The 144179-nt window shown below is 38.1% G+C and overlaps 4 protein-coding genes and 1 pseudogene across 4 annotated transcripts in view; 1 reads left to right on the top strand and 4 right to left on the bottom strand.

Moving 5' to 3' along the window:
- Positions 1–11689: 11689 nt before the first annotated feature.
- On the top strand, positions 11690–66288 carry LOC110342356 (annotated as a pseudogene).
- A 343-nt stretch (positions 66289–66631) lies between these two features.
- LOC101830798 (olfactory receptor 5V1-like) lies at positions 66632–67585 on the bottom strand. The gene has a single exon (XM_005077889.1). The coding sequence runs from the start codon at positions 67583–67585 to the stop codon at positions 66632–66634; it is 954 nt and encodes a 317-aa protein (XP_005077946.1).
- A 33837-nt stretch (positions 67586–101422) lies between these two features.
- Positions 101423–102370, bottom strand: LOC101830532 (olfactory receptor 5V1-like). Its single transcript, XM_005077888.1, has one exon. The coding sequence runs from the start codon at positions 102368–102370 to the stop codon at positions 101423–101425; it is 948 nt and encodes a 315-aa protein (XP_005077945.1).
- A 25698-nt stretch (positions 102371–128068) lies between these two features.
- LOC101830257 (olfactory receptor 5V1-like) lies at positions 128069–129016 on the bottom strand. The gene has a single exon (XM_005077887.1). The coding sequence runs from the start codon at positions 129014–129016 to the stop codon at positions 128069–128071; it is 948 nt and encodes a 315-aa protein (XP_005077944.1).
- A 13141-nt stretch (positions 129017–142157) lies between these two features.
- LOC101829994 (olfactory receptor 5V1-like) overlaps positions 142158–144179 on the bottom strand; it is a 13696-nt gene continuing 11674 nt past the window's right edge. Inside the window, exon 2 of the mRNA XM_013118921.1 lies at positions 142158–142951. Within this exon, the coding sequence (XP_012974375.1) occupies positions 142158–142951 (794 nt within the window). The remainder of the gene's footprint in view (positions 142952–144179) is intronic.

The following is a 144179-nucleotide window of genomic DNA, read 5'->3' on the forward strand; positions in this document are numbered from 1 at the left end:
TGGTTACAATATGAACTCAAAAAATGACTAGCTTTCCTATATACAAATTAAAAATGGATTGATAAAGAAATTAGGGAAACAATACCCTTAAAATTGACACAAATAATATAAAATAACTTGGGATAATTCTAACCAAACCAGAAAAAGTCCTGTTTGACAAGAAATTAAAGTTTTTGAAGGAAGAAATTGAAGAAGATACAGAGATTTCCCATTCTCATGAATCTGCGAGATTAACATAGTAAGAATGTCAATCTTACCAAAAACAATTTACAGATTCAATGTAATTCCCATCAAAATTCCAATACTCAATTTCATATGGAAAAACAAAAACCCTAGGATAAGTAAAAAAAAATCCTTACATTAAAAGAACATCTGGAGGTATGACCATCACTGATTTCAGAGGAATAGTAATAAAAGCCACATGACATAAAAACAGACAGATTGATCAATGGAATCCAATTGAAAATCCTAAAATACATCGACACACTTTCTTTTGACAAAGAAGCCAAAATTATACAATAGAAAAAGGAAAGCATGTTCAGCAAATAATGCTAGACTAACTAAATGTTGACAAGTAGAAGAATGCAAATAGATCCACATCTATCACATTGCACAAAACTCAAGTCCATGTGGATCAAAGGCTTCAACATAAAGCCAGATACACTGAACCTTAAAGAAGAGAAAGTGGGGAATAGCATAGAATGCATTGACATAGGAAACAACTTTCTGAACAGAACACCAGTTGTTCAACACCAAATGAAATCTCATGAAACTGAAAATCTTTTGTAAGGCAGAGGACATTATAATAGGACAAAATGGTAGTCCACAGAATGGGAAAAGATCCTCACCATCCCAACATGTGAGAGAGGACTGATTTCCAAAATATATAAAAAATTCAACAAACCAAATAAACCAATTTTAAAAATGGGGTGCAGATATAAACAGGGAATTCTCAACAGAGGAAAACCAAGTGGCTGAGAAACATTTAAAGAAATGATCAATATCCTTACCCATCAGAAAAATGCAAAATCAAAATGAATCTAAAATTCCATCTTATATCTTTCAGAATGGTTAGGATCAAAAACACAAGTGAGAGCTCATGCAAGGATTTGGAGCAAAGGGAACACTCTTCCACAGTTTGTGGAAGGGCAAACCTGTACAGACAACCACTTTGAAAATTAATATGGTGGTTTTTTAAGAAAATTGTGATTTTATGTATCTCAAAACCCAGGTCTACTACTTCTGGGCATATCCCCAAAGGATGATCCATCATATCACAAGGACACTTGCACATTCATGTTCAAGGCAGTCTTATTTGTAATAGCCAGAAACAGAAAACAGACCAGATGTCCCTCAACAAAAGAATGGATAATAAAATGTGGTATATTTACACAATGGAGTATTAATTGGCTCTTAAAAACAGTAATATCAGGTAACTTTCTGGCAAATGGATGGAACTAGAAAAGATCATGCTGAGTGATGTAACCCAGACTCAAAAAGACAAACATGGTATGTACTCAAAAGCACATATTAGATGTAAAGTAAAAGAGAACCATGATACAATCCACAGACCAGGAGAAGCAAAGTAACAAGGAAGACTTAAGGGTTGGATGCTTGAATCTCACTATGAATTGAGAATAGCATAGACTTTGCCAGTGGAAGGGATGAGGGGTTTGGGAAGGTGAATAGAGATGGGGGATGGGAATGAGACTCATCAAGTCGGAGGCAGAAAGAAAGCAAGGGTACTTGGAGAATCAACTGGAATTGGATGAGAGACATTTATGGTATGAACTAGAAACCTAGAGCAATGGGAACTCCCAGGACTCTATGAGGGTAAATATAGTTAAAAATCATAGCAATAGGGAATATGAAACAGTCATCTTCCATAACTAGGCAAGTCTTCCAGGGGAGGCACTAGGCCGCCACCCCAGCCACAAACCCTTTGACCTATAATTTGCCCAGCATACAAAATGTGCTGGAATAAACGTAGCAAAGAAATTATGGAGTGACCAACTGATGACTGACACAGCTGAAGACCCATACCCTCAGAGGGAGCTCACACCTGAAGACCAGGACAGAGAAGTGGGATACCACAGAAACCTAGAATAGAAGCAATCATGAATGGAGAAAAAGTCAATAAATGATATTCTGCCATACTCATAGATTGTTATGTAGTCCAATTGTCATCAGAGAAGCTTTACCCAGCAAATGATGGAAATGGATGTAGAGACTCACAGTCAAACAGGAATTTGGGGGAGTTCTGCAGAAGATATGGAAGAAGGAATGTAGGACCCAGTGGTGTCACAGGCACCACACCAAAAAAAAAAGGAACCAAGTAACCTGGATTCATAGGGGCTCACAGAGACTAAAACAACAACCAGCCAGCCTGCATGGGACTGCTCTAGGCCCTCTGCATAAATGTTAATGTTGCTTAACTTGGTTTTTGTATGAGACTCCTAACAGTGAGAGTAAAGGCTATCTCCAGCTGTGCTGCTTTTGGGACCCATTCTTCCTACCAAATAGCCTCATTCAGCCTTAAAGCCTTAATAGAAGAGAAGGTGCCCAGTCTCACTGCAACCTGATATACCATGGCTGGCTGATATCCATGGTAATGCCACCATAGAAACTAGTGTGGAGAGTTCTCAAAAACCTGAAAGTAATCTACCATATGACCTAGATATACAACTCCTTGTCATATTCCAAAAGGACTCAAAATCTTACACCATAGATCCTAGCCATGTTCATTGCTGGGTTGTTCACAAGAGCTAAGGAACAGAAATAATCTAAATGCCTTCAACTGATATATGGACAACGAAAATGTGGTACAGTTATACTGATGAATGTAGTTGTAATAAGAAATAAAATCATAGCCGGGTGGTGGTGGCACACGCCTTTAATCCCAGCACTTGGGAGGCAGAAGCAGGTGGATCTCTGTGAGTTCGAGGCTGGGCTGGACTGATAGCCTCCGAAACAATACAGAGAAACCCTGTCTCGTAAAAAACAAAAAACAAAAAAAAGAAATAAAATCATGAACCATTTTAGGTCAAGATTGTCCAAGAGACTTATGAAACATTCCATACTATTGCTATTTACTTTAGCATGAATACTCAAAACCCAAAAGCAAAAAAGCCATGCCACCAAAGAGCTCTTACTTCTAACAGGGCTGAGGCAATCATGACCACAACATGGCTGGAGAATAATTGGACAAAATACCGAAATGCCCTGCTCCTGTCTAGTGTACCTCTATACTGCTGGGATTAAAGACATGAACTCTGTTTCTCTTTTAGACTGATTCACTGTCATGTAGCCCTGGGTGGCCTTGAACTCACAGAGATCCATTTGTCTCTGTCTTATGAGTCCTGGGATTAAAGGTGTGTGCCACCACTGCCCAGCTTCTATGACTATGGCTGGTTTTGCATTCTAATCTTCGGTGGCTTTATTAAATGATAAACAATATGTCACCACAGTTTCCCTTGATTTTCTCCCAGAGTCCAGGCTGTTTTATTTTTGTTGTTGGGTTTGTTGTTGTTTTCTCATTCTTTTTTAAAATTTTTATTTAAATTAGAAGCAAGTTTATGTCAATCCCACTTCCCTCTCCTCCTTCCCTGCCCCCACACAAGCCCCCCAGCCCCCCACCCAATCCGCACTCCTTTCTTGAGGGTTAGGGTTAGGGTTAGGGTTAGGGTTAGGGTCATTTCATTCTGGTCAGGGACTAGGCCCTCCCCCAACTGTCCAGGCTGAGAGAACATCCCTCATTTTTGGATGTGCACCCAAAATCCATTTGTATGCCAAATAAATACTGATCTACTACCTAAAGCCTGATAGATTGCCTAGGCCTTCTCACTGACACCCACATTCAGGGGGTCTGGATCATTCCAATTCTGTTCTCCCAACCATCAGTCTGGGGTCCAAGATCTCCCCCTTGTTCATGCCAGCTGTTTCTGTGGGTTTCACCAGCCCAGTCTTGCCTCCTTTGCTCATAACTCCTCCCTCTCTGTCACTGGGTTCCAGAAGTTCACTTCAGTATTTAGCTGTGGGTGTCTGCCTCTGCTTCCATCAGTCACTGGATGGAGGACCTAGGATGGTAGTCATCAAAATCGTTATCAGGTAGAGGCATTTAAGGTAGTCTCTCCACTATTTCTTAGTTTGCCAGTTGGTGTCATGCTTGTAGATTTCTGGAAATCTTACTAGTGGCCAGGCTGTTTTATTATCCAATGCAGTACCACCTATCCAGTAGTAGTTATATCAGCCAACAACAACAGCTATCCCATCCCACCCCCACCATGGGCTGAGTCAACCTACTTCAATAATTAATAAGGAAAGTGCCCTGCATATCTGCCTACTGGTAGTCTGCATGATCACATTTCTTTCAAATGAGATTCTTCTCATCAAATATGTCTAGGGTGTCAAGTTGACAAAAATCAACCGACATAGTCATAGACCTTAATGTAAGATCATACACTCGCACCCTGCTAAAGGGAAACATATCAGGATATCATCATAGAAAAGGACTTTCAGTAAAGGAGACCCACAGCCCAGGAAATCTTCCTGGGAATTTATAATTACAATCACATGAATTGAAAATATTTCAACTTCAAAAGAAATCAATACTTTGAAGAGATAGCTAGAAAATGGGATAAAATCATTGCCAACTATACAAGTCGTAAATGGGAATAATCAGTACATTGAAGAGAGTCTACAAAATGAGAGAAAAATTTTGACAATTAAACAACTAATAGTGGATTATTTGCTAGACTATCACAGAACTCCTAAAAATAAAAGAACAGACACTTAACTAACTAGTACTCTAATGTGTTGAATAAGAAAGAAATATAAATGGTCAATAAGTATTTTCGAAAGTATTTAATAAACTTGAACACTAGAAAAATGCAAATTAAAGCATGCTTGAAACTGCATCTCATACCATTCAGAATGGCTACCATCAAGTAAACATTTATAAACAAAGGTGGTTGGAAGATGGGGAAACAGAAGCTCTTATAAAATATTGATGGTATTGTAAAGTGGTTTGGGCACTATAGGAATTACTATTGAGGTTCCTTAAGAAAATTAAAATAGAAGAACTATGTAATCCACTTATATGCTTCCATGTTACATACCTGAAGAAATATAATTCAAAGATACATGCATAGCTATTGCTACACTATTCAAAATAATCAAGTTGAGATGCCACCTTACATGCCCAATAATAGATAAAGAATGGGTACTATATATACCTTATGAGATTTATTCAATATAAAAGTGAATAAACTATGAAATTATCAAGAAAATGAATAGAACTAGACATTATTATGTCAAGTTAAATAAACCACACCCAAAATGAGAAATAAAACACTGTTTTCTCAATTGTAGAATCTATACTTAAATACACATATGCTAGTGAAGGGTATGAGAATAGAAAAAAACATGAAAATGGGAATTGAGGAAGATTATGGAAGATATGGTACAGGGGCTGCTGATGAGACAGTAATAAAATATCTGAATCATGGAAGATTAAAGATAAACTTTGGGAGAAAAGAAGAGGACCTGCCAGAGGAGAATGTCAGGATGAGATTGGAGTTTGCCTCATGTAAGAGCAAAGTATAATGTTAGGTTTCTGTGAAAATGTTGCAGTGAACATTTCTTTATGTTGGAATCAGAAGTTATTATTTTAAAGAAAGTATCAAACAAATACCTGAATCCTTCTGTGGCTTCATATATGCCAGCTCATCTGAATATGTTCCTAATCAGAATTTCTGTGACTGAGAAAAGGAATTTTCCTGGTGGTTCAGTTACTTACTCTAAGGGAATTTGAATAGGGGATAAAAAAATAAGATGCCTATGATACATACGTGATTTTTCTACATATATAGCATTGCTTTAGTTTGGCTGTGAGGGCCATTCAAACACTTGCACAATATATGATTTGATGTTAATTTTAATGTTGTCTGTATGTGATGTATTTAGTTAGTTTAAGATATTAGTAGTGTGTACCCTGTAGTAGGATTATGGGATTCCAGTTTTCCCTATTATTTTCTTTTTAGAATCCCAGCAATGAAGGTCATAATTCTCTCCCTCATTCATGTGTGATGTTGTTATGAGACCACAGCACTAAATCAAATAACATTCATATTGAGCAACATCTACAAACTGAGTCTCACTAACCCATTTCTATTTTGAAACTCATTACCTTAAGTAGTTTGTTGCAATATACAGAAGCACAAAATATATATTATCATTCCAAAAGGTAGGGAAAGGAACATAGTGAGGAGCTACTGTCCCAAAGCTAAACCAGAAAACCACTGAGCAAACTCCAATTCTGATACTCTGTGTGTGTTATCGAGGAACTCTTCAGATCTCCTACTTCTTTCAACTTTGTTGACTGCAACACACTTCTTTCTGTGTGGTGGTTCAACACCTAATCTGCAGCTTTCCTTAGCAGGTATCCCATAACTCTGGAATTTCCAACATGCAACACAATCCAGGGTTCACCTTTACTTTTATGAAATGATCTACCTGGGCTTTAATACAAGGATACCCCATACACACACTTGGCATCAGGAGATTTCCTTAATTTTATCAGGAGACTCTACTACCACTTTCTTGTATTCTTAGTACAAAATCAGAACCATGTGAACAAATTTAACAAGTTCTACTGCACTAGAACTAGAACCTCTTCTTCAACCACATTTGCATCATCTTTCTGTTGTTAATGATTTCCTTCACTGCATAAACATTCCTTTAATTTATTTTCACAAAACATAAGTTTAGTTAGATTGGGACTTGCCCTAAGGTTACTACTCCCTTAATTCCAGTTAGTATCAATCTTTTTGTTAAACTTTTTATCTCCTTGAAAACTGAATTTAGACACATTATACTTGCTGGTGCTCCTTTACTCCTCAAACTGTACATTTTGCATTCCTTTTTGTCCAGTTTTCTCCTTTTCATTATAGGTATACATAAATAATCACTAATAGCCACATAGCAAAGATAGTACTGGGGTATCTTGAAGTATCCTCTGCCAATGCCATTAATCCAAAACTTTGATTTAGTTTCAGGCATAGTTTTAGAACAAGGGCAAAACCCAGCCACATTCTTTGACAAAATATCGCAAGAATTGTCTCTAGCCAACTTATTGATATTCTTTCCATCTGGAAATGAGAAAAAGAAAACCTAGAAAATGAGGCCATGAATTTGAGAGAGAGCAAGAAGGGATATAAGGCAGGGTCTGAAGGGAGAAAAGAGAAGGGGAGAAAGAAATGATATGATTATATTAATTTCAAAAATTAAACAAATAGTTTCATTAAAAGTAAGAAAAACATACCATAATATTTTTAATAATAGTAAATAAGAATAACCACTACCACTGAGTTATGTGGCTGCAAAAACTTAATTTTTATTCATGGTCTTATAAAAAGAATCCCCTTGTAGTCACAGAACATTTTGGGAGAACCAAAGTTACATTTTAAGTTTTAACTACTGTGTCTAAGGGATCCATAAAGCAAAAATGCCTCTGTTCTGCAAGCCCCTTGCCCAATGACAGATAGTACCTGAAATTCTGTAGACTATTGTTTATGGTAGATAATAAGCCATATGTTTTAACTCCCGTAAACAAGTTGTTTGACCCACATGTGCTTGATCACATGTGGATCAAAAATGTATAGTCAGTAAATACATCAAGATGCATGCTCATCCGTGATTGGATGTAGGCAGGAAAAATATAGGCAAGAAATATATCAGGATATATGCTTGTTCCTGATTGTATCTGTTGGTGAATGTGAATTGTGAGTTTTGCCTTCCTAAGATCCTGAAAACCATGACTCAGGGTCATTTTCTGGAAGCCCAGAGAGTTCATCCACCTGGCCAATATTTAATTAAAGCTTTTTTCAAATTTGACTTTAAACTGTGGTAGTGGTCTTATTCTTGACCAGTTGAATTAGGAGTTTCTAGAGGCCCCCCAGTGTGATTCAGACCACCCACCCTAATTTTAAAGAAATGTTTATTCAGGAACTCTAGGGCTATGGTTCTGTTTCAGGAGGCAGGCACCTTGGGATATTCCAAGACTTCCTTCAATTCATGGACTGCTGGAGTGAAATGCCATGCTGAGAAATGCAGTAAGCATCTACAGAGACTTCCTATTGAGTCATTAGATGATTCTGTTTTGTGGGATCCATATGGGGAATGTGGAGGATGTTTGACAAGACCCCAATATTCTCCCATCCAGGGAAAGCAGAGAGCTTTCACCCACCCACCTACCTAGTTCTCGTTGACTGGAAAGTTTGTCAGCATCCCATGGAAAGTTTTGTATAACATGTTAGGATATTTCATCTGTCTATTTACCAAGAGAGTTATGTCTAAATTTGTTTAACTTATATATACTTAGTAGATAATGGTCCTCAAACTTGCAGAGATATGATGAATATGACTCTTAAAAATTTTAATGAAGAAAGCTTATTATGAGAGTGATCCCCAGCTCCTAGAAGTAAATCTGAAGTCTCCAAAAAAGATGACATGGCACCATGACTGTGCCACCTGCATTGTGGTAACTCTAGGATAAGACTGCCACAGTGCTGCACCTGCCTCCATAATCTGGCCCAAATTATAGGCAAGCAATACACTAGAGAGTTGGTGCCCCACTTTACCTAGACAAAGTAAGATCAGCCCACTCCCCATGTTTTTTCTCCACCTGGAACATTCTGAAATTCTGTGTCTGGCAGCTGAAGACTGATGCGGCCCTGGTACCTCTGCTCCCAATATCACAAAGCCCACAGGAGCCTGGGATGACTGCCATTTTAACTGATACACAGGCAATTCAGATTATACTCCTAGCTATAGTTTATTCTTCTCAGATCTCAGATGACACTGACATCTAGGCTAATTATAGTTTTTTCAGTTCAGCAACAACAGGTAATCAAGTTCCTCCCCAAATCAACTTCTTAGCTCATTTTATATGTAAAAAGTAGGCATTGCGTTTTCTAGGCTCCTGTTGACAAAAGGCAGACAGGTTTGCCTTGCTAACAGAACTCAATTAAAATATAAACAGGTTTCAAATACACCTTTTCCACTAAAGGAACATGCTTGTTCTCATTGATAACTACTTATGTCTCTCTCTAGTAAATGATTAGATGGAAATAAAAAAGGTTAAAGATGATGCAAGTTTTGAAGGTCTAAGAAAATGTTTCAAGATATATAAACATCTGAGGTTGTAAAAGTTTATTGAAGTTCTGAGGGTCTCAGAAAATTATTTAAGATGTAAATGCAAGTTGTCAAGGTATAAATAAGTGATTTAACAGCTGAAAACTGAGCTGGACTCTTGGAATCCAGTTGTAAAAAGGGAGGAGGAATGAGCAAAGAGGTCAAGACCATGCTATAGAAGCCCAAAAAACAGCTGACCTGACCAAGTGAGAGCACATGGACCCCAGTCATAAAGCTGGGGAACCAGCATTGGATTGAATCAAGTCTTCTGAATGTGGTTAGGAGGCCTGAGCAGTCTATGTGACCTCTGACAGTGGAACCAGTAGTTATCCCTAGTGCACAAATGGAGTTTGGGAGCCTGTTCCCCATGGAGGGATATTCTCTCACCCCAGATACACAGGTGGACTGCCTAGGCCCTCTAACAAATGATTGACAGACTTTGATGATACCCCATGGAAGGTCTCACCCTCCACAAGGAGTAGATGTGGATGGGATTGGGGATGGGTGGGGCCTTGGGAGGGAGGGGGACCTGGGATTGATATGTAAAATAAGATTGTTTCTAAATTAAATGAAAATAAGTGATTTAATGTAGGCTAAAAAGGGAAATGTTTCAGACATCTTTCCCCCTTCTATGCTGCTATTACATTAATATTTCAAAAGTTCAAAGTTTTAATATTGATCAATGGAGTAAGCAGGTGGCAAATAAATAAGCCAGATAAGCAGGTAGAACATTAATTACTTACTGTTTATTCAAAAGCTCAAGATTTTAAATTTCTTTTGGTTGTCTTCTAAGAATATACATAAATGTGCTCCTCATTGGGCTAAGGACATCTCTGCCCAAGCTGTATCTAGCTCTTTGAACAGAGGAAACATGTTCATATGTTTTAACTCTAACCTATAGCTTTTACTCGGACTCAAAGGTATGAGTCTATTCCTGTTGTGCAATACTCAATCACACTGTAAACCCAGAGACTGCATTAATTAAATCAAATCAGCCTGTGGTTGGGAGGCAGAGCCAGCAAATAGTTGACAGAAAGGAGTCACAGAAAGTCAGACAGCATCTGGAAGATAGAGATGCACAGGAAGCATCAATTTTAACTTCTGTTTCTGGTCTGTTTCTGTCTCATCATGTTTCTACTTGGCTAACAGACATATTTAAGCATCAGCTGCTAACTACAACCTTCTCCAAATGACCAGGAGCCCTTGATTTGCTGAACAATGATGTGAACCAGTCCAGCCAATGTGATTGTTCCTTATCTCTTCAGCTGCATCAGTAAACCAGATGTTTCTGGTGAATGCCCCTTTGCCTGAATCCCCTTCCAGCCTTTGACTAACATTCCAGCCTTCCTGCACCCTGACAACAATATCCTAGTTTCAGCAGGAAGTAGTTACAGAAAAGAATTCATCTCCTCTTGTCTCCCAACAGGCCAGAATTAGATGAAAAGGATATTTCCTGTCATAAGGGACAAAATAACCTTCTATAGTGCCTAATAGCATATAGGGAAAGGTACCTGTTAAAGCCAAATAGACCCAGATCTATAAACAGGTAGATAAATTATCTGAAATAATTCTACAATATGACAGGGCACTCATCCTTCTCTATGTAAAACAGAGAGGTTATCGTACAGCTTTAAAAGAAAATTATTGTGGCATGACAGATATTTGGGTCCAAGCTAATGATCAGAAAAGCAAAGCAGCCAAGCCACTAGAGAGTTCTTACCTCTACCAAAAATGGAGTGACTGCAAACTGAATTGTTCTCCACCAAACCTCAGACAGTCCTGAGCTCTTGCCTTATATTCCTCTCTATTGCAGGGATTTAAGGACGTGTGTCATCCAAAGTGCTGGGATTAAAGGTGTGAGCTTGGTTTCTCTTTTAGAATGATTCACTGTACAGATTCTGTACAGTAGCAGGCACTCAGATGTGTCTGAGTCACACAGGTTCATGCTTTCTGGTTTTCTGGACACTGAATATGTGAGAATGTTACTCCCTGTTGTGGACCTTCCTGGGCATGATATCTGTGTGTCTATATTGATCTATGTCTATGATAAGCTGTTTCTGAAACTTCCACTGCAAAATTCATTTTGGAATTTCTAATGGAATCCACTTCAAGTTTTTCAAATGGGGATCAAAGAAACAGTTTCCTGAACTAAACAAGTTAGCAAATTCTCTTAAGTGTATTCATGCCCGTAGCCTTCATGTCCATTAATGGAATCATCACAGAAGAATTATCATTAAACAAAATTATCAGCCATCATTTTCTACCTTGACAAAGACACTCAGTTGCATAGCTACAGGCCAGAAAGTGTTTAAGATTTCCTCAGAGGAGAAGAAAAACCTGAAAAGCACTCAGGGTCATGAATACTTCTCTCAGTAGGAACTGCAGTAATAAAATGAGACACATGTACATACTCCTCCAGCTCATTGATACATGAGTGTCAGCCTGACTATTTATGCTGCGCTTTGCACAGGATTACATTATAAGTGATGTGATAAAGATGTTATCTTTGATGTTTGTCATCTTGATCCTGGAGGATTTTTTGCCTTTAAGTGTGACAGATCCCAGGTGCTTCTGGAGAATAAAACAAAATGAAAACAAGGATGGAGATGCGAAGGAAGATTTTTTTTTACGTTTACATAAAACAAGATCCACTGATGAATGTCAAAGGAAATCTAGATGTTCAGTAAGTGCCTCTTTCAATTATTTGTGTTTATCATAATGAATATTGTATATCATAATGAAATTTGTGTTTATCATAATGAATAGATAAGTTGACCATCATTTTCTATGCCGATTCTCCATATTTCCCTCCCATATCACTAAGACCAAACAAACTTTTATTTTGTGTTGTACTGCTGATGGTTTCCCTATTTCTGGATTAGGGCTTATTTTGTTGCTCATCCCTTTATCATGACATTTTCTAGGGTTAATGACATATATTTTCCACCTTGTTTCTATAGGTATATAATTATTAACTAAAGTTCTCACTTGGTGTGGTCATGTAATGTGTCCCTGTAAAGGGAAGCCTTTTCCTTGAGAGAAGCCTTCCCACCAGCCTGGTTCCAGAGCCACATCAGTCCCAAATAAACACACAGGAGGCTATATTAATTATGAAGCTGTTGGCCTTGCTTGTTTCTTACTGGCTAGCTCTGACTTAACTATTTATCCCATAATTGCTAATCTAAGTATTTCTCTTACCGGAGAGGTTTCCGGGCTTCCTATTCCATGGCATTACATCTTGACTCTCTGTGTTTCTACTACCCAGAGTCCTCCTCGACTCCTAGTCCCACCTATCTTAGTTCCCTATTGGCCAACAGTGCTTTATTGACATATACACAGGACTTCCCCCATCATCTCCTCTCTTCTGTCTAAACAAAAAGAAAGGTCTTAACTTTAACATAGTCAAATTATATATAAAAAAACAGTTATCAAGTAAGAACATAGTTACAATATTTTGTCTATCAACATTTAGCAAGATTTAAAGAAAATGTCATCTATCCCATCCTTGTGAGTCCCAAGTTCTATATGTAGCTTATCTTTTATCATAACTAAGGCAAACTATAATTATAACTGTCTTCAACTCCATCAAAGACCACAGAAGGATAATATATAAACACTAGAATTGACAGAGACATCTTGCTACCTGAACAGTCACCTGAAGTTCCTCTGTAATGTTGAGGCATCCATTTTCAGCCCATAAGGCCACAATGTGTCTGGAATACTTCTCAGCAAAGCAGGAAATTTCAAACTGTTCATCTGCATTGGCAGTCTGTCAGTCATTTTTCTGTATCCTCAGAAAGTGTCGTAGACTCTTCCATGAATCAGGAACCCTGAAGGACTGTTTGAGTTCAGCAGTCACTTTCCTGTGGATCCTGCATGTCCAGTTTATAGAGCAACAGTCAAAGAGTCCAGACAAGAGCAGTTTCTTGCCCAAATGGCTAATTTTGCCATGTTGAAAGCAAACTCCATAATGAGTTTCTTCAATGCCCATCTCAGACATAATTGGTGCTGCCAGGAGTAGACATTTCTCATTGTCAAGAAAAATCCTAAACCATTTTAAATGCCATTTTCTGAAGGCCTTTGAAAGGTTTGAAGGCTATCTGTCTCAAATACATCTCTATATATCTAGAAAACCTAACTTACCTAACTATAAGTTTTGACTATTATAAGTAACTATCTATAGTCTGTATTTAATTATGCATTATGTTTTAAAAGATCAGTATAAACACAATACTTAATCAAGAGAAATATACACATCACAAAGTTGACTTTGAATTTGTATCAATAAATGAAAAACCATACCCATACCATAATTCCCCTTTTTACCATTAAAAAGAGATTGACAGTGATCATTAGCCAATGATAAACAACCCCATTTAAATGAAAACAAAGATTTATAAACAAGATGGGAATTAGGATGTCGCTCATTCCAAACTGCTTTGTGCTGGAAGGGGGCGCTATTTATACCATGGGGATCATGACAAAACTCAGAAACCTGTGTAAGTCCGTATTTTCAGCGTCTGTACGACTGCATCATCTTAGCTGTTTCAATTGTTGGAACACCTGGTCCACTGCTTCTGGGGGTCTTGGTTCATCAAACCACAGAAGCCTGGAAGGAATCCTCAGCTTTTCATTTTCTGTAGAAACATAAACAAAAACTCCTTTTCCAAGTAACATATCCTTATACTTAAATTTTGAAGTCAAGGCATTTTCAAAAGATATAAGTTGAATTAATTTAGCAGCATTTATAATCAAGTGTACTTTAGCAGTTGTTTCTTTCTGAGCAATCAAAAAATTGAAAAACACAATAGCATACAGTATCCAGACTCTGTGTATTTTCCATCTTTATGTGGCTTATTTATTTATCTATTCTTTTATTTTTATTTATTTTTCTCTGAGACAGGGTTTCTCTTTGGAAATCTGCCTGCCTTTGCCTCTGGAGCAATTCCTACCGGCGTGCACCACCACAGCCGGCTGTATGCCAATTCTTTTTCTCTCTCAATCCTAAGTATATTTTTAAACACACTGTAAATCTCTAGAAGTTTTTCTTCAAGTCTGACTTTACTGTAAATCTTTGCATTTTTCTGTCTACGTGTCTTATCTGTTAAAACTGTGGTTGTTTAAACTGCCATTTTTCCAAGATGGTGGGCATAAGCGTGACTCCAGCTGCTGGCTTGGAGATGTGGTCATTGCCATTTCCAGCTGTACATACACACCTTTCAATCATTAGCAGAGTCTCTTAAAAGAACCTTGGTTTTTTTTGTTTGTTTGTTTTGATTTGGTTTTTATGCTGAGTCAGGAAGACCCCTTAAGCCAGCTGCGTGAGTCTTTGCTTGATGCTAGCAAAACAGAGCCCACCTGAGAAAATGCTGCTACTAAAAATCTGTGCTTCTCTCCATTTTTCTGTTTCTAAAATTCCTTTAAAGCTTTAGTCATTCTACGTGGAAATTCATCATCCCACTCCTGATCACCATTATGTAAAGGGAAGCCTTTTCCTTGAGAGAAGCCTTCCCGCCAGCCTGGTTCCAGAGCCACATCAGTCCCAAATAAACACACAGGAGGCTATATTAATTATGAAGCTGTTTGCCTTGCTTGTTTCTTACTGGCTAGCTCTGACTTAAGTATTTATCCCATAATTGCTATTCTAAGTATTTCTCTTACTGGAGAGGTTTCCGGGCTTCCTACTCCATGGCGTTACATCTTGACTCTCTGTGTTTCTACTACCCAGAGTCCTCCTCAACTCCTAGTCCTACCTATCTTAGTTCCCTATTGGCCAACAGTGCTTTATTGACATATACACATGACTTCCCCCATCATGTCCCAGAAACACAGTGCAAAGTACTGAGTTCTTTTCTTAGGGGCTGCAGTAAAATGGTATTTCAAAGGTCTACTAGCATTTATTCAACTAGTATGGAATGCTCAAACCTGTCCAGAAATGATCTTGATTTTTGATCTGCTTCATGGGTACATTTCTTATGCAGATATTTAGCTTTTGTTCAAATAATCTATAATCATTTTATACCTGTCTGGCTATGACATATAGCTGCAATCAAGAATAGAAACAAAATGTTACTATGAAAATCATATTCTTCTATTTCAATTCTATTTATTTTAATTATATGCACAGCCACAGATTGCTTATATTAACAGTGCCATTATCATGTGCTATCTCCCTTGTCATGGGCTACAATTAAGGCTATTTCCTGTAGTACCTGCCAATAACAGACAGAGGGATATTAAGGTTACATTTCCCATTATTGAAATTGGTTTGTTGACTTCATAGTTTCACATTATGGTTTTGCCTCCTATTTTACAATTTCAAACACTCATCCTAAATTCATTTCTCTATTTCCTCTTCCTATAATGATACAAAATGTATTTGAGTATTATAGGAATATATACATGATGTACTCCTTGACTTGTATGGTAAACTATCATTTTTATTCATTAATAAGATGTGTAAAATTTGACATTTGACGTTAAGTAAATCATGACTACTATCTCCTGAATCATGCTAAGGAAATTGTCACAAATAAAGTAACATTTTGGTAACAGACATTTTAATATAGGACTTTGTAGTATCTATGAGGTCCAGCATAGTAGAGTTTTATACCTTGGGGCAAACACTGTATTCAGTTATTTATAGTTTATGCATGAATTAAATTCAAAGCAGAGGAAGATGTTTGGGACTAAGTATCATATGGCACAAATTTTCCAAGAAGAAATGGAAGTAAGGGGAAAGTTTAATGAAACTGAATTAATACAGTGTGTGATGATCACCACCTTGAATGTCAAATATATGGTAATGAGTAATGGATGGTGGAAAACATTCTAAGAATGATCACATAATAAACCATATTCACAGTAAAATGGAACATGGGCAAAATGTCCCCAAAGTTCAAAAGACAAGTCATAGTTGAGAAAGACCTAAGAATAAAGTCAGCGGACTTTGAAACAGAAGGTCAAGAATAAGACCTAATTGTGCAATGCTTCCCATCAGCCTGTGGCACCCAGAATTTGGAGAGGAACTTTGTCTCCTTGGAGGTCAAGGTGAGAGCATTTGTAGTTTCTTTTTATCATTCACTCTCCAGTCTCATTATCTGATGGGCCAACATGCCTGAGCAATATCATCTCTATTTATAATGATGCTGGGAATTTTATACTTATAAAACAAATAGTTGAAACTAAAGGTCTTTTTCATAACCAGGCTTACATACTTATATTGTATAAGATGAAAGACATCTAAAAGAATGTCTTAAATTTTTCTAAGTTTTGAGAGAAAAAAGAAGCATGACACAACATATGTTGTTTTATCTAGATTTCCGACTTTGTCTTTTTCAAATGAGAAATCTAAGTTCAGTATTTGTTAATGTAGGCAATGGCTCATGTAGGCATAAATGCCTCAGGTATATAAATATTTTTATCATTCAGATGTACTTCCTTTGCCATGCCAGGATGCAAACTGATAACTATGTATGTGATAGTCTTGGTAATGCCTTTGTTTTCATATGCTATGAAGATACTTGAGAATTTATTATGTGATATGTAATAATATTTAAGCTTAAGTAAATCATGGCATGTCTGTAAAATGACATAGATTATATATAATAGTGGCTCAATAATTCATTGAAATCCTATTTTGATAATACCATAAGGAAATCATAATTGTTAGTCATAATGTAATGAATATTTACCATATACTAATCACTATTTAGGTGCTTTACATACATTAATGTAGTGCCAGTGGACTTAGAAAAGAAGAAGTAAATATCTTCCAGGTTCTGGTTCCCAACCAATTGTGGTAGCTGTAGAGTCTCTGGCAGACATTCAATCTATGGATGTCAAGAAGTCACAAAAATGTGAAGGCAGTAGGGAAGACCTAGGGGAGCACTATGTCTGCACATAGTAACTGAGTCTTAAAGGGATGCGTTAAAGACAGGCTCTGTCATGAAGACTGCACCAGGGTTGAGGATAAGTATGAAGATACTGTAATATAGATCAGGAAGACTACCCAGGTATCACCCAAGTGTGTGGACTGTGAGTCTCTCATGGAAAGCAGTTCTGTGGTTCTTCAGAGACACAAAGTATGGAAATGGACAGGAAAAAATCATGAAAAAAAGCCAAAGGAAATAATGAGTGGCACTCTGGGTCTACAGCAAGAGGTCACATTCTGAGGATATGGAGGTGGAGCTGGAGAAGAGGTTTCTGACATCAGGCTGTAGCAAAACTAAGATTAAGTCTTGAGAGACTGGAATAGAAGACAGAAAAGTCACCACTGAGTCCCAGCCAAGTGTTACAGCTCTGGATCCCCCCTGTTAGCAAGTCGCAAAGAATGAGATGAAGATGCCTAGAAGAAAAGGCAGACATGGGTCATTGGAAAGAACTGAATACTGTTTGAATCTTTGTGACTACCATCAAAGGCAATTCATCAGAAGCATTACTAGTTTATCCAGTATCTTGTCAGGTTACTAGACTTCTGAGTTGATTGAGCATTTCTTGATGTGTGAATTAACAAACAGACTTCAGATACGCCAGTTCATCCGAGAATTTAATCAGAAGTTCTGTGGCTGAACAAAGCAACTTTCTTGGTGACCTCAGTAATTCACTCAAGTTTGGAATTTGGTTTTTAATGGAAACAATATATATTTCTTTACATTTTCATTCTTGCTCATTTGAAGGTTTGTTCAAATGCTTGCATTTAATTTGATTTCCATTTTGGCACTACCTGTAGGAAGTGTTCCTTGTAGTTTAAGTCTCTAGTAATGTGTATTCTCCAATGGAATTATGTAATCCCTATCATTTTCACTATTATTTCCTGTTTTGTATCCTACCAATGAAGTGAGTGGTTTTGGCTATAGTTTTCTCTTGTCTTAGAACAAGGTGGCATAGAGGACAATAACAATTGATTAAACTCCATGCAGATCATCAGAAATCTCCAAAACTATGAACCTCTGCCTTTTCTCTGTTGAGGATAATTCCTATGAGGATTTTGTTTTGATAGTATGAAACGGTCAAGCACAGGTATAACATATTAATTCACAATTATGATTTATCTTCAGATTGTTAATGAATACATTATAAATTAATATAACTTTTAAATTACTCCTACATTAAATTTGGTCAAACACAAAAACAAATATGCTGGTTATTATATACTGTTGTGTTTATATCTATCTTTCATTCCTAAACTCTTCTGAAAAAAATCTTATGTTTTCACAATTTTTAAATTTTGCAATTATTCTCTGTTCTTCATCAAATTTTGAATTGAGACATATGTGCATGAGTAATCAAAAAATATTATACTTATTTATTGTCTAGGACATTTTATTAGTAAATACATGGATTCACATCAATAAAATCTTTTCTCTAGTTGCTGGGTTCAACTTTAACTTTCTGTCTCCTCTATGGGAAAAAAAGGGAATTAATATGAAACTTATCTTTTAAAAATATTCATTTTATTTTATGTATGGTTTGTCTGCATATAGGTAGTCAGATCCCCTGGAACTGGAGGTAAAGATGGTTTGAGTGACCATGTACTAGGAATTGAACCTGGATCCTCTGGAAGAACACTGAGTGCTTATACACACTGTGCCATCTCTCTATTACCCTTTAAACTTCTCTTTTTTTGCAGGGCCTTGGTGGTGCACACCTTTAATCACAGCACTCGGGGGGCAGAGGCAGGCAGATCTCTGTGAGTTTGAGGCCAGCCTGGTCTACAGAGTGAGTTCTAGGACAGCCTAAAAACAATACAGAGAAACCCTGTCTCGAAAAAAAAACAAAAAAAAATCTCCTTTTCAAAATTTTTTATTTAGGTTAGAAACAATCTTGTTTCATATTCCATTGTTTTTTCCCACTGAATAGTACTCCATTGTGTAAATGTACCACATTTTATCTATCCACTCTTCAGTTGAGGGGCATCTAGGTTGCTTCTGGGTTCTGGCTATTACAAATAATGCTGCTATGAACATAGTGGAACAGACATCCTTGTTGTATGAATGTGAATCTTTAGGGTATATGCCTAAGAGTGGAATTTCTGGGTCTTGTGGTAGACTGATTCCCATTTTCCCAAGGAATCTCCATACTGATTTCCATAGTGGCTGTACAAGTTTGCACTCCCACCAGCAATGGAGGAGTGTTCCCCTTTCTCCACATCCTCTCCAGCATAAACTGTCATTGGAGTTTTTGATTTTAGCCATTCTGACAGGAGTGAGATGGTATCTCACAGTTGTTTTGATATGCATTTCCTGGATGGCTAGGGAGAATTTAAATATATTTTATTATATCTGTTATTTTTACAGTAATGTTTTTGTTTTGGTGTTATAATTTGCATATAAATTTTACACATTAAAGATTTTAACAAACATTCATATATATTTATATACATTATATCATCATGTTCAGTTTTCTAACCTGTACACTTTCTTGTTTATTCCCTGGTCACTTTCCAACACCCTGGTTTTGGAGAAAAATCTATTGCTTTTAGCCATATATTTTCTTTATTATATCTTTTATATCTAAGGAGAGATATAGTGTGATTGTGCTCCTGTGTCTGGTTTATTTAGCCTGATGAACAATTCCTCCCACTGTCTCATAGGATTTCATCATTCTAGAGGTATAATATTTTTCTTTTGTGTATATTAGATTTTCTTTGTCCATTCATCTGTGTCAGATACCCAATCTGATTACATTAACAAGTTATTGTGTACAGTGCAGCAAATTGCCTAGGTAGGTTGGTGTATAATGACTTTGTTTCATCTTCTATCACACTGAAGAGACCTATCAATGTATCCTGTTAAAATATATTAAATAAAAAAACATATGGAAATAAAAATCCAAGGCATTATAGACAGAACAACTGTGTACTAAATACAAAACAGCCAACATAACCTTTACACACTGCCGAGGTCCGTGTGGCATTGTAATTGATTCCCACTGAAACTTAAAAGGAAAATTACACAATGTCCAGAGCCCTGATGTCCTGCAAATTGAGGAGGGTTTCCTCAAATTCTCTGTCCCAGGAATCCACTTAGGTAGCAATAACCTTAACTTTCAAATAGAGCAGTATATCTACAGAATGAATAGTGATGGTATCCACATCATAAATCAGAGGACCTGGAAGAAGCTTGCAGCTTAGGCTACCACTGATACTGAGAATTCTGCTGACGTCAATGTCATCTTCTCCAGCAACACTGTCAATTGAACAATGCTAGCATTTACTGCTGCCAATGGAGCTAGTCCAACTGTTGGCTACTTCATGCCTGAGAACTTCACTAACCAGATCCAAGAAGTCTTCAGGGAGCCACCGTTTCTAGTGGTGGCTGATCCTAGGGTTGTCCTCAAAAAGGCCTCTTATGTCAACCTGCCCAAACTGCTCTGTGTAACATAGACTCTCCTCTGCACTACATAGGCATTGCCATACCATGCAACATCAAGGGAGTTCATTCAATGTTTTTGGTGTGGTGAATTCTGGCCCAGAAAATATTCCAACTCTGTGGCATTATCTCCCATGACCACCCATGGGAGGAGGATATGCCTGATCTCTATTTTTACAGAGACTCAGAGGAGACAGAGAAGGAAAAGCAGGTTGATGCTGAGAAGACTGTGATCAAATACAAATCGACAGCATCAACTCTTAAGTTCACTGACACTCAACCAGAGATGCCAAACTAGTCTAAGGATATACAAGTGCCCTCTGTGCCCATTCAGAAATTCTCTAGAGAAGACTGGAAGCTTCCAAGAACAGACAACTTAACAGTATGGAGTCACCACTGACTGAGTGATCTGGGGCTGCTCTGCAGACACCTGAGCAAAGGATGGAAACAGTGAAGGAAAATAAAGTTCATAAAAGCTTGAACAAAACAACCACATAAATTAGAGTCAATATATTGATGTTCAATTGAGTAAGTATAAAATGCATTGTCAAGGATTCAAGGACCCCTCTGATGCAAAGGAGCTCATCCCTCATAGAGAAACAGAAATTTTTATCCTCAGTCTTTTATCACTCAAAATTGCACAGCCTCAGAAAATTAAAAGGATAAAATTCTACGGAATACAGAGGGAAGAATAAGAAATGTTATGTTATCTGCATTACTTATGAATCCAATGGCCTCCTAAGATCTGTTGATTCAGGTGGATAGGTTTTACTAGCCATTTTTCATTTACTAAGTTGGTGTCTTAGATAGTAATTGCTCTGTGGGGAAAATATCAGGATCTAAGTAGCTGATGGAGCCCAATCCTTTTCTATGTGCAGTAAGTATATGAATTCTAAGAGAAAGCCATGAACAGATTCAGTGTTGGCTATCATCTACATTCTGGTTCATGGACCATGTACAAGCTTTTCAACATGTACATAGAGTCCCATTTGAGTGAAATCTACCTCCCTCACAAAAAACTTTTAAATATTCTTATATTTTCCACACGTCTCAAATTCTTACATACCACAGCAATAAGAACTATATCAATATTGAAATGGGTCAAGTAAACAGCATTCAGTACATAATCAGTACAGTAACTATAGTCAAAGATTATCCTGTTTAGAGCCTAAACTCGAGTGATCACTATGCTCTGTTTTCAGAGTGACAACCAAGAATATCCACTGTATGCTGTGTGCATATTTTGCCATAAAACAAATAAACAGGAACACTTATCTTTTACTCAATATTTCTCTAATAGTTTGGTCAACTGTGCCAAAAAGGAAGATTTGCAAAAAGCCAATATATTTTCAGATAAACATGCAATTATTCCTAACTACTACTGTTAGACATGGAAGAAGATTGTTAACTGTACTTATAGGACCAAGGTGGTTCTCTTCTGTCATATATGGGCCACTCCTGCACATTTTTAGAATATCACAGGTGAGGGTTGTAATAAAACCCTGTCTCCATTTCTAACACTTTTATGAGTACTAAGCTATAAATTGGCTTTATGTCTATTCTTATGTAGAATTTGAAGCATAAATACTCATTTTGGCATGTACATTGAAGATTTATTGGAAATAAATCTGAAGGCAGGGATATATAAAGTCTTTAATGTAAGATATAGTATTATCAATAGGCTTTTAGAAAAATCACAAAAAGAATTGTAATAACTGTATGAACAATTCATACTACCTAACACTCCCAAATTTTGCTTAGAATGCTTAGAAAGACTGAGATTTATATATTCTATCTTCTTCATATTGTTCATGCTTTATGTCCTTTAGCTGTATTATGGGCCATTTTATCCTCTCCTGAATGACCATGAACATTTTCCTAATCTATACCAAATATCTCCAAACTACACATTTCTGGCCTTGACCATGATAGCTTTGGTGGTTCGCTTTAGCTGGAACTGTGTGAGACTGGTAATTTCAGATGATAACCCAAGCATCCAGTTTCTGTCTGAATTAAGAGAAGAGACACGCAAAGAGAGTCTGTCTAGCCTTTGTGAATATTATCACAGGAAATATTCAATTCCACCAGAAAAGAGCTGAAAAGTACTATAACCAGATCATGACATCATAAGCAAAAGTTATTATAATTTATGGAGACACAGACTCCACTGTAACTATACACTTTAGAATATTGCAACATCTAGACATTCAAAAACTCTGGATAACCACTTCACAGTGGGATATAAACACAAGCAAAGAAGAGTTCCTCCAAAACTCCTTCCAAAGGACTCCCATTTTATCTCATCACCATTCTGAGATTTCTGGTTTTAAAAAATTCATCCAGACAGTGCACCCTTCCAACTACAGTGAAGACACTTCTATTGCTAGGCTATGGTGGATGTATTTTAACTGTTCATTGTCATTTCATTGTAACACACTGAAAAACTGCTCAACCAAAATCCTACTACAATGGTTATCTAGCCACCAGTTTAAAGTCTCCATAAGAGAGACAAGTTACAACCTATACCATACTGCCTATGCTGTGGCCTTTGCACTTCATGAAATGCTTGTTCAACACATACTCACATTACCAAAGAATACTGGGAAAGAACTGGAATTTTACTCTGGGCAGGCAATATGTGTTCCACTGAATCATAGGAAGTGTCAAAGACATGGCTTAAAGTTTGACATGCATTCTAAATACAAATAGTCTATAAATCTTTCTCCCAAGTGGGTGGATTTATGTACTCTTGCTGCATATGACATAAACCTGGTTAATGATATAAATTAACATCAAGAGACAACAACATACAAGAAACACTAGAATCAATGCTATTGGTTATTCTCTACAATGTAACAGTAAGACTTTATTGCTCAAGAGAACACATAGTGATGACACAGAATATATAGATATTGAACTGGTGCTCAACTGAAACATTCACCCCTACTGACTAGTGTTAATAGTGCTGAAAAGTCATGTTCTCACCACTGGATTGAAAGAGGAATCACCAAGTTCTCCAAGTAAAAAAATCCTGAAAGGTATAGTAATGGCATGCCTACATGATGGTGGCACAAATATTAAGAGGCCAACCAACTTAAATGCAATATTCCAGTTGATTTAAGACTCTCACACTTGACATTGTTAGTAAAGTCAAAAGTCTGAATATAATTTGTAGCCCCAAGGAAAAACTTACTGCTACTATTCTGCCAAATGAGCATACAAGACAACTCTTAATGGCATGATGCTATACCTCATGGATCAAGGACCTATATCAAAGAAGGGATAGAAAAAATCTAAGAGTGCCTGATGATTTGGAAAATAGTAAAATACAGGCATATATGGTAGATGCACATATGAACTCACAGAGACTATGATAGAATGCACAAGACCTGCACAAGCACAAAAGAGACAAACTCACAGCATAGAGGAAAAGCAGGCACAAATTCACACCTTGGCCCAAGAAGTTGCTTGCAACTGAAATCTTCCTAGAGAGGAAAAGTCAAATTTTCCAATGGAATGACACTGCATATATCAGAAACACTTCAGGGCAGGCTCTATGCTCAAGAGTAGCTGAACAACACAAATTGGACTCAATGTTATTAGTGACAATATCCTTTTATTTGCTTATTAAGAGAAAGAAAGAAAGAGAGAGAGAGAGAGAAAGAGAGAAAGAAAGAGCATGATGATGAGTGGGTAGAGAAGAAAGGAGAGTATGAGTGGTGCTGGGGGGCAGGAAAAATATGAAAAAAAATACACTTAAAGAAAATTCTCAAAGAACTTTAAAAAGAAAATAATTTAAGTTGACGATTGATCAGAATAATTCCAACACATAGCCATTATTATATTTTCAACATTTGAAATAAAAATTTTATATGGTAGCAATAAACATGCATATCCTTTAAATAAACTGCCACACCCGCTGTGCAGCCTGTCTGAGAATGTCCGGATTGATGACACAGAGACCAGTCGGTGGTGCAAAGAAAACTTCAAGAAGGCTTTTCAGAAGGCTCCTCAAGAAGGCTTCACTTTATTCTTACCCTGGCTGGTTATTATATACCCTAACACCAAAGGCAGTGGTGGGTGGGTCAGGAAGAGGTGTTTAGTCTTTGGAAAAGGTCAAGGTCAGGGTGTTCCCATGGGTGAGCCCTTATCAGGAACTTATTGCTCTGGGCACTGTATTGTTTTTAGTAAACATTATCTTACAGCTACCTGCTCCCAGGCTGAAGGGGAAGTGGGCCTCTAGCCAAGGTCTGTTGTTCCCACAATAAACAAGAATGTATTGATTGATATAAAAAATTTATTAATTGATTATATGTGCTGAGGACCTCTATTCACTAGCTGATGGTTTGATAATACTGACAAAGGAAAAGAAGTTAAGAATGTATCATTCTACATGAGTATCACTCCGGTATGCATGTTGCAGGCCATTAACTCTATTGAGAAACTGTTTCTAGAACATAATATTTAACTCTCTTTTTCTTCTATAATGTTGAGGACTTCTAATAATGTCACATTTTTGATAGATAAATGGAAATTAAGAGCATTTATATTTTCAGATTGTCTATACTTATTGTACTAATGTGATAGATCAAACTAAGTAATAAATGCATTTCAGATAGCCCCTTTCCTGAAGAACAACTAAATTATAAATCCTTCTGGAGATCATAATAACATGAATCATAAAGGAAAACTAGATAGAGTACGACATTCTCTACATCATGAATTTTCTGCCAACTTTTAGAATTATGGTGAAAATAGGAAAGTTTTCCAAACATTTTCTACATGGTCAGCAAGTGTATATGACTGAAGATATGATGGAGAGGGTCATGGACATTAGACAGGTGAGTTAGACTTAACTATGATGTTTTACATGTGATATAAATACCAAGGGTCTCAAAGGCATATGCTTCCTCACACAAGGTAAGGCATTACAGCAATTGGTAATTTATTGACTCACTTCCTATCTTCCTCGATTTTCTTATATTAAATATTTGACATTTTATTCAATTTTATTTTTATTTATAAAATGTAACATAAAACATCTGCTTGTAATATTATTTAAAAACAAAATAAAATATCACCCTTTGATTTGTTGTATGTAAATGAAATTTTTCAGTGACCTGACTGCAAATCACAGTCTATATTGTGGAGTAGCTCAAACTCTTTCTATTAACATTCATTTAATTTAGGGAGAGGGAGCTGGGATTGACATGTGAAGCAAGATATTTTCTTTAAAAAAGTAATAAAAAAATCAATAAAATTATGAAAAATCTTCAACAAAAAGAAATACTTAGATTGATATAAATGGGTTAACTATTAAGATAGAAGTAGCCAACAAGAAGCCCTAGACATAGACCAACAATTTAATAGTTAATGTAAATCCTTATGTATTTATTTGGACCTTGTAGGAAAGAAACTCCAGCAACATGGCAACAGAGAATTATTCTTGTAGTAGTGACTGGTACAGGCTTTTAATCCCACACTCTGAAGACAGAGGCAAGTGGATTTCTGTGAGTTCAGGGAGATCCCAATCTACAAAATGAGTCCTTGGGTAACCAGTGAAATCCTGCCTCAAAAAAAACAAAACAAAACAAAAATATAGCAACAGCAAAAAGACCGTTCAGCATTTTTGGATACAGAACATACTGAGTAATAAAAGAAAATGTTGATTGAATGATTTATTGAAATTGGGGTACCATTCATATCTCTCTTAGGTCCTTTGCCAGTTCCCAGACTCTCTACCAGTGGGACTGAAGGCTGGCACTCCCCTGATTCATGTCTAAAATCCATATATGAGTGAATACATACCATGTTTGTCTTTTTGTGACTTGGTTACCTCACTCAGAATGGTTTCTTCTAGTGCTGTCCATTTGCCTGCAAATTTCAATATTCCATTTTTTTCAGCTGAATAGCACTCTGTTGAGTACCACATTTTCTCTATCCACTCTTCAGTTGAGGGGCATCTAGGTTGCTTCCAAGTTCTGGCTATTACAAATAATGCTGCTATGAGCATGGTTATATGATTGTGAATCCTTTGGGTATATGTCTAACGGTGGAATTGCTAGGTCTTTTGGCAGGTTGATTCACATTTACCTCAGGAATCTCAATACTGATTTCAAAACTGGCTGTATGAGTATGCACTCCCACCAACAGGGAAGGAGTGTTCCCCTCTCTCCACATCCTCTCCAGCATAAATTGTAGTTGGAGTTTTTTATTTTAGCCATTCTAACAGGAGTGAGATGGTATCTCAGAGTTGTTTTGATTTGCATTTCCTTAATAGCTAAGGATGTTGAGCACTTTCTCAAGTGTCTTTCAGCCATTTTAGACTTCTCAACTGAGAATTCTCTATTTAGCTCTGTACCTCACTTTTTAATTGGATCTTTTGGTGTTTTGGAGACTTGCTTCTTGAGTTCTTTGTAAATTTTGGAGATCAGCACTCTGTCAGATATGGGGTTAGTGAATATTTTTTCCCATTCTGCGCTGCTTTTTGATTGGTTGACTGTGTCATTTGCCTTAAAGAAGCTTCTTAATTTCAGGAGGTCCCATTTGTTAATTGTCAATCTCAGAGTCTGTGCTACTGGTGCTATATTCAGGAAGTGGTCTCCTGTATCAATTCATTCACAAGTACCTCCCACTTTAACTTCTAAGAGGTTCAGTGTGACTGGATTTCTGTTGAGGTCTTTGATCCATTTGGACTTAAGTTTTGTGAATGGCAATAGACATGGATCTATCTACAGTCTTCTACATGCAAATATCCAGTTATGCCAGCACCACTTGTTGAAGATGCTTTCTTTTTTCCATTGTAAAATGTTAGCTTCTTTGTCAAAAATTGAGTGTTCATAGGTGTGTGGGTTAAAATCAGAGTTTTCAATTCAATTACATTGGTCTACCTGTCTATTTTTGTGCCAGTACCAAACTTATTTCAGGACTATAACTCTATAATAGAGCTTGAAGTCAGGGATAGTGATGCCTCCAGACGTACCTGTATTGCACAGGGTTGTTTTGGCTGTCCTGGATCTTTTTTTTCATATAAAGTTGATTATTATTCTTTCAAGGTCTGTAAAGATTTGTGTGATATTTTGATGGGAATTGCATTGAATCTGTAGATTGCTTTTGGCAAGATTGCCATCTTTACTATGTTGATCCTATCAATCCAAGAGCATGGGAGATCTTTCCATTTTCTGGTATCATCTTTTATTTCTTTCTTTAGAGACTCAAAGTTCTTGTTATACAGGTCTTTCACTTGATTGGTTAGGGATATCCCCAGATATTTAATGATGTTTGTGGCTATTTTAAAGGGTGATGTTTCTCTGATTACTTTCTCAGCTATTTATTGTCTGTATAATAGGGCTGCTGATAGTTTGGGTTAAACTTGTATCCTGCCACTTTGCTCAATGTGTTTATCATCTGTAGGAGTTCCCGTGTAGAGGTTTTGGGTCACTTATGTAAACTATCATATCATCTGCAAATAGTGAAAGTTTGACTTCTTCTTTTCCAATTTGTTTCCCCTTGATCTCCTTTTATTGTCTTATTGGTATAGCTAGAAATTCAAGTACGATATTGAAGAGTTATGGAAATAGTGGGCAGTCTTGACTTGTTTTTGATTTTAGAGGAATTGCATGGAGTTTCTATCCATTTAGTTTGATGTTAGCTGTTGGTTTACTGTATATTGCTTTTATTATGTTCAGGTATGTTCCTGTTATCCCTGATCTCTCCAAGACTTTTATCATGAAGGGGTGTTGGATTTTGTCAAAGGCTTTTTCAGCATTTAGTGAGATGATCATGTGATTTTTGTTTCTCAGCTTGTTTATATGGTGGATTACATTGATAGATTTTCACATGTTGACCCATCACTGCATCCCTGGGATGAAACCTACTTGATCATGGTGGATGATTTTTCTGATGTGTTCTTGGATCCAGTTTGCTAGTATTTTATTGAGAATCTTCGCATCAGTGTTCATGAGGGAAATTGGTCTGTAGTTCTCTTTCTTAGTTACGCCTTTGTATGGCTTGAGTACCAAGGTAATTGTAGCCTCATAAAAAGAGTTTGGCAGCTAACCTCCTACTTCTATTGTGTGGAACACATTGAGGAGTATTGGAATTAGCTCTTCTTTCAATTTCTGGTAGAATTTTTCACTGAAGCCATCTGGGCCTCAGCTTTTTTTAGTTGGGGGCCTTGTGATGACTGCTTCTATTTCAGTAGGGGTTATAGGTCTGTTAAGATTGCTTATCTGTCCTTGATTTAATTTTGGCAAGTGATATCTATCCAGGAAATTGTCCATTTCCTTTAAATTTTTGAATTTTGTGGAGTATAGATTTTCAAAGTATGACCTGATGATTCTATGGATTTCCTCAGTGTCCGTTGTTATGTGCCCTTTTTAATTTCTGATTTTGTTAATTAGCATGCTCTCTCTCTGTCTTATTGTTAGTTTGGATAAAAGTTTGTCTATCTTGTTGATAGGCACCAACTCTTTGTTTCATTGATTCTTTGCAATGATTTCCTAGTTTCTACTTCATTGATTTCAGCCCTCAATTTGATTATTTCCTGGAATCTACTCCTCCTGGGTGAGTTTGCTTCTGTTTTAGAGCTTTTGGTTGTGCTGTTAATTCTATAGAATAACTATTCTCCAGTTTCTTCATGTGAGCACTTAGTGCTATGAACTTTCCTCTCAGCACTGCCTTCAAAGTGCCCCATAAATTTGTGTATGTTGTGTCTTCATTCTCATTGAATTCCAGGAAGTCTTTAATTTCTTCCTTGACCCAAGGATGCTGCAATTGTGCATTGTTCAATTTCCATGAGTGGATGATGGGCAGAGAAATGGTCTCCAGGAGGACCCAAGCTCACCTGAAGCCAGGGAAAAGGTGTGGGGAGAGCCAGGGGTGGGGTCTGAGAGGACTCATATCCTAATTGTGTGTGCAGGTTCACTTTATGCCAGGAGTACCTATGGAAGATTGAGGGAGCAAGGGATGGGTAGGGAAGGGGTCCCCCAAGCTCACCTGAAGCCAGGAGCACCAGTAATCTAAGTATTTCCATGTGGTCTTGGCTTACCAAAGAATGCCTGGACCTGTTAATGTTTTGTGGTCTACACAGCATCCCTCGGTGGTCTCTGCCTGCCTACCATTTCCCGAATTCCCATCGTCTCCTATTCCCACCTGTCTCTTGCCTCTATTGATGAAATGGTGTTTTATTCATCAACCAATAAGAGAAACATATATACAGAAGGACATCCCCATCATTGTCATTCCTTTCATTTAACTTGATAATTACATGTATTTAGAAAACCTTAAAAACATAAAATTTGTATTACATTTAGTAATGATAAAATGGCTATAAAAAAGTTCAAAAGAAAAAAATTAGTGGTTCTCAACCTTCCTAACGCTGCAACTCTTTAGTGCATAGTTCCTCATGTTGTGGTGACCCCCAAGTGTAGAATCACTTTTGTTGCTGTTTCATAACTGTAATTTTGCTACTGTTATGAATCATAATGTAAATTTCTGTATTTTCGAACGGTCTTAAGTGATCCCCATGAAATGGTTTGGGGGCATGACTCACAGGTTGAGAACCACTGTAAAAATTATTTTAGAATAATAAGATAAAACTTAAAAGAACTAAATAACAATGTGTGATCCTGATGAGAAGACTGATATTAGAAAGACTGAATACAACTGGATGTAATTTTCCAATTCAATTGCATTTTCAAAATTCAATGTATTGTAGTGTAAATTCCAAGTGTGGAAGAACATTATTGCAATAACAATTTCTCAATATTGTCTGTCATTTGAGTATATTAATGCTCAAATCTAATAAAAAGGATAATGAAAATACAAAGTACTCCTGCCTACTAAAATTCTCACTTTGAAATATAAAATGAAAAGAATTTTTTAAGATGCAATGATATTAGTATTAATTACTTCACAGAGTTTCTGCTTTCCTAAATAATATTGGTTATGACTTTTTAAAAAAGATTTGGAGGAATATGTATATCTAAGTGATTATATGAGAACATCAACATGTGGAATTTACTTTGAGGCTCAGAAACAGTTCATAACATGCATGGTAGCTGTTGACTCCATGTTCCATTATTTCTATTGCTACAGAACAGTGAGATATATACATATATGCTTCTAAGAATTCCCCACTCCAAGTATTTTATTGAGCCATCCTGAGTATACTGTCAGAGTATATTTTTTGTTCTCATTCAAGATACTAAAAAAATCATAAATATGTACTATAGAAAATAATAGTAGTTTTTAAATATGTATAAGTTTGATAACGATTAGGTTTAGCAGAGATAGATGGAAATAATCTTTATACAACAACCTTATTTGAACTGCTATCTATAATAACAAATAATGTCGAATTTGTTAAACATTTGCAATGCATTAATTTAACATATTTCTGAATAACAGAGAAAAATTAAAACTGTTATTCCCCTTCAAATACCAGACATGGATCAATTTGTGAAGTGTCCACATGACCAGTATGCCAACTCAGAACAAGCTCATGCCTCAAAAAAGTTGTCTCCTTCTTGGCTTACAAAGATCCCTTGGGAATGTCTCTGGCTTGTTTGGCTCTTTGCTTCTCTGTTCTCACAGCTGTTAGAGTTGGTCTTTTTAAAGCATCAAGATACTGCCTTGGTCAAGGCCAATAACTGAGTTCTCATCCATGTCCTTCTCATCTCCCTAATATTTTGTTTTTCCTGTTCCTTGCTCTTCATTGTCCATCCCCATGTAGTCACCTGCATTCTTCAGCAGACCAAATTTTGCAGTTGTGTTCACTATAGCTGTTTCTACTCTTTGGGTCAAAACAATTACTGTAGTAATGGCCTTCAGGATCACTGATCCAAGAAAAAAGATGTAATGGATGTTGCTATCAGGGGCACCTAAATATATTATTCTTATCTGCACCATGATCCAACTGATTCTCAGTAGCACCTGGTTCGTAACATTTCCTCCATTTGGTGACATGTATCCATACTTTGAATATGGTCACATCAACATTGTCTGCAACAATGGTTCAGTTATTGCCTTCTACTGTGCCCTGGGATACTTGGGTTTACTAGCCCTAGGGAGTTGCACTACAGCTTTTCTGTACAGGAATCTGCCTGACACATTCAGTGAAGCCAAGTATCTGACATTCAGCATGCTAGTGTTCTGTAGTGTGTAGGTCACTTTTCTCCCTGTCTACCACAGCACCAAGGGGAAGGCAATGGTGGATGTGGAGGTCTTTTCTATCTTGACCTCCAGTGTAGGGCTGCTTGTTTGTATCTTTGTCCCAAAGTGCTTTTCAATTTTGTTATGACCAGAAATAAATTTTGTACAAAAAATCAGAGTCACTCTTTATAAAACTAAAGCTATGCTTAAATTTTCACTAATGACTAAAGTTCACATACCTATGAAAACTTGTCTCTTTAAAAATAGGTTAAAATACACGCTACAGAAAGAAACAGCAACTTCAACAAATGGAGCTGGTCAAACTAAATGGATGAATGTTTAAAATTCAAATAGATCTATGTATCAGTCTCAAAACTCAAGTCCAAATCAACATACAACCAGATATCCTGAGTCTGATGGAAGAGACAGTGTGGAATACTCTTATAGTCACTGTTACAGGAAAAAAGATTTTTGTAAATGGCAGTCATAGAACAGGCACTAAGAAAAATAATTTAAAGATTGGTCTTCATTAAACTGAAAGGGTTCTGTAGGGTAAAAGATATCATTCAGACAAAGTGTCATGACATAAAATGAGAAAAGATCTTTAGCAATTACACATTTAATGGAGTATTAATATCTAAAGTATATACAGAACTAGAAACCTGGACATCAAGAAAACAACCCAAATTTAAAATGAAGTATAGATCTAAACAGAGAATTGGCAAAAGAAGAAATAAAAATGGCTAAGAAATGATTGATGAAATGTTCAACATCCTTAGTCAACAGGGAAATGAAAATCCAAGCTATTTTGAGATTTTATCTTATACCAGTCCACATGCCAATTTCAATATAACAAATGACATCTCATGATGGCAAGTATGAGGAACAAGGGGAACAGTCACCCATTGTAGGTTGAGGGTGAAACTTGTGCAGTCAATACAGAGATCAATGTGGCAGATTACTATGGAATTTGAGAATGAAAATGTGGTATATTTATCAATAGAATATTATTTGGGTGTTAAATGTCAGGAAATTTTCAGAAAATTGGATGGAGCAACAGAAACATACCCTTAGTGAGGTAATCCAGACCCCAAAAGACAAATACTGTATATGTGAATATTAGCTTTTAAGTCTTTGTTATGTATGCTGCAAGATAAGGGATGGGAGGAAAGAAGATGCCAAAAGGAAGGAGAAAATAATGTATTGCTATGGAGAGACTGGAGCAGAATGACTAAATAGCAAAGGGGGTAGATGAGAGGGAATATAGAGAACAGCTAACATTAAGGGTCATATGGAAACCTAATACTATATGAACTACCTAAAATACATACATATATGAAAGAAACCTAAATAAAGTCACCAAATACCAGGAAAAGACAACACCCTAACTAGATGTCTTTCAACACTAAACAACATCTTCAGTGGCAGTAGGTGGTTGTCCAAAAGACTCCATGCAAACCCAAAAATTTTTAGGCTATTTCCAAGACTCTTGGTTGCTCCCCACAAACTGACAATTTCCAGCATATATAGCACTATGAAACACATTGCAATTAGTACTCAGCATGCTAACCTACCAGATGAGTAACTATGATAGGGAGGTCCACATGGAAAGTAAATAACTGTTTGTCTATGTAACTTTTCTAAGTGCCACTAAAAACAGTTAAGGGTACATTCCCACTGCTTGTGTGTTTATCCCATAAAATATTCTATATACTGGGCACATATATAGATTCAGATAGTCAGGAAGATGATTTCTGCTTAAATGTATAATTCTGGTAAATAGAAACAATACTAGGATTTTTTCATTACTCAGACTGACATAAGAAAGTAATAATATGCTCAATCACAGAGAGCAAATTTTAGATTTCAGAAAAAAATCAAAGCAAGCTGGGTGTCCTTGAAGTTGCCCCCTAGAGACAAATATATAAGGTCAATTTTCCAGGTGTTTATTGCTGATTGAAGGTTAGAGCATGAATCACCTTTAGTAGACATAACTTTCCTAGCAATGGACTTTCTGCACATATTCTCCAACCTCAAGATTCAACCAACTAACTGTTTACTGATTAAGTTCTGAATCTCAGTGTCATTTTCTTCTGTCTGGGATACCTGACCTCTCAGAACTACATGCTTACTTTACTCACAGGCTGGTCATTGCGATCTCCCTAGCCTGAGAGAAACTGTGTGATCAGTTTTTCTCTGTTTATTCAGGAAGTTCTGTGTGATCCTGAATATGTGATTCATATCTGTCCAGAGGCTTTTTGTGGGAGGAGATGTGTGATGGGGATAGAAGTGTGAGAGATGTATAGAGGAGTAGGACAGAGATGTGATAGAAGGTGTCCATGTGTGCTAAAGGAGATGTAGCTGAATGTACAGAGAAAAGGAAGTGTGGAGAGATGGAATTGAGTGGGTAGAGAGATATAGAAGATATAGCTGTATAAAAGAGAAGAGTCGATGGATGTGGCTGAATGGGTAGGGAGTTATAGAAGATGTAGCAATATAGGATATGTGTGTGTATGACAGATGTATGTGAAGGAAGAAGTATATGACTGCATGAAGAATTGTGAAGATATGTAGCTCTATGTAGAATGTGTGAAGAATGTGTGGAGGATGTAACTATGTGAAAATATATGCAACTGCATATAGAGATGGGTGGCTATGTGGAATGTAGAGGTAGGTGGGGAGACAGATGCAACTATATGAAAAGAGATGTAACTGTGTAGAGATGTATAGCTATGCAGGAGAGAGGTGTATATATGCAAAGAGAGATGGGTATCTGTGTGTAAAGAGATTTGAATGTGTAGAGAGATTGTCAAGAAATAGATTATTCAAGTTGAAGTAAAAGAGAATGTGATCATTAGGAAAGCATCTGCTTGTTCCTTTGTTCTTATGTCACCATCAGAAAGCATCTGTTTATTTATTTATCACTCAGTTAGAAAAGTCTGAGCTTTGCCACATTTGTGATATGTTTGCATATTCTAGAGGCAGCCTTGGAGCAGGCTTTCCAAAAGGCCACTGATATAGAAAAGGAACATTTTCTAAGTTTCTTGCTGTCCTGAGAAGGCATTCTCTTTGCTACCCTGGGAGCTGGCTTCCCAGATTGCAACAGATAATAAGGTTCTGTTGCTAAAGATTATACTTACCTGTCTCATTGAACATAAATAAGTCAAGGTCTTCCATAACTAGTCTTCACACTTACAGACTAGTGTTCATGATACTGAAATTCTGTCTGCTACCAGAGGATAACGGTACCACCAACCTAGCTACAAACACTGCTATCCATAACGGTGACATGACTGCATAATATGCCATTGAAATATTGCCACAAACCTTTTGGAATAACCAACCACTATCAGATTGGATTCAACACCCATCTATGAAATGGAACCCGTGCATGACACTTTTTTATTTTAGAAACACTTATTTACATATCCATCTCCTCATTCCCTCACCCTCACATCCTCCCAAGCTTCCCACCAACCCTCCAACCCACTCCCACCCAGTTCTCAGAGACAGTGAAACCCCCCCAGGGGGATCATCAAAGTCCGTCACCTCGTTTTGGGGAGGTCCCAGGGCCTCCTTTCCGTATCTGGACTGCAATAGTATTCCGCCCTAGGGAATTGGCTCCCAAAGTCCATTTGTAACCTAGAAATAAAACCTGGTTCCACTGTTAGAGGTCCCATAGACTGCCTTGGCCTCCTAGCTCACACCCACATTAAGAGGCCCTGGTTTGATCCAATGCTGGTTTCCCTGCATTATGACTATGGTCTGTGTGCTCTCACTAGGTCAGGTCAACTGTTTCTGTGGCTATCTCCAGTTCTATCTTGGTTCATTTGCTCATCTCTCCTTCCTCTCCACAACTGGATCCCAGGAGTATGGCTCAGTGTTTAGCTGTGGGTGCCTGCTTCTGCTTCATTCAGCTACTGGGTCAAGGCTCTAGGAATGGAAACCAAGGTAGTCATCAATCTCATTTTAGGGGAAGGGCATCAAAGGATGCCACTTCTCCACCATGCATGACACTATTAGAGTAGCCATGAACTCTTGATTTGATATGCAATGGGCTTAGGGGAAAACCAAACATATTTTTCTGCTAAATTAATATAATAAAAACTGTTTAGTGACATTCTGCTATATCCATAACTTGGTGCCTCATTCATCTATCATCAGAGTAACCTCTACCTTCAGTAATTAACAGAGAGTCAATACTGAATAATGTACATACATGAGATTTTGGAACATTCAGTCCTAAATGGAATGTCTCCATCAAAACCTTTCCATTTCAAGGCTCCAGAAGCTGTGCAAAAGAAGCAGCAGAAAGATTGTAAGAGCCACAGAAAGGACATGGCTCCAAGGAAATAATCTCTCATACAAAATAATACTGATGCACCTAGGAATTCACAGAGACTGGGGTGGCAGGCACAAGGCCTATACAGATTCAAGGCAGACTGTGTCCTAGTACTGAGAAGTGTATATGGTCTCCCACTGCTAAGCAAGAAGATATACTCAACTGACACCCACTTGCAAAGGAAAAAATAGTTTAATCCAATGGAATCTTGTTGGGTATGTTAATCACACTTAAGAGTAGGCCTCATATCCAATAGTAGATGGCCAAAACTAAACAAACTCTGTGGAAATTTTTGTAGACTTTTTGTCCCACATTGTTTTTTATTTAAATTTAAATTAGAAACAAGGTTGCTTCACATGTCAATCCCAGGTCCCTCTCCCTTTTCCTCCCCTCCTCCCATAACCTCCCACCAATCCCCCAAATGCTCCCTCCTTTCCCCAGGGAGGGTGAGGCCCTTCATGGTGGTGTCCATAGTCTATCATTTCATCCGAGACAAGGCCTAGACCATCCCCCAAGAGTCCAGGGTAAGAGTGCATCTCTCATTGTGGGATGGGCACACAAAATCCATTTGTATGCTAGGAATAAATACTGATCTACTACCCAAGGCCCCTTAGATTGCCTAGGTCTCCTCACTGACACCCACTTTCAGGGGGGTCTTGATCATTCCCATGCTGGATTCCCAGCCATCAGTCTGGGATTCAAGAGCTCCCCCTTGTTCAGGTTAGCTGTTTTGGGGATTAAACCAGCCCAGTCTTAACCCCTTTGCTCATCAGTCCTCCCTCTCTGTCACTGAGTTCCTTGAGTTCAGATCAGAGTTTGCCTGTGGGTGTCTGTCCCTGCTTCCATCAGTCATTGGATGAAAGTTTGTCTCATATTGTTTTATTTAGGCATTTCTTGCCTTTCTGGTCATTTGCCTATATATTATGGTTTCCAAGATGCCTGATCTTGTATTTTTATGGTGTGTGTGGGTGTATTTGGTTTTCATTCTAATTTGTTTGGGTTCTTTTTGCTGCTTTTCCTCTTTGTTTCTTGCTAGGGAATAAAAAGGCATGGAGTTGAGTGGTTGGGTACTTGGGGAAGATCTGGGAAGAACTGGTCAGGGAAATTAATATACTCAAAATATGTTGGGTCCTTCTCCAGAACACATCCTGCTGGGTTTTCCTTACCTCCTTCTCCCCATTCTTCCAAATCTTGCCAAAGTCTCAGATCAAATACTCGTATCTAGTTTAGCCACTCCTGACTATGGCATAACTATTCCCTGGCCTCTGGAAGGAACTGTATTACCTGAACCACCCACAGGTCCTTTCTGCACAACACCAAACCTCCACAGTGAATTCCAAAATCTTTTTCCCAGAGTCTAGCCCATTTGAGACTCCCTGAACCTCCCAATCTATGCCTATTCCTCACCTCACCCAGTGCTGGTAACACAGCCTTAAAATAAAATGTTCTAATTTTTTCTGGTCATTCTTGCCTGCTCTGTAAACAACTTTTAGAGTCTGGGAGGATCTGTCCTCCTGCAACCACATGCAGCAACTTCTCTGGCACATCCAACTCTCCAAGATATACCCCAATATGTCTTTTTGGGCCTACCCATCCATATCTTCTCCCAACTGGCCAGATCTAGTCTTGGTCCCATAACTAGTGCCCCAGCCTATCCTGGCATCACCTGCCTGTGACACAAACAACCTATTATCTTCTGCCAGGAACCTCCCTACCCATACCACAATGTGCAGGCCCATCCCACACCAAATTGAACCTTACCACCCAGACAGATCTTACTGCACATTCCAGCCTTACACCAATTCAGTACTCTGTGTCTACCTGACTTCATTGCATGTGTAATATCCTAACTCTAGCCCAAGCTTCCCACACCTTCTGTTATCTGACCCAATATGTTCTATCTATTTTAGGCTTACAACTAATAATACAATTTCATATTTCCAGATCCTACAGTGATGTACCAATAGGAAAAACAAAATCAGTATCCTCTCTTAAAAAAACATACCAGAATTTTTTTCCTGCAGAAATTTTCCCAATGGGAATTTTCTAGACGAACCCTAGGACACAGAATTTAAATGAATTGTCATAAGTTTTATCAGTGAATTCAAGGAACTTGGAAAAGGCACAAAGAATCCAGCTCAAAACAATTAAAGAGAAAGAACAAAGACTAAACAACTGATGTCCAAGAAAACAAATCTATAAGTATGATGAAGTGATGAAGACAATTCAAGACTTGAAAACAGAATTCAATAAGAAGAGAGAAATGTTGAAGGGACTGAAACTGAAATGAAGAGGTAATTGAAAACCCATTTACTTACCTTAAAAACTCAAAGGAAAGTCTAACAGGTACATTGAATTATGTTGAAAATAGAATATTAGGATTTGAAGATTAAGTGGAGGACTTAAGTCAAATAAGCAAGGAATATGAAAAAATTAAACACAGAAAAGGAACAAACCAAAAATATGAGAAAACATAACTGTATTGACTGGTTTTATGTGTCAACTTGAAACAAGCTACAGTCATCAGGTGAAGGAGCCTCAGTTGAGGAAATGTCTCAGTGAGATCCAGCTGTAAGATATTTTCTCAATTAGTGATCAATGAGGGAGGGCCCAGTGCTTGGTTGTGGTGCTTTCCCTCAGATGCTGGTCCTGGGTTCTACAAGAAGGTGGGATGAGAAACTCAGCAGAAGCAAGCCAGTAAGGAGCTCCCATCTCTGACCTCTGAATCAGTTCCTGCTTCAAAGATCTTGCCATGTTTTGAATATCTGACCTGACTTTCTTCAGTAATAAACAGCAATTCTGAAGTATAAGCCTAATAAACCTTTTCCTCCCTTGCTTTCCCTTTAGTCTTAGGATTTAGTTGTAGCAATAGAAACCCTAATTAAGAGAATAACCTAGAACTTCAAACACAGATGAGCAAAAATAATCCTAAATCAATGGAGAAGACCAGATCTTCAACATAACTCATCAAAGAAAACATCCCAAAACTAAGCAGAAATATACCCATACAAATAGAAGAACATGGAACATCAAATAAACAAAACAAGAAAAACCTATGTAGCATGTCATAGTAAAAATACAAAGTATACAGAAAAATGAAGTTTACTTAAAGCTTCAAGAGAAAAATCATAAGTCACATATAAAGGAAAACACATAATAATGAGGTGATTCCTCAATGACAATATTTAAAGCCAGAAGAGTATGGAAAAATACATTTCCCTGAGTCCTAGAAGACTAAGAAAGTCAGCGTGGACTAATATACTCAGCAAAATTATATGCAATAGTTAAATGTAAAAGAAAAACTTTCCACAGTATAAACAGCCTTTAAAATTTTATATCTGGGCTGGTCATTGGTGGCGCATGACTTTAATCTCAGCTCTCGAGAGGCAGAAGCAGGTGGATCTCTATGAGTTCGAGGTCAGTCTGGTCTACAGTGTGAGTGCCAGGACAGACTCCAAAGCAATAAAGAAAAACCCTGTCTCAAAAAACCAATATACATATATACATACATACATACATACATACATACATACAAACTAGATGGTGGTGATACATGCCTTTAATCTCACACTTGGGAGGCAGATGCAGGACAACCTCAATGAGTTTAAGGCCAGCCAGGTTTACAGAGTGAGTTCCAGTACATCCAAGACTACACAGAGGAAACCTTTATTAAAATTAAAAACTGTAGTCAGTCTTAGTCTTGTTTCCATCGACAGGGAGAGGTGAGTGTGAACCCTTCTCTGGGCCACTTTCCACTTGTCCTCCTTGAAGTCTCCTGTCCAGGGGATTGCATGCAAATAGACATGCCCTGCCAGGCCAAGCCATCCAGAGTCTGCAACATCACATTCTTAATCCTACCTCTACCCCCTGGGAGAGAGAATGTCTCAGACCCACCTGCACCCACCAGGGGAGCCCTTGGAATTAGACCTGCTTACACCCACTGGGAGAGAACCTTGGACCCATAGCCACTAGTGGAGTGAGAGAAACCACCTACATGCACTGGAAGAAGGGATGGGAAGATGACAGTCTGAAAAAGCATTCAACAACTGAAACACGAATATGACACCACAATGGTCTAGGGACTCTACACCAGCAAGACCTGAACATCACAACAGAGATGAAGCAGAACAAAATGACCTTAAAGACATATTTACGAAGATGATACAGACCCTCAAAAAGAAAATGAGAAAATCCATTAAAGAAATAGAAGAAAAACAAACAACAATGCAATAAATGGAGGAAACCACAAACTAAAAATTGCAAAAAATAAACAAATCTCTTAAAGAAAGCAAGGAAAGTCGAGAGAAAAAAATAACCAAACAAATGAAGGAAACAATTCAAACAGTTCAAGTCTTGAAAGCTGAAATAGAGATAATAAATAGTCATAGTAAGAAAGAAATCTAGAAATAGAAAATCTGGATAAATTATAAGGAAATATAGATTTAACCATAACCAACAGAATACAAGAGATGGCACTGAAGATACACTAGAAGAAAGAGATTGGTCAACCAAAGAAAATCTTAAGTCCAACAAATCCCTAAAACGAAATATGCAGGAAACGTGGGACATAGTGAAGAGGCCAAACCTAAGAATAATAGGTATAGAAGGTACAGAAAACATATTCAACAAAATCATAGAAGAAAACTTTCCCAACCTAAAGAAAGACAATTGGGTTTAACAGACATCTATAGAACATTCCATCCAAACACAAAAGAATATACATTCTTCTCAGCACTAAATAGAACCTTCTCTAAAATTAGCCACATGCTCAGCAACATAGCCAACCTCAAAGAAACAAAAACAATGGAATAAATCCATGTATCTTATCAAATAAACATGGTTTAAAGTTAGAATTCAACAAGAACATAAATTGCAGTAACCTTACAAACTCAAGAAAAATGTGTAATTGTATCATTCCTGGATCAAAGAAGAAATACAAAGGAAACTAAACTTTCTAGAATTCAGTGAAAATGAAGACACAACATATCCAAACTTATGGGACACTTTCAAAGCAGTGCTAAGAGGAAACTTCATAGCACTAAGTTGTCACATGAAGAAACTGGAGAATAGTCACACTAGAGAATTAACAGCATAAAAAAGAAGCAAACTAAGGGTTGGAATCAAAAAAGTGGAAACAATATGAAGAATCAATGAAACATAGAGATGTTCCTTCAAGAAAATCAAAAAGACAGACAAACCATTACCCAAACTAACCAAAATGCAGAGAGAGACAGAGCATGCTAACTAATAAAATCAGAAAAGAAAGGGGGGACATAAAAATGGACACTGAGGAAATCCAGAGAATCATCAGATCGTATGTTGAAAACCTGTACCCCACAAAATTCAAAAATTTAAATTAAATGGACAATTTACCAAAATTAAATAAGAACAGGCAACCTATGTACATAGACCTATAACCCCTAATGAAATAGAAGCAGTCATCAAAAGTCTCCCAACTAAAAAAAGACCAGGTCCAGATGGCTTCAGTGCAGAATTCTACCAGAAATTCAAAGAACTAATACCAATACTTCTCAAAGTGTTCCACACAATAGAAGCAGAAGGTCCATTGCCAAACTTTTTTTTATGAGGGTACAATTACCTTGGTACCTGGACCACACAAAGACACAAGATAGGTAAAGAACTACAGACCAATATCACTCATGATCACTGATGCAAAAAACTCAATAAAATACTGGTGAAACAAATCTAAGAGCACATCAGAAAAATCACGTACCATGATCAAGTCGGCTTCATTCCAGGGATTCAGGAATGGCTCAATATATGAAAATCCATCAGTGTAATCCAATATATAAACAAACTGAGCAGCAGCATCAGGTAAACAGGCCGGCTTCCCGGCCTGTGCTCCAGTGCCTGCAGATCCCCTGGGAACTGCACAGAGCTCCCAATCCCGGCGGGAGCCAAGCACCCAGACCCCAGGTCTTCTCTCCCACCAACGAGACCAGGAAACCAGAGGACCCAGGGAGACCAGGGGAGTAGCTGTTCGGGATCAAGTACAACAGGACCCAGCATAGGGTCCAGGGGACCAGGTAAGAGGATAAGCGCCCCAGATTCCTGTTCTTCTTCTCCACCCACGGGACCAGCATTCGGACAAGGAATAGAAGAACCACCAGATTATTGGACTTGCTAGTACCCACCAAAAAGGGAACGCTGGTCCCCAGACCAGAAAGGGGCTCTTTCTGTACCCACTAGAAGAAGAGATGGGAAAGAGACAATACAAAAACAGAGTCAGCAACAGAAAAACAAATATGACACCGCCAGATTCTAGAGACTCCACACCAGCAAGACCCCAACATTCCAATGCGGACGAAACAGAAGAGAACGACCTTAAAAGCACTTTCATGAAAATGATAGAGGCCCTAAAAGAGGATATTGGAAAATCCCTCAAAGAAATGGAAGAAAAAACAAACCAAAAAATGCAAGAATTGGAAGAAAAAACAAACCAAAAAAGGCAGAAAATGGAAGAAGAAATGAAGCAAAAAATGCAAGAAATGGAAGAAAAAACAAAGCAAAAAATGCAAGAATTGGAAGAAGAATCATACCAAAAAAGGCAGGAAATGGAAGAAGAATCAAAGCAAAAAATGCAAGAAATGGTAGAAAAAACAAAGCAAAAAATGAAAAAAAATGGAACAAGAAACAAACCAAAAAAGGCAGGAAATGGAAGAAGAAATAAAGCACAAAATGCGAGAAATGGAACAAAAAACAAACCAAAAAATGCAAGAAATGGAAGAAAGAACAAACCAAAAAATTCATAAAAGGCAACAAACGGACGAACAGATAAACAGAAAATTGCAAGAAGCAATGCAAACACTGCAAGGGTTGAAAACTGAAATAGAGTCATTAAAAAAACACAATCTGAAGAAAGGCAGAAAATAGAAAAGCTGGACAAACAGACAGGCACTACCAAAACAAGCATTACCAACAGAATAGAAGAGATGGAAGAGAGAATCTCAAGTGTTGAAGATACGCTAGGAGAAATGGATTTATCAACCAAAGAAAACCTTAAATCCAACAAATCCTTAACACAAAACATCCAGGAAATATGGGACACCATGAAAAGACCAAACCTAAGAATAATAGGTATAGAAGAAGGAGAAGAAATCCAGCTCAAAGGGGCAGAAGGCATATTCAACAAAATCATAGAAGAAAACTTTCCCAACCTTAAGAAAGACATGCCAATGAAGGTACAAGAAGCCTACAGAACACCAAATAGAGTGGACCACAAAAAAATCCCCTCGCCACATAATAATCAAGACCCCAAACATACAGAATAAAGAAAGAATATTAAGAGCAGCTAAGGAAAAAGGTCAAGTAACATATAAAGGCAGACCTATCAGAATTACACCTGATTTCTCCATGGAAACGCTGAAAGCCAGAAGGTCCTGGATAGATATTCAACCTACACTAAGAGACCACGGATGCCAGCCCAGACTACTATACCCGGCAAAGCTCTCAATCAATATAGACGGAGAAAACAAGATATTCCATGACAAAACTAGATTCAAGCAATATGTGTCCACTAACCCAGCCCTACAGAAAATTTTGGAAGGAAAACTCCAACCCAAGGAAGCTAACTACAACCAGAAAAACATAAGCATTAGAGAATCTCTCTCTACCAACAGCCAAAAGAACAAAGGGGTGAAATTCCACACATAATTCCACCAACAACAACCATCGCAAATCGAAGAAGGATGAGCAATCATTGGTCATTAATATCCCTCAATATTAATGGCCTTAACTCACCCATAAAAACACAGACTAGTAGATTGGATTCGAAGACAGAACCCTTCCTTCTGCTGCATACAGGAAACACACCTCACCCTTAAAGACAGACATTACCTGAGAATTAAAGGTTGGGAAAAAATTTTTCAATCGAATGGACCCAAGAAACAAGCCGGGGTAGCAATCCTAATATCTAACAAACTAGACTTTAAAATAAAATCAATCAAAAGAGATGAAGGAGGTCATTACATACTCATCACAGGTGAAACCCACCAAGAGGATGTGTCTATTCTGAACATCTATGCCCCAAATACAAAGGCATCCACATTCGTTAAAAAAACATTATTAGAACTTAAATCTCATCTAAAGCCCCACACAGTTATAGTGGGAGATTTCAACACACCACTCTCACCACTAGACAGGAATACCAAACAGAAACTGAACAAAGAAGCAAAAGGGCTAATAGAAGTAATGACCCAACTGGGATTAACAGATATCTATAGAACATTTCATCCACATAAAAAAGAATATACCTTCTTCTCACCACCACATGGAACCTTCTCAAAAATCGACCACATACTTGGCAACATATCAAACCTCAGCAGCTACAAAAAAATTGGAATAACTCCATGCATCTTATCAGACCACCATGCTTTAAAATTAGAATTCAACAACAACACAAATTGCAGAAAACCTACAAACTCATGGAAATTGAATAATGCTCAACTGCACCATCCCTGGGTCAAAGAGGAAATAAAAAAAGAAATTAAAGACTTCCTCGAATTCAATGAGAATGAAGACACAACATACCCAAACCTATGGGACACTTTGAAAGCAGTGCTACGGGGGAAGTTCATAGCGCTAAATGCTCACATGAAGAAACAGGAGAACAGTTATACCAGAGAATTAACATCACAGCTGAAAGCTCTAGAACACAAAGAAGCACACTCCCCCAGGAGGAGTAGACACCAGGAAATAATCAAATCGAGGGCTGAAATCAATAAAGTAGAAACCAGGAAAACAATACAAAGAATCAACTCAACGAAGAGTTGGTTCTTTGAGAAAATCAACAAGATAGACAAACCTTTGTCCAAACTTACCAAACAGCAGAGAGTGAACATGCAAATTAACAAAATTAGAAATGAAAAGGGGGACATAACAACAGACTCTGAGGAAATCCAGAGAATCATTAGGTCATACTTTGAAAACCTGTACTCCACAAAATTCGAAAATTTAAAGGAAATGGATGACTTCCTGGACAGCTATCAATTGCCAAAATTAAATCAAGAACAGATAAGCAATTTACATAGACCTATAACCCCTATGGAAATAGAAGCTGTCATCAAAAGTCTCCCAACCAAAAAAAGCCCAGGTCCAGATGGCCTCAGTGCAGAATTCTACCAGAAATTCAAAGAACAGCTTATACCAATTCTTCTCAAAGTGTTCCACACAATAGAAGCAGAAGGGTCTTTGCCAAACTCTTTCTATGAGGCTTCAATAACCTTGATCCCCAAGCCACACAAAGATACAACTAAGAAAGAGAACTTCAGACCAATATCCCTCATGAACATTGATTCAAAAATACTCAATAAAATACTGGCAAATCGGATCCAAGAACACATCAAACAATCATTCACCACGATCAAGTAGGTTTCATCCCATGAATGCAGGGATGGTTCAACATACGAAAATCCATCAACGTAATCCACCATATAAACAAGCTGAAAAACAAAAATCACATGATCATCTCACTAGATGCTGAAAAAGCCTTTGACAAAATCCAACACCCCTTCATGATAAAGGTCTTGGAGAGATCTGGGATAACAGGGACATACTTAAACATAATAAAAGCTATATACAGTAAACCAACAGCCAACATCAAACTAAATGGACAGAAACTCAATGCAATTCCTCTAAAATCAGGAACAAAACAAGGCTTTCCACTCTCTCCATACCTTTTCAACATGGTACTTGAAGTCCTAGCTATTGCCATACGACAACAAAGGGGGATCAAGGGGATACAAATTGGGAAGGAAGAGGTCAAACTTTCACTGTTTGCAGATGATATGATAGTTTACATCAATGACCCAAAGAACTCTACCAGGGAACTCTTACAGCTGATTAACACCTTCAGCAAAGTGGCAGGCTACAAGATCAACTCAAGAAAATCAGTAGCCCTACTATATACAGATGATAAAAGGGCTGAAAGAGAAATCAGAGAAACATCACTGTTTACAATTGCCACAAACAACATAAAATACCTTGGGGTAACGCTAACCAAACAAGTGAAAGACCTGTATCATAAGAACTTTGAATCTTTAAAGAAAGAAATTAAAGAAGCCCTCAGAAAATGGAAAGATCTCCCATGCTCTTGGATAGGTAGGATCAATGTAGTAAAAATGGCAATCCTGCCAAAAGCAATCTACAGATTCAATGCAATCCCCATTAAAATCCCAGCACAGTTCTTCACAGACCTTGAAAGAACAATAATCAATTTTTAAAGGAAAAACAAAAGACCCAGGATAGCCAAAACAACCCTGTTCAACAAGGCAACGTCCGGAGGCATCACCATCCCTGACCTCAAGCTCTATTATAGAGCTATAGTCCTGAAAACAGCTTGGTATTGGCACAAAAATTGACAGGTAGACCAATGGAATCGAATTGAAAACCCGGGTATTAACCCACACACGTACGAACATCTGATCTTTGACAAAGAAGCTAAAAATATACAATGGAATAAAGAAAGCATCTTCAACAAATGGTGCTGGCATAATTGGAGACTGGCATGTAGAAGAATGCAGATCAATCCATGTCTATCGCCATGCACAAAACTTAAGTCCAAATGGATCAAAGACCTCAACATAAATCCAGCCACACTGAACCTCTTAGAAGAGAAAGTGGGTGGTACCCTTGAACGAATTGGTACAGGAGACAGCTTCCTGAACATAACACCAGTAGCTCAGGCAGTAAGATCAAAAATTAATAAATGGGACCTACTGAAACTGAGAAGCTTCTGTAAGGCAAAGGACACAGTCAGCAAGACAAAAAGGCAGCCCACAGAATGGGAAAAAATATTCACTAATCCCACATCTGACAGAGGGTTGATCTCCAAAATTTACAAAGAACTCAAGAAGCAAGTCTCCAAAACACCAAAGGACCCTATTAAAAAGTGGGCTGCAGAACTAAATAGAGAGTTTTCAATAGAGGAGTCTAAAATGGCTGAGAGGCACTTGAGAAAGTGCTCAACATCCTTAGCCATCCGGGAAATGCAAATCAAAACAACTCTCAGATACCATCTCACCCCTGTCAGAATGGCTAAAATCAAAAACACCAATGACAATTTATGCTAGAGAGGATGTGGTGAAAGGGGGACACTCCTCCATTGCTGGTGGGAGTGCCAACTGGTTCAGCCACTTTGGAAATCAGTGTGGAGATTCCTCAGAAAAATGGGAATAAACCTACCACAAGACCCAGCAATTCCACTCTTAGGCATATATCCAAAAGATGCCCATTCATACAACAAAGAGGTCTGTTCCACTATGTTCATAGCAGCTTTATTTGTAATTGCCAGAACGTGGAAGCAACCTAAATGTCCCTCACCCGAAGAGTGGATAGAGAAAATGTGGTACATCTACACAATGGAGTACTATTCAGCAGAAAAAAATAATGGAATCATGAGATTCGCAGGCAAATGGATGACACTAGAAGAAACCATCCTGAGTGAGGTAACCCAGTCACAAAAAGAGAAACATGGCATGTACTCTCTCATATATGGATTTTAGACATAGATCTGGGGAGTGCCAGCCTTCAATCCTATGGCCAGAGAGTCTGGGAAACAGAAACTTTATTTAGTGGCTGATCGAAGAAGAGGCAGACTCCCTTGGTTAAGTACTGAGCTGAACTCAAGAAAGCCAGTAACAGAGAGGGAGGACTGATGATCAAAGGGATTAAGACTGGGCTGGTTTAACCCCCAGAAACAGCTGACCAGACAAAGGTTAACTCTTGAATCCCAGGCATTAGCCTGGGAAGCCAGCATGGGACTGAGCAAGACCCCCTGAATCTGGGTGTCAGTGAAGAGGCCTAGGGAATCTATTGAGCCTTGGGCAGCAGATCAGTACCCATCCCAAGTATACACACGGACTTTGGACTCCAATAGAACAATGTGAGGTGCACTCTCACCCAGAACTCTTGGGAAAGGGTCTAGGCCCTGCCCTATATGAAATGACACACTATGGACACCCCCATGGAGGGCCTCACCCTCCCTGGAGAAATGAGAGGATAATGGGGGGGAAGGGGAGGGCACGGGAGGAAGGGAGGGAATGGGAGAGAGACCTGGAACTGACTTGTGAAGCAACCTTGATTCTTATCTAAATTTAAACTGGAAAATAAAATTTAAAAAAATGACAAGATTCACTAGGCACCTCACTTCCAAAAGGAAACAAGCAAAGACCTGAGACCAGACCAACTGCCTGGAAGAAGTAGAAACCAGCCCAGTTGCCTAGAAGAGGTTTAGAACAACTGAGTCACTTGGAAAGGACACTCTCCAACCTGTTCAGTGTGCTTCAGGTTCCCAGCTTTTGTGAGCTGCCACCTATGTTGGGGTGAACATTGGTGATGCAGCTGTCTTTGAGTAAGTAACATCAAACTCATATTCTCATAAGGAACTTCAATAAAAGTCGTTGGTTCACCAAGATGGACTTTGGTAATATCTATGCATTGGGACCTGTTGTGTGCTCTTGATAGACATGTATGTGGTGTCTCGCCAACAAAAGTTTTGTCACACAACAACATGTAACAATAATGTTCAAAGAAAATGAGGCCATCAGTTTGAGAAGGAGTGGGAAGAAATAAATGGAAGGAGGTAGCAGGAAGAAAGGGAAGAAGCAAGTGGCATAATTTTTAATTAAAAACAAATGAATAAAAATGTTTATAAAGAGTGAAAAAAAAGAAATCTAAAAATTAATTTAATTTGAATACCATTATGTAGAAATATCTCATTGTAAGTCATCAGTGTAATATTATCATTGGAAGGTCATATCATCAATACGAAGTTTTAAATGGCATATTTTTTCACTTTTAATGGAGATGTTGGTTCTGTTCTGTTATTATGTCAGAAGTGTTATTAAATGCCAAACCTATTCACAAGGGGCACAGATGATACAAAGAGCAAAAACATCCTGACAAAGGTTTTCCAAAAATAAAGCAGTAAAGATTTCCTATAAAAAAATAAATAAACAAACTGAAACAGAAAAACCACGTGATCATTTCATTAAATGCTGAAAAAGCCTTTGATAAAATCCAATGCCCCTTAATGATAAAGGTCTTGGAGAGATTAGGAATAACAGAAACATACCTGAACATAATAAAAGCAATATACAGTAAACCAACAGCTAAAATCAAACTAAATGGAGAGAAATACAACGTGATTCCTCTAAAATCTGGAACAAGACAAGGTTGTCCACTCTCTCCATATCTCTTCAATATTGTACTTGAAGTTCTAACTAGAGCAGTAAGACAACAAAAGGAGATCAAAGGGATACAAATTGGAAATGAAGAAGTCAAATTTTCGCTATTTGCAGATGATAGTTTACATAAATGACCTGAAAAACTCTACTAGGGAACTCCTACAACTGACAAATACCTTCAACAAAGGGGCAGGATACAGGATTACCTCAAAAAACTCAGTAGCCCTACTACATACATGGGCTGAGAAAGAAATCAGAGATACATCACCCTTTACAATAGCCTCAAACAAGTATTATATTTTGGGGTAACTATAACCAATCAAGTGAAAGGCCTGGATCAGAAGAACTTTGAGTCTTTTATGTTGGCATGTAGCAGTTTTTATTCATATGATACTGTCTGAAGTATTTAATACATTGTTAGTGTGGAGTGTATCTAAAGAGACTGCCACTGAAATTATGCTTCTGTCTGATCCACAAGAGTGCAAAGAGGCATCCTATTCATGTTCCCTATCTGGGCCATTTGTATGCTGAAAGCTCAGTTGTTCAAATGATAAAGCCAGGATGATGGAAACGACAAAAATCTGCATATAACAGACAAAAGCAATGTAGGACACTGTATTGCAGGACTACTGGCAGTTCTTGACTTTGCCAATTTTTTTTCTGCCAAAATTTTATCCTCCCACCAGGGGAATTCATTTTTTTCAGATATTATAATGGAAGAAATTTCACAGAAAATGCCAACCTTGGCCCTGATTTTTTGTTGTTGTTTGTTTGTTGTTTTTCATTTTTTTTGGCTGTTCAATTTTTCATTGCACAAGTCACATCAATACACCTTCACAAGTATACAAATATCCCACAGCATTTCCCCTGTTTGTCTAAATCAAAAGAAAATGTTTCAACTCTAACATAGTAAAAATATATACAATAAGAACAATTATGAAGTAAGAATAACACAATGTCCAGTCTATTTGTATTTGACAAATTTAAAGAAAACATTTCATTATCTATCCTATCTTGCTGAATCCAAATATTTGTACAAGTTTATTTATTTTTTCCAGATTTTTATGCTATTTTTTATTCAAGTTAGAAACAAGCTTGCTTCACATGACACTCACAGCTCCCTCTCCCTTCCCTGCCCTCACCAAACCCTCAAACCCCCACCCAATCCCTACTCCAGAACTGAAAAGAAAGAAATTAAAGCATATACCAGAAAATGGAAAGATCTCCCATGCTCTTGGATAGGTAGGATCAACATAGTAAAAAATGGCAATCTTGCCAAAAGCAATCTACAGATTCAATGCAATCCCCATCAAAATCCCAGCACAATTCTTCACAGACCTTAACAGAACAATACTCAACTTTATATGGAAAAACAAAGACCACTGATAGCTATAACAATCCTGTAAAAAAAAAGGAACTTCTGGAAGCATCACCATCCCTGACTTCAAGCTCTATTATAGAGGTATAATACTTAAAAGAGCTTGATGTTGGCACAAAAACAGATAGGCATACCAATGGAATTGATTTGCAAACCATGATATTAACCCACACACATGCAGATACCTGGTTTTTCGCAAAGAAGCTAAAACTATAGAATGGAAAAAAAGAAAACATCTTCAACAAATGGTGCTGGCAGAACTGGATGCTGATGTGTAGAAGATTGCAGATAGATTCATATCTGTTGCTATGCACAAAACTCAAGTCCAAATTGATCAAATACCTCAACATAACTCCAAACACAATGAATCGCTTAGAAGAGAAAATGCGAGGTATCCTTGAACTATTTGGTACAGGAGAACACTTGCTGAACATTAAGACCAGTAGCACAGACACTGAGATTGAAAATTAATAAATGGTACCTCCTGAAACTAAGAAGCTTCTGTAAGGCAAAGGACACAGTCAGCAAGACAAAAAGCCAGCCCACCAAATGGGAAAAGATCTTCACCAATGCCACATCTGACAGAGGAGTGATTTACAAAATATACAAAGAATTCAAGAAGCTAGTTACCAAATAATCCAATTAAAAATGGAGTACAAAACTAAATAGATAATTCTCAATGAAGGAAGCTAAAATCCCTGAAAGACAACATCCTTAACTGACATAGAAATGCAAATAAGACAACTCTGAGTTACCGTCTTGCACCTGTCAGAATGACTAAAATCAAAAACACCAAAGACAGTTCATGCTGGAGAGGATGTGGAGAAAGGAAAACACTCATCCACTGATGGTAGGAGTGCAAACTTGAACACCTACTTTGAAAATCAGTGTGGCAGTTCCTCAGGAAAATGGCAATCAATCTACCTCAAGATCCAGCAATTCTACTCTTATGCACATATCCAAAGGATACACATTCATATATTCAACCATGCTCACAGCAGCATTATTTGTAATAGCCAGAAGCTGGAAGAAACCTAGATGCCCCTCAACTGAAGCATGGATAAATAAAATGTGGTGTATTTACACACAGGTGTACTACTCTGTGGTAACAAACACAATGGAATATTGAAATTTGTAGACAAATGGATGGAACTAGAAGAAACCATCCTGAGTAAGGTAACCTAGTCACAAAAAGACATACATGGTATGTACTCACTCATATATAAATATTAGACATAGAACAAAGGATAACCAGCCTACAATCCACACCTCCAGAGAAGCTAGGAAACAAGAGAGGCAAACATGGTCCCCTGGAGAAGGGGAAAGGGACAAGATCTCTTGAACAAATTGTAACATAGGGGAAGGGGAGAGGAAGTTAGGAGAAGAGAGAATAGGGAAGGTAGACATGAGGGAGCAGAAGATTGAGTTGGGGGAAGAATAGAAGACAGAAAGAAAAGAGATACCTTCATAGAAAAGCCATTATAGCTTTAAAGAAAAATCTGGCACTAGGGAAATGTCCAGAGATCCATAAGGATGACCCCAACTAAGAATCTAAGCAATAATGGAGAGTGATGCTGCAATGATAAACTGCACACTTACTGAAAGTAAAAATAAGTACTTATTGTAGAAATTACTCACAAGAGAGAAACAAGTAATCCAGATGTGCTGAGTAGTTTTCCACCACTGAACTGGAAGCCAGAAAGCCAGAAAAAGAGAGTGAGACTTCTGTTGTTCAATCTTTTACACCTTCCTTTGTAATGTCCCTAGCCATGCCCAAAAGTGGGCCTGGCTGGTGACGTAGATCACCTACGTCTGTATACGTCTTTAGTCATGCCTAAAGTGGGTGTGGTAAGTGGTGTGGTGAACTGCCCTTTTATTACCTCCTCTGTATATGCCTCTAATAAGTCACATGGCTAATGGTGGTGTTCTGTTTTCCTCCTACAGGAGAGGCTACATAAATGCCCTTCCACTATAATGAGAATTATGACTAACTTATATGTTATCCTAGAGACTTTATTCAGTAGCTGATGGAAGCAGAAACAGAGACCCACAGGTAGGCACTGAGCTGAACTCCTGAAATGAAGTTGTAGAGATGGAGGAGTGATAAGCAAAGGAGTCAAGACCATGCTGGGGGAAAACTGCAGAAACAGCTGATCTGAACAAGGGGAAGCTCAAGGACACCAGTCTGAGAGCTGGGAAATCAGCATTGGACTGAACTGGGACCCATGAATGTGGATGTCAGCTAGGAGGCCTGGACAGTCTATGTGTCCTCTAGTAGTGGAACAGTATTTATAACTAGTGTACTAATGGAATTTTGGAGTCCATTCCCCAAAGAGGGATATTTCCTCAGCCTCGACACACAGGGGAGGTACTAGGCCCTGCCCCAAATGATGTGATAGACTTTGATGATCCCCTATGGAAGGTCTCAGCCTCCCTGGGGAGCACAAGAGGATGGCATGTGGTGTCAGTGGGTGGCATGGGAGAATGGGAGGGAAAGGGAACTGGGATTGATATGTAAAATAATATTGCTTCTTATTGAAATTTAAAAATATAAAAAAATTATACCCAACAAACCAAACAAAGATAAACTACAGGAAGAAATATATTGAGCTGAAGAAAAGAAAGAGAATAGCCAAATATATTGCAAAGAAATACAAATCCATGATGAATAAAATACAAGCTAACACAGAGAAAACAAATGTAACAATAAACAGCACACTTGATGAGGGTATAGGTAACTATTTATTGTAGAAATTACTTACAAGAGAAAAACAAACAACCAAGGTGAGTCAGCAGCTTTTGCCACAGAACCAGAAGCCAAAAAGAGAGCATGCATCTCTCCTGAACCACATTTTATTACCACCTTCAAACGCAGCTCTAGCCACACGTGGTTAGCGGTGCAGTTCACTGCATTTTATTACCACATCTGTATGTACTTCTAGCCACACCTGGGCATGGCTAGTGGTACAGTCCTAAAGTCTCTTCCTACAATTCCCCTTTTTAGTCTAAAGAATATATTTAAACTTAAAACAAAACTAACTTGTATCAATGAACAAAATGTCTCATACATCTATCCCATCTAAACCTAACCTTATCTGAAAGACAAACCCAAGTCTGAGCACCTCCTTCCATTTCCAACCCTAAAATAATTGAACACTAACATTATCAGGTGTAAACTATCCTGCAATATCAACAGTAGGGAGATGAGACATGGAATTCTCAAAACTATTTCCTGCTGAAATAGAACAATGACAATCTCATGGGGATCTGTGAGAAGACAATGTTAGTGTAACAAGAATCTTAAGTAGGTTAGACAGTCTGTGCTTGGCAAGAGATGCTTGATTGAAGTTCTTGACTGGAGTTCTAGTGTTGACTGAAGCTCTTGTCCGAAGTTCTGGACAGATTGTAGAAGTTAGTGGCATCCCAGGTTGTAGAGAGCCCATAGGCGGTATTACCTTGCTGATAGCTCTCAGGTCAGTAACCATTCTCCATTTCCCAGACTTCTTTTTGATAACAAATACAGGAAATTCCATGTACTATTTGATTCTTCAATATGTCCAGCATCTAGCTGTTCCTGAACTAAATTTTCCAATGCATCTAACTTTTCAGAGGTCATAGGCCATTGACCTACCCAGACAGGTACATCTGTTAGCCATTATAAGGGTAGAGCTTTTGGTTGCTCTGTAGGTTTGCACTAGCATCCTGTTTCTGTATGGCCTGTATGTTTGGAATCTGTTTTCTGCAGTGCCTTACAATATTTTTTCTACCACAAAGACCTTGTCTATGATGCATATCTGGTACAGGAGGAATGGTAATCTGAGTATTCCATTGCTGTAATAGATCATGACCCCAGAGATTTATAGCAATTTCTATGATATGTGGTCTCAATCTTCCGCTCTGTCCTTCTGGACCAATAAAGTCAACCCATCTAATGCTTTGTTTTACTTGAAATTGGGTTCCAATCCCTAAGAATTGAACATTTACAACTTTTAGGGGCCATCTCGAGGGCCAAGACTTCTGATTTATGATAGTAATGTCATATCTAGTGTCTACAATCCCAGTAATCACATTATTATTTAATTTACTTGGCAACTTGGGTCTGTGATCCTGTATAGAAGTTTGCCAAACTATACGTTTTTTATTTTCTCCAGTTTCACTTGGTTCATCCCCTGTAGCTAATGTATTATCCAATAAGCAGTGGATCTCCTAATTTTCCTAGGAGAGGCAGTCCTCCACTGTTACTGGGAATGACCGACTACTTTTGATCTGGGGGCCACCAAGAGGCCCCTGGACCCGTTTCCTATCTGTAAAGGTTTACCTTCTCTGTCTGTGGTCGACCAGCATTCCTTGGTAGAGTGTCTGCTTTTTTCACACCTCCTGCAGAGACCAGAATGCTGAGACCTTTTGTTTGAAGCATTCCTAGCAGAAGCATTATTTCTAGGAATGCTTTGTCTACAGTACCTACTCTGATGTCCTATTCTACCACAGTTAAAGCACTGTAGTATTTTTATGTCTTTTAAAATTTCTGGAGATTGCCTCCCCTACCCAGGCTTCTATATTGTCACAGTTAAGGTATTTGGCATCTGGGTACCTTTCAAACCTGTAAAATCGCTTCACCTACCCAAGCTTCTATATTATGACCGTTATACTCAAGGTTAGCTGTATATAGGACCCATTCCTCCAATGGCACTGATCTTATTTTAATGGTCAAAGTACCTGCTTGCATTGTGGATTTGCATTCTTGTGTGCCAAAGATTCTATGAGGAGTCACCTAGATTCTAGATTTGTTACCTGTACTTCTACTGCCCTGGACAATCTTTCTAAAATTTCCGTTAACCTTTCCCTTGGACCCTGCACTATTTGGTATAGGGTTGCATTGTGTTTACTGTTTCATAAACCTTATACAAAGCATTCAAAGAAGTTCTACAGCATAAAGACAATATGTGCTCATCATATGCAGCCTAAGCCTTTAGTTCAGCAAAAACACCCTCCCCAAGAATCTTGTCTTGGGGCACTTCATAGCCTTTCTTTAATCCCTGACTCTCTGGGGCTTTTGCCTCTTGCCTCCATAATTCTCTCCATTGTATTTGAGATGAATTTTTGAGTACCACTGAGGCCAGTTGGCTCCAATCTCTAGGGGTCACTCTATTTGAAGTGGTTGATGAGTTCAGGAGCTCCCTGACACAGGAAAAATTAAGATCATAAGAAACAATGGCCTCCTTGATTCTCTTTAGGTCTTTTATCTGTATAATTTCCCATTGATAAGCAACAAAGCCTTTTGGGTGTTTCTTTGTTGATGGTTTTTTGGTTATAGATACTGGGAAGTCCATAGGAGAGGGCATAACAAACTTAGGGAGGTCTTCCCACATCTGAGAGGTGTAGGTAAACCTCTTTCATGACATATTGCTTGTATGACCAATTCTGAAGTATCAAATTGGATATCTTCTGAGACCTACAATCTATTTACCATTGTTTCTCTGAGAACTTAAAGTTCCTGGGTCAAATAAATTTCCAGGAAGATCCCAGCTACAGGTGAGCTTGGGTCTCCAGGAGGACACTCCCCATCCCCTGCCCAACACCCATCCCCTCAAGCTTCTGGAGGTCACTACTGGCATCCAGAAGACCCGCCCACACAGGAAAGACATCAGCCCTTCCAGGCCCCAAAACCGGTGATCCCAGCTTCAGAAAAGATGTCAGCCCATCCAGGCCCCAAACTCTGGCGATCCCAGCTTCAGATGGCCTTGGGTATCCAGGGGGACACTCCCCATCCCCTGCCCAACACCCATCCCCTCAAGCTTCCGGAGTCCACTCCTGGCATCCAGAAGACCCGCCCACACAGGAAAGACATCAGGCCTTCCAGGCCACAAACTCATGCAAGCCCAGCTTCAGGAATGACATCAGCCCTTCCAGCCCCAACCTCTGGCAACCCCAGCTTCAGCTTAAGCTTCAATGTCAGCATCCCCAGCTTCAGCTTCAGGAAGGAAGGAGACCAGTGGAGGGGTAAAGACCCCACCAGCACCCACTGGAAGAAGAGATGGGAAGAAGACAGAATAAGAGCTCACTCAGCAATAGAAAGACCATCATGACTCCACCAGAATCTAGGGAACCAACACCAGCAAGACCTGTAAAGCACTACATAGATGAAGCAGAGGAGACAGACCTTAAAAATTATTTTATGAAGATGATAGAGACCCTCAAAGAAGAAACAAGGAAATCCCTTAAAGAAATAGAAGAAAAACAAACAAAAACATCCATGAAATGGGGGGAAAATTCAAGAAATAAACAAATCTCTCAAAGAATCTAAAGGGTACCAAGAAAAAAAATGAAACAAATGAAGGAAACAACTCAAACAGCTGAAGTATTGAAAGCTGAAATAGAAACATTAAAGACAACACAGAATGAGGGGATGCTGGAAATAGAAAAGCTGGGTAAACTATCAGGAACTACAGATGCAAATATCACCAATACAATATAAGAGATAGAAGAGAGAATCTCAGGGGTTGAAGACTCATTAGAGGATATACAGTTGTCAACCAAAGAAAATCTCAAAACCAGCAAATACCTAACACAAAATATCCAGGAAATATGGGACACCATGAAGAAGCCAAACCTGAGAATATTAGGTATAGAAGAAGGCGAAGAAATGCAGCTCAAAGGTACAGAAACATATTCAACAAAATCATAGAAGAAAACTTCCCTAACCTAAAGAAGGATATGCCTATGAAAATACAAGAATCTTACAGAACACCAAATAGGCTGCACCAGAAAAAGAAGTCACCTCACCATATAATAATCAAACCTACAGAATAAAGAGAAAATACTAAGAGCAGCTAAAGAAAAAGGCCAAGTAACATATAAAGGCAGACCTATCCGAATAACACCTGACTTCTCAATGGAAACATGAAAGGCAGAAGATCCTGGACAGATGTCCTACAAATGCTAAGGGAACAAGGATTCCATCCCAGACTACCATATCCAGCAAAGCTTTCAGTTGCCATAGATGGAGAAAAAAATATTCCATGACAAAGCCAGATTTAAACAATACATATCCATGAATCCAGGTCTACAGAAAGTGCTAGAAGGAAAACCTAGATCCAAGGAAGATAATTACACTCACAAAGACACAGGCAATATATAATCCCACTTTACAAAACACCAAAAGAAAAGGGAAGGAGAAACTACACAAAATAACATCACTACCAATAAATCAAGCACAAACAAGAATCACCAATCAATTGCCATTAATATCCCTCAATGTCAACGGCCTCAACTTGCCTATAAAAAGACACAGATGAGCAGAATGGATACGAAGACAGAACCCATCCTTCTGCTACATACAAGAAACACATCGCAACATCAAAGACAGATGTTATCTCAGAGTAAAGGGTTGGGAAAAGGTTTTCCAATCAAACAGACCCAAGAAACAAGCAGGTGTAGCAATCCTAATATCTAACAAAGTAGACTTCAAATTCAAATCAATCAAAAGAGATTAAGAAGGACATTTCATATTCATCATGATGAAGTCTCAATTATAAACATCTATGCCCCAAATACAAAGGCACCTACATTCATGAAAGAAACAGTACGAAAGCTCAAATTGCACGTAAAATCTCACACATGAATAGTATGAGACTTCAACACTCTGCTCTCACCACTAGACAGGACCTCCAGACAGAAAATTAACAAAGAAACAAAAGAACTAATAGAAGTTATGATCCAAATAGGCTTAACAGATATCTATAGGACATTCCACCAAAACACAAAAAGATATACCTTCTTCTCAGCGCCACATGGAACCTTCTCTAAAATTGACCACATAATAGGAAACATAGCAAATCTCCACAGATACAAAAAAAGGGAATAACATCTTGCATCTTATCAGACCACCATGCATTAAAATTAGAATTCAACAATAACACAAATCACAGAAACACTACAAACTCATGGAAATTGAACAATGCACAATTGCACTATCCCTGGGTAAAGGAAGAAATTTAAAAAAAGAAATTAAAGACTTCCTGGAATTCAATGAGAATGAAGACACAACATATGCAAACTTATGGGACACTTGAAAGCAGTGCTGAGGGGAAAGTTCATAGCAATAAGTACCAACATGAAGAAACTGGAGAACAGTCACACTAGAGAATTAATAGCACAGCTGAATGTTCTAGAACAAAAAGAAGCAAACTCACCCAGGAGGAGCAGATGCCAGGAAATAATTAAATTGAGGACTGAAATCCATCAAGTAGAAACCAGGAAAACACTGAGAAGAATCATTGAAACAAAGAGTTGGTTCTTGGAGAAAATCAGCAAAATAGACAAAGCTCTGTCCAAACTAACCAAAGACAGACAGAGAGCATGCTAACAAACAAAATAAGAAATGAAAAAGGGGACATAATAATGAACTCTGAGGAAATCCAGAGAATCATCAGGGCATACTTTGAAAATCTGTACTCCACAAAATTCAAAAATTTAAAGGAAATGGACAATTTCCTGGAGAGATATCACTTGCCAAAACTAAATCAAGAACAGTTTAAAATCTAAACAGACCTATAACACTTAATGAAATAGAAGCAGTCATCAAAATTCTCACAACTAAAAAAGCCCAGGCCCAGATGGCTTCAGAGCAGAATTCTACCAGAAATTCACAGAAGAGCTAATTCCAATACTCCTCAAAGTGTTCCACACAATAGAAGCAGGAGGCTCACTGCCAAACTCTGTTTACCAGGCTACAATTACCTTGATACCCAAGCCACACAAAGACACAGCTAAGAAACAGAACTATAGACCAATTTCCCTCATGAACATCAATGCAAAAATACTCAATGAAATACTAGCAACCCGGATTCAAGAACACATCAGAAAAATCATCCACCATGATCAAGTAGGCTTCATCCCATGAATGCAGGGATGGTTCAACATTAGAAAATCTATCAATATAATCCACCATATAAACAAACTGTGAAAGAAAAACCATATGACCATCTCACTAGAGGCTGAAAATGCTTTCACAAAATCCAGCATGACTTTACGATAAAGGTCATAAAGAGATCAGGGATAACGGGCACATACCTGAATATAATAAAAGCAATATACAGTAAACCAACAGCTAACATCAAACTAAATGGAGAGCAACTCAACGCAATTCCTCTAAAGTCAGGAACAAGACAAGACTATCCACTCTCTCCATGTCTCTTGAAAATTGTACTTGAATTCTAGCTACAGTAATAAGACAACAAAAGGAGATCAAGGGTATACAGATAGGAAAAAAAGAAGTCAAGCTTTCACTATTTGCAGATGATATGATAGTTTATATAAGTGACCTGAAAAACTCCGCAAGGGAACTCCTAGAGCTGATAAACACCTTCAGCAATGTGGCAGGATACAAGGTAAACTCAAAAAAATCAGTGGCCCTATTATATACAGATGATGAATTGACTGAGAAAGAAATCAGAGAAATATCACCCTTTACTATAGCCATAAACAGCATCAAATATCTGGGGATAATGTTAACCAAGGGAGTGAAAGACCTGTATATCAAGAACGTTGATTCTTTAAAGAAAGAAATCAAAGAGGATACCAGAAAATGGAAAGATCTCCCATGCTCTTGAATTGGTAGGATCAGCATAATAAAAATGGCAATCTTGCCAAAAGCAATCTACAGATTCAATGAAATCCCTATCAAAATTCTTCACAGACCTGGAAAAAACATTAATCAAATTTATATGGAAAAACAAAAGGCCCAGGATAGCCAAAACAACTCTATACAATAAAGGAACTTCAGGAGGCATCACCACACCTGACTTCAAGCTCTATTATAGAGCTATAGTCCTGAAAACAGCTTGGTATTGGCACAAAAATAGGCAGTTAGACCAATGGAACTGAGCTGAAAACCCTGATTTTAACCCACACACCTATGAACACTTGATTTTTGACAAAGAAGCTAAAACTATACAATGGAAAAAAGAAAGCATCTTCAACAAATGGTGCTGGCATAACTGGGTACTGGTATGCAGAAGACTGCAGATAGATCCATGTTTATCGCCTTGTACAAAACTTAAGTCCAAATGGATCAAAGATCTCAACATAAATCCAGCCACACTGAAACTTTTAGGAGAGAAAGTGGGAGATACTCTTCAACGAGTTGGTACAGGAGACCACTTCCTAAACATAACACCAGTGGCACAGGCATTGAGATCGACAATTAACAAATGGGACCTTCTGAAACTAAAACGCTTCTGTAAGGCAAGGGACACAGTCAAAAAGACAAAAAGGCAGGCCACAAAATGGGAAAAGATATTCACTAACCTTACATCTGACAGAGGGCTAATCTCCAAAATTTTCAAAGAACTCAAGAAACAAGTCTCCAAAATACCAAAGGATCCAATTAAAAGGTGGGGTACAGAACTAAATAGAGAATTCTCAATAGAGGAGGTTTAAATGGCAAAGAGACACTTAAGAAAGTGCTCAACATCCTTAGCCATCAGTGAAATGCAATTCAGAACAACTTTGACATACCATTTTACTCCTGTTAGAATGACTAAAATAAAAAACACTGAAGACAATTTATGCTGGAGAGGATGTGGAGAGAGGGGAACACTCCTCCACAGCCACTTTGGAAATCAGTATGGAGATTCCTCAGGAAAATTGGAATCAATCTACCACAACACCCAGCAATTCCACTCTTAGGCATATATCTAAAAGAAGCAAATTCATACAACAAGGGCATCTGCTCCACTATGTTCATAGCAGCATTATTTGTAATAGCCAGAACCTGGAAGCAACCTAGATGCCCCTCAACTGAAGAGTGGATAGAGAAAATATGGTACATTTACACAATGGAGTATTACTCAGCAGAAAAAACAACGGAATCTTGAAATTCGCAGGGAAATGGATAGCACTGGAAGAAACCATCCTGAGTGAGGTAACCCAGTCACAAAAAGACAAACATGGTATGTACTCACTCATATATGGATTTTAGACATGGATCAGGATAGTGCCAGTCTGCAATTCCACTGACAGAGAGTCTGGGAAACAGGAAAGAACCTAAAATATATGCATGGTACCCAAGAGAAGAGAAATGAGGCAAGATCCTCTGAACAGATTGGGAACATGGCAAAAGGTGGGGGAAGTGGGAGCTGGGAACAAGAGAGGGGGAGAAGAGGAAGAGAGAGTAGGTCATGGGGCAACAGGAAGGTTGAGTAGGGTTTAGAATAGGGGGAAGAGGGAATCAGGTTAGAAGACAGATCAGGCACCAGTGTGACCTCTACTGATCTAAAGGGATGACACCAACTGGCAAGCTAAGCGATAGTGGAGAGACCACCTCGAATGCCCATTTCTGATAATGAACTTGATGTCTATAACCATCCTGGAGCCTTCATCCTGATGGAAGCAGAGGCAAACACCCACAGTTAAACACTGAATTGAACACAAGGAACCCAGTGACAGAGAGAGAGGAGCAATGAGCAAATTGGCAAAGAATGGGCTGTCAAAACCAGCAGAGACAGCTGATCCAAACAGGGGAGAGCTCTTGGACCCCAGACCGAAAGCTGGGAGGCCAGCATGGGACTGATCCAGACCCCCTGAATGTGAGAGTCAGTGAGGAGGCCTGGGCAACCTATGGGGCCCTGAGCAGTGGATCAGTGTTTATCCCTAGAATACAAACAGACATCATGTGACCATAACACAAAGAGGGATGATCTCTCAGCCTGGACTCTTAGAGAAGTGCCTGAACACTACCCTGAGTGAAATGACAGACTCTAGATATCACCCATGTAGAAGGAATTGGCAATGGGGTGTGAGGCTGGGGGAGATGGTGAGGGTGCAGGAGGAGGGGAGGGAGAGGGAACTGGGATTGACATGTAAAACAAGCTATTTAAAATTAAAATAAACCAGGCAGGGCACGCCTTTAATCCCAGCACTTGGGAGGCAGAGGTAGGCAGATCTCTGTGAGTTCTAGGCTGGGCTGGACCAATAGCCTCCAAAACAATACAGAGAAACCCTGTCTCATAAAACCAAAAAATAATATTAATAAAATAAAATTAAAATAATAAAAAAATAAAATAGCAAATTTTCAAGGATGTCATTGAACTGGTCATGTTTTGCATTCATTATTTATATGTGATTCCAAATATTTAATATTCACATCCTTAGAAAGTATCTGAGTATCATGTAAACTGCCTTCCAGAAATAATGTTCTATCAGCTAGTTTGTTATTGCTCTCAGACATGAAACAAAACTTTTCTGTTAGCATTTCAATCTTATGTTCCAGTCTTTATAGATTGCTAGCAAAATCATCAAACACAGAACAATTCCTGCCCTAACTTCCCTGGATGATGAACTACAAAATAAGTTGTGCCAAGAATCCTCACTACTGCCATATGCCAGATGAAGAATAAGAAGGAGACTTCCATCACCTGCAGCATCAGTAGTTCCTGGAGACACAGACAGCACCTGAACCAACTGCAGGAAACTGTGAGTGATCACCCACTTGGACAACATTAACCCTAGCCCACTCCTCCACCCATCTCTGCCCCACTAGCTTCAAGAAAATCAACAAGATAGAAAAACCCCAATCTAAATTAACAAAAAGACAGAGAGAGAATACCCAAATTTACAAAATCAGAAATGGAAAGGGGGATATAACAACAGACAGCGAGGAAAACCAGAGAATCATCAAGTCATACTTAAAAACTGTACTCCAAGAAATTAGACAATTTGAAATAACTGGATAATTTTCTGGATAGAGACCACATACCAAAATTAATTCAAGACCAGATGAACAATTTAAATATATTTGTGACTCCTAAGGAATTAGAAGCAGTCACTAAAATTCTCCTAACCACAGCTAGACCAGTACAAGATGGTTTTACAAAGATTCTACCAGAATTTCAAAGAAGAGCTAATACTGAAACTCCTCAAATTGTTCCAAACAATGGAATCAGAAGGCAGACTGTGAAACTCCTTTTATGACACCACAGTTGCCCTGATACACAAACTGCATGAAGATGCAACAAAGAGAATTACAGATCAATCCCCCACTCAATATAGGCATCTCATTCCCAACACTGGATGGCCAAGAAACAGAGATTGGATAGGATAAAATAACTTGGTTAGAGCCAAATATGACTGAAAAATAAATGTCTGTTGAATGATTACTACTGATATTCTGATACACTCATAGATCAGTGTCTAGCCAAATCATCATCAGAGAAGCATCATCCAGCAACTGATTGGAGTAGATGCAGAAACTCACAACCAAACATTGAGCAGAGTTCAGCAAACCCTCCTACAGATGGACGATCAGGAATTATAGGAAACAGGGGAGTTAAGAATACCAGGAAACACATCCAATAGAATCAACTAAGCATGCCTCATAGAGGCTCACAGAGTCTTAAGTGGTAATCAAGGAGCCTACATCAGTCTGCACTAGGTCTTCTGCCCATATGTTAGGTTTGTTAGTTTTGTGTTTTGTGGGAATCCTAATAGTGAAAATAAGGGTAGGGTATCTCTGACTTACTTGCCTGTTCTTGGGACCCCTTTTCTCCTACCGAATTGCCTTGACCAGTCTTGATGAGGGTTTGTGTCTAGTGTTATTGTAACTTCTTATACGGTGTTCAGTTGAAATTCCTGGGAGGACTGTGATTTGCTGAAGGGAAATGGAGGTGGAATTGAATTTGGAAGAGTGAAGATGGGGAGAGAACTGAGAGGGAAAATTATGGTTGATATGTATTACATGAGAGAAGAATAAAGAAAAATGGTACTAAAGAGATGGCACCATGTTTTGAAGAAATGACCATTCTCCCAGAGGACCTTGGTTTGATTCCCAGCACCCATATGGTGGCTCACAACTATCTGCATGTCCACTTCCAGAGAATCTGCCACTCTCACACAGACATATATGCAGGCAAAACACCAATGCATATAAAAATAAAAGTAATTTTAAAAAATAAGATGCTCAGAGACCTGCAAGAATGACACCATCTAGCAATCTAAGCAATAGTGGAAAGGCTAACATAAATGCCCTTCCCCGATATGGTGATTGACTACTTCCTTGTATGCAAACCTAGAGCCCTCATCCAGTGGCTGAAGGAAGCAGAGGCAGACACCCACAGCTAAACACTGAAATGAACTCCTGTAAATCAGTTGCAGAGAGGGAGGAGTGATGAGCAAAGGGATTAAGACTTGGTGGGTAAAACCCACTGAAACATCTGACCTGAACAAGGGGAAGCTCATGGACCCCAGATGATAGTTAAAAGGCCACCATCAACTGATCCAGACCCCTGAACATGGGTATCAGTGAAGAGGCCTTGGCATTCTGTGAGGACTCCGGCAATAGATCAGTATTTATCCCAGGCATCCAGAGGGCCTTTGGGAGCCCATTCCACATGAAGGGATGCTGTCTAAGCCTGACATATGGGGAGGGCCTAGGCCCTGCCCCAGATAATATGACAGACTTTGGGAACCCCCATGAAGGGCCTCACGCTCCTCAGAGAGTGGAGTGGGAATTGGGTGGGGGGTTGGGGAGGGTTGAAGAGGGCAGGGGAAGAGGGAAGGGAGAGGAAGCTGGGATTAACATGTGAAGCAAGCTTGTTTCTAATTTAAATTTAAAAAATAAAAATTTTTTAAAAAGAAAAATTTAAATAATACTGCACAAATTGCTTTTGAAGATACTCAGAAAAGGGGGCATTTATACATGGCTGATTAATTTGGATACTCTTTATTCAATAGTGTGCCTGCATTCTTAAATATCTAGTTTTTGAAAGTCAAAAATATCATATGTAAGTATTTAGTAAAATTACTGGAAATTAAAGTAGTAATAAATGTCTGCTTTTTCATATTAATCATGATGTAATTCAAAAGTCAAATAATGAAATCAAATTGTGTGTCTAACAGATGAATAGTAAAGATTCATTGACACAAATATACCATGGAAATTTTTCAGCTCTAAGCATAGAAAAATCATTTATGACAACATGAATGAATACAGGTGATTAAGCTCAGTGTAATCATCTACTCACAGTGGGATAAATACTGAAAGCTATCGTTCAATATGGAAATAGAGGGAATTGAGCTAATGAGATAAATGTGCAGTATCAGAAGGTAGGAATATTGAAATAACAAGGAATTGGTGACATTAGAGCATAGGTATTCATGTTCTCAATAGAAACAATATTTTTCTTCAATAAGTGTATTTCACAGTATGATAGATACAGTACATAAATATGTGTGTATTTCTTAGTTTAAAATGTGTAAATTTCAAGAATTCTCACTAGGAAAACATATTTCAGATGATAAATGTGTTGATTAGCATTATTTAATCACATGGAGAGTGTTCCTGAACAATAATAAATCATCTCACTTAAATATTTATAATTGCTAATTAAAATGACAGCAATAGATGTTTCACATGGAAATCTGTAGCTACATGAATAGATGTAGATTATAAACAAAAATGAAATTGTACATATAAAACAGACACAGAAACACAACTGTAGGCATGTAAGTGCATATAGATGTTGATAAAAAGCAGCAACAGATGTAAAGTTATTTCAGATGGTCTACTAAATCTATTAAATTCCCCCAAATTTTTAATTTTGGATGACAAATTTTTGCTTCTAGGACTGTACAGATGACTTAGAGTAAAGAGCACTGGCTGCCCTTACAAATAATGAAAGTTCAGTCCCCAGCATCCACATGGCATTTCACAAACATCTGTAAGTACAGGCCAAGAAGATCCAACATCCCTTTACAGTCTCCACAGGTACCAAAAACACAAGTGGTATACAAGCATGTTTGCAGGGAAAACAATCATAAATATGGTGCCAAAATGAACAAATATTTGAAAAAACAAAATTTCATTTCTAGTATATACAGATGTTTCCAAAATTATTTTTGAAGTTACATGTATATGCAACCAATTCCTGCCTGACATGTTCCACTTCAGTATATACTTCTACACATTTGTTCTAGGGAGACTAGGAACAATTTATAAATCATGCTTTTTGTGACATATACTACGATGAAAAACTTTTCTGAGAGCTCCTTTGACTTCTGTGTTTCTCAGGCTGTAGATAATAGGGTTTAACATGGGAGTAATGACCCCATACAACATAGATATGAGTCTGTCTCTGGCAGGAGAGTGTTGACTGGAGGAGGGGCGGATATAGGTAAAAATGGTTGTGCCATAGAACAAGAAGACTACAAGAAGATGGGAAGCACATGTGGAGAAAGCTTTGCGCTTCCCTTCCACAGATTGGATCTTTAGGATGGTGGAGACAATGTATATGTAGGAAATCAAAGTGATCAGAAAAGCGCCAACCCCAAAGATACTGCCCATCAACAAAATAAGCAGTTCTGCTATGAAGGTTGATGAGCATGAGAGGGCAACCACAGGTGGGATATCACAGTAGTACTGGTTAACTCGATTGGACTTGCAGAAAGACAAGCTGAAGGTTGTCATTGTATGCATGAATGAATTGAGAAACCCAGCTGCCCAGGTCCCAAACAGCAGCTGTACAGAGCGAACCTTGGTCATGATGAGGGAGTAACGGAGAGGAAAACATATGGCTACATACCGGTCATAAGCCATCACAGCCAGCAAGAAAACTTCAGTCCCAGCCAAGGCCACCAGGAAATAGAGCTGCAGAGCACACCCAACAAAGGAAATGCTATGATCCTCAGTCAAGAGATTCTTGAGCATCTTGGGGACAGTAGCTGATGGGCAGAATATGTCCAGCAGGGACAGATTTGCAAGCAGGTAATACATGGGAGTTTGAAGCTTTCTCTCAGTCACTATGGCCAAGAGGATGGCACCGTTTCCCAGCAAAGTGATCTGATAGATGATTATGAAGGCCACGAAGAGTGGGTAGCGTACCTCAGGGAGGTCAGAGAGTCCGATGAGGATGAATTGAGTCACTGTGGAAAGATTGTATACATCCATCTCCTCTCTATGAAAGGGTGTTTCTAAGAGAAATGAAGTAAAAGGATGCAGATTAGTGTGACAAGGCAGAAGCTCTGAAACAATGGATATATCAGGCTAACAGTGAGTTATGTTCTCTCTACTTCAATTATGGATATGTGTTCTTAAAACATCTGCCAAAAATTTTGTGTAGTCATACTAGTTCTTGAAATTCTCATCTTCTGCTATTTATTCTTAGAATTTCCTCTGAGACACTAATGAGAAGTTGAAAGTATATCTTCTTTATACTCATTAGAATGACCTATAATTATGGGATTTTACTCATGAAAGCTAGTGGATTTCTGACATTTCCATGGACATTTATTTTATTAAATCTTATCTTAATATCCATAATTTCATGTATGCTTTCAAGCTAAATTAATAGAGCATAGAATAGGTATGTCATGTACTCATTATATATTTCATTAATTCTATGTAGTTATCATAATACATAAAGATTCCCTGATGCATAAACATTAATAAATACTAGGAATTAAAAGAACTATGGAAAATAAAGTCAATAATAGGGTAAAGAAAATATAAGAATGACATTTTACCTTCTCAAACCAAGTATCTCTACATAGAAGGAATGAATAAAGAAATGTTCTTATGACTTTCAACCAATTTGTTTAGTATACAAATATCAGAAATTAACTTAATTGGGTGTAAAATAAAAATGTTAAGCAGACTGTCTGAAAGAACAGCTGAACACATGGAAATACATTGTTGACACTTCAAAACAGTCTTTTCTTTACCATTACATATTTGGAAATTCTTATGTAAAAGCTGGTTAAAATAAAAGAAAAAGAAACATTCTACTAACCTATACAATTTTTACATAAAAACAATAAGTATTTTTATTTGGTCAATTAAAATGTATAAAGAAAATAATGCAAATTGTACATATTAATTTTTATTCACAAATGAAGGTTTCCCTTATCTTTTCCTAGATCATGTATAAACAAGGAATATTAAGATTCCTGAGAGTGTCTGATAAAGTGGTTAGAGTGGAATGTGGTTTTAATTCCTATGTTAGGAGGCGAACAAAAAGGGAGTTTTGAATTTGAGGCCACCATGAACTACAAAGCAAGACCTGGCTTCAAAACAAAGTCAAAAAGGAGTAAACCCTGAAGGAGTGATTTTTTTATTTCTACCTAAGCAACAACAGTTAAGGAAAATTTTTTGAAAAAGATAAACTTTAACTAATGATAACTTCAAATCATAAAATAAAGCGAAGAAATTTACTCTAAAAATAAAAAATGTGTATATCATTATATGAATGAAGGATACTTAATGAGCCAATAGAAATGATTAAAACAAAACTGTGTCATACCAGTTCTTAAGCACTCAAATGCTCACGGTCCTGCAGGAATATTAAACTTTTGTTGACAGATGTGCAAAATTAGTCTTTGAAAACAGCAAAAGTAGCTATAAGCATATAAATATGACACCTTTTTTCACAAGAGCAATGTCTTCAGAGAGTAACTTCTAATTTATATAATTAATTACTCTTATTTTCCCTCACACAAAATTGGCCCTTTAAAAACTGGGCTACATTCATCAATAACATTCTTATTAATAAACATACCTGCTTGTTACCAAATCATATGATTAATATGTACCCATCATTAATGAGAATATGTTGCCCTTATATTTTACACCTAGCTTTTTGAAAGAATTCAATAAAACACATGGCCTTGGTACATACAGTACAGAACTTGTTCATATGGAGAGCGTGCTTGCATTCATCCCAACAATCTCCTCTTCCAAATGCAAACAGAAATAAATATTAAATATTTCTAATAAATTAGAAGAAAATGACATGTTGCCTATCACAAATATCTCAGAATGAGTTTATGTAACACACAATGTACAGATAAATAATTTTAAACTAGAGATACTTGGAAGAATTTATGAAATACAACCCATGTGTTTTGATTGGTTCTTAATATTATGTATAATTATAAAATGGGAATTGGATATATAGATAGCATTAACCATCTGCTAAAACATTGCATATATTCAAATTTTCTTACTATCTTCACTCTTACCAGTTTTAATGTGGTAAACGCCAAGTACATGAAGTTTTTCTCTTCAGAAAATATTCAGATTTCTTCTATATAAAGAAAAATGTTAGAAAAAATAAAATATAAGCCTTAAAACTTAGCATAATTAAAACTGTATTTTATTTATTGTAGCAACATTAGTAAAATAGATCAATTTTGCCTTAAAAGTAGGTCATATTAACAACTTTTAAAAATTTCAGCACATTAAAGCAAATGATTTGACCAACAAATTGCATTAGTAGACAAATGCAAACTCACCACTTGAATTTAAGATTCACATAAACTGTTAGTACTTAATTTATATTATTCCTGCTTTATCCTTGGGGAGTTATTTTAATAAGAATGTAAGAGAGACTATACACATTACTATTAACCTACTAATGGGATTTCATGGCTAATTAATGTAAGTTTTAAGATAATCAAATGTCTTTTAGCAGTTGTTGCTCCTTCCCAAGCAATTAAACAATTCAGACAACACAATAACATACAGTTACCCAGACTTTCTGTGCAATTTCCACCTTTACATAAGTTTTTTTATTACTCTATTTATTTTACTTTTATATTTCATTTTTTGAGATAGGGTTTCTCTGTATAGTTTTGCGTGTCCTGGAATTCACTCTGTACACCAGACTGGCCTTGAAATGAGACAGAAACTTCACCCCTACTGACAAACATTCATAGTGCTAGAAGGTGCTGCACATTGGAAATTGGCAATAGAAACACTTGAACAATTGTTCCCACCTTCTTCCCTAGATTCTAACCCAGTGAGTCTATGACATCTCCATACATGCTTTCTCCCTAATCCACCAAATCTATCCCTGGACCCACATACAGTGTCCCTGCCATATCGGGCCACCCCGACTGAACTGCAACCAATCAGCAGGCTGTCATCATGACCCAACCTATCAGCCACCAACCACAGAGCACTTGAGTGCCACACTCAACCTCTCCACTCAGCAGACCTCCTACTTCCTTATTCATGATCTAGACAGGTGAGTCTCCATGACATCCCCTGATGGGGAAGTCCTTCTGTATATATGTTTCTCTTATTGGTTGATGAATAAAACACTGTGTTGTCTGTGAGGCAGGAAAATAGGCAGTACTAGGAACTCCTGCACCTTCAGCAAAGAGGCAGGATAAAATATTAACTCAAAAAAATCAGTAGCTCTACTACATACACACAATAAATAGAGCAAGAAAGAAATAAAAGAAACATCACCCTTTACAATACACAAACAACATAAAATACCATGGGGTAATGCTAACCAAATAAGTGAAAGTCCTGTACAGCAAGAGCTTTGCATCCTTAAAGAAAGAAATTAAAGAAGATACCAGAAAATGGAAAGATCTCCAATGCTCTTGGATACGTAGAATCAACAGAGTAAAAAATAGCAATCTTGACAAAAGCAATCTACAGATTCAATGCAATCCCCATCAAAATCCCAGCACAATTCTTCTCAGACCTTGAAATGACAATACTCAACTTCATATGGAAAAACATAAGACCCAGGATAGCCAAAACAACCCTGTACAATAAAGGAACTTACAGAGGCATTAACATCCCTGACTTCAAGATCTGTTGTAGAGCTGTAGTCCTGGAAACAGCTTGGTATTGGCACAAAAATAGAAAGGTAGAATGATGGAACCAAATTGAAAACTCTAATATTAACCCACATACCTACAAACACTTGATTTTTGACAAAAATCTTAAATTATGCAATAGAAAAAAGAAAGCATCTTCAACAAATGGTGCTGGCATAGGATATTGGCATGTAGAAGACTGCAGATAGATCCCTGTCTATCACCATGTACAAAACTTAAGTCCAAATGGATCAAAGACCTCAACATAAATTCATCCACACTGTACCTCTTAGAAGAGATAGTGGGAGGTAGCCTTACACAAATTGGTACGGAAGACTGCTTATTGAACCTAACACAAATAGCATAGATACTAATATCAACAGTTAATAATTGGGACATCCTGAAACTGAGAAGCTACTGTAAAGAAAAGGATACAGTCAACAAGATAAAAAGGCAGCCCACAGAATGGGAAAAGATATTCACCAACCCCACATCTGACAGAAACTGATCTCCAAAATTTACAAAGAAATCAAGAAGCAAGTCTCTAAAACACTGATCCCAATTATAAGTGGGGTACAGAACTAAATGGCTAATGGAAACTTAAGAAAGTGCTCAACATTTTAGCCATAAGGGAAATTCAAATCAAAACAATTCTGAGATATCATCTAATTCCTGTCATAATGGCTAAAATAAAAAAAAATAATGAATGACTGTTTATGCTGGAGCAGATGTGGAGAAAGGGGAGCACTCCTCCATGGCTGGTGGAAGTGTCAACTTGTACAGCCACTTTGGAAATCAGTATGGAGATTCCACAGAAAAATGGTAATCACTCTACCACAAGATGCAGCAATTTCACTCTTAGGCATATACCCAATAGGTGCTCATTCATACAAGAAGGACATCTGTTCAATTATGTTTATAACAGCATTATTTGTAATTGCCAGAAACTGCATGCAACCTAGGTGTCCCTCAACTTAAAAATGGATGGAGAAAATGTGGTACATTTACACAATGGAGTACTACTCAGCAGAGGAAAAAAATAAGGGAATCTTTAAATTCACAGGCAAATGAATGGAATTAGAAGAAACCATCCTGAGTGAGGTAACCGCATCACAAAAAGACAAACATGGTATGTACTCACTCATATGTGGATTTTAGACATAGAGCAAAGTATTACCAGCCTACAATCCACATTGCCAAAGAAGCTACAAAACAAGGAGAACTGGAAGAGAGATATACATGGTCCCCTGGAGAAGAGGAAAGGGACAAGATCTCCTGAGATAATTGGGAGTATGTGGGAAAGGGAGAGGGACTTGGAAGAAAGAGAAGGGGAGAAGAGTAAGGGACAGGAGGACAAGAAAGAGCAGGAAGATCAAGTCAGGGAAAGAATAGAGGAGAGCAAGATAAGAGGTACCATCATAGAAGGAGCCATTATAGGTTTAAAGAGAAATCCAGCTCTAGGGAAATGGCCAGCAATCTGCAAGAATGACCCCAACTAACAATCTAAGCAATAATGGGGTGGCTACCTTACATGCCCTTCTTTGATAATGCGATTATTTTATGCCATCCTGGAGCCTTCATCCAGTAGCTGATGGAAGCAGAAGCATATACACACAGCTAAACACTGAGCTTAACTCCTGGAATCCAGTTACAGAGATGGAAGTGCGATGTGCAAATGAATCAAAACCAGGCTGGAAAGACCCACAGAAACAGCTGACCTGAACAAGAGGGAGCTCATGGACCCCAGACTGATAGCTGAGAAACCTGCAAAGGACTATTTCAGACACCCTGAACATAATGTTAGTTTGGGCAACCTATGGAGATCTGGCAGTGGATCAGTATTCATCCCTAGTATACATGGACTTTGGGAGCCCACTCCACATGGAGGGATATTCTCTAAGCCTAGACACAAAGGTGAGGGTATAGGCCCTGCTCCAAATGATATAACAGACTTTGAAGATCCCCCATGGAAGGCCTCACCCTTCCTGTGGAACAGAAAGGGGATGGGATACAGAGTCAGTGAGAGGTAGGAGAGAAGGCAAGGAATAGGCCACTGGAATTGGCATAAAACAAGCTTGTTTCTAATTTACATAAAAAAGAGAGAAACAAAAGATATTGCATAAACCTTTCAAAGACCTACAGAGCATGGCATTTAAAATGGTTTGAGGTTTTCATGGCAAAGAGACACAACTGCTCCTGGCAACACCAAATACTTCAAAGAGGAAGATTGGCATCAAGGAAACTCATTATGGAGTTTGCCTTCAGCATGGCAAAAATACCAAAAATGGGCAATAAACTGCTCTTGCCAGCATTGCTGGACTGTATGCTTATAAACTGGACATGCAGGACCCACAGAAATGTGACTGCTAAATTTTCAAAACAAGATAGTACATCCTCAGGGTTACTGCTTCATGGAAGAGTCTTCCAGACAATCTGCAGGACACAGAAAAAAATGACTGACAAACTGCCAATATGGGCAGACAGGTTCAAATTCCCTGCTTTGCTGAGAACTCTGCTGGACACACTATTGCATATGGGCTAAAAATAGATACTTTGATGTTATATATGAAATTTGAGTGATTGTCTAAGCAGAAAGATGTCTCTGTCAATTCTAGAGTTTATATACTATCCTTCTGTGGTCTTTGATGGAGTTGAAGACAGATAGTTATGGTTATGGTTTTCCTTACTTATGATAAAAGATAAATTACAAGTAACCCATTATTCCTAAACTTCCAGATCTAAGCAGGGTCCCACATTCAGGGCCCAAGCTTACATTGCCACACTGCTAGTGGTACAGCCAATGTCTAAGCTTGTGCCAGAACTATGTTCTACCATTCACAGATATCTTCTGTACAACATCTAACCTCTACATGCAGCCACTTTTTCTTCAAGGGTCTAGGCTTGTGAGTCTTCCTGAAACATGGTATGTACTCACTCATATATAGATATTAGATGTAGAACAAAGGATTGCCAGCCTACAATCCACACATCCAGAGAAGCTTGGAAACAAGGAGGACACTAAGTGGCACATACATGATCCCCTGGAGAAGAGGAAAGAGACAAGAACCCTTGAACAAATGGGGAATATGGGGGAGGAGAGAGCGATTTAGAAGAAATAGAAGGGGAGAAGAGGAGGGGTGAGGAAGACATGAGGGAGCAGGAAGATTGAGGTAATAGAAGAATAGAGGAGAGCAAGAAAGGAGATACCTTAATAGAAAGAGTCAATATAGGTTTAAAGAGAAATCTGGCACTAGGGAAATGTCCAGAGATCCACTAGGATGACCCCATTAAGAATCTAAACAATAACCACTCTATTTGGTGTTCTGTAGTTATTGTTTAGATTCTTAATGGGGTCATCCTAGTGGATCTCTGGACATTTCCCTAGTGCCAGGGAATCTATTGAGCCTTGGGCAGCAGATCAGTACCCATCCCAAGTATACACAAGGACTTTGGACTCCCATAGAACAATGTGAGGTGCACTCTCACCCGAACTCTTGGGGAAGGGTCTAGGCCCTGCCCTATATGAAATGACAGACTATGCACACCCCCATGGAGGGCCTCACCCTCCCTGGGGAAATGAGGGGATAACGGGGGGGGCTCGGGAGGAAGGGAGGGAATGGGAGAGGGACCTGGAACTAACTTGTGAAGCAACCTTGTTTCTTATCCAAATTTAAACTGGAAAATAAAATTAAAAAAAAAAAGAAGTAAACTCACCCAGGAGGAGTAGATGCCAGGAAAAAAAAAGAATCTAAACAATAGTGTCCTTCGCCTATAATGAGATTGATGACTATCTTAAATGCCATCCTAGAACTTTCATACACTAGCTGATATAAGCAGAAGCAGAAACCCAAGCTAAGCATTGAACCGAGCTCCTGGAATCTAGTTGTAGAGAAGGAGGAGTGATGAGCAAAGGAGTCAAGACCATGCTGGGGAAACCCACAGAAACAGCTGACCTGAACAAGGGGGAGCTCATGAATCCCAGAATGGCAGCTGGGAAATCAGCATAGGACCACACTAGGACCCGTGAATGTGGTTGTCAGTTAGGAGGCCTAGGCAGTTGATGGGGCCTCTAGTAGTGGAACAGTATTTATTCCTAGTGTACGAATAGACTTTGGGATCCCATTCCCCATAGAGGGATACCCTCTCAGCCTCAACACACAGGGGAGGATCTAGGCCCTGCCCCAAATGATGTGATAAACTTTGATGATCCCTCATGGAAGGTCTCACCCTCCCTGGGGAGAACAAGGAGGATGGTATGCGGGGTCAGTGGGGATCATGGGAGGTTGAGAGGGAGAGGGATCTGGGATTGATATGTAAAATAATATTGTTTAATTTAAATTAAAATATATATAAAATCATACCCAACTTTGGAGGCAGAGGTAGACAGATCCCTGTGAGTTCCACACCAGCCTGGTCTACAAGAGCTAGTTCCAGGACAGCCTCCAAAGCCACAGAGAAACCCTGTCTTGAAAAACCAAAAAATAAATAAATAAATTATACCCTACAAACCAAACCAAAAGAAAGTACAGGAAGCAATATTTTGGCCTGAAGAGAGGAAAGAGAATAGCCAAAAGACTGCAAAGAAATACAAAGCCATAATGATTAAAATACAAGTTAAAATTGATAACACAAATGCCATCACTGAAAAGCAGATATACAATAACCATAATTAGCACACATTTTTCAATAATAACTCTAAATATCAACGGCGCCAATTCTCCAATCAATGAACATAATCTGAATGAACAGATCAAGAGAGAAAATTAATCCCTCTGTAGTCTACAACAAACATCTTAGAATTACAGATAGACTCCAATTTAGAGTATTGTTTGGACAAAGTACTCCTTTTGGGGACCAAGAAACAAGCAGGAGATTGAAAGGTTCAGGCATTATGTTGGCCTGCCCCTGATACCTGGCAGAATATACTCAGGCAGTTCTCTGGCAAGCCCAGAGTTCCATGAGAACCAGTCTGCATGCAGGTGCAAAGGACCCCTTTAAAAGACAGACCCTTGCCCACTTATGCTCTCTTATCTCACTCTTTTTATAATATTTATCATTTAATTTTTTACACATGTTTCTCCCAGTTCCCTCTTCCTCCCCTCCTCCCTCAGCCCCCAGCCCCCCCAACCCTTCACCGCATTCCATCTCCCCTCTGCTCCCCAGGGAGGGTAAGGCCTTCCATGAGGAATTTTCAGAGCCTGTCATATTACCCCAGGTAGGGACTGGGTCCTCCCTCATATATCCAGGCTGAGAGAGCATTCATTCATGTAAACTTGAACCTGGTCACTTTTCCAACTAAGGATCTCTGGATTCTTCCATCCACCATCACCATGTCTGATAACACCCCCCCCCCCGTTTGCTTTCATGAGTTAGGACTTATCCAGATTGTGGTCTCTCTTGTATTTGGACTGGTCAAAAATCCCAGCACTGGGTAACCACATGTCTTTTAGGCACCAGGAGCTCTGGCCCTGATCTGTGCTAGATGAATCACAGAAATCTGTTGTTGCCTTTTGCATCGATCCTCTGTTAGATGCTGGGGATTATAGGTTTTGGATCTCTGCCTCTCTTATGGAAGCTGTCCCCCATATCAAACCATGTGCCTGCTTTTGGCATCCACATTCTACCTATGATCCTTGGTGGGGAATGCAGCCTCTACTCTTCTTCACTTGTCTTGCTTTTCTCTTCCCTGCACATTAAAACTCCCACCAGCCACAGAGACTTTCTGCCAATTTCCACCTTGGCTAAACCTGTCTAAGGGCAGGAACTGCCTTCCACCTGGGAGTGTCCTATTTTGTCTCTCCTGTTCATTCAGCATGGAATGGCAAATTCCTCTTTTACATCCAGCTGCCCTTCCACTTTGTTTCTTCTCCATGCAAATGCCAGTGGCTCACAGCGAGCTGGCCTGTGTTAGCGTCTGGTCAGGAGGCTCTGAGAGTTTTTCATTTTTTCCCATGAATGAGGATGGAGGTTTTTGGGTTTTGTACTACTCATACCCATAAGGTTTTATATCCTGGCACTGGCCATTCATTCATTTCTTAGACCAATGGTGGTCACACATCTTTCTGCCTCACTCATAAAGAAAAAAAAGGCCACTTCTGCTTGTAGGCAGATAGAAATGTGCTGATGGGGGTCACCGTCTTGATCATGTGACCTAACCTGGGGGCAGCTATCTTTACCTTACCTCATGACCTAGCTGTAGGCATCCCCAATCAATCTAGTCAGCTTCTGTCGGTAAAGCCTACTGACAGATATAATTCATTTGTGCTTTTACTTTTGCCTCTAATTTCTTCTTTCACTGGCCCTGTTGTGCATGGGTTGTTTGTGTAATGGTGTGTCATTCCAAGACCCAATAGGACACATATTTCATGCAGAAACCCTGCCTATTCTATCCACAGTGGACCTGCTTTCACATCACTGGGAGTTTATACCTACTCTGTCTCTTTAAATCTGTCTGTCTCTTACAATGTGTATGTGCACATCAGAAATTACACTCTGGTCCTTCCTTCTTTCTTTGGCTGAGCCCTGTTTAATGTATCTATATGTACATGTATGTGTAGCCACTGCTTAAGTAATGTAAGGTAAGTTTATATACAATTTAAATTCAACTATGCTAAGTATCAAATATTTCTAAATTGTTATATCTTTAAATGATGCTAAACATTTAAAGTTATAAAGAACTATTTCAAATTGACAAAATATTTATACCACCCAGGCCTTCCTGTAAACTGTTTACAAAGGTAAAGTTATTATAAAAGGGGAATTTTATCTAGTCACCTATATGCTTAAGGCAAGTCACTAAAGATAAATTTTGTCTACTAATATATACCAGACAGACAGACAACCCTCAAATGCTCAGATATCTAGAGAACATGACATTTAAATGTTTTATTTAAAAGCTTTTTATGAGGTGAGCCTAACTTCCAAGGCCCTTAGAGAACCACCAGAGACCTGAAGACTGCACCCATGGTGGATCCCAGCCCGACAGGATTCAGCCCGCTCAGAGACTGTAAACTTCCAAGTCCCATTCTCCACCCATGGGACACATGAGGTAAGCATGGAACTGTCTCCAGAATGCTTTCCAGTGCCCTGAGCAGAACCACCAGAGACATGGGGACTGCACAAGGTGGATTCCATCCTGATGGGATTCAGCCTGCCTAGAGACTGCCAGCACCATAGCTACTTTCTCCACCCATGGGACTAGATAGGCCTGGGCCTGTTTAGAGGCTGCCTTCCAGTGATCTGACCACAAGTAGCCTACGTCAGGGTACTATACACTGAAGCTTCCATCCTGGCAGGATCCAGCTTGCCCAGAGACTGCCGAGTCGAAGTCCAATTCTCCACCCATGAGACAGGCAAGTGTCCAGCCTACCCAGAGATTTCCGAGGCCCTGAAACTAGCAGGGACTCCATCCACACAAGAGGAAAGCCACCAGGATGTTGTACCTGTGTGGCACACACTAGAAAGAAGCATAGTCACATACATATCAGGAGACGAAGAGGATCCTTCTGCACCCGTAGGAAGAATTGATGAGAAGGAGAAAATATAAAAACACACCCACCAACAGAAAAAGAAATATGACACCACCAGAGACTAGAGAATCTACACCCACAAGACCTGAACAACCCACTGCAGATGAAGCAGATGAGAAAGACCTTAAAAACAACTCCATGAAAATTATAGAAGCCTTCAAAGAGGATATGAGAAAATTCCTTAAAGAAATAGAAGAAAAAACAATCCAAAAACACAAATAATGCAAGAAATGGAAGAAAAACAAACCAAAAATGTAAGAAATTGAAGAAAAGACAGACCAAAAAATTCAACAAATACAACAAAGAAAGGAAAAGTCAAAGGAAAAATTGCAAGAAACAATTCAAACAGTGGAAGGGTTGAAACGTGGAATAGAGACAATAAAAAACACAGTCTGAAGGAAAGCTGGAAATAAAAAAGCTGGGCAAACAGTCAGGTACCACAGATGCAAGCAAGCATAATCAACAGAATACAAGAAATGGAAGAGAAAAGTGAAGACACACTAGGGTAAATAGATACATTGACCAAAGAAAAACTTAAGTCCAACAAATCCCTAACTCAAAATATCCAGGAAATATGTGACACCATGAAAAGACTAAACTTAAGAATAATAAGTATGGAAGAAAGTGAAGAAAACAAGCTCAAAAGAGCAGAAAACATATTCAACAAAATCATAGGAAAAAAACTTTCCCAACTTAAAGAAAGACATGCCAATGAAAGGACAAGAAGCCTACAGAACACCAAATAGAGTGGACCACTAAAAGAAGTAACATTGTCACATAATGGTAAAAAAACAAAAACCAAACACACAGAATAAAGAAAGGCTATTAAGAGCAGCAAAGGAAAAAGGCAAAGTAACATACAAAGGCAAACCTCTTAAAATCACAACTGAATTCTCCATGGAAACTCTGAAAGCCAGAAGGTCCTGGATAGATATTCTTCCAACACCAAGAGACCATGGGTGCCAGCCCAGACTGCTATACCCACCAAAGCTTTCAATCACTATAGATGGAGAAAACAAGATATTCCATGGCAAAACCCTATTTAAACAATTCGCATCCACTAATACAGCCCTACAGAAAGTTCTGGAAGGAAAACCCCAACCCAAGGGAGTTAACTACAACCAGAAAAACATAGGCAATAGATAATCCAACCTTACCAACAGCCAAAAGAAAAAGAGGTGGAAATATACATATAATTCAACCACCATCATCCATTCCAAAACAAACAAGAATGAGCAATCAATGGTCATTAATAACTCAATGATAAAAAGGCTGACAGAATGGATTCAAAGACAGAACCCATCCATCTGCTGCATACAAGAAATACACCTTAGCCTCAAAGACAGACATTAATTCACAGTTAAGGGTTGGGAAAAGATTTTCCAATCAAATGGACCTCAGAAACAAGTGGGGGACCTCTATATCTAACAAATTAGATTTTAAAATCAATCACAAGAGATGAAGGAAGTCGTTTCATACTCATCACAGGAGAAATCCACCAAGATGAAGTTTCAATTTTGAACATCTATGCCCCAAATACAAAGGCACCCACGTTCATAAATGAAACATTACAAAACCTCAAATCACATATAAAGCCACACACTCTTATAGTGGGAGACTTCCACACCCCTCTCTTACCACTAGACAGGACTACCAGACAGAAACTTAACAAAGAAGGAAAGGAACTAATAGAAGTTACGACCCAATTGGTATTAACAGACATCTATAGAACATTCCATCCAAATAAAAATGAATATACCTTCTTCACAGTGCCACATGGAACCTTCTCAAAAATAGGATACATACTTGGCAACATACCAAACCTCAACAGGTACAAAAATTGGAATAACTCCATGCACCTAATGAGACCTAATGCATTAAAATTAGAATTCAACAACAACACAAATTGCAGAAACCGTACAAAATCATGAAAATTGAATAATGCACAATTGCACCATTCCTTGGTAAAAGAAGAAATTAAAGAATTCCTAGAATTCAAGGAGAATGAAGACACAACATACCCAAACTTACGGGACATTTTGAAAGCAGTGCTACGAGGGAAGTTTGTAGCACAAAAGGCCCACATTAAGAAAATGGAGAGTAGTTACACTAGAGAATTAACAGCATAACTGGAACCTCTAGAACACAAGAAGCAAACTCACCCAGGAGGAGGAGATGGCAGGAAATAATCAAATTGAGATCTGAAGTCAACAAAGGAGAAACTAGGAAAACAATGCAAAGAAGTAATGTAATGAAGAGTTGGTTCTTTGAGCAAATCAACAACATAGACAAACCTTTATCCAAAATTACCAATAACAGACTGTGAACATGCAAATTAACAAAACAAAAATGAAAAGGGGGTCATAACAACTGACACTGAGGAAATTCTTAGAAACATCAGGTCATACTTTGACAACCTGTACTCTACAAAATTCAACAATTTAAAGGAAATGGAAAATTTTCTGGGTAGACATCACTTGCCAAAATTAAATGAAGAACATATAATAATTTAAATAGACCTATAACCCCTAAGGAAATAGAAGCAGTCATCAAAAGTCTCCCAACCAAAAAAAGCCCAGGGCCAGATGACATCAATGCAAAATTCTATCAGAAATTCAAAGACCAGCTTATATCAACTCTCCTCAAAGTTTCCCATGCAATAGAAACAGAAGGGTCTTTGCCAAACTCTATTTATGAGGCCCAAATAACCTTGATACCCAAGCAACACAAAGACACAATTATGAAAGAGAACTTCAGAACTATAATCGTCGTGAACATTGATGCAAATATACTTGACAAAATACTGCCAAATTGAATCCAAGAACATATGGAGAAAACTCATCCACCATGATTGAGTAGGCTTCATTCCAGGGATGTAGGGATGGTTCAACATACAAAAATCCATCAATGTAATCCATCATAAAACAAGCTGAGAAACAAAAAATCACATGATCATCTCACTAGGTGCTGAAAAAGTCTTTGACAAAATCCAACACCCTTTCATGATAAAGGTCTTGGAGAGATCCAGAATAACAGAAACTTACATAAACATAATGAAAGCTACATACAACAAATTTAACAATATCAAACTAAATGCACAAAAAAACTCACCATGTTCCTTTAAAATCAGAAACAAGGCAAGGCTGTCCACTCTCTCCATACCTTTAAAATACTGTCCTTGAAGTTCTAGCTAGAGCAGCAAGAAAATGAAAGGAGATAAAGAGGATAAAAATTGGAAAAGAAGAGGTCAAACTTTCACTATGGGCAAATTATATGATAGTTTACATAAGTGACCCAAAAAACTCTAACAGGGAACTCTTACAGTTGATAAATATCTTCAGCAAAGTGGAAGAATCAAGATCAACTCAAGAAAATCAGTACCCCTACTATGTACAGATGATAAAAGGGCTGAGGAAGAAATCAGAGAAACATCAGCCTTTACAATAGTCACAAACAGCACAAATTACATTGGGGTAACTGTAACCAAACAAGGTAAAGACCTGTATCACAAAAACATTGAGTCCTTAAAGAAAGAAATTAAAGAAGACACCAGAAAATGGAAAGATATCCCATGCTCTTGGATAGGAAAGATCAACATAGTAAAAATGGCAATCTTACCGAAAGTAATATACAGATTTAACACAATCCCCATTAAAATCCCAGCAAAATTATTCACAGACCTTGAAAGAACAATTCTCAACTTAATATGGAAAAACAAAGACCCAAGGTAGCCAAAACAACCCAGTTCAACCATGCAATATCCGGAGGCATCACCATCCCTGACTTCATGCACTATTACAGAGCTATAGTCCTGAAAACAGCTTGGTATTGGCAAAAAATAGACAGGTAGACCAATGGAATTGAATTGAACACTCCAACATTAACCCATACATGTATGAACACCTGATCTTTTACAAAGAAGCTAAAATTGTACAATGGAAAAAGAAAACATATTCAACAAATGGTGCTGGCATAACTGGAAATTGGCATGTAGAAGACTGCAGATAGATCTATATCTATCACCATGCACAAAACATAAATCCAGCCACAATGAACCTGTTAGAAGAGAAAGTGGGAGATACCTTTGAAGGAAATGGTACAGTAGACTGCTTCCTGAACATAACTCCAGTAGCACAGACACTAAGATCAACAATTAATAAATGGTACTTCCTGAAACTAAGAAGCTTCTGTAAGGCAAAGTACACAATCAGAAAGACAAAAAAGTAACCCACAAATTGGGAAAACATACTCACTTACCTCATATCTGACAGAGGGCTGATCCCCAAAATCTACAAAGAACTCAAGAAACATGTCTCCAAAACACCAAAGGATCCAATTAAAAAGTGGGGTACAGAACTAAATAGATAATTCTCAGTAGAGGAGTCTAAAATGGCTGAGAGACACTTGAGAAAGTGCTCAACATCCCTTGCCATCCGGGAAATGCAAATAAAAAGAACTATGAAATACCATCTTACTCCTGTCAGAATGGCTAATATCAAAAACACCCACAACGTTTTATGCTGGAAAGGATGTGGAGAAAGGAACATTCCTTCACTGCTTGTGGGTTTGCTAACTTGTATGGCCAGTTTGTAAACCAGTATGGAGATTCTTCAGGAAAGTGGGAATCAGCCTTCCACAAGACCCATTAATTCCACTCTTAGGCATATATCCAAAGGAGTCACATTCATACAACCGTGTTCATAGAAGCATTATTTGTAATAGCCAGATCCTGGAAGCAACCTAGATGCCCATCATCTGTAGAGTGGATAGAGAAAATATGGTACATTTACACAATGGAGTAATATTCAGCAGAAAAAAACAATTGAATTTACAGGCAAATGGATGGTACTAGAAGAAACTAACCTGAATGAGGTAGCCCAGTCACAAAAAGAGTAACATGGTATGTACTAACTCAAATATGGATTTTAGACATGAACCAGTGTGTGCCAGCATACAATCCCACTCAGAGAGTCTGGAAAATAGAACCCTCATCCAGTGACTGTTGGAAGAAGAGCAGACACCCACAGCTAAACCCTGAACTGAACTCCTGGAATCCAGTGACAGAAAGGGAGAACTGATGAGCAAAGTGCTTAAGACTGGGCTGGTTTAAACCACAGAGACAGTTGACCTGAACGAGGGGTGCTCTTGGACCCCAGACTGATGACTATGTGGAAAGCATGGAACTGAATGTGGGTGTCAGTGAGGAGGCCTAGATAATCTATGGGGCCTTGGGTGGTATTAATCCCTTACGTACAAATAGACTTTGTGTGCCCATCCCACAATGAAGTATGCTCTCTCAGCCTGGCCTCTTGTGGGATGACCTAAGCCCTGCCCTAGATGAAACGACAGACAGGAGATCCTCCATGCATGGCCTCACCCTCCCTGGGGATCAGAGTGGGGGGCTGGGAACCTGGTGGGGAGGGTACAGAAGGAGGGGGAGAGAAGGAACTTAGATTGACATGTGAAACAAGCCTGTTTCTAACTTAAAGGGAAAAAAAGGAAGAGAAAAAAAAAGCTTTTAAAAAAAGTGGGACAGGCCAGCTACTGGCCCCACCTTATTTCCCCCAAGAAGACTGGTGGGCACTGAAGAAACTCCACCCACAAAAGTGTCAATACTGGCCACTGATCAATCCTACCCTTTACCTCAACTGCAGCAAAGGACTCTTCAGTGAACAAGAGGTCAGTGGAATCAACCTTTCTTCACATTGCTTGGGACAATGTTAGGGAAGTCTTCCTAAAAATGTCCCCAATTCACAGGTCCCATTCTATCAGCAGAAGGCAGGTGTCCTTAAAGTCTTTGCCCTCAACAACCATGGAAGACCATGGGAGTGGTAGAGCATGCAGCTGGCTTGTGGGTTTATTTGTTGTTCTTTGATCATTAACTCAGGTAAAATTTGTATCCATCTTAAGACCTCTGATGCTTTTGACGACTGGTAGCTTTGCCAGCTTAAAGTAACAGACAAGGCAAATCTCTAACTGTTACAAAACATATTTCAGAAACAGGTATTTTAAGATTTATCTATATAAGATGGTAATGTAATAAACTGAGTTGAGACATTAAAAATAATAAAATATGTTCGAGTGTTCTCTCTTTCATTATGCTACTGTTCATAGTCTTAATATTTAGAAGTTCTGATAAGCTACTAATCCAACTCCAATGGAGTACTAAACATCTATACCACTATACGATCATAAATATAAAGTCCAAATAAAGGTACTTTTCATTGAGCCAAAAGTATCTGTCAGTTTTTAAATGTCAATACTTGAACCAAGTCACTTCTAACATAAATATCCTGCTAATGTGTCTAATACTTATGTTTTCACAAACTTAAAGGATTCTTTAAGTTCTAGAGAGCCGAATTGAACCATCCAAACAGGTCAGATTCACACCAGATATTATTCAACATCTCCCCGGTCCCAGGACTCCCTTGCCTGATTTTTTAACCACTTGGAAACCTCTCCCTCATCTTGCAATCATCCCCTGAAATACCAGGACCTAAGCAAACATTTTTTCTGAACCTTACCTTGTCCTCTACTCTGTGAACATCTTGCCAGGTATAAGAGGTTTCAGAGAGTTCAATGCAGCCTGGACTGCAATGGAGAAACAAGCTACCCCAGGACATGTCAATACCCCTGCTTTCTCGGGTCCCCCAAATATGGTCAATGCCCCACCCAGATCAGCAGGAAGCAGTCTTAAGAACTCAATGCCCTTACTCCCTATTTGTCTAACACCACACCTCTTTTAAAAATAAGTAAAGGTAGGAATGAAAGGTTCAGGCATTACACCGGCATGCCTCTGATACCTGGAAGAATACACTCAGGCAGTTCTCTGGTCAGTCCATAGTACCTTGAGAACCAGTCTGCAAGCCCATATAAAAGACAGACCCCTACCCACTTACACTCTCTTACCTCACTCTTATTGTTATCTCTCACACTTCTTCTCTTTCCACTCTTCCTTCTCTCTCCCTTGACACTATAATAAACTATGAATAATGTCCTGTCTATGGCTCATGCTCTCCATGGCATGTGGTCTGTCCATCGCACTGGCCCCGGTTCCATGCTTGTGCTCATGTTTCACTTTTTGCCCCTTCTAATTTCTAATCTTAACAAAAATAACTACAGAGATACATTACCAATATCTGAAGAAATAGAACTCAAAATTAAACTAATCAGGCGGGAACACTTCATTATAATAACTGGACCCATTAGCCAAGAAAACATTACTATTCTAAACATTGATGCACCTAACTCTTGAGCACTCAGTTTCAAAGAACATCCTATACTGAAATTAAAGATATACACTACCAGATTTGAATATTGAACTTTGGATGAAAACCATAAGGAGCAATCCAGTATGCAGCATCCTTTCAAACTATCTGCATCATTTCCCAACTTCAGGTTCCAGTCTTGAATTCCTGCCCTGACTTCCCTGGATGATGAACTAAAAAACTAAGTTGTGCCAAGAGTCCTCACTGCTGCCATTTGCCAGATGAATAATAAGAAAGAGTCTTCTATGACTTGCAGCATCAGCAGTTCCTGGAGACAGGGACACCATCTGAAGGAAACTGTAAGTGACTGGTCTTCCACCTGAACAACACATACCCTAGGTTGTTCCTCCACCCATGTCTGCCCCACTAGCTGGTCAACAGTCAAAGCATCTGTGGGCAGGTCTCTCTACCACCACCTCCCACTGGACTATGTAATCTACAAGTTTCATGTCACCACCTCCAACACCCTCTGTCAAATCAGTAGCTTCTAGGGACACAGACACGATCTGTACCAATTGCATTTAGTAAGGGTCCCAGAGACAAGACACCACATATACCAATGAAATCAAGAACAACTATAGTAAACACAGACACTGCCAGAGCAGATTGCACAAAGTAAGGCTACTAGAGCCACAGACACCAACAAATTCTTTTTTTACTATTATTATTTTGATTTTAATTTTAAATAGCTTGTTTTACATGTCAATCCCAGTTCCCTCTCCCTCCCCTCCTCCCGCACTCCCCTTCCCCCCCCACCCTCCCACCCTATTGCCAAATCCTTTCACATAGGGGATATCTAGAGTCTGTCATTTCATTCTGGGTAGGGTCCAGGAACTCCCCTAAGAGTCCAGGCTGAGAGATCATCCCTCTTTGTGCTATAGGCAAACGATGACTGTTTGTATTCCAGGGATAGACACTGATCCACAGCTCAGGGCCCCATAGGCTGCCCAGGCCTTCTCACTGACACTCACATTTGGGGGGAGTTCAGATCAGTCCCATGCTGGCCTCCCCACTGTCAGTCTGGGGTCCAAGAGCTCTCCCCTGTTCAGATCAGCTGTCTCTGCTGGTTTTGCCAGCCCATTCTTTGCCAATTTGCTCATCACTCCTCTCTCTCTGTCACTGGGTTCCTTGGGTTCAGTTCAGTGATTAATTGTGTGTTTGCCTCTGCTTCCATCAGTCACAGGTTGAAGGCTCCCAGATGGTTACAGACATCAAGTTCATTATCAGGAATGATGGGCATTCGAAGTGGTCTCTCCACTATTGCTTAGCTTGCCAATTGGTGTTATCCCTTTAGATCACTGGAGGTCACTCTGGTGCCTGATCTGTCTACTATCCTATGATTCCCTCTTCCCCCTATTCTACCCCCACCCACTCAACTTCCTGTTCCCCCATGACCAACTCTCTTCCTCTTCACCCTCTCTCTTCTTCCCAGCTCCCACTCCCCCCCCACCCCTCGACAAAACATCCAGGAAATCTAGAACACCATGAAAAAAACAAACTTAAAAATAATAGAAATGAGAGGGAAGCAGCTGTTCCGGCAGCAGTGGCATAAGGTAAAACAGGCCCTGCTACTGGGCCTGTGTTCCAGTGCCTGGATAGTGCCTGGGAACTACACAGAGCTTCCAAACTCAGTGGGAGCCAAACACCCCAGACCCAAGGACTTCTCTCCCACCAACGAGACCAGGAAACCAGAGGAGCCAGGGAGACCAGGGGAGCAGCTGTTCCGGCTGCAGAATCAGGTACAACAGGATCCACCAAAGGGTCCAGGGCACTGGGTGGGAGGATAAGTGTCCCAGATTCCTGTTCTCCTTCTCCACCCACGGGGCCAGAACGAGGACAAGGAATAGAAGAACCACCAGATTATTGGACTTGCTAGCACCCACCAAAAAAGGAACTCTGGTACTCTAACCACCAGACCAGTAAGGGGCTCTTTCTGCACCCACTGGAAAAAGAGATGGGAAAGAGACAATACAAAAACACACTTAGCAACAGAAAAACAAATATGACACCACCAGATTCTAGAGACCCCACACCAGCAAGACTCCCAGATTCCAATGCAAATGAAGCAGAAGAGACTGACCTTAAAACCACTTTCATGAAAATGATAGATGCCCTAAAAGAGGATATAGGAAAATCCATCAAAGAAATGGAAGAAAAAACAAACCAAAAAATGCAAGAATTGGAAGGAAAAACAAACCAAAAAAGGCAGGAAATGGAAGAAGAAACAAAGCAACAAATGCAAGAAATGGAAGAAAAAACAAAGAAAAATGAAAGAAATGGAAGAAGAAACAAAGCAAAAAACTGTAAGAAATGGAAGAAAAAGCAAACCAAAAAATGCAAGAAATGGAAGAAAGAACAAACCAAAAAATTCATAAAGGGCAACAAATGAATGAAAAGATAAAATGAAAATTGTAAGAAGCAATGCAAACACTGCAAGGGTTGAAAACTGAAATAGAGACAATAAAAAAAACAAAATCTGAAGAAAGGCATGAAATAGAAAAGCTGGGCAAACAGTCAGATACTACCAATACAAGCATTACCAACAGAATACAAGAGATGGAAGAGAGAATCTCAAATGTTGAAGATACACTAGGAGAAATGGATTCATCAACCAAAGAAAACCTTAAGTCCAACAAATCCTTAACACAAAACTTCCAGGAAATATGGGACACCATGAAAAATGCCAAACCTAAGAATAATAGGTATAGAAGAAGGAGAAGAAAACCACCTCAAAGGGGCAGAAAACATATTCAACAAAATCATAGAAGAAAACTTTCACAACCTTAAGAAGGTCCTGGATAGATATTCTACAAAAACTAAGAGACCATGGATTCCAGCCCAGACTACTATACCCGGCAAACCTCTCAATCACTATAGATGGAGAAAACAAGATATTCCATGACAAAACTAGATTCAAGCAATACATATCCACTAACCTAACCCAGCCCTACAGAAAGTTTTGGAAGGAAAACTCCAACCCAAGGAAGCTAACTACAACCAGAAAAACATAGGCATTAGAGAATCCCTTTCTACCAACAGCCAAAAGAACAAATGAGTGAAATTCCACACATAATTCCACAAACAACAACCATTGAAAATTGAAGAAGGATGAGCAATCAATGGTCATTAATATCCCTCAACATTAATGGCCTTAACTCACCCATAAAAAGACACAGGCTGGCAGAATGGATTCAAAGACAGAACCCTTCCTTCTGCTGCATACAAGAAATACACCTCACCCTCAAAGACAGACCTTACTTGAGAGTTAAAGGTTGGGAAAAATTTTTTCAATCAAATGGACCCAGGAAACAAACAGGGGTAGCAATCCTAATATTTAACAAACTAGACTTTAAAATAAAATCTATCAAAAGAGATGAAGGAATTCATTACATACTCACCACAGGTGAAATCCACCAAGATGAAGTATCTATCCTGAACATCTATGCCCCAAATACAAAGGCATTCATATTCATAAAAGAAACATTATTAGAACTTAAATCACATATAAAGCCCCACACAGTTATAGTGGGGATTTCAACACACCACTCTCACCACTAGACAGGAATACCAGGCAGAAACTCAACAAAGAAGCAAAGGGTCTAATAGAAGTAATGACCCAACTGGGATTAACAGACATGTAAAGAACATTTCATCCACATAAAAAAGAATATACCTTGTTCACACCACCACATGGAACCTTCTCAAAAATCGACCACATACTTGGCAACATATCAAACCTCAGCAGCTACAAAAAAAATTGGAATAATTCCATGTATCTTATCAGACCACAATGCTTTAAAATTAGAATTCAACAACAACATAAATTGCAAAACACCTACAAACTCATGGAAATTGAATAATGCTCAACTGCACCATTCCTGGGTCAAAGAAGAAATAAAAAAAGAAATTAAAGTCTTCCTCGAATTCAATGAGAATGAGGACACAACATACCCAAACCTAGGGGACACTTTGAAAGCAGTGCTACGGGGTAAGTTCATAGCACTAAATGCCCACATGAAGAAACTGGAGAATATTTATACTAGAGAATTAACAGCACAGCTTAAAGCTCTAGAACACAAAGAAGAAAACTCCCCAAGAAAGAGTAGACGCCAGGAAATAATCAAATTGATGGTTAAAATCAATAAAGTAGAAACTAGGAAAACAATACAAAGAATCAATGCAACGAAGAGTTGGTTCTTTGAGAAAATCAACAAGATAGACAAACCTTTGTCCAAACTTACCAAACAGCAGAGAGTGAACACGCAAATTAACAAAATCAGAAATGAAAAAGGGGACATAACAACAGACTCTGAGGAAATCCAGACAATCATCAGGTCATACTTTGAAAACCTGTACTCCACAAAATTCGAAAATTTAAAGGAAATGGATGTCTTTCTGGATAGCTATCACTTTCCAAATCTAAATCAAGAAGAGATAAGCAATTTAAATAGACCTATAACCCCTATGGAAATAGAAGCAGTCATCAAAAGTCTTCCATGCAAAAAAAAGTCCAGATCCAGATGGTCTCATGGCAGAATTCTACCAGAAATTCAAAGAACAGCTTATACCAATTCTCCTCAAAGTATTCCACACAATAAAGGCAGAAGAGTCTTTGCCAAACTCTTTCTATGAGACTTCAATAACCTTGATCCCCAAGCCACACAAAGACACAACTAAGAAAGAGAACTTCAGACCAATATCCCTCATGAACATTGATGTGAAAAATACTCAATAAAATACTGGCAAATCGGATCCAAGAACACATCAAAACAATCATTCACCACGATCAAGTAGTTTTCATCCCAGGGATGCAGGGATGGTTCAACATACGAAAATCCATCAACGTAATCCACCATATAAACAAGCTGAAAAAAAAATCACATGATCATCTCACTAGATGCTGGAAAGGCCTTTGACAAAATCCAACACCCCTTCATGATAAAGGTCTTGGAGAGATCTGGGATAACAGGGACATACTTAAACATAATAAAAGATATATACAGTAAACCAACAGCCAACATCAAACTAAATGGACAGGAACTCAAAGCAATTCCTCTAAAATCAGGAACAAAACAAGGGTGTGCACTCTCTCTATACCTTTTCAACATGGTACTTGAAGTTCTAGCCATTGCCATACGACAACAAAGGGGGGCCAAGGGGATTCAAATTGGGAAGGAAGAGGTCAAACTTTCACTGTTTGCAGATGATATGATAGTTTACATCAATGACCCAAAGAACTCTACCAGGGAACTCTTACAGCTGACTAACACCTTCAGCAAAGTAGCAGGCTACAAGATCAACTCAAGAAAATTAGTAGCCCTACTATATACAGATGATAAAAGGGCTGAAAAAGAAATCAGGGAAACATCACCCTTTACAATTGTCACAAACAACATAAAATACCTTGGGGTAATGCTAACCAAACAAGTGAAAGACCTGTATCGCAAAAACATTGAATCTTTAAAGAAAGAAATTAAAGAAGCCCTCAGAAAATGGAAAGAACTCCCATGCTCTTGGATAGGCAAGATCAATGTAGTAAAAATGGCAATCCTGCCAAAAGCAATCTACAGATTCAATGCAATCCCCATTAAAATCCCAGCACAATTCTTCACAGATCTTGAAAGAACAATAATCAATTATGTATGGAAAAACAAAAGACCCAGGATAGCCAAAATCACCTTGTTCAACAAGGCAACGTTCGGAGGCATCACCATCCCTGACTTCAAGCTCTATTATAGAGCTATAGTCCTGAAAACAGCTTGGTATTGGCACAAAAATAGACAGGTCGACAAATGGAATCGAATTGAAAACCCGGATATTAACCCACACACGTATGAACGTCTGATCTTTGACAAAGAAGCTAAAAATATACAATGGAATAAAGAAAGCATCTTCAACAAATGGTGCTGGCATAACTGGAGGCTGGCATGTAGAAAAATGTGGATCTATCCATGTCTATCGCCATGCACAAAACTTAAGTCCAAATGAATCAAAGACCTCAACATAAATCCAGCCACACTGAACCTCTTAGAAGAGAAAGTGGGTGGTACCCTTGAACGAATTGGTATAGGAGACAGCTTCCTGAACATAACACCACTAGCACAGACAGTGAGATCAACAATTAATAAATGGGACCTCCTGAAACTGAGAAGCTTCTGTAAGGCAAAGGACACAGTCAGCAAGACAAAAGGCAGCCCACAGAATGGGAAAAATATTTACTAATCCCACATCTGACAGAGGGTTGATCTCCAAAATTTACAAAGAACTCAAGAAGCAAGTCTCCAAAACAACAAAGGATCCAATTAAAAAGTGGGCTGCAGAACTAAATAGAGAATTTTCAATAAAGGAGTCTAAAATGGCTGAAAGGCACTTGAGAAAGTACTCAACATCCTTAGCCATCCGGGAAATGCAAACCAAAACAGCTCTGAGATACCATCTCACTACTGTCAGAATGGCTAAAATCAAAAACACCAATGACAATTTATGCTGGAGAGGATGAGGTGAAATGGGGACACTCCTCCATTGCTGGTGGGAGTGCCAACTGGTTCAGCCACTTTGGAAATCAGTATTGAGATTCCTCAGAAAAATGGGAATAAACCTACCACAAGACCCAGCAATTCCACTCTTAGGCATATATTCAAAAGATGCCCATTCATACAACAAGGATGTCTGTTCCACTATGTTCATAGCAGCATTATTTGTAATAGCCAGAACTTGGAAGCAACCTAGATGCCCCTCAACTGAAGAGTGGATAGAGAAAATGTGGGTACATTTACACAATGGACTGCTATTCAGCAGAAAGAAACAATGGAATCCTGAGATTTGCATGTAAATGGATGACAATAGAAGAAACCATCTTGAGTGAGGTAACACAGTCACAAAAACAGAAACATGGCATGTACTCTCTCATATATGGATTTTAGACATAGATCTGGGGAATGCCAGCCTACAATCCCATGGCCAGAGAGTCTGGGAAACAGAAACTTCATTCAGTGGCTGATGGAAGAAGAGGCAGTCTCCCTAGGTTAAGTACTGAGCCGAACTCAAGAAAGCCAATAACAGAGATGTGGGACTGATGACGAAAGGGATTAAGACTGGGCTGGTTTAACCCCCAAAAACAGCTGACCTGACAAAAGTTAACTCTTGAATCCCAGGCATCAGCCTGGGAATCCAGAATGGGACTAATCAAGACCCTCTGAATGTGGGTGTCAGTGAGGAGGCCTAGGTAATCTATTGAGCCTTTGGCAGTAGATCAGTACTCATCCCGAGTATACACACGGACTTTGGACTCCCATCCAACAATGTGAGGTGCACTCTCACCCTGAACTCTTGGGGGATGGTCTAGACCCTGCCCTGTATGAAATGACAGACTATGGACACCCCCATGGAGGGCCTCACCCTCCCTGGGGAAATGAGGGGATAATGGGGAGGTTGGGAGAGGGCATGGGAGGAGGGGAGGGAAAGGGTGAGGGACCTGGAACTGACTTGTGAAGCAACCTTGTTTCTAATCTAAATTTAAACTGAAAAATAAATAAAAAATAATAGAAATGAAAGGAGGAGGAAAAATCCAACACAAGGGCACAGAAAACATATTCAACAAAATCATAGGAGTAAACCTTCCCAACTTAAAGAATGACATGCCTATAAAAACACAAGAAGCTTACATCATACCAAATAAACTGGGCCAACAAAAAAGTAATCAAAATACTGCCACACAATAATGAATATGTTAAGCATACAGAATAAAGAAAGATTATTAGGAGCTGCAAAGGAATAAGGCCAAATAATATACAAAGGTAGATCTATCAGAATTGCACCTGACTACTCCATGGAAATTGAAAGCCAAAAGGTCCTGGACAGATGTTCTGCAGACACTAAGAGACCACATATGCCAGCCCAGACTACTATACCAAGCAATTCTTTCAATCACCATAGACAGACAAAACAAAATAATCCATGACAAAACCGTATTGAAACAATACCTATCCACAAATTCAGCCCTATAGAAAGCACTAGAGAGAAAACTACACCCAAGAAAGCTGTCTGTACTCATGAAAACACAGGCAATAGGTAAAAATCACACCATCAAATCCCAAAGAAGGAAAACACACATGCAATACCAACAACAACAAAAATAACAGGAATTACTAATTACTGGTCATTAATATATTTTAATATCAGTGGACACAATTTGCCAATAAAAAGACACAGGCTAACAGAGTAGATCAAAAACAGGGGCTGACCTAATACTGCATACAAGAAACAAACCTCAACTTCAAATATAGAATGCCTCAGAGTAAAGGATTCGGAAAACCTTTCCATTCAAATGGGCCTAAGAAGCAAGTTGGTGCAGATATCCTACTATCTAATAAAATAAACATCAAACTAAAATTAGTCAAGAGATATGGAGATGGTGATTTCATTTTCATTGAAGGAAAAATTCATTAAGAGTAAGTCTCAATTCCGAACATTTATGCCCCAATTTCAAGGGCACCCACATATGTAAAACAAATGTTACTAAAACTTAAATCACATATCAAATCTCCACAAATAGTAGGAGAATTCAACAGCCCAATCTCACCAATGGACAGAAACATAACAGAGAAATAAGGGAACTAACTCATTCTGACTCAAATGGGTTTACCAGACATCTAGAACATTCCACCAAACACTAAAGAATACACCTTCTTTGCAACATCTTATGGAATCTTTTCTAAAACTGAGCACAAACTTTGACTCAAAGAAACTCTCAATTGATACAAATAAAAATAGAACAAACCCAGGTATATTACTGGATCACCATGACTTAAAGTTAGAATTCAACAATAACAACACAAATTACAGAAAGCCTACAAACTCATGAAAACTGAATACTGCTCAACTGAATCATCATTAGTTCAAGTAAGAAATAAAGAAAGAAATTAAAGACTTTCTATAAATCACTGAAAATGAATAAAACATACCCAAACTTAGGGGACACTATGAAAATATAGCACTAAGTGCCTACATAAATAATGTGGAAAAATCTCAAACTAATGACTTAGCAGCATACCTAAAGCTCTAAAAAAAAGAAGCAAACCCACCCAAGAAAAGTAGATGAAAGGAAATAATCAAATACAGGGGTGAAATCAATAAAATAGTAACACAGAGAACATTACAAAGAATATTAAAGAAACAAAGAGTTGTTTCTTCAAGGAAATCAACAAGATAGAAAAACCCCAATCCAAATTAACAAAAAGGTGGAGAGAGAATACCCACATTAACAAAACCAGAAATGGAAAGGGGGATATAACAACAGACAGTAAGGAAAACCAGAGAATCATCAGGTCATACTTAAAAACTTGTACTCCAAGAAGTTAGAAAATTTTAAAAAATTGGATAATGTTCTGGATAAATATCACATACAAAAATTAATTCATGACAAGATGAACAATTTAAATATAATTATAATTCCTAAGGAATTAGAAGCAGCCACTATAATTCACCCAACCAAAACTAGACCAGTACAAGATGGTTTTACAATGATTCTACAAGAATTTCAAAGAAGAGCTAATACTGAAACTCCTCAAATTGTTCCAAACAATGGAATCAGAAGGAAGACTGCCAAACTCCTTTTATGATACCTCAGTTACACTGATACTCAAACTACACAAATATGAAACAAACAAAGAGAATTTCAGACCAATCCACCAATTCATAGAGGCATCCCATTCCCAACACTGGCTAGATGGCCAAGAAACAGAGGCTACATAGGATAGAATAACTTGGTTAGAGTCAAATATGATGAAAAAATATGTCTGTAGAATGATTACTACTGATATAATGATGCACTCATAGATCAGTGTCTAGCCAAATCATCATCAGAGAAGCATCATCCAGCAACTGATTAGAGTAAATGCAGAGCCTCACACAACCAAATGTCCAGCAGAGTTCAGCAAACCCTCCTACACATGAGGACCAAGGATTATAGGAATAAGAGAAGTTGAGAATACCAGGAAACACATCCAATAGAATCAACTAAGCAGGGCTCATAGTGACTCACAGAGACTGAAGTGGTAATCTAGGAACCTACATCAGTCTACACTAGATCTTCTGTACATATGCTATGTTTGTTAGCTTGGTGTTTTGTGGGAATGTTAATAGTGCAGTTGAGGGTGTCTCTGACTTATTTGCCTGTTCTTAGGACCCCTTTTTTCCTACTGAGTTTCCTTGACTAGAGCTGATGAGGGTTTGTGCCTATTCATTTTTCTTTTTTTTTATTTAACTTGGAAACAACCTTGCTTCACATGTCAATCCCAGATCCCTCTCCTTCTTCTCCTCCTCTACCCAACCCACGTGCACCACCAGCCCCCCACTAAATCTCCACTCCCATCCCCAGGGAAGGTGAGGCCCTCCATGGAGGATCTCCAGAGTCTGTCATTTCATTCAGGGCAGGGACCAGGCCCTCCCCCCAAGAGTCCAGGCTGTGAGAGCTTCCCTCATTGTGGGATGGGGAGCCAAAGTCAGTTTCTATGCCAGGGATAAATACTACTCAAGGCACCATAGATTATCTAGGCCTCCTCACTGACACCCACGTTCAGGGGGTCTGGATCAGTCCTATGCTGTCCACCCAGCCTTCAGTCTAGGGTTCAAGAACTCCCTCCTGTTCACATCAACTGTTTCTGTGGGTTAAACCAGTCCAGTCTTAAGCACGTTGCTCATCATTTCTCCCTTTCTGTCACTGGATTCAAGTTCAGTTCAGGGTTTAGCTGTGGGTGTTTGCCTCTTCTTCCATCAGTCACTGGATGAAAGTTCTATTTTCCAGACTCTCTGGCAGTGGGATTGTATGCTGGCACACACTGGTTCACGTCTAAAGTCCATATTTGAGTTAGTACATACCATGTTACTCTTTTGTGACTGGGTTATCTCACTCAGGATAGTTTCTTCTAGTACCATCCATTTGCCTGAAAATTCAGTTGTTTTTTCTGCTGAATATTACTCCATTGTGTAAATGTACCACATTTTCTCTATCCACTCTACAGATGATGGGCATCTAGGTTGCTTCCAGGCTCTGGCTTTTACAAATAATGCTGCTATGAACATGGTTGCATGCATGTGCATCCTTTGGATATATGCTTAAGAGTGGAATTACTGGGTCTTGTGGAAGGCTGATTCCCACTTTCCTATGGAACCTCCATACTGGTTTACAAATTGGCCATACAAGTCATCACACCCACAAGCAGTGAAGGAGTGTTCCCCTTTCTCCACATCCTCTCCAGCATAAAACATCATGAGTGTTTTTGATATTAGCCATTCTGACAGGAGTAAGATGGTATCTCACAGTTGTTTTGATTTGCATTTCCCAGATGGCTAGGGTTGTTGAGCACTTTCTCAAGTGTCTCTCAGCCATTTTAGACTCCTCTACTGAGAATTCTCTAGATCTGCACCCCACTTTAGTTGGATCCTTTGGTGTTTTGGAGAATTGCTTCTTGAGTTCTTTGTAAATTTTTGAGATCAGTCCTGATCTGTCAGATGTGAGGTTGGTGAATATCTTTTCCCAATCTGTGGGTTGCCTTTTTGTCTTGCTGACTGAATCTTTTGCCTTACAGAAGCTTCTCAGTTTCAGGAGGTCCCATTTATTAATTGATCTTAGTGTCTGTGCTTACTGCAGTTATGTTCAGGAAGCAGTCTCCTGTACCAATTCATTCAAAGGTGCCTCCCACTTTCTCTTCTAACAGGTTCATTGTGGCTGGATTTATGTTAAGGTCTTTGATCCATTTGAATTTAAGTTTTGTAAATGGCGATAGACATAGATTTATCTGCAGTCTTCTACATGCCAATATCCAGTTACGCCAGCACCATTTGTTGAAGATACTTTCTTTTTTCCATTGTATAATTTTAGCTTCTTTGTCAAAGATCAGGTATTCATACATGAATGGGTTAATGTCGGGGTATTCGAATCAACTCCATTGGTCTATCTGTCTACTTTTGTACCAATACCAAGCTGTTATCAGGACTATAGTTCTGTAGTAGATGTTGGATTCAGGAATGGTGGTGCCCTCGGATGTTGCTTTGTTGAACAGGGTTGTTTTTGCTATCCTAAGTCTTATGTTTTTCCATATAAAGTTGAGAAGTGTTCTTTCAATGTCTGTGAAGAATTGTGCTGTGATGTCAATGGGGATTGCATTTAATATGTATATTGCTTTTAGTAAGATTGCCATTTTTACTTTGTTGATCATATCTGTCCAAGAACATGGGAGATCTTTGAATTTCTGGTGTTTTCTTTAACTTCTTTCTTTAAAGACTCAAAGTTCTTGCGATACAGGTCTTTCACTTGTTAGGTTAGTGTTACCCCAAGGTATTTTATGTTGTTTGTGGCTTTTGTAAAGGGCAATGTTTTTCTGTTTCTTTCCAAGCACATTTATCATCTGTGTATAGTAGGGCTAATGATTTTCCTGAGTTGATCTCATATCCTGCCACTTTGCTGAAGGTATTTATCAACTGTAGGAGTTCCCTGGTAGAGTTTTTCGGGTCACTTATGTAAACTATCATAGCATCTGCCAATAGTGAAAGTTCAACCTCTTCTTTTCCAATATTTATTCCCTTGATCTCCTTTTATTGTCTTATTGCTCTAGCTAGAACTTCAAGGAAAATATTTTAAAGGTATAGAAAGAGTGGACAGCCTTGTCTTGTTTCTGATTTTAGAGGAATCAGGTTGCTTTTCTGTGCATTTAGTTTAATATGGTTGGTAGTTTGTTGTATGTAGCTTTTATTATGTTTATGTAAGTTCCTGTTATTCTGGATCTCTCCAAGACCTTTATCATGAAAGGGTGTTGGATTTTTGTCAAAGACTTTTTCAGCATCTAGTGATATGATCTTGTGATTTTTGTTTCTCAGCTTGTTTATATGATGGATTACATTGATGGATTTTCATATGTTGAAACATCCCTACATCCCTGGAATGAAGCCTACTCGATCATGATGGATGAGTTTTCTCTATGTGCTCTTGGATCCAATTTGCTAGTATTTTATTGAGTATTTTTTCATCAATGTTCATGAGGGATATTGTTCTGAAGTTCTCTTTCTTAGTTGTGTCTTTGTGTGGCTTGGGTTTCAAGGTTATTGAAGCTTCATAGAAAGAGTTTGGCAAAGACCCATCTGTTTATACTGCATGGAAAAGTTTTATGAGAGTTGGTATCAGCTGTTCTTTGAATTTCTGGTAGAATTCTGCATTGATGCCATCTGGCCCTGGGCTTGTTTTTGGTTGGGAGACTTTTGATGACTGATTCTATTTCCGTAGGGATTATAGGTCTATTTAAGTTATTATATGTTCTTCATTTAATTTTGGCAAATGATATCTACCCAGAAAATTTTCCATTTCCTTTATATTTTTTAACTTTGTGGAATACATTATTTCAAGTATGACCTGATGATTCTAAGAATTTCCTCAGTTATCTGTTGTTATGACCCCCTTTTCATTTCTGATTTTGTTAATTTGCATGTTCACAGTCTGTTGTTTGGTTTGTCTATCTTGTTGATTTTCTCAAAGAACCAACTCTTCATTACATTGATTCTTTGTATTGTTTTCCTAGTTTATCCTTTATTGATTTCAGCTCTCAATTTGATTATTTCCTGGCATCTACTCTGGTGGGGTGAGCTTGCTTCTTTGTGTTCTAGGGATTTGTCTTTGTCTTATTGTAACTTGTTACACTGTTTTCAGTTGATATTCCTGGCAGGAATATGGTATGTCAAGGGAAATGGAGCTGGAATCAAATTTGGAAGAGTGAATGTGGGGAGATAACTGAGTGGAAAAATTGTGAATTATATGTCTTACATGAAAGAAGAATAAAGAAAAACAGGGCTAGAGAGATAGCACAGTGGTTACAAGAACTGACCATTCTCCTGGAGGACCTTGATTTGATTCCCAGCACCCACGTGGCAGTTTACAATTATCTGCATGTCCAATTCAAGGGAATCTGCAACCCTCACACAGACATACATACAGGCAAAACACCAATGGACATAAATAAAAATAAATTTTAAAAATAAGAAAAATTAAATAAATACTGCACATAATTGCTCTTGAAGATATTCAGAAAAGGGGGCATTTATACATGGTTGGATAATTTGAATAAACTTTATTCAATAGTGTGTCTGCACTCATAAATATCCAAAACAGAAAAATTTTCAAAGTAAAAAATCTCATATATAAGTATTTATTTAGTAAATGTACTGGAAATTAAAGTAGAAATAAATGTCTGCTTTTTCATATTAATCAAGATATAATTCAAAAGTCAAATGATGACAAAATGTGTGTTTAACAGATGAATAGTAAAGATTCATTGCCACAAATAAACTATGGAAAAGTTTTGACTGTAAGCATAGAAATATTATTTATGACAACATAAATGGTTGTAGGTGATTAAGCTCAATGTAATAATCTAATTACAATGGGATCAATACTGAAAGCTATAATTTAATGGAAATAGAGGAAACTGATCTAATAAGATAAATGTGCAATATCAGAAGGTAGGAATATGAAGACAATAAAGAATTGGTGACATGAGAGCATAGGTATTCATGTTCTCAATAGAAACAATATTTTTCTTCAATGAGTGTATTTCAAAGTATGCTAGATACAGTATGTAATAATATGTGTATATTTCTTTGCTTAAAATGTGTAAATCTCAAGAATTCTCACTAGGAAAATGTTATATTTCAGATGAGAAATGTGTTGATTAGCATTATTTAATTATATGGAGAGGGATCCTGAACAATAACAAATCATCACACTTAAATATTTGTAATTGTCAATTAAATAAAAGCAAAAGATCTTTCACGTGGAAAATTGTATCTACATGAATATATGTAGATTATAAACACAAAAGAAATGGTACATATAAAACAGACACAGAAAAACAACTGTAGGCATGTAGATGTTGATATATATATAAAGCAGCAATAGATGTCAAGTTATTTCAGATGGCCTACTGAATCCATTCAATTCCCCCAAATTTTTAATTTTGGATGACAAATTTTTTCTTCTAGGATTGTATAGATGGCTTAGAGTAAAGAGTGCTTGCTGCCCTTGCAAATGATGCAAGTTCAGTTCCCAACATCCACATGGCACATCACAAACATCTGTAACTACAGGCCCAGGAGATCCAACATCCCTTTACAGTCTCCACAGATAACAAAAGCACAAGTGGTATACAAGCACATGTGCAGGGAAAACAATCATAAATATAGTGTCAAAATAAATCTTTGAAAATAATTTTCATTTCCAGTATATATAAAGTTACATGTATATACAACCAATTCCTGCCTGTGCACATGCTCTATTTCAGTATACACTTCTATACATTTGTTCTAGGGAGACTAGGAACAATTCATAAATCATGCTTTTTGTGAACATATCCTACGATGAAAAACTATTCTGAGTGCTCCTTTGACTTCCGTGTTTCTCAGGCTGTAGATAATAGGGTTTAACATGGGAGTAATGATCCCATACAGCATAGATGTGAGTCTGTCTCTGGCAGGAGAGTGTTGCCTTGAGGAGGGGCGGATATAGGTAAATATGGCTGTGCCATAGAACAAGAAGACTACAAGAAGATGGGAAGCACATGTGGAGAACGCTTTGTGCTTCCCTTCCACTGATTGGATTTTTAGGATGGTGGAGACAATGTATATATAAGATATCAAAGTAATCAGAAAAGCACTAATGCCCAAAATACCCCCTACCACTAAAACAAGCATTTCTGCCAAGTAGGTGGATGAACATGACAGAGTCAGCAAAGGTGGGATATCACAGTAGTACTGGTTAACTCGATTGGACTTGCAGAAAGACAAGCTGAAGGTTGTCATTGTATGCATGAATGAATTGAGAAACCCAGCTGCCCAGGTTCCAAACAACAACTGTACACAGCGAACCTTGGTCATGATGAGGGAGTAACGCAGAGGAAAACATATGGCCACATACCGGTCATAAGCCATCACAGCCAGCAAGAAAACTTCAGTCCCAGCCAAGGCCAACAGGAAATAGAGCTGCAAAGCACACCCAACAAAGGAAATGCTGTGGTCCTCAGTCAAGAGATTCTTGAGCATCTTGGGAACAGTAGCTGATGGGCAGAATATGTCTAGCAGGGACAGATTTGCCAGCAAGTAATACATGGGAGTTTGCAGCTTTCTCTCAGTCACTATGGCCAAGAGGATGGCCCCATTTCCCAGCAAAGTTATCTGATAGATGACTACAAAGATCATGAAGAGTGGGTAACGCACCTCAGGGATGTCAGAGAGCCCTATGAGGATGAATTGGGTCACTGTGGAAAAATTGTACACATCCATCTCCTCTCTCTGACAGGGTATTTCTAAGAGAAATGAAATAAGATAATGCCGATTAGGGTGACAAGGCAGGAGCTCTGAAACAATGTAAATATCAGACTAATGTTTAATTATGTTCACTGTACTTCAATTATGGATTTGTGTTCTTAAAACATCGGCCCAAAGATTTTGTGTAGCTACACTATTTCTTGAAATTTTCATCTGTTTATCTTTAGAAAGTCCTCTGAGACACTAATGAGAACTTGAAAGTATATCTTATTCATACTCATTAGCATGACCTCTAAATAAGTGATTTTATTCATGAAAGCTGTTGGATTTCTCACATCTCTGTGGACATTTGTTTCATTAAGTCTTATCTTAATATCCATAATTTTATGTATACTTTCGAACTAAATTAATGGAACATAGAATAGGTATGTCATGTACTCATTATGTAGTTCATTTATTCTATGAAATTACCATAATACATAATGATTCCCAGATACGTAAACATTGATAAATACTAGTAATTAACAGAAGTATGGAAAGTCAAGTCAATAATAGGGTAAAACATATATATGAATGACATTTTACCTTCACAAACCAAGCATCTGTACTTAGAAGGAATGAATACAGAAATGTTATGACTTTAAACCAATTAGTTTAGTATACAAATATTAACATGTAACCTAATTGGATGGATAATAAAATTGATAAACAGATGGTATGGAAGAATCCAGAAGAACACATGGAAATGCACATTGTTGTCATTTCAAAACAGTCTTTTCTTTATCATTACATATTTGGAAATTCTTATATATAAGCTGGTTAAAATAAAAGAAAAAGAAGCATTCTACTAACCTATACAATTTTTGCATAAAACAATAAATAGTTTTCTTTGGTCAATTAAAATGCATAAGGAAAATAATGCAAATTGTACATATTTTTATTCACAAATGGAATGAAGGTTTTCCCTTATCTTTTCCTAGATCATGTGTAAATAAGGAATATTAAGATTTCTGAGAGTGCCTGATAAAGTGGTTATAGTGGTATGTGGTTTTAGTTACTATATTAGGAGGCTAAGACAAGGGAATTTTGAATTTGAGGCCACCGTGAACTACAAAGCAAGACCTTGCTTCAAAACAAAGTCAAAAAGAAGCAAACCCTGAAGGAGTGATTTTTTCTACTGAAGCAACAACAGTTAAGGAAAATTTTTGAAAAAGATAAACTTTAACTAATGATAACTTCAAATCATAAAATATAGCAAATAATTTAATCTAAAAATAAAAAATGTATATATCATGATATGACTGAAAGATACTTAATGAGCAAATAACAATAATTAAAAAATAAACTGTGTCATATCAGTTCTTAAGCACTCAAATGCTCATGGTCCTGCAGGAATGTTAAAGTTCTGTTGACAGATGTGCATAATTAGTCTTTGAAAACAGCAAAATAGGTATAAGCATATAATATGACACCTTTTTCACAAAAGCAATGTCCTCAGAGAGTAAATTCTAGTTTCTATGATTAATTACTTTTATTTTCACTCGCACAAAATTGACCCTTTAAAAAAGAATATATTACATTCATCAATAACATTTCAATTAATAAACATACGTATTTGTTCCCAAATAATATGACTAATATGTACCCATAATAAATGAGAGTATGTTGTCCTCATATTTTACACATAGCTTTTAGAAACAATTCAATAAAACACATGGCCTTGATACATACAGTACAGAAGTTGTTCTTATGGAGAGGGTTCTTGCATTCATCTCAACAATCTCCTTTTCCAAATTCAAACAGAAATAAATATTAAACATTTTTAATAAAGTAGAAGAAAAGAGACATTTTGCTTATTACATATTTCTCAAAATGAGTTTATGTAACACAAAAGGTACAGATAACTAATTTTTAAACTAGAGATTCTTGGAAGCATTTATGAAATACAACCCAGGTTTTTAGATTGGTTCTTGATATTATGTATAATTATAAACTGGGAATTGGCATATATATATAGAATTAACCATCTGTTAAAATATCCCAGAAATTAAAACTTTCTTACTACCTTTACCACTACGAATTTTAATGTGGTAAATGCCGAGTACGTGAAGTTTTTTCTCTTGAGAAAATATTCAGACTTCTGCTACATAAAGAAAAATGTTAGTTGCTAGTTGCTAATTAAGCAAAACATAACATATAAGCCATAAAACTTAGTATAATTAAAACCATATTAAATTTATTGTAGCAATATTAGTGCAATAGATAAATTTAGCCTTAAAAGTAGGTTATGTTAACAGTCTAAAAAATATTGAGCATAAAATGAATTGGCCAGCAAATTGCATCAGCAGACAAATGCAAACTCACCACTTGAACTTAAGATTCATATAAACGGTTAGTACTTAATTTATATTATTCCTGCATTATCCTTGGGGAGTTATGATAATAAGAACATGAGACTATACAAATTACTATTAACCTACTAATGGAATTTCATAGCTAATTAATTTAATGTAAGTTTTAAGAAAATCAAATGTCTTTTAGCAGTTTTTGCTCCTGCCCCACCAATTAAACAATTCAAAGACAATACAATAGTATACAGTATCCAGACTTTCTGTGTAGTTTCCAACTTTTTTTCTCTACCTTTTTTAATTTAAGTTAGAAAAAAAGCTTGTTTCACATGGCAATCCCAGCTCCCTCTTCCTATCCCTCCTCTCCTCCCCCACCCTCCCCACCGGTCCCCCAGTCCCCCAACCAATCTCCACTCTGATCCCCAAGTAGGGTGAGGCCCTCCATAGTGGATATCCAGGGCAGGACCTAGGTCCTCCAACAAGAGTCCAGGCTGAGAGAGAATCCTTCATTGTGGGATGGGCACTCAAAGTCTATTTGTATGCCAGGGATAATGTGTATGCCTTGACACCCAAGGCCCCATAGATTACCTAGGCCCTGTCACTGACACCCACATTCAGGGGATATGTTGCCTTGCTGAATAAGGTTGTTGTGGCTATCCTGGGTCTTTTGTTTTTCCATACAAAATTGATTATTGTTCTTTCAAGGTCTGTGAAGAATTGTGCTGGGATTTTAATGGGGATTGCATTAAATCTGTACATTGCTTTTGGTAAGATTGCAAATTTTACTAAGTTGATCCTACCTATCCAAGAGCATGGGAGATCTTTCCAAGTCCTGCTGTCTTCTTTAATTTCTTTCTTTAAAGACTCAGAGTTCTTGCTATTCAGGTCTTGCACTTGTTTGGGTAGCGTTACCCCAAGGTAATTTATGTTGTTTGTGGCTATTTTAAGGGGAAATGTTACACTGATTTCTTTCTCAGGCCTTTTATCATGTGTATACAGTAGGGCTACTGTTTTCTTGAGTTGACCTTGTATCCTGCCACATTGCTGAAAGTATTTATCAGCTGCAGGAGTGCACTGGTAGAGTTCTTTGGGTCACTTATGTAAACCATCATATCATCTGAAAATCAAATAGTGAAAGCTTGACATCTTCCTTTCCAACTTGTATCCCCTTGATCTCCTTTTCTTTTCTTATATCTCTAGCTAGAACTTCAAGTACAATATTGAAGAGGTATGGAAGTGAGTGGAAGCCTTGTCTTGTTCATGATCTTAGAGCAATTGTGCTGAGTTCCTGTCCATTCAGTTTGATGTTGGCTGTTGGTTTGCTGTACATACATTTATTATGTTTAGGTATGTTCCTGTTATCCCAGATCTCTCCAAGACCTTTATCATGAAGAAGTGTTGGATTTTGTCAAAGGCTTTTTCAGCATCAAGTGAGATGATCATGTGATTTTTTTCTCAGCTTCTTTATATGTTGGATTATATTGATGGATTTTTCATATGTTGAACCATCCCTGCATGACTGGGATGAAGCCTACTTGATCATGGTGGATAAGTTTTCTGATGTATTCTTGGATCCGATTTGCCAGTATTTTATTGAGTATTTTTACATCAGTGATCATGAGGGATATTGATCTGAAGTACTCTTTCTTACTTGTGTCTTTTCGTGGCTTGGGTATCAAGGTTATTAGAGCCTCATAGAGTTTGGCAAAGACCCTTTTGCTTCTATTGCTTGGAATTTTTTGAGGAGAATTGTCATAAGCTGTTCTTTGAATTTCTGTTAGAATTCTGCACTGAAGCCATCTGGCCCTGAGCTTTTTTTTGGTTGAGGGACTTTTGATTACTGATTCTATTTCCTTAGGGGTTATAGGTCTATTAAATTGCTTATCTGCTCTTGATTTAAATTTGGCAAGTGATATCTATCCAGAAGATTGTCCATTTCCTTTAGAATTTCAAATTGTGTGGAGTACAGGTTTTCAAAGTATAACCTGATGATTCTCTGGATTTCCCCAGTGTCCATTGTTATGTCCCACTTTTCATTTCTGATTTTGTTAATTTGCATGTACACACTCTGTTGTTTGGTAAGTTTGGATAAAGGTTTGTCTGTCTTCTTGATTTTCACAAAGAACCATCTCTTCGTTATGTTGATTTTTTGTATTGTTTCCCTAGTCTCTGCTTTATTGATTTCAGCCCTCAATTTGATTATTTCCTGGTGCTAGTCCTCCTGGGTGAGTTTGCTTCTTTGTGTTCTAGAGCTTTCAGTTGTGCTATTTATTCTCTAGTATAACTATTCTTCAGTTACTTCATGTGGACACTTAGTGCTGTGAACTTCCCTCGTAACACTGCTTTCAAAGTGTCCCATAAGTTTGGGTATGTTGTGTCCTCAGTCTCATTGAATTCTAGGAAGTCTTTAATTTCTTTTTTATTTCTTCATTGAAACAGGAATGATGCAATTGTGCATTATTCAATTTCTATGAGTTTGTAGGGTTTCTGCAATTTGTGTTGTTGCTGAATTCTGATTTTAACACATGGTGTTCTGATAAGGTACATGGAGTTATTTCAATTTTTGTACCTGTTGAGATATGATATGTTGCCAAGTATGTGGTAGATTTTTGAGAAGATTCCATGTGGCACTCAGAAGAGATATATTCATTTTTATTTGGGTGGAATGTTCTAGAGATGTCTGACACAATTGTGTCATAACTTCGATTAGTTCCTTTGCTTCTTTGTTAAGTTACTGTCTGGTAGTTCTGTCCAGAGGTGAGAGTGGGGTGTTGAAGTCTCCCACTATAAGTGTGTGGGGCTGTGTATGTGATTTGAGTTTTAGTAACGTTTCTTTTATGAACATGGATGCCTTTATTTGGGGCATAGATGTTCAAAATTGAAACTTCATCTCGGTGGATTTCTCCTGTGATGAGTATGAAGTACCGTCCTTCATCTCTTTTTATTTTATTTTAAAATCTAATTTGTTAGATACTAGCATTGCTATCCCTGATTGTTTCTTGGTCCATTTGATTGGAAAATCTTTTCCTAACCCTTAACTCTGAGGTAATGTCTGTCTTTGAGGCTGAGGTGTGTTTCTTGTATGCAGTAGAAGGATGGGTTCTGTCTTTGAAACCACTCTGTTAGCCTGTGTCTCTTTATGGACAAGTTAAGACCATTAATATAAAGGGATATTAATGACCATCGATTGCTCATTCTTGTTTGTTTTGGAATAGTTGATGATGATGGAATTATATGTGGATTTCCACCTCTTTTCTTTTGGCTGTTGGTAAGGTGGAATTAACTATTGTCCATGTTTTTCTGGTTGTAGTTAGCTCCCTTGGATTGAGGTTTTCCTTCCAGAACTTAATGTAGGGCTGGTTTAGTGGATATGTATTGCTTAAATAGAGTTTTTCCATGGAATATCTTGTTTTATCCATCTATAGTGATTGAAAGCTTTGCTGGATATAGCAGTCTTGGCTGGCATCCATGGTCTCTTAGTGTTGGAAGAATATCTATCCAGGACCTTCTGGCTTTCAGAGTTTCCATGGAGAAGTCAAGTATGATTCTGATAGTTGTTCCTTTGTATGTTACTTGGCCTTTTTACTTTGCTGCTCTTAATATTCTTTCTTTATTCTGTATGTTTGGGTTTTTACTATCATGTGGCAAGGGGACTTTCTTTTGTGGTACACTCTATTCTATTTGGTGTTCTGTAGGCTTCTTGTACATTCATTGGCATGTCTTTCTTTAAGTTGGGAAAGTTTTCTTCTATGATTCTGTTGAAAATGTTTTCTGCCCCTTTGAGGTGAGTTTCTTCACGCTCTTCTATACCTATTATTCTTAGATTTGGTCTTTTCACGATGACCCATATTTCCTGGATATGTTGTGTTAGGGATTTGTTGGAGCTAAGATTTACTTTGGTGGATGAATCTATTTCCCCTAGTGTATCTTCAACACCTGAGATTCTCTCTTCCATCTCTTGTATTCTATTGGTTATGCTTGTATCTGTAGTACCTGACTGTTTGCTCAGCTGTTCTATTTCCAGCAGTCCTTCAGACTGTGTTTTTTTTTAATTGTCTCTATTTCAGCTTTCAACCCTTCCACTATTTGAATTGTTTCTTGTAATTTTTGCTTTCTCTTTTCATCTCTTTCTTGAATTTTTTGGATTGTTTTTTCCTCCATTTCTTGCAATTCTTTCATTCATTTTGGGGGTTCATTCTGGGTGGGCTGAATCCCGTCCAACTGGGATCTGGATCTGCTGTGTGCAGTCCTCAGGTCTCCGGTGTTTGAGGTAATGGCCAGTTTTAAGAAATATTTAAGACAACATTTTCTAGACACAATAGGTCAGATATACAAATGAATTCAAGTAGCTTCTGACAGTGTGCAAAATGTCTTCATAAACTGAATCCAGAAAAAAAAACTCCTGGCATGAAAGAAATATATTGGCTTATCTTAATGTGTCAACTTCACACAAGGTAATAGTCATCAGAGAGGAAGGACTTTCAGAAAAGGCAACACCTCCATGAGGTCCAGTTGTAAGTCATTTTCTCAGTTAGTAATCCGTAGGTTAGAGAACAGCCCTCTGTGGGTGGTCATCCCTAGGACAGTGGTCAGTGTTGTGGATTCTGACCTGGGCCGCATTGCCACTTTAGCCCCCAAATAACAAGCAAGACAATGTATTAACTATGAAGCAGTTGGCCATTTGTAATGGTTTCTAATCGGCTAGCTCTGACTTGATTATTAACCCATTATTACATATATATATATACACACATATATAATTTTTTCTGTTTGTTCTTCCTTTTTTATTTAAGTTAGAAACAAGCTTATTTCATATGTCAATCCAGCTCTCTCTCCCTCCCCTCCTCCACATCCCTCCCAACCAGGTCCACAATTCACCCAACCAATCTCCAATCAAAAATCCAGGGAGGGTGAGACACTCCATGGTGGATCTCTAGAGTATGTCATGTCATACAAGGTAAGGTCTAGGCCCTCCTTCAAGAGTTCAGGATGAGACAGCATCCCTAATTGTAGAATAGGCACTCAAAGTCTATTTGTATGCCAGGGATAAATACTACCCAAGGCCTCATAGATTACCTAGGCCTCCTCACTGGCGCCCACATTCAGGGGATCTGAGTCACACAGCCATCAATCTGGAATCCAAGATTTCCCCTTTGTTCATGTCAACTGTTTCTGTGGGTTAAACCAGCCCAGTCTTCACTCATTTGCTCATCAGTTCTCCCATTCTGACACTGGATTCTAGTGTTCAGGTCAGTGTTTATCTTTGGGTATCTGCTTCTGTTTCATCAGTCACAGAAGAAGCTTCTATTTCCCAGATTCTCTGGCAATGGGATAGTATGCTGGCACTCCACTCATTCATGCCTAAAATCTTATATGAGTGAGTACATAACGTGTTTCTCTTTTTGTGACTGGATTACCTCACTCAGGATGGTTTCTTCTAGTACCATCCATTTGCCTGAAAATTTCAAGATTCCATTTTTTTCCAATGAATAGTACTCCACTGTGTAAATGTACTACATTTTCTCTATCCACTCTTCAGCTGAGGGGCATCTTGATTGCTTTCAGGTTCTGGCTATTACACATAATGCTGCTATGAACATAGTAGAACAGAAATCCTTCTTGTATGAATGTGCATTTTGGGGTATATGCCTAAGAGTGGAATTGCTGTGTCTTGTGTTAGACTAATCCCATTTTCCTGAGGAATCTCCATACTGATTTCCAAAATGGCTGTACAAGTTGGCACTCCCACCAGCAGTGGAGGAGTGTTCCCCTTTCTCCACATCCTCTCCAGCATAAACTGTTGTTGGAGCTTTTTATTTTATCCATTCTGACAGGAGTGAGATGGTATCTCAGAGTTGGTTTGATTCCCATTTCCTGGATGGCTATGGATGTTGAGCACTTTCTCAAGCGTCTCTCAGCCATTTTAGTCTCCTCTACTGAGAATGATCTACTTAGTTCTGTACCCCATTTTTTGATTGGATCCTTTGGTATTTTGGGGACTTGCTTCTTGGGTTCTTTGTAAATTTTGGAGATCAGCTCCCTGTCAGATGTGGAGTTAGTGAATATCTTTTTGCAATCTGTGGGTTGCCCTTTTGTCTTGCTGACTGTGTCCTTTGCCTTATAGAAGCTTCTTAGTTTCAGGAGGTCCCATTTATTAATTATTGATCTTAGTGTCTGTGCTACTGCAGTTATGTTCAGGAAGCAGTGTCCTGTACGAATTCATTTGAGGGTACTTTCCATTTTCTCATCTAACAGATTCAGTGTGGATGGATTTTTGTTGAGGTCTTTGATCACTTGGATTTAAATTTTGTGCATGGCAATAGACATAGATCTATCTGCAGTCTTCTACATGCCAAGTTCCAGTTATGGCAGCAACATTTATTGAAAATACTTTCTTTTTCCATTGTATAATTTTAGCTTCTTTGTCAAAGATCAGGTGTTCATACATGTATGGGTTAATGTTGGGGTGTTCAATTTGATTCCATTGGTCTATCTGTCTTTTTTGTGGCAATACCAAACTGTTTTCAGGACTATAACTCTGTAATACAGCTTGAAGTCAGGGATGGTGATGCCTCCAGATGTTGCCTTGTGGTATAGGCTTGTTTTCGCTCTCCTGGGTCTTATGTTTTTCCATATAAATTTAAAATTGTTCTTTCAAGGTCAGCGAAAAATTGTGCTGGGATTTTAATGGGGATTGCATTAAATCTTTATATTGCTTTGAGTAAGCTTGACAATTTTACTATGTTGATCCTGCTTATCCAAAAGCATGGGAGATCTTTCCAATTTCTGGTGTCTCCTTTAATTTCTTTATTTAAAGGCTCAAGGTTTGTGTAACACAGGTCTTTCACTTGTTTGGTTAGCATTACCCCAAGGTATATTGTATTGTTTGTGGCTATTGCAAAAGCTGATATTTCTGTGATTTCTTTCTCTGCTCTTTTACCTTCTGTATATAGTAGGGCAAATGATATTCTTGAGTTGATCTTCTATCCTGCCGCTTTACTGAAGGTATTTATCAGCTGTAGGAGTTCCCTGGTAGAGTTTTTTGGATCACTTATGCAAACCATCATATCATCTGCCAATAGTGAAAGTTTAATGTCTTACTTTCTAATTTGGATACTCTCGATGTCCTTTTGTTATCTTATTGCTCTAGCTAGATCTTCAAATACAATATTGAAGAGGTATGGAGAGAAAGAACAGTCTTCTCTTATTCCAGATTTTAGAGGAATCACATTGAGTTTCTGTCCATTTAGTTTGATGTTGCCTGTTGGTTTGCTGTATGTAGCTTTTATTATGTTGAGGTAAGTTCCTGTTATCCCCGATCTCTCCAAGACCTTTATAATGATGGGGTGTTATATTTTGTCAAAGGATTTTTCTGCATCTAGTGAGATGATCATGTGATTTTTGTTTCTCAGCTTGTTTACAGGTTGTTTACAGCTTGTTTACAGTGGATTACATTGATAGATTTTCCTATGTTGAACCATCCCTGCATCCCTGGGATGAAACCTTCTTGGTCATGGTAGATGAGTTTTCTGATGTGTTCTTGGATGCAATTTGCCAGTATTTTATTGAGTATATCTGCATCAATGTTCATGAGGGATATTGATCTGAAGTACTCTTTCTTAGTTATGTTTTTGTGTGGCTTGGGTATCAAGGTTATTGAAGCCTCATAGAAAGAGTTTGGCAAAGACCCTTCTGCTTCTCTTGCCTGGAATACTTTGAGAATAATTGGTATAAGGTGTTCTTTGAATTTCTGTTAGAATTCTGCACTGAGGCAATCTGGCCCTGGGCTTATTTTGGTTGGGAGACTTGATGACTGATTCTATTTCCTTAGGGTTTATAGGTCTATGTAAATTGCTTATCTGCTCTTGATTTAAATTTGGCAAGTGATATCTATCCAGAAGATTGTCCATTTCCTTTAGAATTTCAAATTGTGTGGAGTACAGGTTTTCAAAGTATGACCTGATGATTCTCTGGATTTCCCCAGTGTCCATTGTTATGTCCCACTTTTCATTTCTGATTTTGTTAATTTGCATGTTCACAGTCTGCCATTTGGTCATTTTGGATAAAGGTTTGTCTATCTTGTTGATTTTCTCAAAGAACTAAGTCTCTGTTACATTGATTCTTTGCATTGTTTTCCTATTTTTTGCTTTATTGATTTCAGCCCTTAATTTGATTATTTTCTGTCATCTACTCCTACTGGGTGAGTTTGCTTCTTTGTGTTCTAGAGCCTTCAGTTGTGCTGTTAATTCTCTAATGTAACAATTCTCTTGTTTCTTCATGTGGGAACTTAGTGCTATGAAGTTTCCTCTTAGCAGTGCCTTCAATGTGTCACATAAGTTTGGGTATGTTGTGTCCTCATTCTCATTGAATTCTAGGATGTCTTTAATTTCTTTTTTATTTCTTCTTTGACCCTGGAATGGTGCAATTCTGCATTATTCAATTTCCATAAGTTTGTATGGTTTATGCAATTTGTGTTGTTGAATTCTAATTTTGACGCATGGTGGTCTGATAAGCTGCATGCAGTTATTCCAATTTTTGTACCTGTTGAGGTTTGATATGTTGCCAAGTATGTGGTCGATTTCTGAGAAGGTTCCATGAGATGCTGTCAAGAAGGTATATTCATTTTTATTTGGGTGGAATGTTCTATACATGTCTGTTAATCCCAATCGTGTCATAACTTCTATTAGACCCTTTGCTTCTTTGTTGAGTTTCTGTCTGGTGTTCCTGTCTAGTGGTGAGAGTGGGGTGTTAAAGTCTCCCACTTAAAGTGTGTGGGGCTTATATGTGATTTGAGTTTTAGTAATGTTTCTTTTATGCACGTGGATGCATTTGTATTTGGGGCATAGATGTTCAGAATTGAAACTTCATCTTGGTTGATTTCTCTTGTGATGAGTATGAAATGACCTCCTTCATCTCTTTTGACTGATTTTATTTTAAAATCTAATATTTTAGATATTAGAGTTGCTACCCCCAATTATATCTTGGGTCCATTTGATTGGAAAATCTTTTCCCAACCCTTGACTCTGAGGCTGAGGTGTGTTTCTTTTTTTTTCTGATCACAATGACAAAACTTTATTCTTTCCAAGGGTTTTTAAAGGCTGTAGGAGGAAATGAGGAAGGGAAGGAACAAGGGTGATGACTGAAGCTGAAAGGAAACTATAAGGTCAAAAGGTCAGTGGGAGAGGTAGCCTCCTGTGTTGCCTGGTACCCTATTCCACAGAGCAAAAGTTCAATGGTAGAACCTCCAGTGTTGCTTGGTCACCTGACCATAGGTTCTCACTTTATCTTCCTCAATCTTTCCCTATTTCTTAAGCCTATCTCCTGATGGACTTGGGGGCTTTCTGTTGAGCTAATCTTTAACTGACAATTAAGCCACAGTCCTGTTTCTGGAATTTCCTTTGAGTCAGCAGAGGTAGCAGGGTGTTCTGGAGTTATGTCCTCTTTATGAGGATGTGATGCTGCTGGAACTGGATTATGGCAGAAGCCCCTGACAGATGAGGCCTTCCATTGGGGATTTTCGAAGTCTGTCATTTCATTTGGAGCAGGACCTAGACCCTCCCCCTTTGTCTTCTTTGTTTTAAAAGATTTATTTAATTATTATGTATGCAGTTTTCTCTCTGAATGTATGCCTAAACACCAGAAAAGGTCACCAGATCTCATTAGAGTTAGCTGTGAGCCACCACATGGCTGTGAAGTGAACTCGGGACCCTGGAAGAGTAGCCAGTCAGTGCTCTTAACTTCTGAGTCATCTCTCCAGCCCTATCCTAGGCAGGAGTCTTGAAATGTGGAAGAGTAGAGTAAGTTGAGTGCAAGCAAGCAAGCATGAATGCATTTGCTCTTGACTCTGGATGTGATATGACCAGCTGCCCTGAGGAACTTCTGTTTTGATTGCCCCTTAGTGATGGTCTGTGACTTCAGCCACAGCTGGATTTGTAAGCTGAAACAAATGTTTTCTTCCCTAAGTTGTTTTTGACAGAGTATTTTACCACAGCAACAGAGATGAAACTAGAATAGCCACCAATTGTTTCTGGCCAACATATAACACAATGCTTGTGAACATACAGATGTCACATTTCTGTTGTTTGGAGCAATCTTTCAAACAGCCCATCACCAGCCAAGGAGGTGACTATGGTAAAAGCCATCCCTGAATTACCAGCACCAGAACATATTTTCTTTATAGGTATTATTTTCAATATGCATACATTTCAATGTTGTGTTGATTTTCATTGACTCATTTACATACATTTTCCTTCTTAGATACTGAGATGAAATGAATGCAGGAGGTGGCTGGTCTTCTCAATTCTTCATGATATGAGAGGTGAATTTTAACTTGCCTGGAGAGAGCACAGAAAGCCAGAAATTGCTAGAGTTTTAGATCTGCTCTATTTGGTCTGTTCTTCCTGACAGGTGGAGATGCTGGGTGATGACCCAGCATAGTAGCCACATTGCTCAAAACCACCCTGTTCTGCAGATTAGATGACACTAACCCACCATTCACCTGTCTTTGGTGGATGGTGTGAATGTGACTCCTTCATTCACTCAGATTCCCATTGCTATTAGTTGCTTAAGGATGGATTCAATCTCTCCTTGATGAACCTGTTTGCCTCTGATTCCTTCTGCTGTTCTCTTTCTTTCTACCTGTACTTCTCTGCAACTTCATCTATTAAAAAGAAGGACCAGGCCGCTTTGGAGCTCTGCCTCCCAACTGTAAATTTTACTTGACTTTTTCATTTGTAGGTGGCACAGAGTTGTTTCATGTATATTTCATGAACTATAAAGAGGCAGAGAGCCCAAGAATGTCCATCCTGTGCTGCAGCTCATTCATTCGGGGGACAGACACAGGCATGTGCCTTTCTCTCTTCTTCTAGCAGTGTCATATTGATTTTTCTATTGCTGTGTGTGTTTTTATATTGTGTCCTTCCCATCATTTCTTCCTGTGGGTGCAGAAGGATCCTGTTCCTCTCCTGGTGGGTATGTGACCATGGTTCCTTTCCAATTGGTGGGAGCAGGTTCAGTACCCTCATGGCTTTCCTCTTGAATGGATGCAGGCTGTCCTAGTATCAGGATCTTGGCAATCTCTAGGTAGGCTAGACCCTCACCTGTCTCTTGGGTGGAGAATGGGACTTAGAAGCTGGCAGTCTCTGAGTGGGTGAATCCTGTTGGGCTGGGATCCAGATTCCCCCATGTGCAGTCCTCAGGTCTCTGGTGGTTCTGCTCAGGGCATTGGAAGTTAGGCATGCCTCACCTGTCCCATGGGTGGAGAATCAATATATACTTTTATAAGGACTTATCTTCCCAGAGACACAGCCTCATGAATCCTCTTCCTGTGATCACATGGTGACTACTCTCCTTACTACATTTCCCAGAATTCTCCTAGACTTTTAGTACCACCTATCTTCCTTCCCTATTGGCCAACAGTGCTTTATTTATATCAATCAAACATATACACAGAAGGACTTACCCCATCATCTCCTCTTTTCCGTCTAAATAAAAACAAAGATTTTAACTTTAACATAGTTAAGTTATATATAACAGAACAGTTATCAAGCAAGAACTATAGTTATAATATTTTGTTCCTTAACATTTAGCAAAAAAGTATCATCTATCCTATTTTTGTGAGTCTAAAGTCTTATATGTAGCTTATCTTTTTACCATAACTAAGGAAAACTATAATTATAACTATCTGTATTCAACTCCACCACAGAAGAATAATATGTAAACACTAGAATTGACAGAGACATCTGGCTACCTGGACAGTCACCCGAAGTTCCTCTGTAATGTTGGGGCATCTATCTTCAGCCCATAGGCCACAGTGTGTCTGGCAGATTCTTCCATGAAGCAGAAACCCTGTAGGACTGTTCAAGTTCAGCAGTCACTTTCCTCTGGGTCCTGCATGTCCAGTTTATACAGCAACAGGAAAGGAGTTCAGGCAAGAACAATTTCTTGCTCAAAAGGAGGCTAATTTTGCCATGTTGAAAGCAAACTCCATAGCGAGTTTCTTTGATGCCCATCTTCCTCTCAGACATAATTGGTGTGTCAGGAGCAGTTGTGTCTCACTATCATGAAAACCCCTAAACCATTTAAATGCTATATATTCTGTAGGTCTTTAAAAGGTTTGAAGAATATCTATCTATCTTAAATACATCTCTGTATATCTACAAACCCTAACTAACGTAACTATAAGTGTTGCCTATTATAGGTTACTATCTGTAATCTGTGTGTAATTACACATCACATTTTTAAAAGATCAGTATGAACACATTACTTAAACAACAGGACAAATATACATATCACATAATTGACCTTAAATTTGTATTAATAAATGAAAATCCATTCCAATACAAAGTATTCATTACTATATCATTTTCCCTTCTTTCCCTTTAAAAAGAGATTGAATGTGATCCCTACCATTTATAACCAACCCTGTATAAATGAAAACAAACATTTAAACAGTATTTGTGATCTTTGGCATTGTTAATTCCAAACTGCTTCCTGCTGGATGGGGGCACTGCCCATACCATGGGGATCATGAAGACACACAGAAACCTGGTTAAGTCCTTGTTTTTGTGGTCTGTACAACTGTATCATCCCAGCTGTTTCAGATACTAGGCTGCCCAGGACATTGCTTCAGGAGATCTTGCTTCATCAAACCAGAGAAGCCTGGAAGGAATCCACAGCTTTCTATTTTCTGTGGAAACAGAAACAAAAACTTTTTTCGCCTGGACCCTGCCCTGAATGAAATGACAGACTCTAGATATCCCCTATGTGGAAGGAATTGGATCGGGTGGGAGGCTGAGGGATGATGGTGGGAGGGTGTGGGAGGAGGGGATGTAGAGGGAACTGGGATTGACATGTGAAGCAAGCTATTTAAAATTAAAATAAAAAAGAAACACAATAATTTTTTAAACTTAAAATCAACATGATCTGAGATAGCAAGATATTGAAGAAACACCACATTTTAAAAGGAATTATAAAATGCCTATCAGTGAGTACCTTGGAAGAAAGTCTTCAGAAAAATAATATGAAAATATGATTTATGTGCCAAGGTGGAAAAACACAAGGGTCAAACAAAAATAATCAATTTCACAAAAATGTCCTGTTGATAAGGAAAAAATTACTATTAAAAAATAGAAACACTTGAACAACGTTTCCCATCTCCTTCCCTAGAATTTAATCCAGTGAGTCTATGATATCTCCATACATGCTTTATCCCTAATCCACCAAATCTAGCCCTGGACCCACATAGAGTGTCCCTGCCTTGTGAAGTCACACCAACTGAACTGCAACCAATCACCAGGCTGTCATCATGACCTAATCTATCAGCCACCAACCACAGAGCACTTCAGTACCACACCCAACCTATCCACTCAGACAGACCTCCTACTTCCATATTCATGATGGAGGCTGATGAATCTCTCTGATCTCCCCTGATGGGGAAGTCCTTCTGTATATATGTTTCTCTAATTGGTTAATTAATAAAACACTGTCTGGCCAGTGAGGCAGGAAAATAGGCAGTACTAGGATGAGGAGACTTCTGGGAAATGTAGGTAGAGATGGCATACCAGAACAGTTGCCATGTAGGTAACCAAAGGAGTAACAGGTCTGGACCCTTCTCCATGTAAGATAAGACCACATGGAAATACATAATAATTATGAAAGAGCTAGCCAATAAGAAACTCCAGTCAATGGCAAATAGTTTATAAATATAGCATCTGTGTGTTTATTTAGGGCCCAAGGGCAGCAAGACCAGGCAGGACAAAGAAACTCTGTTAAATAATGGTGTCAACATGGGTTGCATGAAATTCCACATAAAACCTAACAAAAAGCTTAAAAGGGGATTCTAAACCAATAAACACAGATAAGCTCGGCTTCTTGGTAACAGCATTTCTCAGGTAGACTGTTTGATAAAGACAAGCAGAGGCTCCCAGCCCCTTTAATAGGCAAGACTATTTTAAGAGGCCCTGTTACCAATAGAATGGTGTGTATGAGCAGCTGTCAGTAGCAATGACCACAACTCCACGCCAGCAGCATGCTGCTTGATGGTGGCATAGATCAAGGCAGTGAGCATGTCTCCCAGTGCTGGTGGTAAATGTAACCACCCTCCACCATTATGGAAAGTCAGCAGCTAAAGCACTCACTGCTTTAATTTTAGCCATACTATTTAGCAGAGAAAAAACTCTTGGCCAATACTTGCCTCTCAATGTAATTCCTCAAAAATCAGGAACAAGACAAGGCTGTCCACTCTCTCCATAACTCTTTTTTATTATACTTGAAGTTCTACCTAGAGAAATAAGACAACAAAAGGAGATCAAGGGGATACGAATTGGAAAGAAAAAAGTCAAAATTTCACTATTTGCAGATGATATGATAATTTACATAAGTGACCCAAAAACTCTACACTGGAATTCCTACAGATGATAAACACCTTCAGCAAAGTGGCAAAATACAAGGTTAACTAAAAAAATCAGTAGCCCTATTATACACACAATAAATGGTTGAGAAAGAAATCAAAGAAACATCACACTTTACAATAGCCACAAACACCATAAAGTATCTTGGGGTAATGCTAACTAAACAGGTGAAAGACCTGTATAACAAGAACTTTGAGTCTTTAAGGAAAGAACTTAAAGAAGATACCAGAAAATGGAAAGATCTCCCGTGTCCTATCCAGGTACGATCAACAGAGTAAAAATGGCAATCTTACCAAAAGCAATCTACAGATTCAATGCAATCTCTATCAAAATACCAGCACAATTTTTACAGACCTCAAAAGGACAATCCTCAACTTTATATGGAAAAACAAAAGACCCAGGATAGCCAAAACAACCCTGTACAATAAAGGAACTTCAGGAAGCATCACCTTCTCTGACTTCAAGCTCTATTTTAGAGTGATAGTCCTGAAAACAGCTTGTTGTTGGAACAAAAACAGACAGGTAGGACAATGGAATTGAACTGAATGCCCTGATATCAAACCACACACCTTTGAACACCTGATCTAGGATAAAGAAGCTAAAATTATACAATGGATAAAAGAAAGCATATTCAACAAATGGTGCTGGAATAACTGGATGCTAACATGTAAAAGACAGCATATAGATCCACATATATTACCATGCACAAAACTTAACTCCAAATGGATCAAAGATCTCAACATAACTCCAGCACACTGAACCTTTTAGAAGAGAAAGTGGGAAGTATCCTTGAATGAATTAGTACAGGAGACTACTTCATGAACATAACTCCAGTAGCACAGACACTGAGATTGACAATTAATAAATGGGACCTCCTGAAACTGAGAAGCTTCTGTAAGGCAAAGGACACAGTCAGAAAGACAAAACAACAGCCCACAGATTGGAAAAAGATATTCACTAGCCCCATATCTGACAGAGGGCTGATCTCCAAAATTTACAAAGAACTCAAGAAGCAAGTCTCCAGAAGACCAAAGAATCCAATTTAAAAACTGGGGTACAGAACTAAATAGAGAATTCTCAAAAGAGGGGTCTAAATTCACCAAGACACACTTGAGAAAGTGCTCAATATCCTTAGTCATCAAGGAAATGTGAATCAAAACAACTCTGAGATATCGTCTCTCTCCAGTCAGAATGGTTAACATCAAAAACACTAGTGACAGTTTATACTAGAGAGGATGTGGAGATAGGGAAACACTCCTCCACTTCTGGTAGGAATTCCAACTTGTGCAGCCACGTAGGGGATCGGTATGGAGATTCCTCAGGAAAACGGAAATCAGTCTAACACAAGATCCAGCAATTCTACTCTTAGGCATATACCCAAAAGATGTACACTCATACAATAAGGACATCTGCTCAACTATCTTCATAGCAACATTATTTGTAATAGCCAGAACATGGAAGCAACCTAGATGGCCCTCAACTGAAGAATGGATAGAGAAAGTGTAGTACACTTACACAATGGAGTATGACTCAGCAGAAAAAGACAATGGAATCTTGAAATTTGCAGTCAAGTGGATGGCACTAGAAGACACCCTCCTGAGTGAGGTAACCCACTCCAAAAAAGACAAACATGGTATTACTTACTCATATATAGATTTTAGACATGGAGCAGGGCATTGCCACTGCCAGAGTGTCTGGGAAGCAGGGAGGACCCTAAGAGAAATATGCATGATAACCCAGATCAAGGTTATGGGCTGAGACCTCTGAATTGGATTGGGAGCAGGAGGTCGGGGACAGAAGGAGATGGGGACAAGAGGAGAGAAGAGGACATGGGAGAACAGAAAGGTTGAGCTAGGGTAAGAATAGAGGAGAAAAGGTTGAAAGATACCATAATAGAGGGAGCCATTATAAGTTGAAGGAGAGATATAGCACTAGTGAGCTCTTCACAGATCTACAAGAATGACACCAGCTGGCATTAAGGCTACTTTAAATGCCCTCCCATGATAATGAGATTGATAACTACCTTAAATTCCATCCTAGAACCCTCATCTAATGGCTGACAGAAACAGAGGCAGACACCCACAGCTAAAAACCAAATTGAACTCCTGGAAACCAGTTGCAAAGAGGAGTGATGAGCAAAGGACTCAAGATCAGGCTGGCAAAACCCACAGAGGCAGCTGACCTAAACTAGGGGGAACGCATGAACCCCAGACTGGGACTGATTCAGACACCCCTACACTGCCCCAAACCTGGGTGTCAGGGAAGAGGCCTCTGCAATATGTAGAACCTTGGAGAGTAGAGCAGTATTTATTGCTGGCATACATATAGACTCTGGGAGCCCATTCCACATGAATGGATGCTTTCTTAGTCTGGACACATGGGGGAGGACCTAGGTCCTGCCTGGAATGATATGACAGACTCTGAAAAATCCTCATGGAAGTCCTTACCCTCCCTGGAGAGCAGAAGGGAGATGGAGTGGGGTAGGAGTTAGGAAGGATTGGGGGATCAGGGGAGGAGGGGAGGGAGAGGGAATTGAAAGTAACATGTGTGAAAAGTTAAATAAAAACATGAAAGAAAAAACAATAGCCCCAAACAACATTAAATATCTGGAGATAACGCTACGAAAACATGTAAATGACCTGTACAGCAAGGACTTTGAGTCATTAAAGAAAGAAATTAATGAAGATACCAGAAAATGGAAAGATCTCCCTTGCTCTTGGATAGGTAGTATCAATATAGTAAAAATGGCAATATTGCCAAAAGCAATATACAGATTCAATGAAATCGCCATCAAAATACTGGCACAATTCCTCACAAAAATTGAAAGAACAATAATCAACTTTATATGGAAAAACAAAAAACCCAGGATAGCCAAAAACAACTCTGTACAACAAAGGAACTTCCAGAGTTATAACATCCCTGACTTCAAGCTCTATTAAAGAGCTAGTGTCCTGAAAATAGCTTAGTATTGGCACTAAAATAGACAGGTAGAGCAATGAAATCGAATTGAAAACCCTGATATTAATCCACACTCCTAAAAACACTTGATTTTTGACAAAGAAGCTAAAATTATACAATGGATAAAACATCTTCAACATATAGTGCTGGCATAACTGGATATTGGCATGTAGAAGATTGCAGACAGATTCATGTCTATCACCATGCACAAAACTTAAGTCCAAATGGGTCAAAGACCTCGACATAAATCCAGCCACACTGAACCTCTTACAACAGAAAGTGGGAGGTAGCCTTGAACAAATTGGTACAGGAGTCTGCTTCCTGAACCTACCACCAGTAGCACAGACAAAGATATCGACAGTTCATAAATGGGACCTCCTGAAACTAAGAAGATTCTGTAAGGCAAAGGATACCAACATGATAAAAAGGCAGCCCACAGAATGGGAAACGATATTTACCAACCCAACATCTGGCAGAGACTGATCTCCAAAATTAACAAAGAAATCAAGAAGCAAGTCTCCAAAGCACCAAACGATCCAGTAAAAAAGTGGGGTACAGAACTAAATAGGAAATTCTCAATAGAGGAGTCTAAAATGGTTGAGAGACACTTGAGAAAGTGTTCAACATCCTTAGCCTTCAGGGAAATGCAAATCAAAAAAGCCTTCATCCGGTAACTGATGGAAGCAGAAGCAGATACCCACAGCTAAACACTAAACTAACTCCTGAAACCCAGTTATAGAAAGGAAATTGATGTGCAAAGTGGTCAAGACCTGGCTGGAAAGACCCACAGAAACATCTGACCTGAACAAGGGGGGAGCTCATGGATCCCAGACTGATAGCTGAGAAACCATCATAGGACTATTCCAGATCTCCTGAACATGGGTGTCAGTTTGGAGGTCTAGGCAATCAATGGAGCCTCTGGCAGTGGATCAGTATTCACCCCTGGATCACATGGACTTTGGGAGCCCACTCCATATAGATGAATCCTCTCTCAGCCTAGTCATATGGGTGAGGGTACAGGCCCTGCTCCAAGTGATATGACAGACTTTGAAGATCCCCAGTGGAAGTCCTGACCTTCCCTGGGGAGCAGAATGGGGATGGGATAGGGGGTCAGTGGGGGGCAGGGGAGGAGGCAAGGGAGAGGCCACTGGGATTGACATATAAAACAAGGTTGTTTCTAATATAAAGAAAAAAAAAGAAAGAAATATTCTTTTAAACTTTCAAAGACACACGGAGCATGACATTTAAAATGGTTTAGGGATTTTCATGGCAAAGAGACACAACTGCTCCTGGAAACACCAAATACTTCAGAGAGGAAGATTGGCATCAAGAAAACTCATTATAGAGTTGGCCTTCAACGTGCCAGAAATACCCCTTTGGGCAAGAAACTGCTCTTTCCTGGACTGCCTGACTGTATGCTGCATAGATTGTACATGTAGGACCCACAGGAAAGTGGGTCTCAGAATGTGCAGTCTCAGGGTTCCTGCTTCATGGAAGAGTCTGCCAGGCATTCTGCAGGATACAGAAAAATGACTGACAAACTGCCAATATGGGCAGACAGGTTCAAATCCCCTGCTTTGCTGAGAACTCTGCTAAACACACTACTGCCAATGGGCCAAATATTGATACTTCAATGTTATAGACAAACTTTGAATGATTATCTAGGCAGCAAGATGTCTCTGTCAAGTCTAGAGTTTATATACTATTCTTCCAGGGTCTTTGATGGAGTTGAAGACAGATAGTTCTGGTTATGGTTTTCCTTACTTTTGATAAAAGATAAATTACTTGTAAAATTTTAGACTCATGAAAATAGAATAGATGTTAGAATATTTTCTTTAAATTTTACCAAATAATATCAATGGACTAAATACTATTAGCTATAGTTCTTATTTTATAACTGTTGTTATATATATATATATATATATATATATATATATATATATATGTTTGTGTGTGTGTATTTACTATGTTAAAGTTAAAACCCTTATTTTATTTAGACAGAAAAGAGGAGATGACATAGTGAGTCCTTCTTTGTATATGTTTCTCTTAATGGTTGATAAATAAGACACTGTCTGGCCAATGAGGCAGGAAGATGGGCGGAACTATGAGAAGAATTCTGGGAAAGGCAGGCATAGAGAGCCCACCAGAACAGTCACCATGTAGGTTGCCAAAGGAGTAACATGTCTGAACTCTTCTCTATTAAGATAAGACCATGAGAAAATACATAGATTAATAGGAATGGGTTAATAATTAATACAGAGATAGAAAATAAGAAGCCCTACTCATCAGCCAACACCTTTATAATCAATGTAGTGTCTGTGTGTTTATTTGGGCCTCAAGGGCAGCTCAAGCTGCACAAAGAACCTCCACAGCCCTCTCTTCATTCACCCATTATCCCTAAACTTTCCGATCTAACCAGGGTCCCATATGCAGGGCCCAAGCTTACATTGCCACACTGCCAGTGGTACAACCATCCTCTAAGCTTGTGCCAGAACTGTCCTACCACCCACAGGTCTCTTCTGTACAACATCCAAACTCTACATACACCCAGACTTCCCACTTCCTCTTCAAGGGTCTAGGCTGGTAAGTCTTCCCGATACTCCTTCCACTGCTTCCCCCAGTCTGTGAAATCTAGTGTCCCATCTAATCTGACCTCTCCTGCCTGTGCCACAAATTATCTCTAGGTTTCTGCCTAGACATTCCCTACCTTTCTCCCAACACTGACACACACACACACCCTGATACAACATTTAACCTCTCCAAGCAGGCATATATACTTTTGCACGACAAAAAGCACATCCTGTATATCAATCAAATCCAGTGTGTCCACTTGAATTCATACTCAGAAGCAATTCTCAACCTTCAGGCCCACTCTAAAGATACATCCTCTCTTCCAACTCAAACTTCTCTGTCCATATAAGACTTGGAATTAATAAAAGAAATACAACTATACAGACTCCATCACAAAGGTAGCAACAATATGAAAGAATTAAACTAGTATCTACTCTCCAAAACCTATTAGTCCTGTAGAAATGTTTCCCAATGAAAATTATTTAGATGAAGTTCAGAACACAAAATTTAAAAGAGCAATCATAAATGCCATCAAAACATAAGTAAAATAACCACAACACAAAGAACTAGCTCAATGCAATTAAGAAAAAGTTCCTAAGTAGAATAAATACCTGAATCATGTCCAAGAAGAAAACAAGCATAAGGCTGATAGAAAAGACAAAAAAACTACTAGTATATAAAAATTTCAGTGAGGAGGTAGAAATATTGAACAGGACTCAAGCTGAAAAACTCAATAATTCAAAAAGAAAACTCAAAAGTAAGTCAAGTAGAATGAATCAAGCAAAATAGAGATTATCAGGACTTGATAAACTAAGGGCTATGGATCAAATAATCAAGACATAATACACCTTCAAAAAGTAAAACAAAGGAAAGGAATATACAAAATATGTGAAACACCATGAAAATAATACTAACCATAAGGTACAGGCTTAGAGGACTGAGACTAATCCAAAATCCATAGTACTGATCAGATCTGCAACAAGATCACAGAAAACTTCTCCAAACCACATAAAATCACTGATACAAATAAAAGGACAGAGAACACTTAAAAAACATAACCAGAATAGAAAATCTCCACAGTATAAGATAGTTAAACACTAAGAATACAGAACAAAAGAAAGGGTATTAAAAACTTCAAGAGAAAAAAACCCAAGTCACAAATGAAGGAAAATTGACAAGAATCACTACTGATATATGCATGCATAAATTTCTCTAACAATAATAAAAATATTATAAAACAAGAGAAATTAATATCACAAGAAATTGCTGATCTATTACTTAGTGCTTAGTGCTACATGATTACATGCACCATAGTGATACATGAGATCAAACTGTGTTCAACAGATGAATGTAAAATTTCATTAGTATAGACATACCATCAAATGTGTTCTGCCACAGAGAAATGTCATCTGTGTCAACAAGAAAGTATGTAGATACTAATCCAATCATAGAATGATAAGTAATGCATGCTGTAACTTAGGTATGGAATCAGAAACACAAAACTCAAAGAAATAGACAAGAGAAATGTTAATTAACGGAAGATAGGAGTGTGGAGACAAAAGAGAATGTGTTCTTAATGGCTCTGAAAATGTAAAGAAGACATCTACAACAGGCTAGTCACTACCTTTGTAGTCTCTTGCTATCTTGTAATTAGCAAAATCCTCTTTCCACACTCTGTACTAAGAATAGCTTGTGATAAATGCTACGGCTTACAGACATTTTTCTGCTTCTGCAAGAGTTTAGAAAACTTTATTAACCATGCTTAATATAGCCACTCAAAATATATGTCACTCTGGGTTGCTATGTCAGGGAACAAACACGGAACAAAAAAAAGGTATAAAATACTCTGAGTTTTTTGTTATTATTATTATTATTATTAGTAGTAGTAGTAGTAGTAGTAGTAGTAGTAGTAGTAGTAGTAGTAGTATTCTCTCACCCAATACATCCAAAATGCAGTTTCTCCTCCCCCCAACTCTTCTTAGTTTACCACACATCTGGCATCTCCCCAAGTTCTGCTCCTCAGTTTCTCTTCACAAAATCACAGGCCACCCAGGAATATCAACCAAACATTATCTTCTATAATGATTCCTTACAAACTTCTGAAGATTCCCTGAGTTCCAAGACAAAAGACCCCATGGAGATCAATAATTTGGACTCCCTCTCTCTCTCTACCTAATATTTGGCTGTGGATCTCTAGATTTTCTCCTATCAGTTGCTGGAGGAGGCCTCTCTGATGATGATAAAGTGATCTGTTTACCAGAATTCACATGTAGATTTTTTGGACTGGTGCCACATGGGTTTGTTTTTTACACAAAATAAAACTGTTTTCTGATTTTCAGCCTTGGGTGTCTCCTCCCTTGGTCATTTCCTGCAGCCACAGATGCCCAATTAATCATATTAAATAAGATTTTTGCATGAACTTATTTTAATAATATGTACAGCATAATAAAAAATAACCTAGGTGCATTGAAAACAAAAGAAAGTTTAAAGAATTCTCACCAAAAAATGATAGATATTTGAGGGAAGGAAAATATTAACTAACAAGATTTAGTTATTACTCACAGTGTTTATTAACATTAAAACCAATTTGAGTCCTTAAATGTTTATAACAATTTGTCAGTAAAAAAATAAAAGGTATCCATAGAGATGGCTCAAAGGGTAAAGGTACAACTTGCTTTCCCAAAAGATCCAAGTCCAATTCCACCACACAATTGATGACCTCAACCATCTGAAACTCCTGTTACTGGGGATACAGTGCCCCCATGGACACCACACATATGTGGTATACACATATAGAAGACAAAACACCCACGTGCATAAAAATGAACAAATATGTAAGTAAAATTAACTGTGGAAGAAACGTTTCAGACATTAAAAGTACTTTGTGCTTTCACAAAGGATCAAGTTTTTATCTGATATCCACATGATTACTCACTGCTCTCTTTAACTCCAGTGCCAGGAGATCCAAAACCCTCATGTATTTTCATGCACACATGTATACCAAGTACAGTGGTGCACACACACATATAAATACAAAAATTCAGGCAACGATATGATGCTCACAAAAAATTTTAAATAATAAAACATACTTAGAAAAAGATGAAGATCTGCAAATCTATTAGATGTAGAATAGAAAATACAGATACATGAAAAATAACTGCAGGCATGAATGTAAATACAAATTTTAATAGGCAAGATAAGAGAAAGTTATTTCAGAGAGCCTACTTAACATACTTATTCTGAAATACTTTCATTTTTCAATTATATTCTTACAAGCAGATATAGAGATATGTACAATATATATATTATATATACGTATGTGTGTGTATGTTTGCAATCAATTCTATTCTGTGAATGTAATGTTTTATTATTTTGCTACTTGTTTTTATAAATTCATTCTAAGGAGAATTTGAGAAAGTCTTACATCACGCATTCTGAGAACATACCCTACGATGAAAAACTTTTCTGAGTGCTCCTTTGACTTCTGTGTTCCTCAGGCTGTAAATTAAGGGGTTTAACATGGGGGTAATGACTGCATACAACATAGAGATGAGCCTGACTCGGGCAGCAGCGTATTGATGGGAGAAGGGGCGGATATAGGTAAATATGGCTGTGCCATAGAACAAGAAGACTACAAGAAGATGGGAAGTACATGTGGAAAAAGCTTTACGCTTCCCTTCCACAGATTGGATCTTTAGGATAGTGGAGACAATGTATATGTAAGAGATCAAAGTGGTCAGAAACGCACCAAAACCCAAAATACCCCCTTCCACTAAAACAAGCATTTCTGCCATGTAGGTGGATGAACATGACAGAGTCACCAAAGGTGGGATATCACAGTAGTACTGGTTAACTTGATTGGACTTGCAGAAAGATAGGCTAAAAGTAGACATTGTGTGGAGAAAGGAGTGGAGAAACCCAGCTGCCCAGGTTCCAAACAACAACTGTACACAGCGAACTTTGGTCATGATGAGGGAGTAAAGCAGAGGGAAGCAAATGGCCACATACCGATCATAAGCCATCACGGCCAGCAAGAAAACTTCAGTCCCAACTAGGCCCACCAGGAAATAGAGCTGCAAAGCACAACCAACAAAGGAAATGCTATGATCCTCAGTCAAGAGATTCTTGAGCATCTTGGGGACAGTAGTTGATGGGCAGAATATGTCCAGCAGGGACAGATTTGCCAGCAGGTAATACATGGGAGTTTGAAGCTTTCTTTCAGTCAATATGGCCAAGAGGATGGTCCCATTTCCCAGCAAAGTGATCTGATAGATGATGACAAAGACCACGAAGAGTGGGTAACACACCTCAGGGAGGTCAGAGAGTCCTATGAGGATGAACTGAGTTACTGTGGTAAGATTGTACACATCCATCTCTTCTCTCTGAAAGGGTCTTTCTAAGAGAAATGAAAGAAAAGAATCCAGATTAGGGTGGCATGGGAGGGAGCTCTGGAACAATAACAGTGTCAGACTAATGGTGAATTAAATTTACTCTACTTCAATTATGGATTTGGGGTATTAAAACTTCTGCCCCAAAAATTTGTGTAGTCATACTATTTCATAAAATTCTCATCTTCTGTTTCTAATCTTTAGAAGGTCCTCTGAAGTACTAACAAGAACTTGCAAGTATATTTTCTTTATACTCATTAGCAAGACCATTAATTATGTGATTTTAATTCATGAAAGCTGTTGGATTTCTCAAATCTCCATAGACATTGGCTTCATTTATTCTTATCTTAATATCTATAATTTAATGTACTATTTCAAACTAAATTAATATAGCATAGTTAAGTATTTCATATACCCATTATCCATTTCATTTATTTTATCTAATTATCATAATGTATCTTCCTTGATACACAAATTTAAATAAATGCTAGAAGTTATTAGAGTCACAGGAAACCAAGCCCTTCATAAAGAATGTATGTAAATGACATCTTACCTACTCAAACCAAATATTTCAAGCTGAAAGACAATATGCTAGTGAGTTAAAACCATGCATTTAAAATACAAATATTAGCATTTATCTTAACTTGATGCATCATAAGATGTTAAGTGACTGTCTGGAATAATCTTACTGAAAGCATGAAAATTAGTTTAATTTTTGTCACTTCAAAAAAAGTTTTTTATTTGTCATCTCATATTGGAAAATTCACAAAGAAAACTGGGGACATAATAACAGACACCAAGGACACCAAAAAATCATAAGTATATACATTAAAAATTTGTACTGCAACAAGTTGGAAAATCTAAAAGAAATGGATAAGTTTATCAATAGATACAAATTGCCAAAGTTTAATCAAGATCATATAAGCAATGTAAGCAAACATTACCCATAGAGAGAAAAAAAGAAGTAACTAAATGTCCTAAATGTCTCCAAAACTAAAAAATCCAGGGCCAGATGATTTTAGTATAGAATTCTCCCAAACTTTCAAATAAGAGTTAATTTCAATATTCATCAAATTATTACACAAAATAGAAACAGAAGCAACATGGTCCAATGCATTTTATGAGGTCACAGTTACTCTATCACACAAAGATTCAACAAAGAAAGAAAATTACAGAACAAGTTCCCTTATGAATATACAAGCAAATTTTCTCAATAAAATACTGGCAAACCAAATCCAAGAACACATTGAAAAGATCACTAACCATGATCAAGTAGGCTTCATATTAAAACACAATGACTGTTCAAAATAAAAGAATCAAAAAATGTAATCCACCACAAATAGAAACTAAAATAAAAAACCATCTGATCATTTCATTAGATGCAGAAAAAGCCACTGACTAAATCCAACACTCTTCAGGATAAAAGTCCTGGAGAGGTTAGGGATTCCTCTGACATACCTAAACTTTAAAAAGTCAGTTTGCTGCAAGCCCATAGGCAACATCAACTAAATAAAAAGAAACTCAAAGCAATTTCATGAAAAGCAGAAACAAGACAAGGTTGCCAACTCTTCCCATACATATCAATATATTACTTGGAGTCTTAGCTAGAGCAGTAGTACAACTTAAGGGCCTGAGTTTTGTGTAGGGTGGTGGGGATTGGGCTGGGGTTGGGGGCTGGGAGGGCTGGTGGAGGGAGAAGGGGGAAGCTGGGATTGACATTTGAAGCATGCATGTAAAAAAACATACTTAAAAATAGAAAGAAACAACAAAAAGAATAAGATGGATTTATTTCCATTCTTAATTGATAAGCACCATCCATGATGTGGCTAGATACAAGATTAACTCAAAAAAATAAGTAGTCTTCCTTCATAAAAATGGCCAATGGACTGAGAAAGAAATCAAGGAAACAAAACCATTCACATTAGTCACAAATAATATAAAATATCTTGGGGTAAACCCTAACCAAGTAATGAAAGACTTGTATGATAAGAATTTCAAGTCTTTGAAGACGAAAATTGAACAAGATATCACAATCAAAAGATATCCTATGATCAAGGATGGATAGAACGGGCATAGTTAAAAGGATCATCCAACTAAAGGTAATTTATAGATTTAATGCATTTCCCATTAAAAAATCAACACAGTTTTTCACAGTTCTTGGAAGGAAGAAAAACAGGATAGCTAAAAAAACTTGAGCGATAAAAGAACTTCTGTACATCTAACCATTCTTTATTTCAAAATGTACTACAAAGCTATAGCAATAAACACAGCATGGTATTATCACAGAGACAGACATGTTAATCAATGGAATCAAATTGAAGACCTAAGTATAAATTCATACATATGGACACCTGATTTTTTATAAAGAATCCAGAAATACATCATGGAAAATAGAAAGTATCTTCAAAAAGTGTTACATGTCTAACTGGATGTTGGCAGGCAAAAGAATGTAAATAGATCAATATCTATCAGCCTGCATAAAACTCAAGTCCAAATGGACAAAAGTCCTAAATATAAAACCAGATACACTGAACCTCATAGAACAAAAAGTGGGAAATAACCTTGAAAGTAGGGAGTAGGCTGAAATTGGCACAGGAGACAACTTCCTGAACACAACACCAATAGTGCAAGCACTAAGACTGACAATTAATAAATGGGACATCATGAAACTTAAAAGCTTCTGTAAGGCAAAGGACACTGTCATTCAGGAAAAGTGACAGCCCACAAAATGAAAAAAAAAATTACCAACCCCATATCTGGTAGAGGACAATATCCAAAATATATGAAGAACTCAAGAAACTAGACATCAACAAACCAAATAATCCAATTTAAAAATGGAATATAGATCTAAACAGAAATGGAATATAGATCTAAACAGAGAATTCTCAGTAGATAAAACTCAAATGGTTGAGACACAAAGAAATGTTCATCATCCATAGCTATCAGTGAAATGCAACTCAAAATGAGTGAAGTTTCATCTCACATCTCTCAGAATGTCTAAGATGAGGAACACAAATGAAAACTCATTCTAGTGAGGATATGTGGAACAGGGAGAACATTCCTCCGTTGCTGTTGTGAGTGCAAAGTTTTACACACACATGAAATCAGTATGCCAGTATTTCAGAAAGATGGGAATCAATACACCTCAAGATCCTGCTATACCACTTCTTGGCATACACCCAAAGAATGCTTCATCCTAACACACAGATTCTTGCTCTGCCATTTTCATTGTTCCTCTATTCACAATAGACAGAAATTGGAAACAACCTAGATGTGCCTCAACAGAAGTGTGGAATTTTTAAAACGTGGTACATTTACACAGTCAGCTGTTCAAAAACAATAACATCATGAAATTTGCAGACAAATAGATATAGCTAAAATAAAAATACTCATCCTGAATGAGGTAACCCAAACCTAGAAATATGAATATGCTGTGTATTTGATAATGTGTGATTAATAGCCATTAAATATATGATAACAAATCCACAAACCAAAGTTCCATGGAAGTTAGATATAGAGGAAGGGACTGGGATAAACACAAGGATCTCCCTGTGAAGGATAAGAATAATAGAGTTTATGGGTAAAATGGAGTATATGGAATGGGAACAAGAAAATCAGTTGAGAAAGGAGGAATGGGGTTGACAAAAGGAATGCAGAGCTAGATTTGAGGAGCACTCAGAGATATAAAAACCTAGTGCTAGAAATTCTCTATCATATATGAAGCTGATCCTAAGGAGGTCTCAAAACAATGAAGGAGACAGAGTCCAGATGGGCATCTTGTCTCCAGATGAAACTTGCGTTACAGGGAATAGGTTACAACTAATGGAATTGTTGGCCAAAGTGGTCCTATAGAAATCCTCAAACAACCCATGTAGTGGACAAGATAGTAAGTTTCTTTCCACAAACTGACAGTAAGGTCCCATTACTGGAAATAACACACACACACACAACTCATTGACCATGGAGACATAAAGATGATGCATATATATCTTCACCCCATCTTCTAATGTCTTTGGTAAGAGAGGGTATTCTACAGGCTACCAAGCAAAATACATAAAAACAAATCCAGTCACAAAACCTTTAATCTACAATCTGTCCTGTCTGTGAAATGTTCTAGGTAATGTTTGCACAAAACTTGACATATGTGACATAACCAACCAGTGTCTCATTTGATTAAAGATCTACTCTAGGATACAGGACCCATACCCAACACTGCTTGGGTAACCAAGAAAAGGAGAGCAGATAGCCCTGAGACATAAGATAAAACCAGATACTAATTGTCTCAAGAAAAACAAAAGAACAATAAAATAACTCCTAATGATATTCTGCTATGCTCATAGATTAGGATATTATTCAGCTGTCATCTGAGAAGCTTCCCTCCTGCAACAAATGAGAACAAATAAAGAGAACCACAGCCAGACATTAGGCAGAGAGAAAGAGACATTGTAACACACAGGTCTAAATGAAAAACTCTATCAAATCCCTCCCCTCAAATTTCAGGGAATCCTATGGAAGAGGAGGCAAAATGAATATAAGAGCCAGAGGGAATACAGGACAACAGGATAACAATGCTCTCAAAATCAACTGAACAAGGTTCATATGAACTTACAAATACTGAAGCAGCAAGCCCAGAATCTCCATGGGCCTCATCAAGTCCTCTGCATGTATATACATACATACATACATACATACATACATACATACATACATACATACACACACACATATACATGTATGTATGTATGTATATTAAAGTTATCAATTTAGTATTTTTATAAAACTCCATAGTGGGTGAACAAGTGGGTCTTTTATTTCAGTGCCTTCTTTTGAGTTCTTTTCCTTATGTTGTTTTTCCTTGTCTCACTTTTATTTGATGGTTTTTCTTTTATTGAATTTGTATATTAAATATTTATATGCATTTTATTTATCTTATTTGTATTTAAAATCAAATTTTAAAAGATGAAGATGAACTTTCTAATTCCAATCCAATTTATTTTTTCACAGAAAAACAAATATTTTCTTTGGTTATTTAAAATGCTTAAGATAAATTATGCAATTTTATATAATGATTTTATTCACAAATTATTTGAAGGTTTTTCCATCGCTTTTTTCCTATGTAAGGTATAAATAAACAATAATAAGATGCCGGAGAGTTTAGGATATAGTGGTGTGTGCCTTTAATTTCCTACATTTACATGACTTGAGCAAGAGAAATTTGAATTTGAGACCACCCTTAACTACAAAGCAAGACCCTGTTTCAAAACAAGGAGAAATGAGAGAGCAAGGCCTGGAATTTTCTCTTCTGAAGCAACAGTGTATATGGAAAAGAATAAGAAAATAAAATTTGAATGAGAGCCTCTTCAATTTATAAAATACAACAAAGAAATGTATTATAAAAATAAAAACTTGTATATCATTATGCGATTGAAGGATTGTGAATTTCTGAATATCAATGATTAAAACAAAACTATGTCATATAAGTACTTCATTCTCAAATGCTCAGAATCCTGCAGGAATGTTAGACATCTGTCTACAGACATATATAATTTATCTCTGATAACAACACAATAGGTATATAAATGTGACAGTATTTATATAAATATGACACCTTGATCACAAGAACAACATGTACAGAGAGTAAATTCTAGTTTACACGATAAATCATTTTTGTATTCACACACACAAAATTGACTTTTAAAACAAGGACTATAGTAAATTCATCAATAACAATTGCTTAGCAGATTTCACAGGCAGAACATATTGTAGACCAAAGGTTTTGTTGTCGGGTTGGTGTTTATATATTTTGCTTAGTATCCTGCAGAATATCCTCTTACCAAAGACACTAGTTTGTTCCCCAATTATGTGACTAATGTGTACATCATAAACAACAGCATATTTTCCTGATATTTTACACCTAGCTTTTGGAAAGTATTCAATAAAACACCTGGTCTTGATACATACAGTAGAGCACTTGTTCATGTGGAAAGGGTGCTTGATTTTTTTTCAACAATTTTCTTTTCCTAACTCAAACATAAATAAATATTAAGGATTTTTGAAGAATTAGAAAAAGAAGAGTTAAATGATGGCCATCATGTATTTCTCAGTAAAAGTTTATATAACAACCCTAAAATACAGATAACTAGTTTTAATTCCAGATTCTGGAGGGCTTTTGCTAAATTCAATCTATATCTTTTGTGCGTTCTTTGTATACTGTGTATTGAATTGGCATATATACCTAGCACTAACCATCTGTTAGAAATTACCCAGAATTAATGCTTTTTTAACTATCATTCTCTCTTATCATTTTTATATGGTTAATGACAAATATGAAACTTTTCTCTCCAGAAAATTTTCAACTTTCTACTATATACAGAAAAAGAATCAATTGCTAATTAAAATCAGCTTGTTAGTAATTAAAACCAAACAGTGTCATAACAGTTCTTAAGCTGTCAAACGTTCACAATGCTGCAGGTAAAAATAAAAGGTAAACATTAAATCTTAGCATAACTAAAACTGCATTTGCCTTTTTGTAAGAACATTAATAAAAGTGCATAGGTAAATTTAGTCTCAAAAATGGGTCACAGTACCAGTAAAAAGCCGAGCAAATTAAAGCAAATGGCCTGGCCAACAAATTACATCAGTTGATGAAAGCAAATTCCCACTTAAATGTAAGATTTATATCAGCGGTTAGTACATCTTTTATATTATTCCTGTCTTATCATTGGGGAATTAGAATAACAGGAACTTGTGAGAGAGTATTCACATTACTATCAGCCTAATAATGGGATCCCATAGCTAATTAATTTAATGTAACATTTTAGTTTCTTGTAAAGGTCCATCAAATTTGTTCAACCCCTGGCATGCAGCCAATGATAGATATAAAATATAAATACATAAACTTTCTCAAACTATTATTTTAGTTGTTTATTAAACTCAGTTAAGTTGTTTTCATTAAACTAAACAAATAACATAGCCATACCCCAATGAAAACTATGGACATGCCCAGTAGATTAAAGTAAAAAACAATATTTCATAGTACTCATGTGGCAAGACAACATCAAAGAATAAATGTATGCCAACCATTGCTTCAAAATATAATTAAATTATTACATTTTCATAGTCTTTGTTGGATTCAAATTTTATAGTTTTTAAGCATTATCATACAGAGCATCTTGTGAAAGCTATGTAATCCACATGAACATTAAACAGCTCAGATCCACTATGAACAGAAACAAACTGATTTGAACAAATACCTTGTAACTTGACTCCTGAAGGCACAGTAAAATTTTGCAAATAGATGACTAATTGACTGACAGATGGTAGGAAGATAGGTGCTTAGCAGTTAAGGGCACTCTTTCCTTTTGCAGAGGATCTGGGTTCAGTTCCTAGAAGTAATTAATGATGGTGGCTCACAGCCATCTGTAACTCTAGTTTCAGTAGACTTTTTTAAGTATTGCACCAAAAATATAGATTATTAAAGACACATCTGTCAGAGATTAAATACTGCACTCTGATGTAGTAAATCTTGCTTGGAATTCCAATTCAATACATGCAGGATACCATCATTCTGGACCACAAGATTTTTTATGTCTTCTAACCTTTATGGACATCAGGCATACATAATGCACATAAACACATGCAGGCAAAACACTCATATGCATAAAATACTATCTAAAAGCTACTTTTTCAAAATATGAGGGTAGATGTAGGTAAATAGATAATAGATTTGTGCTTGCAGTTAGTAAATCCATGTATATTAAATGTTAATGAATGCTATGGTATTTTATTTTTATGAATTTTCAGATAAAGTGAGAAATTTACAAACATAATCACTAAAAATAATGTAACCAGTTGTAGAGGGTGATCCGTGGCAACATCTGTACTGATTTATATTTTTGTTGTCCTTCCCTGACCAATATTTCTGTGGTTATCATTTAATTACCCATGTCCTATGGGAGTAACCTTATTTCATTTTACTTTATTTTTGTTATTATTTCTCTTATTTTTACTGACAATTAGTGCCAACTTTAATTTTAGTAGGTGAACTCAGTGTGCATAATTTCAGACAGTTTGAAACATGACTTAAAAGAGCATGTATCTCCAAAGTCAAAGAAATTTGAAATAATAGAAGAATGTGACTATGAAAACCAAAGAAGAGTATTCATATTCTTCACATTTTGTCTTCCTGAAAAACCATTCTATTCTCTCGTGATATTGGCAGAAAGATTTTTTTTAAATGAAGCATTTTGGAATCAATTAAATTTCAGTTTTTAGAAGTGCAATATAGGGTTGGAAAGATGGCTCAGCCGTTAAAGGCTAGGCTCACAACCAAAAATATAAGAAGTGCAATATATTGGTCTGGAAATTTAACTCAGAGGTTAAGAGCAACGGCTGCTCTTCCAGAGGTCCTGAGTTTAATTCCCAGCACCCACAGGGTGGCTCACAGCCATCTGTAATAAGATCTGGTGTCCTCTTCTGGCCTGAAAACATCTGTGCAGACAGAATGCTTTATACACAATAGATAAATCATTTTTTTCTTTTTTTTATTTCAAGCTTGCTTCACATGTCAATCCCAGCTCCCTCTCACTCACCTCCTCCCCCATCCCCCACCAGTTCTCCCAGGCCCCCACCCAGTCCCCACTCCATTCCTCAAGGAAGATGAGACCATCTGTGGGGATCCGCCCAGTTCCTTCACCAAGAGATCAGACTGACTGAGCAACCCTCACTGTGGGGGGGGGGCATGCAAAGTCTACCTATATGCTTGAGACAAAAACAAGGGCCCCACAGATTGTCTAGGCCTCCTCGCTGACACCCACATTCAGGGGGTCTGAATCAGTCCCATGCTAGTCTCCCAGCCATCCCCCTTGTTCAGAAGAGCTGTTTCTGTGGGTTTCAACAGCCCGGTCTTAACCCCTTTGCTTGTCATTCCTCCCTCTCTGTCACTGGGTTCCAGTTCAGTGTTTACCTGTGGGTGTCTGTCTCTGCTTCCATCAGTCAATGGATGAAGGTTCTAGGATGGCATATAAGAAAGTCATCAAACTCTTTATCAGGAATGAAAATTTAAGGTAGTCTCTCCACAATTGCTTAGTTTGTCAGTTGGTGGCATCATTGTAGATCTCTGGAAATCTCACTAGTGCCAAGTCTCTCCACAAACCTATAATGACTTCCTCTGTTATGGTATCTCTCATCCTGCTCTCCTCTATTATTCCCCTGACTTAATCTTCCTGCTTCCCCTTCTTCTCCTCTCCCCTTCCTCTCTCTCCCTCCCCTCCCCGAATGCCACCAGTCTGCTCTGCATGTCTTGGCTCATTCACCTTTTCTGGGGTACCATGCATAGCTCTCTTAGAGTCCTACCTGATTCCCAGACTCTCTGAGAGTGGGAATGTAGACTGGTACTCCACTAAGCTATGTCTAAAACTCATACATGAGTAAGTATATGCCATGCTTGTCTTTTTGTGATTTGGTTACATCTCTCAGGATGGTTTCTTCTAGTACCATCCATTTGTCTAAAAATTACAAGATTCCATTGGGTTTTTTCCACTGAATAGTACTCCATGATGTAAATGTACTACATTTTCTCTATCCACTCTTCAGTTGAGGGACATCTAGGTTGCTTCCAGGTTCTGACTATTACAACTACTGCTGCTATGAACATAATCAAACAAACATCCTTGTTGTACAAATATGCATCTTTTGGGTATATGCCTAAGAGTAGAAGTGTTGGGTCTTGTAGTACACTGATTTCCATTTTCCTGAGGAATCTCCATTGTGATTTCCAAAGTAGGTATACTAGTTAGTATTCCCACCAGCAGTTCCCCTCTCTCCATATCCTCTCCAGCATAAATTGTCTTCTGTGTTTTTGATTTTAGCCATTCTTACAGGAGTGAGATGGTATCTCAGAGTTGTTTTGATTTGCATTTCCCTAATGGCTAAGGATGTCGAGCACTTTCTCAAGTGTCTCTCAGCCACTATAGACTCGTCTATGGAGAATTCTCTATTTAGTTCTGAATCCCACTTTTTAATTTGATACTTTGGTGTTTTGGAGACTTGCTTCCTGAGTTCATTGTAAATTTTGGAGATCAGTCCTCTGTCAGATATGGGGTTAGTGAATATCTTTTCCCATTCTGTGGGCTGCCATTTTGTCTTGTTGCATATGTTCTTTGCCTTGCAGAAGATTCAGGAGATCCCATTGGTTAATTGTCTATCTCAGTGTCTGTGCTACTGGTGTTATGTTCAAGAAGTGGTCTCCTATACCAATTCGTTCAAGAGTACCTCCTACTTTCTCTTCTAGGAGGTTTAGTGTGGCTGGATTTATGTTGAGATCTTGGAGCCATTTGGACTTAAGTTTTGTGCATGGTGATAGACATGGATCTTTCTGCAGTCTTCTACATGCCAATATCCAGTTATGCCAGCACCATTTGTTGAAGATGCTTTTTTCCATTGTATAATTTTAACTTCTTTGTCCAAAATCAAGTGTTCATAGGTGTGTGGGTTAAAATCAGGTTTTTCAATTAGATTCCAGTGTTTTACCTGTCTATTTTTGAGCCAATACCAAACTATTTTCAGGACAATAGATCTATAACAAAGTTTGAAGTCAGGGATGGTGACGCTTCTGGAAGTTCCTTTAATGTACAGGGTTGTTTTGGTTATCCTGGATCTTTTGTTTTTCCATATAAAGTTGATTATTGTTCTTTCAAGGTCTATGAAGAATTGTGCTAGTATTTTTATGGGGATTGTGTTGAATCTGTAGATTGCTTTTAGCAAAATTGCCATTTTTACTATGTTGATCCTACCAATCCAAGAGCATGGGAGATCTTTCCATTTTCTGGTATATTCTTTAATTTCTTTTTTTAAAGACTCAAAGTTCTTGCTATACAGATCTCTCACTGTTTGGTTAGTGTTATCCCCAGATATTGAATGTTGTTTGGGGCTATTGTAAAGGCTGATGTTTCTCTGATTTCTTTCTCAGTCCATTTATCATCTGTATATAATAGAGCTACTGATTTTTTTAAGTTAGTCTTGTATCCTGCCACTTTGCTGACGGTTTTTATCAATTGTAGGAGTTTCCTGGAAGAGTTTCTCTGGTTACTCATGTAAATTTATCATATCATCTACAAATAGTGAAAGTTTGACTTCTTCCTTCCCGATTTGTATCCCCATGATCTCCTTTTGTTGTCTTATTGCTCTAGCTAGAACTTCAAGTACAGTATTGAAGAGATAGGGAGAGAGTGGACAGCCTTATCTTGTTCCTGATTTTAGAGGAATTGCATTGAGAAGCAAGTCTCCAAAACACCAAAGGTTCCAATTAAAAAGTGGGATACAGAACTAAATAAAGAATTCTCAATAGAGGAGTATAAAATGTCTGAGAGACACTTGAGAAAGTGTTCAACATCCTTAGCTATTAGGGAAATGCAAATCAAAACATCTCTGAGATATCATCTCACTCCTATCAGAATGGCTAAAATCAAAAACACCGAAGACAATTTGTGCTGGAGAGGATGTGGAGAGAGGGACACACTGCTCCAATGCTGGTGGGAGTGCAAATTCCTACACCTACTTTGGAAATCAGTATGGAGATTTCTCAGGAAAACGGGAATCATTCTACCACAAGACTCAGCAACTCCATTCTTAGGCATACACCCAAAAGATGTGTATTCATATAACAAGGACATCTGTTCCACTATGTTCACAGCAGGATTATTTGTAATAGTCAGAACCTGGAAGCAAGCTAGATGCCCCTCAGCTGAATAGTGGATAGAGAAAATGTGGTATATTTACACAATGGAGTACTATTCAGCGGGAAAAAATGGAACCTTGAATTTTCAGGCAAATGGATGGCACTATAAGAAACCAACCTGAGTGAGGTAACCCAGTCACAAAAAGACGTACATGGTATGTACTCACTCATATATGGATTTTAGACGTGGAACAGGGGAGTGCCAGCCTACAATCCCACTGCCAGAGAGTCTGGGAAGCAGGAAGGAACCTAAAAGAGATATGCATGGTACCCCAGAAAAGTGGAATGAGGCAAGATCTCCTGAGCAGATTGGGAGCATGGGGGGAGAGGACAGGGAACTGGGAAAAAGAGAAGGGGAGAAGAGGAGGACAGAGGAGGTCATGGGGTAGCAAGAAGATTAAGTTGGGGGAAGAATAGAGGAGAGAAGGATGAGCGATACCATAATGGAGGGAGTCATTATAGGCTTGAGGAGAGATCTGGCACTAGTGAGATCTTCAGACATCTACATGGATGACACTAACTGGCAAACTTATATGACTACCTTATATGCCATCCTAGAACCTCTGATGGAAGCAGAGACAGATACCCACAGCTAAACACTGAACTGACTCCTGGAACCTAGTGACAGAAATGGAGGAGTGATGAACAAAGGGCTCAAGACATTGATGGTGAAACCCACAAAGACAGCTGACTGGATGAGGGGGAGCTCTTGAATCCCAGACTGATGGATAAGAGGCCAACATGGGACTGATCCAGACTCCATGAATGCAGTGCCAGTGAGGAGGCCACAGAAATCACTGCGGCCTTGGGTAGTAGATCAGTGTTTACCATGGTGTATGAATGATCTTTGGGAGCCCATTCTAAATATAGAGATGTTCTCTCAGCCTGGACACATGTGGAAGGGCCTAGGTCCTGCCCTGGATGAAATGACAGACTTTGGAGATCCCCCAAGGAGGGCCTCACCCTCCCTGGGGAATGACGTGGTGATGGGTTGGGGGGCTGGGTAGGCTGGTGGAGGGACAAGGGAGGAGGGGTGGGAGAGGGAGCTGGGATTGACATGTGAAGCATTCATTTTTCTAATTTAAATAAACACATATATTGAGTGAAAAAACTAATGATACATGGAAAAAAGAATACATGCATATGTACAAGCAGGCAAGGCACTCATGCTCATAAATAAAATTCTTTTAAAAATTACAAAACAAAGTAGATGTGAAGAACTGTATTTACATAGATAAATGTAGATTAGAAACAAAAGGAAACAGATAATACATATGTAAATATCATAGGCATCCATGTGGATATAGATATTGATACAAGACAGCGATAGATACAGTTACTCAGATAATGTACTTATAAGTCTTACATCATTCTTTCTGTGAGCGCATCCTAATATGAAACAATTATTCTGAGTGCTTCTTTGACTTCTGTGTTTCTCAGCCTGTAAATAATGGGGTTTAACATGGGAGTAATGACCCCATACAACATAGAGACGAGTCTGTCTCTGTCAGGAGAGTGTTGACTGGAGGAGAGGCATATATAGGTAAATATAGCTGTGCCATAGAACAAGAAGACTACAAGAAGATGGGAAGCACATGTGAAGAATGCTTTACACTTCCCTTCCACTGATTGGATTTTTAGGATGGGAGAGACAATGTATGTATAAGAGATAAAAGTAGTCAGAAAAGCAACAACACCAAAAATATCTCCTACCATTAAAATAAGCATTTCTGCCATGTAGGTAGAAGAGCATGACAGGGTCACTACAGGTGGGATATCATAGTAGTACTGGTTAACTCGATTGGACTTGCAGAAAAGCAGGATAAATGTAGGCATTGTATGGATAAAGGAGTTGAGAAACCCAGAGGACCAGGTTCCAAACAACAGCTGTACACAGCGAACCTTGGTCATGATGAGGGAGTAACGCAGCGGAAAACATATGGCCACATACTGGTCATAAGCCATCAAGGCCAGCAAGAAAACTTCAGTCCCAGTTAGGGTCACCAAGAAATAGGGCTGCAGAGCACACCCAACAAATGAAATACTATGATCCTCCGTCAAGAGATTCTTGAGCATCTTGGGAACAGTAACTGATGGGCAGAATATGTATTTCAGGGACAAATTTGCCAGCAGGTAATACATGGGAGTTTGAAACTTTCTCTCACTGTAGGCTTCAATGGACGCTGTAACGATACACGACACACAATTACTGAAAGTAAAGCTAAGTATTTAATGTAGAAATTACTCACAAGATACCAAACCCAGAGTAGCCAAGCAGTTTTCAGCTATCGGACCAGAAGCCGAACTCCAGGAAAAACAGACCGAGATTTCCTGTGTGCTGTCTTTTATGCCTTTCCCCTTAACGCTCCCTAGCCATGCCCAAAGTGGGCATGGCTAGTGACATGGTTCCGCCTACGTACGTATACGTCTTTACGTCCAGCCTTATACGTCTTTAGTCCTGCCTAAAATGGGTGTGGTTAGCGGTGTGGTAAACCGCCCTTTTATTACCTCATCTGTATGCGCCTCTAGTAAGTCACATGTTTAATGGCGGCATGCAGACTTCCTCCTACAATGCACCTCATGGAGGTCAGAGATCCCTACGAGGATGAACTGAGTCACTCTGGTAAGATTGTGGAAATCCATCTCATCTCTGAAAGAGTGTTTCTAAGAGAAATGAAAGAAAAGAATGGAGATTAGGGTGACAAGGCAGGGAGCTCAGAGACAATGGATATATCAGGCTAATGATGAATTATGTTCACTCTACTTCAACTATGGATTTGTGTTCTTAAAACATCGACCCCAAACTTTTGTGTACTCATATTTCTTGAAATTCTCATCTTCTGCTCCTTATCCTTAGAATGCCCTCTGAGATACTAAAGAGAACTTGAAAGTATATCTTTTTATACTCATTAGCATGACCTCTAATTATTTGATTTTATTCATGAAATCTGGTAGATTTATCACATCTCCATGGACATTGGTTTCATTAAGTCTTATCTTAATCTCCATAATTTTATGTATACTTTCAAACTAAATTAATAGAACATAGAAGAGGTTTGTCATGTACTCATCATATATTTCATTGATTTTATGTAATTATTATAATACATAAAGACTCCTTTATACATAAACATTAATGAATACTAAGAATGAATAGATGTGTGGGAAATCAAATAATAATAGGGTAAAGAATCTATATGAATGACATATTACCTTCTCAAACCAAGTATCTCCACATGGAAGGAATAAATATTGAAATGTTCTTATGTCTTTAAAACAATTTGTTTAGTGTGTAAATATTAGCATTTAACCTAATTGGATGTATAATAAAAAATGATAAGCAGACTGTCTGGAAGAATCCAGCTGAATACATGAAAATGCATGTTGTTGTTATTTCAAAACAGTCTTTTC

Source organism: Mesocricetus auratus, unplaced genomic scaffold (assembly GCF_017639785.1).
Source record: "Mesocricetus auratus isolate SY011 unplaced genomic scaffold, BCM_Maur_2.0 Super-Scaffold_4256, whole genome shotgun sequence".
NCBI lineage: Eukaryota > Metazoa > Chordata > Mammalia > Rodentia > Cricetidae > Mesocricetus > Mesocricetus auratus.

Excerpts from the sequence above, each read along its gene's own strand:
- LOC101830532 (XM_005077888.1), bottom strand. The coding sequence starts at position 102,370 with ATGGATGTGTACAATTTTTCCACAGTGACCCAATTCATCCTCATAGGG.
- LOC101830798 (XM_005077889.1), bottom strand. The coding sequence starts at position 67,585 with ATGGATGTATACAATCTTTCCACAGTGACTCAATTCATCCTCATCGGA.
- LOC101830257 (XM_005077887.1), bottom strand. The coding sequence starts at position 129,016 with ATGGATGTGTACAATCTTACCACAGTAACTCAGTTCATCCTCATAGGA.